The sequence below is a fragment of the Pipistrellus kuhlii genome, unplaced genomic scaffold (assembly GCF_014108245.1).
Source record: "Pipistrellus kuhlii isolate mPipKuh1 unplaced genomic scaffold, mPipKuh1.p scaffold_m20_p_9, whole genome shotgun sequence".
NCBI classification, from domain to species: domain Eukaryota; kingdom Metazoa; phylum Chordata; class Mammalia; order Chiroptera; family Vespertilionidae; genus Pipistrellus; species Pipistrellus kuhlii.
In genome coordinates, this window is record NW_023425595.1 from 54408205 (window position 1) to 54535521 (window position 127317).

Consider the following 127317-nt stretch of genomic DNA (forward strand, 5'->3'; position numbering starts at 1 on the left):
TTTTCCGAAAGATATTCAACTTCTCTTAGTGATATTCAAGAGCGTATATAATGGATTTTCATCCCATAAATATTTTCATGCTGTCTTCAAATTTTTGGCATCATTCTAAGGTACCATAGTGAATAGTAGTAGATGATGTCTAAAAGTAATAAAATGTACACTCTAGGTCAAAATAATATGTGAAGAGGCCATGGGAAAAGAATGTTACTAATGAGTCACCCAACTTTTGAAAAACTATTTTAGACTGCTTATTAAAGCAGGGATATATTTATATGTAGATTTTCCAGTAATGATGACAATTTTGCTTATTTTTAATATATCTTCTCTTTAAGAAAAGTCAACCATAATATCAGCTAGAAAGTGATAGTAAAGTGAGAGAGGAGACTTGTATGCAGATGTGAGGAATTAGTAAAAGGAGACATGGGAATTAAACCAAACCACAACTTCTATTATAGAAAAGTAAAAGTTTATTTTTAAAAGTCAATGATTTCTGGCCTGGCCTGTGTAGCTCATGGTTGAGCATCGTCCAATGAACCAGGAAGTCATGCCTCGATTCCTAGTAGCAAGCATGTAGGAGGCAGAGGATCAACAATTCTCTCTCATCGTTTATGTTTCTATTTTTCTTTCTCCCTTTCCCTCTCTGAAATCAATTTTTTAAAAAAACTATTTTTTTAAAATCAGTGACTGCCATTCTTGTCCTGAACATCAGGATGTTTCATATTGGAATGATGTAGAAACTTCTGGCTTCCCTCCATTAAGTGATTCTGTCAGTGTGCACCATTCATCAATCCCATGGGCACAGCTGCTGCCATTCGTGAGTTATCTACTGCAGTGTTTCCCAACCTTCTCTCATGATGAGAATCACCTGGTGGAGTTGTTAAAACACAGATTCCTGAATCCCAACTAAGAAGTGCTAAACTAGAATTTTTGAGAACATATAGGTAAAATTGCATACCTAACTTAGTGCTCTGTATATAAAATCTGTCTTAGAGCACTAGTTAAGTATACAATTTTACCTATATGTTCCCAAAAATTCTAGTTTAGCACTTCTTAGGTGGGATTCAGGAATCTGTGTTTTAACAACTCCACCAGGTGATTCTCATCATGAGAGAAGGTTGGGAAACACTGATCTACTGATACCAGTGCCTTCAAAAGCTGTTCTTGATGATAGATAATTTGGCAGGTGTGAAGTGAAATCTCATTGTAGTTTTAATATGCATTTCTCTGATGATTATGAATATTGGGGGAAAGAAACCCTCCTATTCTGTTGGTGGGAATGCAAATTGGTACAGCCACTGTGGAAAACAGTATGGAGGTTCAACAAATTAAAAATGGAACTGCTTTATGACCCAGAGATTTCACTTCTGGGCATATATTCAAAGAAGCCAAAAACACTATTTGAAAAGATATGTTCACCCCTATATTTATTGCAACATTATTTACAATAACCAAGATATGGAAGCAATCCATGTGTCCATCAATAGATGGTGGATTAAAAAAATAATAATATATATATATTTTTTTTCACCATTTTTTATTGTGATTTTTATTGCCAAATTAAGATTTCATTTTTATTTATGGTTGACTAATATTTTATTACATGTACATATATAAATAAAAGTGAAATCTTAATTTGGCAATAACATGGGTAGAACTAGAGGATATTAGGCTAAGTAAAATATGTCAGACAGAGAAATATGATTTCACTTATATATGGAATTCAAAGAACAAAATAAATGAATAAATGAAGTAGAAACAAACTCATAGACGCAGAAAATAAATTGATGGTTGCCAGAGAGGAGAGGGATTGGGAGAATGGGTAAAAAAGGTGAAGGGATTAGGAAGTACAAATTAGTAATTACAAAATAATCATTTAAACATAGGGAATGTAGTCAATCCTACCTAATAAAAGAGTAATATGCAAATTAACCATCACTCTGCTACACTCACAAGCCACATCCACCAGCCACGCCCACCAGCCAATCAGAGAGTGTATGCAAATAAACCCAACCAAGATGGCTATGCCACAGAGAGCAGGAGGGAGGCTTGGGTTTCCCAGGCAACGGGAACATCCTCTGGACCTAGGCTGCTCCTAGCCTGTGGGCCCATAGGCCTTGAGCAGCAGGGGTCCCAGAATGCCCCCTGGCCACTCAGAGCCTATGAGTGCAGGCACCAAGTGGCTGGGGGCAGGGCAGTAAGTTTCCCAAGTCACTATGGCAATAATGTTCCCGCACCACCTGCAGCCACTTGGGAATGCTTCAGGACCAAGCAGTGGTTTGGGTCCACGCCCCCAGCCTGGGGTCTCAGACCAGCAGTGGTGCCCACACCCATGGCGATCGGGCTGCGCCCCCAGCCTGGGGTCCCACCAGCCAGGCAGATATGGAGGAATCTTAAAAGTTTCTTTTTTTAGCCGAAACCGGTTTGGCTCAGTAGGGGTGTCGAACTCAATCAGAGAAGGGGCCAAAATCTAAAATCCAGCCTAAATCTCGAGCCGAATGGTTTACTGAACAGTCATAAACTGTCATTGTGATGGAAACGCAGCGGAGTGCAGTGATGACAGCGCGGTGCGGGCCACATTGCAAGGCCTGGCGGGACGGATTTGGCCCGCGGGCCTTGTGTTTGACACATGTGGCTCAGTGGTAGAGCATCCGTCTGCGGACTGAAAGGTCCCAGGTTCGATTCCGGTCAAGGGCATGTACATTGGTTGCGGACACATCCCCGGTAGGGGGTGTGCAAGAGGCAGCTGGTCGATGTTTCTCTCTCATTGACGTTTCTAGCTCTCTATCCCTCTCTCCTCCTCTCTGTAAAACATCAATAAAATATATTTTTTAAAAGGTTTCTTTATTTATATATATATATATTTTTTATTTATATATATATATATATATATATATATATTTTTTATATATATATATTTATTTATATATATATATAAATAAATATATATATATATTTATTTTTATATATATATTTATATATATATATATTTATTTATATATATATTTTTTTTTTATTGATGTTTTACAGAGAGGAAGGGAAAGGAATATAGAGCTAGAAACATCTATGAGAGAGAAACATTGATCAACTGCCTTTTGCACAGTCCCCACTGGGTATGTGCCCCCAACTAAAGTACATGGCCTTGACTGGAATCAAACCTGGGACCCTTGAGTCTGCAGGCCATTGCTCCATCCACTGATCCAAACCAGTTAGGGTTGTCCAATATGTTAAAGAAAAAATCCCATCTAATAAAGAGGGAATATGGGGGGGGGGTGGGAATATGGAGGTGACCAGGCTGTCAGAGGAGGGCAGTTGGGGATGATCAGGCTGGCAGGAGAGCAGTTGGGAGCCAGCAGTCCAGGATTGTGAAAGGGATGTCCAACTCCCTGTTTAGACCTGGCAATCAAACATCCCCTGCAGGGTTCCAGATTGGAGAGGGTGCAGTTTGGGCTGAGGGATACACACCCCAGTGCACGAATTTCATGCACTGGGCCTTTAATATTATAACTGTGCATGGTGCCAGATGGATACTTGATTTATTGAGGGGATCACTTTGTAAGTTATATTATTGTCTAACCACTATGATATACACCTGAAGCTAAAATAAAATATTGAATGTCAAAAAAAAAGATAACTATTCTTGAGGAGTTTTATCCATGATGACAGCAATTTTGATCTCTCCTTTCCTAACCTGAATTCTTATGTCTAAATAATGGCTGGCATAGAGCAGGCATCCAATAAATAGTTTTTAAATAAATGAAATAATGGGCTAGATCTTAGCAACCCATTATGATTATTTGGCAACAATGACTAATGAAAATTGCCTTCAGCCAGCACACTCAAGTTTTAGGTATTTCTTGCCTCTGAATCAGCTCTTAGATTTCCAGTAGTTGTATAGCTCAAGGGCAATTTCTGAGCACTACTTCTGTTGAGCAATTCAAGAAATAGTTTCTATTGAGCCCTGGAGATAAAATTCTACACAGCTCTTTTAAGCAGGCGTCATAAAGAATGGATCCAAAGCTCTGTAGAATTTAATCTGAGCACAAATCCAATGGACAAGGGTCACAAAGTCACACAGGTAGCTGGTCAGTTTTTGCTTCCTGTGTGACAACTTCCAGCACAATTTTCTTGACTCTAAGGAAATCCTTTCAACAATTGACGTTATCAATAATTCAGTTAATCAGAGACCATATGTGCATATGTGCATAATCTATGGACATGGACAATAGTGCAGTGAAGGCCTGGGAACAGGGGGGGGGGGGGGGTGGCAGCAGGTGGAGGAAATCAATGGGGGCTAAAAGAGGGACATCTATACTACTTCAACAATAAAGATAAGTTTAAAAATATATATACTGAGTACCTACTATGAGGCAGGCACTCTTCCATATATTTAACAAATGGCTCACAAATTTCTCCTAAGAACTTCAAACTCAGTTACATGTGGAATGAGCAAAAGGTCCAATTCCCTGGCACATATGGTTTTGCTCTCACATATGTAGGTAGCACTTTGTAGTTCAAACAACACTTTACATACATTTCCTAACTTCAAGTTTCTCATCACTTTGTAAGGTAGACATAAAATATTTCCATTTTATAGACAAAAATATCCAGGGTTAGAGAGAAAGAGCATGTGGCCTAAGGCTACACCAACTCCTACACTCTTTGAGAGCCAGAAAGTTTTAAAGATTGTTCTTTTACACAAGTCAGGGACTCTTTCTACTGGATCTTCCTGACTACTTTCAGAAAGCTGTTATTATTCAAGGCAACTGTTTATTGATTTATTTATGTATCATATTTTGTAAGCACATCATCTTTTCAAGATACTAGAAATACAGTGTATAAAACACATTTTCTCAAGGCTGCTTTGCATTCCCCTGGGAGAAATAAAACACATACAGATATCTATAAACTAAAACAGGAAGTAAATTGTGCCATAAAATAGATCAAAGAATAAAAATATGTGAGTGATCACTTCCAGCTTGGGAAGAGCAAGTTAGGTTTTCTGAAAACCTAGGAATATATGACTAAAATATTTAAAAATTCAATTTAAAGTCTTTTGCAGAACATCAAATTATTTTGGTAAATCACAAGCTAGGGAAAAGGTGAAAGATAACCAAGATTCATTTAAAGTTCATGACATTATTCTTGCATCACAAAAGTTGAACGTGAAATCCATATGCAGGAATTGTGGATGTTGTTAATAGAGGAACTCCACCCACCCACCCCAACACACTCCCATTGAGAAATATTTAGTCTAAGTTGATAGAAAATTATAATTGATTAAAGACCCATCAGAGATAAATCTTAGTGCTGACAGAATCATATTCCTTCTGGTTAAACTGTGTTAGTGGATTTGATATTTTGTTCATTCTAGTTATACATAACACACAAAAACAAGTGGCACAATCATGTACAATCCAAATTTGAATGGACAATAAGCCTATCTTTAGTGCAATTATGGTAATTAGGGTTGGCTTGCACCACAGGTGGAAACTCATCAGCCAATGCTGCCCTCTTACAGCTAATGTGGTCACAAACAAGGTACTGGCATCAACTAGTCTGCTTGCTTGTTATGTCCATTTTTCTCCCCATTTTAAAGTATCATACTGGAACCAAGAAGAGACAAGGTTTTGTTTTCAAGAGGCAATAGTTATAGCTAATAGGTATGGTCTTGGTTGTTTTCTGTTTTTGCTTTAGTAATATGTCTCTAAGAACAATTAGTATTTATTTTTCTTTCAATGTGCCATTAAGATAATAGAGCAAATCATTTATTTGAAAAATCTTGAAAACGAGATTAAAAACCCCAAAACCATTGCCAGTAGAGAAATAGGGACAATCTTAGACTTGGAAACAGGATCCAGATTGAGTGAAGTTATATCAGCCCAGTTAATTAATATAAACTATATAAACTCATCTTGAGACAGTAACCAAAATTTAGATTAATGAGCTGCTAAGGGAAATAATAAATAAACAGTTTAGTTACTTTATTTGTAGGCTTTTTGCACTCTGGAAAACTTTGCAATTCATAATTTTGGATGTTTTTTATGTGTTCTTTATATTTGAAGCAGATATTTTCATCTTCCAGTTGTAGAGGGGTAGGTGTTGACCAATCAAATGATGAGTTGGTGCAAGAGCCAAGATGTGAATCTCCAACTTCTAATTCTCAGTCCCAGTGTCTTTATCCCACGTAAGGGCTCACAAATTCTAAAAATGATAGCAGACCTGGCCTCTTTACCAAGGTAAGCAGTAGAAAGAAAGGATGCCTTTCACAGAGCAAGTGAATTATTGTAGAAACTGTTGGAAGCAAATGTTCATGTTAGTTAGTTTTTGTTTTTGTTTTTTTAATGATCAATTCAAGTTCCTCAAAGAAAAACAATTTAAATTTTAAAAAATGGTTGGAACAGTTTGGGATCACTGTATGAGGAACAGAAAGTAAAACCTGGTTTAGGAACATTTTATGACCAAATTAAATAATAAAATAAGATTTATTTTCTTAATAGCTAATAGTAATGAGGGTTTATTATTTACACGGCACTGTACTAAGTACGTTAAGCACAACACATCATTGAACCTTCACAACCTATGAAGCAGGCACTATTATGGTCTCCAGCTTACAGGTGAGGAAATAAAGAAGCAGAGAAGTTGGAGAAATTTTTCTCAAAGTCATAAAACTGAGACAGGATGTGAATGCAGGAAATCAGAGTCCTGAGACTAAAGTCTTAACCACCATACCGCTTCTACTAGCTACTAGTTATTAAACCCAAACTAGGTTAAAATGCTAAGTCATTTTGTTACGCACAATTCTTATTATACCTAAGATTGCTGGAATAGGTATATTATACACTTTATACATGGGAAAACCAAATTTTAAAGATTAAGTGGCAAACAAACAAACAAAAAAAGTCTATGAGGGAACTTTTGTCAAAGTTAAAAGAGGAACAGGAGAAAATCATCTCACAGGTGCCAAAAAAATCATCTCACAGGAGCCTCTAATGAGAGGAAGAGAACATTGGTGTGAAAATAAACCACTAATCAAATAAAATAAGATATTTAAATAAAGCAAAATAAGGTATTCATTTAGCAGTTCATGGGTAACTTGGCAAGAGTCTTTTCCGTTAAGTCATTTCAGAGAGGGAGAGAAAGATTGCAGTGTGTTAGTGACTGAATGTGAGGTACTAAGGAAGTGTTAAGTATAGTGCAAAGGAAAGAGAAGAGGACAGTAGCTGGAGGGAAACACAAATTGGGATTATTTCTAACATAGAGACAGTTGAGCATGTTTCAATGAAGATGGCAGAGTTTCTATGCAGAGATGGATTTAAGATACAAGTAGAGGAGGAGGTAATCAAAGAAACTAAATCCCTGAAGTGGGGAAAGATGGAGTTCACAGGACCCGGGTGGGGATTTGCCTTCGATAGGAAGAGGCCAGCCATTTCAAAACATCTGCTATGTCAAGAGGGGGATTTAGGAAGTGCAATGAAATGCAACATGCTCAAATATTAGTTTATTTTGATAGGTGAAGAGTAAGGACAATGCGTGTAGAGAGTCATCTGAGCATGCAGGGTCATGGGAAGACTTTGAAGTTCAGAGGATGAGAAAATCTGAACAAAAAGCAGATCAAAGCTTAACTTTGAGAACATTGGGGCATATGTAATAGGATCTGTAATAGCTTTTCATCTGGGGAAGAACAACATGTAAACATTGCTCTGTCCCACAGAACACTCATGTATTTTGGGAAATAAATGTATTAATCCCCACTATGTTATTTTAGGACAAAATTATTGTGAGTCATTGGCTATGCAGAACTGCTCCCAACATGAAATTTTAATTTAATTTTTTTTTTCCAAATTAACTTTCCCTCAAACATGCCCTGCTGGCCTCTGTGCCTATGCTTACTACCAGTCCCACTTCACCTCCAAGGTGTCCAGAAAGTCCTGCTGATCTACTCAGAGGCGGCCCCAAATGGACCCACATGAACTTCGAACCAGGACTGATTTCTCTCCTCAGTCCTCTCTGGCTGTGCCCTCTCACTACCCAAAGGCTAGACTGCAAACCAGAAGCCTAGGTAATACCTGGAGAGACTCAGGCCTCCTAGACTTAACTAGTCAGAATCTGCATGGTATCAAGATCCCCAGGCCAACTGTGGACACATTAGAGTTTGAGAAGCAACTGTTAGACTTCCCTACACAATTGTTTTAACTTGAAGATTGCTTGTTTTTGTCTTTTTGCTTTCCGATTTAAACTGCTAAAAGAAAGCAGATAATTTCTCATTCATGTTTTCTACAGCACATTTACCTCAGAATATATTTCAAACTCCCTTCACTCAGTGTAGGCAATTTTTGAATTCACTTTCAGGTTCACCATCTACTATTAACAACCTTCTCAACACAAAGTACTTGGTCCTGTACACATTTAAATATCTACCCTCCTCCACTCCCCAATCCCGAAGAGTAAGCCACATGCTGTCATGCTAGTATGATTTTTGTCATACTATTCCTTTGATTTTTCCCAACTCCTTTTCTCTTGATGAATCATAAAAGTCAATTGTCACCTGAACTAGAAAGCCTTATTCAACTGTGTCAGATATAAGCACCATAATATATATTTCTTTATCTATTTCACCAAATAAAATATTAATTTCATAAGAGCAGAAACTGTATTTTATTCATCTTACATCCCTGGCACAATTTCTAATGCCTAGTCAAGATGTAGTTATAATTGAGAGATATAGGTGTGAATATGGAAATAGTTATTGATATAGTTTACTTACATATTGTTTATTTCATTTATTTACATATATTAGAGTTTACATATGTAATTCTAAATATTTAATGTATATGTAGTGCATATGTAGTTTGTGTTTTTAGAATATAAACTTAATTTATATGTCTAGTTTATATATATAACTCAGAAATATATTTTATTTATACATGTGTTTTTGTTTATGTGTGTCTTTACAGTATGTGGATTAGCAGTTTTCTCAGTAAAAATAAAAATATTAATAGAAGATCATGAGAATATATTAAAGATGGGCAGTTGGGGAAACATTTTATTCCCACAACCCCAAAAATGACTAATATAACTGCAAAAATCCCATGGGCTTACAGAATTTGATTTTGGCCAAAGCCTTAGATGCTAGTTACCCAAATATATAAACCATTAAAGTTGCCAAAACTAGGCTTGCAATCATTTTACTTTAAGTTCTGTATGATTTTGGGTTCTTAAAATCCAAACTCTTTCATGGTTTCACGATCAATAATAAGTCTTCATAGAATCTCCAAATTGTGCAAGAGCAAATGCATAGAATGAGTGGTATTTATCCTCAAGGAAAATGAAGGAGAGATGTCAAAAGAATTTATTGAGTCCTTATTGCATAACAGACATTATGCTAGACATTTTATATGCCTTTTCACTTTTATCCTCATGGCAACTCTAAAAGTAGCTGTTATTACCCCTCAAGGATATTTTTGAGTCTATATATTTATAAAGTATTATTTAATAGAATGGGGTTGCATCTCAAAATTCACTAAGAACAAAATGCTCATCTTAATACTCAGATTTCAGAAGAAATAACAATTCCCAACTTACTGTACAGAGCCAAAAAATTTTAATACATTCTACAAGGCAACTTGCAACACCACCAATAAACATTGACATAATACTGGCTTAAGAGCTAAATGTGGTAGAAAAACTTGGGAAGCTTTTTTCTTTTCAATATATATTCATTTTCTTTCCCTTTACTCCTGGTCAACTAAATCTCAATAGATAATTACCCAAATCTATCATAGAGTTTTTTGTTTGTTTGTTCGTTTGTTTTTTATATATATTTTATTGATTTTGTACAGAGAGGAAGGGAGAGAGATAGAGAGTTAGAAACATCGATGAGAGAGAGTCATCGATCAGCTGCCTCTTGCACACCCCCTACTGGGGATATGCCTGCAACCAAGGTACATGCCCTTGACCGGAATCGAACCCGGGACCCTTTAGTCCCCAAGCCGACGCTCTATCCATTGAGCCAAACCGGTTTCGGCTCTATCATAGAGTTTTATATAACTATTGTTATTTAGAGAGAATAATATAAAAGGACCAAGCTCTATTTGAGTTTTTCACCCTAAAAAAAATATAAAAGTAAGCAGTTCTTAGGCAAATAGAAACTCTTTAATCAAATAACTGGGAATTTCTAATTTAACACCATTGAGTCAGTTCTCGCATGTGGTTTTTCTATTCTCTTAAATGTCCTTAATGTACCCTTTTCATTATCTAGTTATTTCTGTGATATTTTATCAATGACTTTCCACAATGCAGATCATGCTTACAGTGAAATTCAGTGGTAACCACAAGTCAAGTACTGTTATGTAGATCAGCTGCTCTTCCCTGACCTAATTTTACTCAGGACCCTACAGCTAGTGGTTGACTCTAGTGCGAGTGATTTATATCACTTGTTTTCAGTCCTTTCCTGCTGGCAAAATTGACTCCAAGTTTGGGATTCATAATTTTAAAAAAGCAGTTTGTTTTCCTCCTTTTTCTGTAAAACAACTAAATATTATAAAGGACCCTTAGTTTTAAATTCACTTCTTTCTCTCTGCAGGTCCATGTTCGCTACATTCTTATTGAAAGCATGACTTTGCTCTCTGATCTGATGATAAAAATCAGCCCTAATAATAGAATCCATGCTTGGCTGTGATAAGGAGCAGCAGCCACATACATTTTATGTGTCACAGTTTTTACCTTCACAATCTAAGCTACATAGCAGTAACTTCACTTTTCCACGAGATTTTTAAAGATTTACAAACTTTTTAACCCAAGCTAAGATTCTCTTAAAAATAAAAAAATAAAAAATTGTTCCATTGTCTTAATTGGATAATGCTCATGATAGTGTATGTTTTTGCAAGTGAATTCACTTGAACAAATGATGATGTCAAAACTTTTACTCACAGCAAACAGAAATCTGATGGGGAGATTCAATCTAACCCCCTGGGAAAAATAAGGCCAACTAACAGGAAACATCCTTCCAGCTGTACTCAGCTAAATGGGGAATACCACATCAAAATGTTCTTAAGAAACAGGACTTTCCAGACTCAGTAATTTTAGAAGTAACATTTTTTCCATTATTTTCCAGGGAGAATAGGTTGATCCTGTATGTACTTTGAAGTTGTCTTTCCACCCCCCACCCCCACCCCCCAGAGAAAGAGAGAGGAAGAGAAAGAAACATCAATGATGATATTCCTCCTACACACCCCACACTGAGGATTGAGCCTGCAACCCAGGCATGTGTCCTGACTGGGAATGGAACCGTGACTTCCTCGTTCATAGTTTGATGCACAACCACTGAGCCATCCTGGCCGAGCATTGAAGTTGCCTTTTTAAGTTTGTTATACCACAGCTAATTCAAATACCTGGAGAGATGAGGAAAGAAGTCTTTCCTATTATTAGATTACCGTCTTCCAAAATATTTCTTGACTTAACAAAGGCTCCTGAAAACTTCAGAATATTGTCTTAGATGAGTGGTTCTCCATCTTTAGTATGCCTCAAAATCACCAGGAGGGCTGAGGATTTACATTCCTAACAAGTGCCCAAGTGATGCAGCTGCTGCTGATTCAGGGATCACACTTTGAGATTACAGAAGGCTTAATAGGCTACTACATTTACGATGTCACTCTCTAAAAGTGATAATTTTTTGTAATAAAAAGTTAACAGTTGAATGGAGAAGAGAAATAGTTCCTGCTACATCCTGAGATGGTAAGAAAAAAAAATATTTTAGATGATTTAGAAATTAGCGCTTTCAAAATACAAGGTGATGTCAGAATTCCTATACTTGGCCAGCTAATGGGACAGTGTGATGAAATCCATCATGCTGCCCCAAGTTACCTGGTGAGCATTCACTGTCCCTGGCCAATAGTCTGAACTAGGGCATGTGCTTCACAGTGGAAAAATCCTCAGAGGCTAATCAGCTAAATGTCATTGATGGCATTTACCTAGGAAAAAATAGGAATGACTGGGGGGAAAAATTGAAGAAAAGTGAAGGGGTAAAGGAGGCTTATGAGAGAATGAGGCTTTGAAAAGGCAAAGCTAAGTCTGTTATTATGACAATTTGCCTGGTCTGCTAAGGAATGTTTATTCCAAACTGTAAGAGTCGATACTGGCTTGATATTGAAAATGATCTTCCCAGTCTTTGTCCTATGACCATTGTCTTGTTTCTTCCTTTATTTCTACTTCCTAACAATAGAAACTTAAGACTGGCATTTGTAGTTAAACAAGGCCACCATCCAGTCCTCATAAAGGTGATATCTTTCATATGGTTTTATTTAAATGAATTCATGTTACAGCATTTCTGGAGGGTGATTTGACTGTATAAACCAAAAGCTTCCTATAAAGTATATTCTTTTTTAACCAGCAATGCATTTCTTAGATTTTATCCTGTGGGAAATCAACATGAATGTATCTTAAGACATTTACTGACATGAATATGTGGGAGCCTTTTTCATGTCCCATGTGGTTCAAGGTTCCTGTTCAGGGTTCAGGTTCTGGAAAAGGCCACACCCAGATGAAAAGAAACTAGAAAAGTATTAATTTGGGAATAATGGGGGCCAGGCGGGAGCCCACCTCTAGTGGGAGGACTATTTCCTGCTCTGGCCTAGTGATCCCTTATATTGAAACTATGGGAATCACCCATAGCCCTTGGGCAGGAGTCTCCAATAACAGAAATTTACATAAGACAAACAGAGGTGGAGACTGCTTCAGCTAACAATGTTTTAACTAAACAGTGAGTGAACTAGCTCGGACCTTTCAGAGCAATGAAGGTTGTTGACGATGATCAGTTTCCAGCATGAATATGCATTTAATCAGTGTTTATTTTTAAAATACTGAAAAAACAAAATGTCTAATAATGTAATCTTTTTAAGTCTATGGTACAATAATATAAGGCACTTAAATATTATAGAAAAAATTAATTGACGTAGAAAGATATTCAAGGTATTGTTTTACGTTTTATAAAAGCCCAAACAGAATGTTTTAAATTATTATTTTGAAAAAATGTGTATAAGGACATGTAAAAGGCCAGAAGTAAGCACCAGAATATAGACTATAATTTTACTATCTAGGAACTATAGTTATTTTTGACCAGGTTTTTTATAATAATTTGTATAAATTTTATAATAATATAAACAAAATTTAAATATTTTTTATATTTTAAAATAATTATAAAGATAATGTTTATCCCACTGAAGATAATGAAGACATTTGATAATTTAATAAGAGTTAATTTTATTTCTACATATAAATCCATTGATAAGGTCAAGTAATCTCAGGATGGTAAAATCTCAGTCCACAAACAATAAAAAAAATTATTATCTGTCTGTGAAGCTCTTTATCTTACCTTCAATTCTAAATGAGAGCTTTGCTGGGTAGAGTAATCTTAGTTGTAAGTCCTTGCTGTTCATCACTTTGAATATTTCTTGCCACTCCCTTCTGTCCTGCATACTTTCTGTTAAGAAATCAACTGATACTTGTATGGGTGCTCCCTTGTAAGGAACTAACTGCTTTTCTCTTGCTGCTTCTAAGATTCTCTCTTTGTCTTTAACCCTTGGCATTTTAATTATGCTATGTCTTGGTGTGCGCCTCTTTAGGTTTCTCTTGTTTGGGATTCTCTGTGCTTCCTGAACTAGTAAGTCTATTTCTTTCACCAAGTAGGGGAAGTTTTCTTCAAATAAGTTTTCAATATCTTGCTCACTCTCTCTTCTCCTTCTGGCACCTCCATGATGTGAATGTTGGTAAATTTTAACTTATCCTAGAGATTTCTTACACTATCTTCATTTTTTTTTTTAATTCTTTTTCTTTTTTGCTCTTCTGATTAGGTGTCTTTTTTTCTGCTTCATATTTCAAATCATTGATTTGAGTCTCAGAATACTCTATTGTTGAATCCCTGTAAATTATTTATGTATGCTTGGGATCCAAGATGGCTGTGCCCAGGTAAACACCTAGCCGCAGCCGCACACAACAATTTCAATAAAATACAACTAAAATATAAAATGGACATTACCCAGAACTACAGGAAAGTTGACTGACTGGAAATTCTACAACGAGAAGCAAGGAGAAAACCAGAAGGAAGCGCAGAGGAGCTGTAAAAGCCCAAGGCACGGAGACACGCGGCGCGCGCGGAGAGGACAGAGCCGGAGAGGAGGGAGGCCGAGTGCCTGGCTGGCGTTCCCTAGTGGGAAGGAGATAAAAGTCCAACTGTGTTGGGCCCCAGTTCTGAATGCTCTGAACCCCAGTTCTAGACCAGACCCCGGGGACCCAGGCTCATCCAGAGGAAGCTGGGCTGTAAGGCAGAACCCTGGGGAAGCGGCGAAAGGAGGTCCCGGCAGCGCACACGTTGCGCGCAGAGAAGGGACGATCTGCTGTGCCGAGGAATTGCCCTGGCCGGAAGGAGACTGGGGCTCCAGTCTGCTCTGCACGCCACCTCCAACTCCACTTCCAACTGAACTGAACCCCAATACCAGGCTCATTGGGGGAGAGCATAGACTGTTTGGTAGCAGGCGAAAATCGAAGGCACCTATCTCTCAGAGGCGCTTTGCAGCGAGCACTGAAGGACCCTGGGGATTACTGATACCGCATAGGGCGGGGCTGACGGAAGCCAAGGCTGTAGGCTCCACCCTGAAATCCCGTCCCATCTGTAACTGCGAAATGCGACAATGAAATAGATCACAAATGAAAGAAATGGAGGACAAAAAGCGACTGGATATAGAGTTCAAATCTATGCTTATAAGGTTTTTCAAGAATTTCCTAGAAAAGATGGATAAGACCTATGAGGAAATGAAAAGAGATCAACTAGAATTAATAAGGAGTCAACAAGAAATGATAAGGGATCAACAAGAAATAAAGAATACATTGTCTGAAATAAAAATATTATACAGAGACCTAAAAACAGAATGGAAGATCACTAGAATCAAGTCTAAGATTTGGAACATAAAGAACCAGAAGACACTCCTCCACAGAAGCTAGAAGGCAAGAGAATCCAGAAAATTGAAGATAATGTAAGAAACCTCTGGGACAACTTCAAGCGAACCAACATCAGAATTATGGGGGTCCCAGAAGATGAGAAAGAGCAAGATATCGAAAACATACTGAAAGAAATAGTGACAGAAAACTTCCCCCACCTGGTGAAAGAATTAGACTTACAAGTCCAGGGAGCGCACAGAACTCCAAACAAAAGGAATCCAAAGAGGACCATACCAAGACGCATTATAATTAAAATTCCAAGAGCAAAAGACAAAGAGAGAATATTAAAAGCAGCAAGAGCAAAGAAGGTAGTTACCTATAAAGGAGCACCTATACCATTGTCAGCTGACTTCTCAACAGAAACCATGCAGGCCAGATGGGAATGACAAGAAATATTCAAGGTGATGAATAGTAAGAACCTACAGCCAAAGATAATCTATCCAGCAAAGCTATCACTCAGAATCGAAGGTCAGATAAAGAGCTTCACTAATAAAAAAAAAAAAAAAGCTAAAGGAGTTCATCACCACCAAACCAGAATTATATGAATTGCTGAAGGGGGTTCTTTCAGAAGAGAAAGTAAATAAAGATAAAAATTATGAACAACAAATACGTAACTATCAACAAGTGAATCTAAAAACCAAGGAAATTTAAAAAATCTGATAAACAATATTAACTGGTGAATATAATAGAATCAGAGGTATGGAAGGGGAGTGAACTGACGATTCTTGGGGAAAAGGGGAGAGGAGGATATGGGAAGAGACTGAGCATAAACTGTGCACCTATGGATGAGGACAATGGGGAGTGGGGAAAGGGCAGAGGGTGGGGTGGGAACCTGGTAGAGGAGAGCAATGATGGGGGGCGGGACATTTGTAATAATATGAACAATAAAAACTTATTTTAAAAAATTATTTATGTATGCTTGATTTCTGACTTAATTACATAAAATGTTGGAGAGTATTTTTAAAGAAGATAAAAAAATATGAACAATAAAATGGCAATAAATACATATCTATAAAAATCAGAATAAATGAATAAGAAATCTAATGAACAAAAAAAATAAACTTGTGAATAAAATAGAATGTGAGGCATGGAAACATGAAACAGAATGATGAATTTCAGAGGGAAAGTGGGTTCTGGGGGTTGTTGGGGTGGGAGTGGGGGGAGAGATTAACCAAAGATCTTACCTATGGACACAGACCAGTAGGGTGGTGAATGAGGCCTGGCATGGAGTGGGGGAGGAAATAAGGGGGGGAGGAGGGAATGGAGGATATCTATAATACTCTCAACACTAAAGACTTTTTTTTAATTATCTGAATTGATCAGTGGAAATATTCAACAAAATAATTTAACTATTTTTTTCCATTAAAATAACTTATGGTGAATAGGAACTGACCAATTTGTAAAGAGAGTCACATTATTTTATTAAGAGAAATTCTCTGGCTATTAAGGGTTCTACTAGCTATAATACTTGCTTACTAAAAATAAGTGAACAAAATATGTGTGAGATTTTGTTTGTTTTTATTTGGTGTCTAGTAGACAATGCTTCTGTTCATCAAAAAGCCAATGTTCCAATACCCACTCGTTAAAGAATATAAATTTAATGTCCTTTAATTATCGTGTCCTAAAATGTTATCCATCAAAGTATGGCTCATACAATTGTTTGTAGCATGGAAATTACAACCTTCTCAGGAACATGGAGATATTTCTGAATAGTAGCCTTTTCTTTTCTTCTTGCTAAAAGATCAGTGATTAGCCTACTACACTAACCAGTTCATATGCCAATTTCTGATAGTGCTCAAAATAATAATGGTAGATTTTTCTTGATTTAAAGACTGCCTCAGAACTGGATCCCACCAGAGAGTTCTAGTTCCAATTTTTTTACTCACTACGGTTATGTGGTTATGGTTTTAATTAGTCAAACAATCCTAGATTCTCAGATACCTCAGCTTATTTGGAAAAAAAAAAGATTCATAAAGAAGTTTGAAAAAGATGATCTCTGAAGCATAAGATTATTTCTGGTTCCACCATTTTTATTCTAGGCATTTCTTCTTGCTCATTAAGTATCCTTCACTTTGCACAAACTCCAAAGACATGAAATAATTATACAAATAAGTCCCATTATTCTAGCTGACCCTTTTTAAAAATATAAACTGGAAGCAATTATGAAGCTATTTATAAAGACTCACTATTAGAAATGGAATTTTCTGTTTGCTCTGAAGTAAGCAATGAAAGACTACTTCCTTTTGAGAAATCAAAAACTAAATGAACTGTTACAGAAATGCCCAATCACATAAATAAGAACTCTTCATCTATTTCAAAAATTAAGTTCATTAATGGCTTGTTTAAATATTTATTATAGCCCGGCTGGTGTGGCTCACTGGTTGACCATGTACTTATGAACTGGTAGGGACATGTGCCCAGATTGCAGGCTTGATCCCCAGTGAGGATAGTGTGGGAGACAGATGCTCGGTGACTCTCTGCTGTCACTGATGTTTCTAGCTTTCTCTATATTTAAATATTTGATTATAGATTGTATTTAAATTTTATGTTTGTGTGTAACTGAATTTAATCTTCACTTTTGAGCACTCAAGTTAACTTATATCTTTGACTTGATTTTAAAAGGGGGAAAGGAATACTACTTCTGAATGTTTCTGGGTTACTTTTTTAGCTAATATCTTGAATGGTTGATATCAGTACCAATCAAATATTTGTGAAGCTCTTTTAAATTTCACAATTCATTCACATAATTTACTATTATGAGGGAAAAACACAGATAATGTTACACAGACAAAATATAACTATTCCCATTTTTGAAGTAGAGGTATAGATAAAGAAATTAATATTATATGTTTAGTACCTATTAGCCAGTCACTGTGAATGAAATATATAAATATTCTCTAGATGAGGAAACAGAAGCTCAAGAATTTTTAGAAGTTGTTCAAGACTGAATAATAAATAATAATAGGTTTAGGGTAATAATTGGTTAAATATATAAAATGTCTACAATTTATGACTATACATTTATTTAGGTGTTTTTAAATTTCAAGGTAAAAGGTATTATAACTCTTTATTTTAGACAATGGAAATTTCCACTTAATATTCTGAAAATAAACATCTTCATAAGGTAATTCATGTATATCTTTGTACTTTGCAAACTAAGGAGTCTTGAATAATTTATTTTAGTACTCATTTAGCCAACATGAAAAACTGCAGTAGGCAAAACATCACATATATGCACACATATTATTTAAATAAGGTTCTTTAAAAGTCAATTTTGCTAAGCAAATTAATTTTTCTTTCTTACTTTTCATATTCTTTATTTACACATTCATACATCCCTACCTCCTAGCTACAGGCTATGATCAAACCAAGGGCTGAGATAATTAAGACACTCCCTGCTCCCTAGGGGCTAATGCACAGGTGGAGGAGACTCAGAGAAAATTAACATAATTTGGAAAAATATTATAGAATACTAACAAAGAGCTTAGAGACTACAGTAAGAATAGACTATGAATAATTGTTTCTATTTTTATTTTCTTTTGCCAGCCCTTTTTCATTTTCAAATTTTACATTTGAAGTAATGTTTAAAATTCAGGACAAAGCACCAAAATCTCCATTGTGTATTTCAGATAAACAATGCAGTGATTTTTAGTGTTTTTCCATAGGTGGACTTTATGTAAGGTTATAAAAATGTTCAATATGAAACCATAAAAAAATTGAATTAATATTAAAAATGACAGCCCAGCCTGCATGGCTCAGTGGTTGAGCGTTGACCTATGAACCAGGAAGTCACAGTTTAATTCCTGGTCAGGGCACATGCCTGGGTTGCAGGCTCGGTCCCCAGTGTGGGTCATACAGAAGGCAATCAATCAATGATTCTTTCTCATCATTGATGTTTCTATTTCTCTCTCTCTGTTTCTTTCTAAAGTTGATAGAAATATATATATATTTTTTTTAAGTGTCAGCTTAGTATCATGGTGAAGAACACAGACACTGAAGCCAAGCTACCCAAGTTCACATCCAGCTCTACTATATATGTTATATGAGCTTAGAACAAGACTCAATCTACCTTTATGGGGAAACTCATATACTCACGCAATTTAACAAATCAGTACTTTCCACAATGTTTCATGGGTTAATTTTGTGCTCTTACCTAAATGATGGATTTTGGATCTGACCAAATTCTGGAGTAGATAATTAATATTGTTGAATGTTATTGAAAACTCCATATGTAAATTAATATTTAAGATTTTGAAAATATCCCTATATAATAGCATGAAGTCTCCAGTTCTGAGCACTTGAATTCCAACCTGTATGCTAGCTCCAAGAGCCTTTTAGTTTATTGACAAGAAATCAAAGCTCAGAAGTGGTGATAAGATCAAAAACAAACAACTAATTATTTGCAGGACCAATTCATCCTGACTTATATTCTTTTTCTTATATCATGCTGGTAAAAAAAAAAAAAAAAAAAAAAGGTTAAAGTGGCTCAAGGACAGCCCTAGCCAGGTTAGCTCAGTGGTCTGAAGTGTCCCAATTACGGCCTCGATCCCCAGTAAGGGGCTTGCAGGAGACAGCATATCAATGATTCTTTCACATCTTTGATGTTTCTATCTCTTTCACTCTCTCCATTCCTCTCTGAAACCAATAAATACATATTTTTAAAAATATATAAATAAATAAAATAAAATAGTTCAGGAACAGGCTTTCCTTTGTTTTAATTAATTGCTTCTTAAAAGTCTCTCTCCAGGACTGGTTTGGCTCAATGGATAGAGCGTCGGCTTGGGGACTGAAAAGTCCCGGGTTCGATTCCGGTCAAGGGCATATACCTTGGCTGTGGGCATATCCCCAGTAGGGGGTGTGCAAGAGGCAGCTGATCGATGACTCTCTCTCATCGATGTTTCTGACTCTCTATCTCTCTGTACAAAATCAATAAAATATATTTAAAAAATTAAAATAAAATAAAAAATAAAAGTCTCTCAAGTACTATTTTCCAAAATTAAAAATATATCACATATTCTTAGAAGTCAAAGAGGGAGACCTGTGAATGAAGTTGAGCTATCTGAAAGGTGACTAAAATAAATAAATATACATATACACATAAACACACACAGTAAAAATATGAACATATGTGTATCTCCTGGAGAATAGAGTCCAAAATTTAAAAAAAACAAAAACAAAAAATATAAGAGCCATTGATATACATGATCTATTGAGCCACTTCCATTCTAAAATTCTAGCACTCTATCATTAAATCTGCTAATTATAAATAGCTAAATTTCTGTGGTCAAATATTTCATAATTAACATGAATTGGAATGTAATACATACTATTTTAAACTTCAAAAGAAGAATGAAATTAATCACTATTTTTAAGACAATGTTAAAATAAATATTTTCTCATCTTTTCTGGCTTTGGGTCGCTGCATTTTGGAACTCAAAGAATGAATGGACTTCATATGACAACAGAGGGCAGTGCAGCTCAAAATGCAGATGTGCTTGCATCCAGGAAGGCCACAGCATCCCATCATCACTATAAAAAACTGCTTTCCAATCATGGATAGTCTATAACTGACCCAGTTGGTACTAGGTCATTCCCATTTTTAAAAACAAAACAATTCAAACCCAAATAGAATAAATTCGGTTTAGGAACAAGACACAAATCATGAGAGATCAAGAGATATCTCCATCTTCTTTGGCAAATTGCTTAACCTGTCCATGTCTCACTTTCCTCTGTTACAAAAATAAGGAAGTAAGAAATCAAATCTCCTTTACTTTTCCCATCTGCCAAAACCTTAGACTAGAGATGGATTGAAGACAGTCCCAGATATAAGCAGGATCAGAGAAAAAGAAATAAAAGGTATCTAAATTGGAAAGGAAAAAGTAAAACTGTCTTTCTTTGCAGATGACATGTTAAAGACTTCATTAAAAAACTATCAGAATTATTAAGCAAATTCAATAAATTTTCAGGATACAACATCAATACACAAAAAATCTGTTGTGTTGTTATACAATAATAACAAGCCATCAGAAAGAGAAATTAAGAAAAAAATCCCATTAATAATTGTATCAAAAAATAAAATATTTCAAAATAAATTTAATCAAGGAGGTAAAAAGCCTATACTCTGAAAACTATAAGACATTGATGAAAGAAATTGAAGAAAACACAAATAAATGAAAAGATATTTTGTGCTCATGGATTGGAACAATTAATATTGTTAAAATGTTTATACTACCCACGCTCTCGCTGGAACCAATCACACCTGTGTGTTTAGATTTGTCATTGTTGATCATGAATTTGGTTGACACTTCTATTATAGCGAAATGGCAAATAGCAATATTAAAATATTTTTTCTAATTAATTTCCTTTCAGTGTGCATGAATTTATGCACTGGGCCACTAGTAATTTATAAATATGACATAATTTCAGTAAAATAATTTCTAATTCTAGTTCTACGTTAACACTTCTAAGTATTTATTTAACCAATAGTTGCATGCTAACTATTTTATTCACTCATTAATTCAACAAATAATTTATTGAATATTTACTATGCCAGAATATATATAACTAAAGATTTATAAATGCACTCAAACTACATTGAGGCTGCATTTCAAGTTTCCACAGCATATTCTGTAATTCCTGGATATTTTTAACACTTGACACATCTGTCTATACTACCTAAATGTATCATAGAATGGAGACACATTTAACTAGTAGAAATGTATATCATAATTATAATAGCTCCTTTGTGAAATTGTTATTCGAAATCTTATTGTTGACAATATTCTGTGAATGATTTCTATAAGTATTCAAAAGTACATTTCAGATTTAGGATAATATAAATATTATGTAATAAAATACTTAATGCAAAGAGGCAAACAACAGGAAACAGAATTTTTCAAACTTGCACAAGTTGTGTTCATTATTATAATAACTAGAGGCCCAGTGCATGAAATTCGTGCTTGGGCAGGGGTCCCTCAGCCCAGCCTGCACCCTCTTGCAATCTGGGACTCTTCAGGGGATATTCCTGCAGGATCAAGCCTAAACCAGCAGTCGGACATCCCTCTCATAATCCAGGACCGCTGGCTCCTAACTGCTCACCTGCCTGCCTGCCTGATCACCCCTAACCACTTGCCTGCCTGCCTCATCACCTCTAATTGCCTCTGCCTGCCTGCCTGATTCCGCTAACTTCTCACCTGCATGCCTGAACACTCCTAACCACTCTACCTGCCTGCCCGATTGCCCCTAACCCCTCTGCCTGCCTGCCTGATTACCCCTAACTGCTCTCCTGCTTGCCTGATCACCCCTAACTGCCTTTGCCTCACCGCTGCAGCTTCATCGGGAAGGACATCTGGAATAATGTCTGGAAGGTTGTTCAGCTATCTGGTCTAATTAGCTTATTTCACTTTTATTATTATAGATGAGCAGCTGAAAGCCCCAGCCTCTGTTGGGTCCTCTATGAAGCATAGGCCCAGGAGCAGGCAGAAGAGCAAGAGACGTACTAGAAGCAGTGTCTATTAAAATAAAGGGGGAATGGAGCTGGAGTAAGCAAGGGAAGTTGCCACACTGATGGTGTTATGAAAAGAGGAAGAAGGAAAGAACATTAAGTAGGAAAAGTCTCAGACTGAGGTGTAGCTTTGTAAGAGTCTCACTTTACCCATTAGGAGCCCTTGAGCAAAGACCGCTGGTAGAAGAGACTCATCATCTTGGGCAGCAATGGTCAAGCCCTGGCCACCTCTTTAGTCAACAGATTCTGTGTCTGAGAAATGAAGCAGGGCCAGTTGCTGAGTAAGATATGTAACAGGAGAGGGGGAGTGACTGACCTCAGTGTCCTGCCCATGTATTCTTGCCTTCTTCTGCTTGTAATATGTAGGGCAAAAAGAGATACCATGTTCTTTAACCATCTCCACAATTCCTTCAAGATTAAGTCACTTTGATGATTGCCTTTCCAACCTATCTGACCTTGGACTCCTGGCTCCTGGAAGTTAAACACCACCAGCTTCTATTGCTGTGTGGCCCCATCACCACCACTGCAATTAACAAGCCAGCCCACTTTTCCTACTGCCAACCTTAGCCTGCAAAGAGCCATCACAACATTTGCAGAGGATGCTGGTTTTCTGTTCACAGTGCATTCTTCATGGCACAACGCATCCTTTGGGCCCTCCTGTGAAATGATAGAATTCCCCATTGGGTTTTCTGGCTTCACAAAATACATCCATTACAGTATACCCCCTTTCCTGCATCTTTTAAAACTTTCCTACAGATTGTCAATTACTATCAATAGATTTGATATTATGCACTCTATTACAAAACTGGGTAAGCAGGTGCATATATTTGCTCTTCAAAGCTACTTAGAGTATGTTACCGACAATGAAAATACAGAAGACTTTTTTATTTATGCATTTAAGTATTTTCTAAGATCTTTTTTCATAATAATTTAAAAAAATAAAAGTGATGACAAATAAGTACATTGGAAAGAATGTACAAGCAGCATGAAGCATTTCTTCCTATAGTTAGTTTTGTTATGGCTGTATAAAACTTCAGATACCAGACAGAAGTACTATCCTGAAACAGTTTAATGGCCATGGTACAATAGATGTAAAAAAAAAAAAAAAAAAAAAAAAAAAAAAAAAAACACCAGAAAAATAGAAGACCATTTGTAGCCCTGTTGTATAGGAGCTAAAAATATAAAAGCCCACATAATTAAAGTAGTATTTCTTAAATTAGAGCCAGGCTATAATTCTCAGAAAATTCAATCTCTTTTCATTCTTATCAGGAATTATAGAATGCCTTCTCCCACTTGAATAGGACTAAATTGATTTGGATTGTGCAAGTAGAAAGTAGGTAGACCTTTATCAATTTTATGCAGTATGAATAAATTCCCTGCTATTGATTGATCTTTCCAACTGCAGCCCTAATTTCATGATTTGAAATGTACTGGTAGGCACAAGTATTGACTACATGTGTTTTTTCAAAACATTGCATTTAATGGAGGTGTCATGAGAGATGACCTCTGCACCCGCCTACTACAGCAAGTATCAGCAGAAGCTCTTTTTTCCAGCCACTTGCCTTTATTTTGTATGTCCGAGCTACCAGAAAATTGCACTAAGAAAACTAGGAAAAGAACAAAAGGACCTGGCCTAGAATCATAGATAATCACTAAATTATCCGTGTTTCTCCTCTAGCAGTTTATAACCAAGATCTCAAGCAGCCAAACTGTATAAATGGCACTTATTGTCACAGCTGACACCAAAGGGCAAATAATTATATGATGCTACACAATATTATTTCTTCCTGTCTCATCCTAGTTTTTAGAAGCTTAAATTAATAATCCCATGGAGTTAATTCTCCCCAAAATAAGTGTCTCCATACCTGCCTTCTTTGTTCCGTCCCCATTATTAATATTATTGCAGTGTAAGATTTTGGAGTTAGTCTTGTGTTTGAGTTCTAGTTCTCATGACAAGTTACTTCACCATTTGAGCCTAGGTTTCATCATCTATAAAATGACAATGTCTACTAACAAAAAAACTAAGTACATTATTTCCCTGTTGAAACATTTAATCACAATGCTTTCCAGATCAACTCTCAAATCCTATCTCATTATAAAAATGCCTGTACGACTCCACCCTCATTTCTTTCCACTCCTCTCATTCATTGAGCCAAAGGCAACATTTGAATATCCTCCCCTGGCCAGGGTTAGTAGAGGTGGTGGCAAGCAAGACTCCCATCACCCACATTCATGAAGCATATGTAACAAGCTAAAGTCACTATCAAGCGTTAACTCTTTCCTGGACAGAATGCTTATTCACCCCATTTCTTCACCCTACTTATGGAAGCATAAACATTCATACCTTGAAGTTAGGTGCTACAATAGAGACAAGGATGAAGAGAGGGATCGAATTGTTTAGGGAGCTTTCGGAGGAAAGGAAGACAATGTTAAATTGGTGAACTCTACTTCTGGTTTTAGTTTTAACACTAACAAGGGAGAAAACGTGCTACGGGAGCCACTGGAAGTATATACAGCGAGAGAAGAGCTCAAATTCTTTAGAGGTGATCATCAGCAAAACTTCCAAGATAAATTGGCACTCTGTGGGGCCTTAAAGATGGGTAGAATTTCTACAACTAGAAGCGTAGGACACTCCAACCAGTGAGACGAGTATCAAGCCAGGCCAGTCACCTTCCTGGCCAAGTTTAAAGTGACTATCAGAGAAACAAATTATTTGCTCAAATGATAATCATCAGGATTACTCAGCTATAGTAATTCTAGTTGTCTTAAAATAACCATTCTCAAATGTTGATGTGAGTCAGTATTACCTGGAGAACTTATAATGTATACTATGTCCCAGGCACATTAAAGTGTACTAACTATGTTTACCAACTTTCCCAGGTAATTCTAACACACACAAAATATTTGAGAACCACCGTCTTAAAAGAGCTAAGCCTATTGTCTTCAAAGTGTGGTCCTTAACCACTAGCGTCGTCACTGGTTATAAATGCAGGAAATCAGAACCCTCACCAGATTTATTGAATGAAAATCTGTGTACTAATAAGATCCCCGTGTGATTTATATGCGCATTTGATTTAAAGAAAAACTGATCTAAACCAGTGACTCTTCATCCTACTTTCACAGTGAAATCATACTAGGAACTTTAAATATCACTTATATCTGGATCTCAACCTCAGATTCTTATTTAATTGTATGATTTAATCTTGATGTGGGAGTTTGAAAAGCGTCCTCAGTGATTATAATAGACAGTAAAGTTTTCAAATCACTGTGCTAAACAAATTCCAGGTGTTCGTGATATACCAAGGTAATATGGACTCCTTTATCACTTCTAACTAGACTCAAATTTTTTAAAATATAACTGAAGAAAGTGAGTTAAATTGTAGAAAATGTCAATAAAGAAATATTTTCCCTAACTTACCTCATTTTACATACATGTGCACATCTTATTTATAATATATATTGTAGAGGGAAGCAATAGAGCTTAGCAATGCATCATATATGCAAGCTCTTCACATTATAGAAGTGTCCAGATTCCCAAAAGTTCCTGTTCTTAATTGGTTGGGAAACACACTTGATTTTAGAAGGATTCTCCTTGGCCAGTAAGGTCCTGATGTTAAAAACACGGTATTTGGGCCTCATAAATCAATGCCTGCATACAGACCATGTCTGAATTATCTTCAATTCAGAGGTAGCATGTATAATTTAGTTTGGTTTTGTAATCTAATGATGTATTTTGATGACACTATATATTTTTAAAATCTTTAAATTCATTATTTTTATAGCTTTTAAATAGGCATTAAAAGAAAAGACATAAAAGTCTTGTTTCAGGGAAATTATCTGGGTGAAATTGAGTTGAATCAATCAGTTTATTATGCTATTTCCATCTTCTGTAATTACTTCCTACTATTAGTAATATTTAAGATTATGTTGCCACCTGCTGGTGGATAAGATAATGATGTGGTGCTTATTTTGTTTTAAACTTTATTTTTCATTATTGTTTTCAATGAATATACGTTTCATATTAAAATTTAAAAACTAATAAGAGAAAAACATTGAGCCATCATGTAAATCAGGAACATAGTAATGGCATATTATAAACTATTCTTTGGGAAAATAACAAACTGAGGATTTGTATGGAGTATTCATTTACTTGCAGCTTTTGTCCCATTGTCATCCTCAGTTCTAAGGCTACAGGATACTTAGCCAGGCCACTAAAGCTAAGGATGTCAGCAACCACAGGTAGAGATGTATTCTTTGGCAAGGTATTGAAGCAGAGACAGAAGACAAGTCAGGATTTGGGGGGATCATAAAAGTGCAAGCTCACATAAAAACAACTAGTGGCAGAACAGAAAGCAAAGCAGAGAAAAATACACACACACACACACACACACACACACACACACACACATATGTAGGATGTCCCCAAAATGTGTATATATGCACTTTGAATAATTATAAAGGCAGTGTTTATTAAAATATATTTCATTTTCAAAATTGAGCTATCAGCTGTTAAAGTGTGTGTAAATTTTGGAGATACCCTATATATGTGTGTATGTTCATATATTCCCTATATATATATATGATTTCTGTTTCTCTCTTCTTTTCATCCTGTTCATATAAAAATGTAAATGTGTGGACTTGTATAGAAAAAGGTAGACCATCCTAGCCCTCTGGATGTGTTCAGCTTCTGTTCCTAAGGAAATAATTAGGTGGAACCCATAGAATGGGGCTGACATGTGTCCCAGCTTTCACAAAGTGGAACCACTCTCTTAGAATTCTGACAGGCACATACAGCATTGCTACTGATACAGAGACCTTTACACAGATTGTATCACGTATTGAATGCTACGAGTATAATTTTATGAATCCTTTATTATCCTTAGAAATAAAGCATGGGCAGCTGTCATTCTTTATGCCCAGTTTTTAGGTATACGTTCAATGACAAAATTCACAAATATTGATGGATACAAATAGGAATACTTCATATTTATAAGTGTTCATGTAAGTTAATAAAGACAAAGCCTAAATAAACTTTGAGCTGAGAATGCTGTCTCATAAATTATGAATTAGGTTTTATCTTTATGTTCAGATTAACCATTGTTATCCCAAGGAGGAAACCTACGTGTGTGATCAAACTGCAATGACCAAGCCTTTATGCCCTGCCCTATTCAGTCAATGGGAGTGAATTTCATCCAACAAAGGATTGACCTTGAGTGAGAAATGACCCAAGAGGTGACTGGGCAACCCTGAAGAAGCTGGCGAAGCTTTCTGTGTGCAGCGCTCTGCACAACCAGCCTGTGAATCCTTACATGAAGAGGGAGGGGAGGGGGGCACAACTCTATGTCTACCACATGGTGGCAGTAGAGGGAGAACTGGACTGATATTATGAAAGGATATTTCTACGTGAAGTTGGCAAAATATGGGAAACCTATATGAGATTGGGTTGGAAAAAATGTAAAGCTACTAGACCAAACACACACTAATTTTTATCTCAGGTTTTATGTGGTGATATGGGTATAATTACTAGATTATGGATTCAACTATAAAAGCCGAAGCAGCTAGGCATTGCTTTCTTTTTTTTCTAAACAAATTGATAGAAATGTGAACTCCAAATTCTGGCCCCTCCTATGTTCTGGCTTATACAATATATGGTAAACAAGAATTTCTTTCAATTAAGGACTTCCCAAGAAAAAAGTTCTGAGTGGATCTATCACGTAGAAATTAGGTGGTTACTTCCTGTGCTCAATTGTATTCTATTAAAGGATGCAGACGTCACACTCCCTCCATCAGAACACAGGGGAGGAATGTGCCAACATTTTTAAAGCACTAGAGTCGTGATTCATTGTAGATCAGATATGCTGCTGGAAGATGGTTAAAATTAAATGGCCTCTAAATATCATGATTGAATAGGAGGTTCTTACCCAGGCCTCTTTCCCTGACCATAGCTTCAGAAACTGCCACTCTATAGCATTTCTGGCCTGGGGAGGATCAGAGCAACAGCTCACAAAAACCATAACTGACTACTGATCCACTCACCCAGGATAAACTATTTCCTTGGAACAAAAGGCAAATGTGACACAGGGTCACAAAAGAATTCTCCCTCCAGCCTGAAGAAGAGTGCTTGGACCGAACCACTGTCATGGACACCCAGGAAAAAGAATGAAGACGGGCCACAAGGAAGAGGAACCTGAGGAGACCTAAGAATAGCTGGGGATCAGAACCCTTTCCCCCATCTTCATAGTACTTCAATACAGTGAGGTAGAGGCTTCAGAGCTCACAAGTGTTTAGTGCTTTGTTCTCTGAAAAAAATCAAACTAAGGAAATGAGACATGTGCCAACCTTGGGGAGAAATAGGACTCTAATTGCAACGACACCATGCAGAAACAAAAACCAGATATGCCTCATTTTGCAGTTAGGAAGCCTTTTAAATTCTAATAGGATTTTAACATTTGGGAAAAGGTGATCATTACTTAAAGATAAAGCCCGTTGAGATCTCACGTCACTATACCCTTTAATATGAAGCATAGCATATGTCTATGCTGACAAGATCAGTTATCTAGAATTATAATAAAACTTGGCTCTTGATTTATTTTCCAAACCATGGCAATATTCAGTACTAGAGGCCTGGTGCACAAAATTAATGAATGGGGAGGGTCTCTAGGCCTGGTCGGCAATCAGGGCTGATCAGCGCCTTCTGGCTGCCCCTTCTCTGGCTGCTAACTGCCAGTTGGGCCCTTCTTTTACTCCTCACCACCCCCTGGTGAACAGCACAAGTCACAGCAAGTGATCAGTCTCCCAGTAGAACTCCCATTGGGGAAATTTGCATATTAGGATTTTATATATATACTAGAGGCCCAATGCACAAAATTCGCGCAAGTGTAGGCCTTCCTTCCCCAAGCTGCCACCACCAGCTCCCTTCTGGCACTGGGGATCCGGGCTTCCCTCTGGCCTTTGGAAAGCATCCAGGACCCAGGCTTCCCTTGCAGCTTCAGCTTCATCCAGAAGGTCATCTGGGAGGACGCCTGGTCTAATTAGCTTATTATGCTTTTATTATTATAGATAGATAAGAGCAAAGGCCACTTTTAGTAAGAAAATACTAGTGTGATTATAATTATTATGAATTAATTCTGTACTTATTTTATTCTAACTTATAATTGAACACTGATTGTAATTAGCAATATTAATTTGATTTTTAATTAAGCCTATGATACTACTACTGTCAATAGTAATATATACTGAGTTTCAATTAAAGACATCTATAATGTATTCTTCCATTTGGACATGTTTTTCCAAATCAGATATGTTCCTTTCTATAATACTCAAAAATTCTATGAAAACAATGAGAAGGCTGGGGTTTTTTAAAAATATATTTTTATTGATTTCAGAGAGTAAGGGAGAAGGGAGAGAGATAGAAACATCAATGATGAGAGAGAATCATTGATCGGTGCCTCCTGCACGCCCCCAACTGAGGATCAAGCCCGCAACCCAAGCATGTACCCTGGACCAGAATCGAACCCGGGACCCTTCAGTCAGCAGGACAATGCTATATCCACCAAGCCAAACCAGCTAGGGCTGGATTTTTTTTTTTTTAATTGTCATAATCAACTGTTGCAGAACTCTAGAAATTAATCAAAGGCTTACAACAATTTGGAATAATTCGCTCAAGAAAAGCTGCTGAATCTTTGTAAAACACAATGAGCCTGTGGCTCTATAATTTCATTTACTCCTGCCTTTCCTCCCCAGATCAATAGCTTTGAAAACAATAACCTTCAATCACAGTGAAAAGCCAACATTCTGGGACATTCGGGACAGAGTAGAATAAGCCCAGATATCCACCATGATCTTGCTGACGTCCTAAGATTTGGGGGTATCCAGCTCTACATTCAACCTAGAGTTTACAATCTGGTTTTATAGGCCATTTACTTCCTCCTCGCGGTTCTTCTTAAAGAGCAGCCCCTCTTGGAGAGCCTCCATCTTTGTCTCTGGCTGCAGCTGAGTGACATTGTTGTCACCAGTTACCTTTCAGAGCCCACTGATGTCACTGTCCACAAACTAAGGAATAGCCAGCTCTAACTCAGACTTGACTCTGAAGTCACCAGCAGTAAGACAGGCATCATCAATCTACAGAACAGTGTGGCCATTGTCCAGAGAACTTACAAAGATCTGAGCCCTCAGGTCCTTATTGATCTTGAAGTAATGTCCCCAGTCTCTCCAGATGTTTCTGGATTCTGCTCTCCAGTCTCCATTTATCAGGGTCCTCATTCCCTCCAGATAAGAAGCCAGGTGGTCATCTAGACATTGCATAGTCTCCTTCTTTCTTTGGATGTGCCTTGTGCCTACCAGATGCCCAGCCATCCCTCCAGCCAGGACCCCAGACCCTTAGCCACCCTGCACACTGTAGAGTGGGACACAGAGATCCAGAACACAAACCTCCAGCTCCTGCATAGACTTTGGCCAGTGGTTGATGGAGAAGCTAGAATAGGTGCCGAAGCTCATGTTGTTTTGGGAGAAATGCAACAGGCCAAGACTTAGTTTCAAGTGGCCAAAATTTTTATTTAAGAAGCCAACAGCAGATTTGAGGAGGCAGAAGAAAGAAATCAACAAACTTGATTATGGGGCATTTGAGATTACCCAGTCAATAAATAGAAAGAAAAAAAAGAATAAAAAAAAATGAATAGAGTCTCAGAGTCCTATGGGACTCTAACAACTCCCATAATGCATAATGGGAGTCCCAGAAGAAATGGAGAGGGAGATAGAAGCATTAAAAAATCTGAAGAAATAATGACCAAAAACTCCCCAAATTTTTTAAAATATATTTTTATTGATTTTGTACAGAGAGGAATGGAGAGAAATAGAGTTAGAAACACCAATGAGAGAGAGTCATCGATCAGCTGCCTCTTGCACACCTCCTACTGGGGATATGCTTGCAACCAAGGTACATGCCCTTGACCGGAATCGAACCCGGGACCTTTCAGTCCCCAAGCCGACACTCTATCCATTGAACCAAACCGGTTTCAGCAGAAAACTCCCCAAATTTGATGAAAAATATTAATCTACACATCTAAGAAGCTCAAAAACCCAAATAAGATATACTCAAAGACAGAATAAAAATATTCTAAAATTCATTGTATTATAGTAAGGGTTGAAGAACTCTGAACACACTAAGTACCATTGAGTTGTACTCCTTAAAAGGTGTGGATTGTGTAGTATGTGAATTATAAAGCTGGAAGAAACTTGAAGGCATTATGCTAAGTGCAAGAAGCCAATCACACACAAAAATAACATCAATATATACAAAAGCCTGAACGACCAGCCAACCGGCCAACTAGTGGTTAGCTATGACACATACTAACCACCAGGAGGGCAGATGCTCAACACAGGAGCTGCTGAGCTGCAGTAACTTGGCAGCTGTGGTTCTTAGGTGAAACACCTGGGACCAGAGAGGAGGGAGCCCAATTCCGGGGTGCAGCACCCAAGAACCACCCTCTCCCAATCCAGGACCCCTTGGGAGATGTTGAAGAGCCAATTTTGGCCTGATCCCTGCAGGCTTGGCTGAGGGACCCCATGGGTGCATAAATCCATGCACCAGGCCTCTAGTGCCTGAATTATATGAATTGGTTCATTAAAAGCAGTTCTATAGAGACAGAAAGTAGTGATTGCAGGAGCTAGAGGGAAAGGATCTTTTGGTGGTAATGAAAATTTCCTGCAATTACGTAGTGATAATGATTATTCAATCTTGTGAATATACTAAAAATTACTGAGCTGTATACTTTTAAACGGTGACTTTCATGGTTTATAAGTTATATTTCAATTAGTTTTAAAAAGCAACCTCCCTTCCCAGCTCTCCTCCATCCCCCCCTCCCAAATTTTCAATGGTGAAAAGAGATAAAACTATTGTTAAGCTTGTATATGATTTAAGAGCATTCTTGTGCTGGAAATTTAGTAAATTAAAATGTTTAAAACAATGCCTATTTAAAACAGTACTCACTGGAAGATAGTTGTTACTTTAAAAAAATGTTTTCTTTCTTTGTTTCATAACTAACCAAAATTTCAGGGAGGAGAACATGCAATCTATAATTTAAAAGATATGACCAAGTGTCAGAGGGAGATGGTATAGGATAGTTATCTTACAGTTGGAGCAGGACAACTCTATGCTTATTTCTGAGAATGCCTGAGATTTGGGCACTGGGTCTTAGCCAAGATAAGGGCAGTGAGCTCATGATTTATGCTATGCAGTTTCAAGTTCATGCTCGCCTGGTGTCAGCCAGGACCAGATTGTTTATTGATGACTTACACCCAGTGTAACCAGTTGGACAGCCTGACAGCTATGTGACCGAGAGAGGTGTGCAGTAAAAGACCCCAGTGGAAACTTTTAAGTACCTCTCCCAAGAAAAAGATCGATCATTACACAATTCTTGGCAATTCAATCCGGATACAAAGTACATTCTTCTACAAATAAGAAAGACACTGGGGAACTACTTTGCACAGTTTCTTGGGCTCCAGATGCTTGCTTGCACTCTTTCCCCTGCTGTGTCCTTTTCCTTTATTGATCAGGCTTCTTGAGGACTTATAAGTCTTTTTAATCATCCAACCTAATGCACTCTTTGTCTTAGTAACATTTTCCATACTGCAAACCTTTTTTTGTTTTTTATAAAAAGTAAAGGAGGCGCAGCCTCAGAATTCTATCCCAGCAAGGCTCTCAAAACTCTATGATCAAATACAAGCAGAGAGTAGCCCTATCTCTGGCACAGTGCCAATGTATCCAGCAGTTGTTCATGAAAAAGATGCCAAAGAGAATGCTGTCTACCCTAAATCTGGAAACTCAAAGCTGGTTGACCAAATCAAACCACCAAAGTTGGGCCATTTCAAAGACAAGGGTTAGAGTTAAGGAAGAAAAACTTACAGTTACCAAGAATTTTCTCTGTGAGTCCAAAAAGTAAGGGTCAGGCATCCAACTCTTGAATCTAAGAATCTACACTTATGTACCAGCTCATCCCACATCATCTATCATCTAGACCACAGATCTAAGTCAGAGATTTGCACAACCTTCTATAGCACTTCAGCAAATTTATCACAAGCATCCTCTAATCATTTTGGGGTAGAAAAAGGCTTTGTTTGGGTTGAAATTCATCAGAAAAATTTGGGAGCCTGAACATCTATCTAGATCAGAAGGACAAGATCTTCCAACTCATAGTCAGGTCCGATAGAGCCACCAGAGTCTTCTTCATATATAATCCTATCTCTCTGGCACAAGCATTCCAGTTTCTCCTAATTCCACTTCTAGTAAGTTCCAGGGGCACATGGATCCACAGCCTCACTGCTTTGGAGGTCTTCAATGCTTTTGTCTGTGTTCCTGAGCTCACACTCTCAAGGAGGTCCCCAGAGAAAGGCACAACTCCCTGAATCTAATTACTAAACCCACACCTTCTGATTGCTATTCAATCACTGTCATTCATTCTATCCTGATCACCTGGATGTCATCCTTTCCACCCAAAGTAGACATCCTGGCTTTCCCCTACTCTAGAAGATTTTAACAATATCCTGGTTCTCGGTATACTGACTTGTATTTGTCACTCACTCTATGGCCATAGTCTAGGCCTCGCCACCTGGAACCATATGGCTTTAAAATCCTAAAATCCATGCATTCAGAAAGCACCCTGTCCCCCCCCTCCCCCTGCAACCCATTCTTCCCACTTGTGTAAGTGATAGGGCAGACTACCATGATCTGCTGGAGCCCTAGCACAAGGATTCCTTCCAGGAAATACTCAGAGCCAGTGCAAATTCCATCTGAGCCAAGAATTTGCTTTTCCTGTTTAAAATACCTCTGGACAGCCTGGATGGCATGGCTCAGGAGTTGAGTGTCAACTTATGAACCAGGTGATTCCTGGGCAGGGCACATGCTTGGGTTTTGGGCTCGACCCCCAGTGGGAGGCGTGCAGGAGGCAGCCGATCAATGATTCTCTCGCATCATTGATATTTCTATCTCTCCCTCTCCCTTCTGCTTTGAAATCAATAAAGAAATAAAGACATCTATACATACCTTTGGATGTTTCTCTGAAAGTTGATAACACAAGGGCAGAAATAGATTCTCTCACCTTTTGGTTTTGATTGCTAATTTTGGGGTAGAAGGAGTGTAGTTAATTCCCCCTCAGGACCACCTATTTCCTAGGGGAGGGAGAGAAAGCTGAAGAACAATTCTTCAAAGACTCTCTTCTAGGAAAAGGCTCTGGTCTTAGTCCTAGTCCCCAGGAGGATGACTCAACCTACCTCAGCAAATGAAAGTTAAACACATACAGACACATACTCACACATAATAAACATAGGTGACTTTATTCTTCCTCACACCTTGGTTTAGGGCAGACATAAATCCTTTTTCTTCCCAAACTTCTTTTGTTTTAAGCTCAGTGTTGGCTCTGTCAGGCTAGTGCATGTCCACCTGAGCACCTAAGAGGAACAATGTCACCTAAACCATGAGGTGTCATTGTCTACTCTTGCAGATGTCTGCCCCCAGTGCCCAGAAGTCTTGTCAACACCCAGGGGATACAGACACCTAGGTGACTGGATTGAAAATATTTAAACACAATAGTTGGCATATACAGCAATTGCATTGCAAAGTAATGCTATATAATAAAGAGCTAATATGCAAATGGTTGTCACACCCTCACATTGCAAAACAGTAAGGGCTCAGACACTCAACACTGGGGAGAGAGCAATGGGGACCAACCAGGCACAAATGAGCTCCCAAGAGAGAAATGGGGACTAGCCAGGCACAAATGAGCTAGTGAGAGAGGAATGGGAACCGGCCAAGCTGCGGCCTGTGAGAGGGACAGCTACCAGCCCCACAGTCCTGGGCACCATTGACTACACCTGTGCCTGCAGCCCGGGAGAGGGACAAGCCACCCACCCACCCTGCAGTCCCAAGCACCTGTGGCTTCATCCCAGGCTAAGCCACCAGCCCACAGACCCTGTGACTGTGGCTGGCCAGAGGGAGGGGAACCCAGGTCTCGAGTGAGGTTTGAGGCAGAGGTGGTTAGGGGTGATCAGGGCAGCAGGGAAACAGTTAGGGGTGATTAGGCCAGTAGAGAAGCAGTTAGGGGCAATCAGGCAGGCAGGCAGAGGTGGTTAGTGGTGATCAGGTGGGCAGAGGGGTTAGGGGCAATCAGGCAGGCAGGCAAGCAGTTAGGAGCTAGCGGCCCCATATTGGGAAGGCAGTCAGACCCCTGAGGGGTCCCGGATTGGGGAGGGTGCAGGCCAGGCTGAGGAACGCCCCCCTTCCCAATCTCCATGCACAAGTTTCATGCACTGGACCTCTAGCATATATATATATATATTTTTTTTTTCATTTACATGCATATTCATTTAGAATTAAAATTTTAATTCAAACACTGTTTTTCAGTTGGTAGAAGATTGAATAAAGCACTTAATTTTCAGGTTATCAGCTGCTTTGATATTTTTTATATATGATACTAAGTCTGTTCATTTCCTATATATATTTGGCAGGTTTTAAGAATCATATTTTGAGATTATTTATAGAGTTTTACCCTTAAGTTTACCTTTAAACTTACATTTAAATGTGAAATTACAGTATTGTTAAAGATGTAAATTAAATGTTTTTAAGTGCATTTCTTAAAAATGTGTATAACTTACAGGAAATAAAAGTTTTCATTACGGTATATCATTTGTTTCAATTTCAGAAGACTAGTATTGCTAAAATAAAAAATGCTCCAAGCATTAGTGGAAAATGAAATACCTCAAGTCTTATTCCCAGCTGTTTAATGCATTAAATTGCTAAGTGCCATGTAACAAGTATTTGACTTCTTAAAGTCTGCTTTTATAGAAAAAAAAAAAAAGCATAAATATATTAGAGGTATAATACTAGGGACCATGAAATTAAAATAGCCTTTTACATGCTTTAACATTACAGATTTTTCTCATTTCTAGTTCTCAAAGTTTTTCTAGTTATGCTTGTTTACTTTAACTGAAAGCACAGGTCCTGTGATACTTTTACATCATCCCTCAGTAAGCAGCCACTAAGAGGCTGGTGGTAATCTTGCTTTGGGCCAATTTCCAAAGACAATAAAGTATTGTTTTTGTTTTCTCCTACTTACCTTTTTATCTCCTGATAGGTCCACATAAGGCTTTCCAAACTCTTTCTTAATAACATCACTGAAAACTTATTTCAAACTAGCAGAATTGTCTTAGCTGATGCCATTTTGGTCTCAGCCCTTCTGCTAGCAGATGTAATAATAAATGTATCATTCTTTACCACTCCTACTCACCCCCCCAAAAAAAAATAATTGACTTGGCTTTATAGGAACACTAGAGGCCCAGTGCACAAAATTCATATACAGGCAGGGTCCCTAGGCTGGCTGGCAATCAGGGCCAATCGGGGCCTCTCTTCCCCAGCTGCAGGCTGCCCAGATGAGAGCTCGGTCTGGATGACATTTTTTTATTTAAATATTGTTGTTATACAGTATTATATTTGTTATATTAGCTTCAAGTGTACAATAGTGATTTGACATTTTTAAACCTTGATTTCAGTGTCATAATACCTTGAGCAGAGAGCCCACTCACACCTTGACAAGCATCTCACATACAGAACTGAGAGCTAACAAATGAATGTCTCTTAAAGTCACTAAGTCACTAAATTTGTGGTCTTTTGTTACACCATAGTTTTAAAAACTCATATATCTACAATACACTTTCATAATCAACTCATCATACTTCTGGAAGCACTTCAAATTTCTACAAAATAAACACACACACACACACACACACAAAAAAAAATCGTATTGACCTTGTATGATGTCCTTATTTTAAATTTATGGACTACTTTGGAGACGGATCTGCATTGCCTAGGGGCTCATTGTCTCCCTTCTTTCGTAGCTTATCACAGAGCAGGCTCAGTGGATCTGTGCTGGCTCAGTGGAAAGAGCAGGTACCAGCCACGGAGCTTCAGTGAACTCTGCCTTTCAGGCAATATCACTTTCTCAACCCTGAGGCTTATCCTGTTACAAAATTGGCCTCCCAGAGCACACTGCGCATTAAGATAAGCAGGCTCTCCTATCTATCAGCCTATACATTTCTCAGTAAAACCTATGTCATATCTGCCAGTGAGGCAATCTGTGTCAGTGACCTCTTGATACAACCTAAATCCTCCTCACACATTGTTCCTGCAACTCCAAACTGTTCTTGGTTCTCACACCCCATTTCTCTACTTCATACATCTTGACATAAAGTCTTCTAATCCAAGATCATGCTTGTGTTGCTATTTAAAGTTGTTTATGTTTCTTAGTAATGCTTTAGAGTTCTTTTTGCAATAGATTATGACTTGCTTTTGGACTACTTCTAAGAACTATTAAAAAAAAACTATAGCTCTCAAAGCTATTATGTTGACTTTTTTCTATTTATAACTAATCTATGATGGTTTAGAGAGAAACTTTCAGATCTGTATCTCTCTCTTTTGATTTTTAACTGGACACAGTTTCATGTTTACTGGTCATTACGTGAATGAAAGAATAAAGAAGTTGTGTTCTTAAATGGGACCATTTACCTAGGAAAGTCCTTTGATCCTGAAAGAATGGATCTATAATGTGTCATTCAGACCACATCTGACTGAGACCTTAAATGCCTCCAACGTGTGTGTGCATGCTGTTGAAGTAGTAGATAGCAAAAAGAGACCATGTTTCCATCACTTTTTGTCCATTGTTCTTCACTTAAAGTTCACACCATTCCTACTGGCTTAAAAAGAGAAAGATGTAAATGCGTTTAGAATGCAACTGATCAGGATATACATAATAAATTTATTACAAATAAAAATAAAATCATTAATCACAATAAATGGGAAAACAAGAAGGACTTTATTTTTACAGAAAATTCTTATTACCTATTAGGGTATAAAATGGTGTGGAATCACCTGGATATATTAAGGTGTCTTGTTTTTTTTAACCATGTGAAGTTTATATATTAATCAGCACAAAGTTTTTTCTTAGAATTGTCTTCAATAGAAATTATCTGTAGATTACATAGGTACCATTTAGAATAAATATAGAAATAAGTATAACGTTCTCTTCAATTTTTCCAACAAACTATGGTGGCTTAATGCCTTTTAAAAAGAGGGGAGCACCCCTATGCTCATAGCAGCACAATTTACAATAGATAAGACTTGGAAACAGCCTAAGTGCCAATCAGCTGATGAGTGGATAAAAAACAACAACTGTGGTACATTTACACTATGGAATACAACATGGCAATAAAAAAGAAAGAATCCTTACCATTAGCAACAGCATGAGTGGACCTAGAGTATTATGCTGAGCAAAATAAGACAGTCAGAGAAAGATGAGTATCACATGCTCTCACTCATATATGGAATTTAATGAACCAAATAAACTGATGATCAAAAATAGACCCAGAGACAAAGGAGCATGAACAGACTGTTGAACCTCAGAGGGAAGTCAGGGGAAGGTGGGTGGAAGAGATCAATCAAGGAACTTGTATGCATAAATGCATAATTCAAGAATACAGACAATAGGGTAGTGAGGCCCTGGGGGTGTGGGGAACAGCCTGGAAGAGATTAATGGGGGATAAAGGAGGATCTATGTAACTTTCAACAATAAAGATTTTTAAAAAGGGAGGAGGGGATCCTTTAAAAGGACAACAGACTCCAGAAGACATCATAATTTACTTAAAATAAATGTTATCATTTATTATTAATAGTTAGTAATGAAAAGCACACATAGAGCCATGCTTTCTTTCATTAAAACTCTACAAAATTAAAGTTTTCTAATTACACTCTCAACCCTTAGATGTCATCTATAGTTAAATTTTGGCTAAAATGTTTGAAAAACTCAGTAAGAAGAGTGTTTATGAAACATGAATTACAATTTAAAATAAAATTACTTAAAATATGGATTGTTAAGTTCTTCTAATTTTCATTGAAACAGATTTAATCTTGACAGGCGAGTGGTTTTTGGTCCATGTGCCCCATTGAATTCCAAAATTGCAAGCAGTTTTCCAGGGAAGCGATGAATGGGGGGTTAAGTAAAAAGTCAAATTTTACCTTAAAACATGTCAATAAAAAGCCAGTTGAAATATTATAGCAAGTAACAAAATTATGTGTCCTGGTAAATATAAGAGGTCTAAACCTCCAAATCGACACCTTTTAATGAGACATTCCCTGATAATGCTCAGTTGAAATAATTTTTTTCCCGTCTTTGAGACTAATGCTTTGTGAACAAATATTTCTTTGTTATAATGCAGGTTGTGAATTACCGTATTTTTTGGACCATAAGACGCACTTTTTTCCCCCCAGAAGTGGGGGGAAAAAGTCCCTGCGTCTTATGGTCCAAATATAGCCTACACATATACTTTAAAAAAAAAGTTTTTTTACTTGCCCGGCTCTGTGTGGTTCTGTGTGCTTGCCCAGCTCTAAAATGATTCTAAATGCTGCTGTTTACTTTACAGGGTTGATTACATGTGTTTATGACTGTGATGTTGGGTTTTAATGCACATAAAATATTTTAGGACACTATTTGTTTCAGAATCTTTTTTTCTTCATTTCCCTTCTCTAAAAACTGGTGCGTCTTATGGTCCGGAGCGTCTTATGGTCCGAAAAATACGGTACCTACAATGGGAACATAATGTAATAACATTAGAGTATCCCCAGATTTAGGGTCAATATTTCCAAGACAATTGTAGATCTACTGAAGGAAGTAAGGGCCCAGTCAAAATACACTTCAGAGAGTTTGGGGGACAATGCGACAGCATTCAAACTCTTCAAACTATAGCTAAGATACTAAGTCCCTCTCCAGGGCTTACAGATGTATTTTAGCTACACACCCAATTGAAATTGAAAATTATCCTGAAGAAGTAAGGGAAGAAGGGGTGTACAGGAAGTAATAAAGAAATGCAGGAAGTAAAATGGGTCCTCAAGGGTCTGTGACTACTCTCAAATCTATGATTGTCCATTTTAAATGTCCCTGTCATCACTTCTCTCTGCCATCACCACAAATTTAAGGTGTAAGATAGTTAGCTTAATCATAAGTTGTTTAAAATATAAATGAAGTACAAAGCAGTCTGTTTGTGTGAAAAAAAATCAGCCTGAAGACCATTTTATCAAAACTCATATAATTTCCCCATAGAAACAAGCATAATATATGCTAAGGAAGATGAAAATTCAAAGGCTGAATTCAGGAAGAAACACTCACTGGAAATTTATAGGTTGATGCTGAGAAAATACCAGTATGTTAACTACACTTCATAACATGGCAGATATTTGGCCTTATACATAACATTTTATTACATTTCATGTCTCTTCTAAAATCACTTGTATTCAGTGCTAAGTCCTTGGATGACATTATTATGGGATGCTAAAGATTTAAATTATAACAACAGTAACTTAAACTAGCATAAAAATGATGGAAATCACCTGCAAACATTCCAACAATGTAAAAATCTATAGTTTTCAGAAATACTGATTTTTATATTTACCATCAAAAGTTATGCTGTTGTGTGGCAACAATGTAAACAGATTTTACAATCAACCTGAGGTTTACATTTTTCAGATTTTGAATATAGTGATTTTAATTGATATTTTTATAAAACACTACTCCCAGTTCACATAACTCGAATTTGTACAGTCACATACCTAAATTCTCCATTTAATTTGCTTGTGTAGACCCAGCATACATCTGAAGAATTTCAAGGTTTATGACAACCATGCCCATACATTTTTCATTCTACAGATAGTTGTTGAGCACCTGCCAGAACTCTTCTGGGTACATAGAAGATACTTAATAAATACCCAATTTAGAATTTTTACTCAAATCACTACCCCCCATCCCCCATCCCCGCACAACTTTTGTGCACCAGGCCTCTAGCATTTTTATATTCACAGTATTTACTATTTTCTTACTAACAATTTGACCACAAGACAGTCTATAGGTGTAATGCCGAAAAGAAGAAAAAAAGATAAAGGAAAAATAAATATAATTTGATCTAAAAGGTCACCAAATCCATCCAGATAATCACACCACAACCTTTGGAAATCAATTATTCCATTAATCCTTTTCTGTATCACAGTCCATCCACCTCCTCTGTAATCCATGTCACACATTACCTAAAATAGACCAAGAAAAGACAAAAATAACATACTATGACTTTCATTCTTTTATATAAAACTCATGCTTCAACCTTAAGCCAAGAGGAAGAAAAGATGCTCTCACTGAAAGTTTCAATACAATTGTATAATATTAATATATTCAATAAATAGATGCAGAGACTATACTTCCATTAACTATAAGTTTGTTTTATGATAAACTAAATTCTTTGTAGAAATTTAAATGTCATTTCTATGGGTTCCTGTATCCATCATTTTTTTTAAACATATAAGGGTTTGTAGCATTTTAAGGTTATTCTCTTATCCCTTGATATTATGGGCCCTTACTTCCTTCAGTAGATCTACAATTGTCTTGGAAATATTGACCCTAAATCTGGGGATACTCTAATGTTATTACATTAGAGATATTACATTAGAGTATCCCCAGATTTAGGGTCAATATTTCCAAGACAATTGTAGATCTAACGATATTACATATCGTTACTTTTACTTTCATCTTTTAAGTTGTGGCAGAGTGGTGTATTTCTTTACAAATTAACTTTTCCTTTGAATGAAAATGTTGATATTATTTAAAAACTACAGTGTACCTGTCTTTGATTGTTTTTTTCTCCTAAAACCTGGGAGGACTATGTGTAGACTGCAATTTTCAGGCACAGAGGTATGATCTGGGTCCCATCTCTGCAGGCACTCATAGGTATATCTGCAGGGACAGGTGTAAAATGCCCCTAAGAGGACAATTGTAGGGAGCCCACAGAAGTGACATAGGGGGAATCAGAGCAATCCTCTCCAGTAGAAACTTCCTGCTGCAGAGAAAGGCAGATGGAGGGAGCTAGGGAACAAATGCTTTCCCACAAAAGAGGTAATTATGTGTCCTACTCTTAAAAAATTAGAAGCCTCCTTTTTCCACATCTGTTCTGGCCCATTTTTTTAATTAAATAATTTAAAAATTATTTCCTGCCTAATTCCTAATTTTTTGGCATCTTGTGAATAGGTGTCAAAGAATAATTTGACCTAAAAGGTCACCAAATCCATCCAGATAATCACACCACAACCTTTGGAAAGCAATTCAAAGAAAAGAAATTACTAGTATCTACGTAGTTAGAAAAAATTATTTTATTGGTGTAATAAATACTATCAACAAACTGTAATAAACTTTCTTATGCATAAAGAAGTATAAGAAAAATTATATAATATATATATAAATATACAGAATTTCTAGTAAAAATTACTTCTAGAAATTCAATATAGAACTACTGAGAATAGGCAGCAATAATTTAATTCATTCAATTTATGAATGGATCAGTTTTTCAATGTTTCACTTTAATGTTTTTTAATTAATAACTTATACAATCACACAAAGCCTCTTATCATACAAAAAAATTGTAAGTATATATAGGAAGGTAAATCAAAAGTATTTTTTAGTGAACTCTAAGGCAAAGCACTCCATTATTTTTTAATATTTATAAGCTAATTAAAGCAAGTAAGTATTTATATTGCACAATTCTGCCTACTGTAAGGCTAATATAAGATCCTACACCAGCCCGCCAGTGTGGCTCAATGGTTGAGTGTCAACTTATGAATCAGGTGATCACAGTTCAATTCCTGGTCAAAGCACATGCCCAGGTTGCAGGCTCAATCCCATTGTGAGCATGCAGGGGGCAGCCAACCAATGATACTCTCTCATCATTGATGTCTCTCTCTCTCTCTCTCTCTCTCTCTCTCTCTCTCTTTCTCTCTCTCTCCCTTCCTCTCTAAAATCAACAAAAATATGTATTATAATATGTTTTATTGATTTTTTACAGAGAGGAAGGGAGGGATAGAGAGTTAGAAACATCAGTGAGAGAGAAACATCAATCAGCTGCCTCCTGCACACCCCCTACTGGGGATGTGCCTTTAACCAAGGTACATGCCCTTGACTGGAATCGAATCTGGGACCCTTGAGTCCATAGGCTCAAGCTCTATCCACTGAGTCAAACCGGTTACGGCAATAAAAAAAAATTTTTTTTTAAAGGTTCTAAATCAAAAGAATTTACTTTGAAAAGTATAACCATGAAAACTCAGAAAAGTGAAAGACTCTGTAGTCCCTTTACACATTTGTGGTTTGGGCAAAGAACTTTAAATTTGAAACTAGAACTTATACTAACTTATTTAAAATTTTTCAAGAGATATGTTAAGTATTAAAGCAATTAAATTTTAACATTAATTAATTTGGTTAGATATTTATCCTATTTCTTTTAATAAGGGAAAACTTTACCTCAAATGGATAGCTAGATCCTTCTGGGTAGATTATATATAAACCACTTGGTGTTTTGGTGACAGAGCCAACAGTATCTTTAATAGCAGTACAATCTAAACCTAGAAAAGTAAAATTAGTTATTTAGGATATTTTCAAGTGTACATTTAAGATAATAACTTTACTGTAGAGAATTAACAGTGTTCTTTGAGATTATTACAAATTCCATTAATGATATGGTGATTTTAACTCATGGAAATGAAACATGATCTCAGTTTTTGAAATAAGGAAAAAATACATGGAAAAACTGGTTATCTGTAATAGTGCACATGAAGTGTTTTTCTTCTCGTGTAGTTTTAGTTTTAATATCACATGATTTCTCACATTCTTCTTTATAAACAGTATCGTTACTTTTACTTTCATCTTTTATATGAGACATATTTTCTACAGTGTTAACTACTGGAGAATCCTTTACAATAAAAACAACAGAAATAAGAAAAAATATATGAAGCATGTTATATGGTCTAATTACACAATAAATAAAAAGACTAAAGGGAAAAGATGAACTGTTAAGAACATAAAAATGATTATTAGGAAAAAAAACATGTTAATAAATTGGTTAGTTCAAATTTCCATAAATAAACCTTATAGGTAGATTTGGGGTATGAATAATAAGTATATGTTAATTCAATACTTTTGTTTTCCTCTTTTCTTCTCAAATTCCTAAAGGACTGACAGTCAACCGTTGCTATCCACGGGATTGATATCCAAATCGACAGATGCTCAAGTCCCTATGTAAAATGGCATAGCATTTGCATATAATCTATACATATCTTCCAGTATACTTTAAATTATATCTAGATTACTTGTAATACCTAATATAATGTAAATGCTGTGTAAATAGTTGTTATGCTGTATTGTTTAGGGAGTAATAACAGATGAAACCATCGTAGGCCTAACTGCATGGTAAACATTGCAGCAATGTAACTTTTTCCCCAAATATTTTCAATCTACAGTTAGTTGAATCTTGGATGTAGAAGCCGTGGATACAGAAAGCCAACTGCACTTAGGGTCTACAGTCTATAACGATAGCTGTGTGGCTTTAATGTTTGCCCATTTGGGACAGGGTGATACAGTGCTGAGTCATCCCCCTTGTAGGAATCTGCAATTTTAAGTTCCTTGAACATAGACTAAGAGGGTTCCCTACAACATTTCTATGCCAAATGGACTTTCTGCCACCAGTAATTAGGAATCGTGTCGAGGGGCAGAGTTTGAGAAATGTATAAGGGAATTGTAACGTTTGTATGAGGTAAACATTTAAAGATTTAAAAATAAAATACTCAGGTTTGAAAGGTAGCAATAACAACAGAAAAAAAAAAAAAAAAAAAGCATGGAATTTTGCTTTGCAAAATCAACAACAGATGTTATTTTAAAAAGCAAACTGCAGCCGAAACCGGTTTGGTTCAATGGATAGAGCCTCGGCTTGGGGACTGAAAGGTCCCGGGTTCGATTCTGGTCTAGGGCATGTACCTTGGTTGCGGGCATATCCCCAGTAGAGGGTGTGCAAGAGGCAGCTGATTGATGACTCTCTCTCATCGATGTTTCTAACTCTCTATCTCTCTCTAACTCTCTATCTCTCTCCCTTCCTCTCTGTACAAAATCAATAAAATATATTTAAAAAAAAAAAAAAGCAAACTGCAGCAGTCATTCAAACAATGTCTATTCTGTTAGTACTCTGGTTTCTTCAATGTTAAAATATTAATTGATAGAAGTTATATCGATTTAAATAACATATTTTTTAATAACAAGCTTTAACTTCGTTAGACCTGGATATTGAGAGAATGATAAACACATTTTGTTACATAGATTTATTTTTAACTTCCTGCTCTTTCTCTTCTACTCCTATAATAACTGACAACTGTTGTTGAAAAACCTACATTAAAGGTTATTTTTTCAGACTTAAATAAGATGCTTAAATAGTTAGTATTTTTAGAGAATTAGATTATTAATATTTCTGTAGCTTCCCTAGAATTTATTCTTCCTTAACCTTGGAACTTTGGAATTTATCATCTATACAGTGATAAAAACATTTCATAATGTTTTAAAATATATTAACCAATATTTAAATATGTAACATTCAAATCCCATCTCTTCATAGTATTGTCTACACTATATTAAGTTATTATTCTGACATTATTTTGAATGACATTTTCTAACATCACAAGTAACCACTCACAGACTATATTGGAAATGTGAAAGTTTATAGAATAGGGTTTTTATAAGTGAAGTGAATTTTTTTTTATTTTTTTTTTTTACTTACCATATTGTTCATTATCAAAATTAACCAGAAAGTTGCTGGCTAGTTTTTAACCTAGGCCTGCAATTTGAATAAAATATTCTCACAAGAAATAGGTTAAGAGTCAATCCTCAGTTTATGGTTTCCTACATTTACAAATAACATTTAAGCAAAGTTTCAACATTTCTAAATAAACACTCTAATTTTGCCATAAATTATATTGGGTGGTATAATTAATCTTTTCAAACATCTAATATAAGTCTATAAAACAGTGTCATCATGCTTTCCTAGCTAAAATAATATTGCTGAAATTCTTATCATAGATTGATACAAACTATACAAACTTGTATAGTTTCTCCACAAATAAAAATACATATATTAAAGAACAAGAGTGAGACTTGGGAAAGATACATTTTTCTTGGAGAAATAAAAAAACTTCTTCAAATATCAGTCAGCTCTCTGTGGAAAGAACTACAGTGCATAGAGTCTTCAGTCAAAACTTTCTGGAAACTGTACAACAAAAACAGAAGCCATTACTTACTGGTTTCCATGCCCTCATTCAAAACAACTCTCTTCACATGAAAAACAAGGTAGCTTCTAGAGATGCTATTTGAAGTTATAAACTACCCTCCCCCCTTTTTTCTTATTACTACAGGTATTCATCATAAATCCATGCCTTTTTAATATGAGCAATAAATAGCTAGATCATGAACTTATAAAGTCACCTAGTTTTTCTGAGTCAGATTTTTTTTTGCATTAGAAAAAAAAATGCCTTTGATAAGATATACCTCAGTAATTATGAGCCAGTTTGAATAAAAATAATAAGTGGAAATAAGTGATGGTGTGGAAACAGTTTTACACTGGAACTATTTCTACAAAATGCTAAATAGAAATTTAATCAATGAGGATATTCAGAGTAGATAGATAATTCAGAGTTAAAATATCTCCTAACTGAATTTAGCTATCAATAATTGTTGTATTAACCTCATAAATGCCAAATTTCTAGGACTCTAATTGATGTGTATGTTTTACATCTAGATTGTTAAAACTTAAAAATTTTTTAACATAAGGGAACTATTATTATTGAAAATTACCACTCTGAAAGTTGATAGATCAATGTCTGTGACAAGTCTTCATTTTCCCATACAATGTCTCCTTTTCTTCATTATGTAAACATAAAAAAGTCTTCTCTATCTTAAAATTAAGAAGCAAAGCAAAACTTTCCTGAGTCTTACTTCCTATTCAGGGCATTATTTTCTCCATTTCCTTTCCTAGTCTGAGAATCACAGGGCAGAGACAATCATTTTTATAGTTCTAGCATAGTGATCCTATATAATAATCCTATATAATAAAAGGGTAACATGCAAATAGACCAAATGGCAGAACAACCAAACAACCAATCAAAGCTTAATATGCTAATAATATGCTAAGGATGCTCAACTGCTTGCTATGACGTGCACTGACCATGAGGGGCAGATGTTCCCACCAGTAGGTTAGCTTGCTGCTGGGTTCCAGCCAATGGCCACTGAGTGAGATGGGCTGGACATGCCCTAGAGCCCTCCCTCAGTCCCTCCCTGGCCCAATCATGCACCAGTGGGGTCCCTCAACCTGTCCTGCACCCTCTCCCAATCCAGGACCCCTCGGGAGATGTAGGAGAGCCAGTTTCAGGCCGATCCCACAGGGCACTCCTTTTGAGAGGGCACCAGGCATAGGGCTCATGGCTGGTGAGAGCTGCTGGGGCAGCATGAGCCACTCCCTATCAGGACTGATTTGGTGGGAGCCCTCGGCAGGCACAGCAGGGCCGGATGAGAGGGAGCAGCAGGTAGGAGCTGCAGGCAGCGTTGCACTGTGGGTTTTGGCCTGATCCCTGCAGGCCACCCAGAGGGACCCCACCCATGCATGAATTTGTGCACTGGGCCTCTAGTTGGTATATAACAGGTACTCAAATATAAATTAAGAAAAAAGATCCTAATGTAATTCTTTATTCTCTAACTTTATTTCCTTAACACCTATTATTTAAACAACTCATCTCTTAACCTAGTGAAAAGTTCTCAGAGTTTCTCCAGTGAGGCAGTATGGGGTGGTTAGGAGTGCTGGCTCTGGGACCAGACTGCCCGGGTTTGAATCTTGAGTCCCCCACTCCCTTGCTCTGGAAACTTGGGCAAAATTACTTAATATCATTGTAGCTTAATTATTTCCCTTGTAGAATGGGGACAGTTGTGTGGATTCAATTATTTAATATATGTAAGCACTTAGCACAGAACATGGAGAACACAAGCACTCATTATCATTATCATTGGTGGTGTCATTATCATTATTTAACTGGAACTATATTACAATTCTAACATTGCTGACAATATCGATGACTTTTGAAAACCACATTAGGAGTAGCTGAGTGTATATCTTAAACCTCAAATGTCCAGTTTAAGTCTTATGAAATTGAAATGAAGATGGTAAAACTTAAGCAATTTTTTTAATCAGCAGACATTAAAATTCTTTTTTCTTTCACAGCTTGCCCAAAGACAATTCTTACTGAAACAAAAAAATACTTCATCAAAAGTTGGAAAAAATAGCATCATCCAAGCTGAAAGTGAAAGCTCAAATATTGCTTATCACAGCTGTCTTGCCATATAAGTCACAAGGTTATAGCGCTATTCAAATTAGATAAGTTATGGCCCGTGCTTTGTAGCCATAAAGTGGTTGTTATTAATTTATGTTATAAATACAACATATGTTTATGAAACCATGTTAATAAAGTTGTGTGTCTAATAAGCATCTCACATGTTACATGTTTGAAGCCTAACTCCTATTCCTTCTTCCATCCTCAGCCCATCCCTCTATCTTAGTATACCGCAATATCCTTTATTCAGCTGCTCCAGTTTCAAATCTGAGTCACATTTAACTCTTTTTTCCCCTACTCACCACAGCCACTCATCAACACTTCTTATTGGCTCAAGGTTAAAATTGTGAACACTTTTTGCCACTCCCATAACTGCCATTGCAGTCCAAGTCGCCATAAATCTCTCACTTGACCAACTACAACATTCAAACCAGCCTCATTGTGTCTAGTTTTATCAGTTATAGTCTAAATTTCCCCACAGCCACTAGTATGATCATTTTTTAAGGTTAAATTCTATCACATTACCCACTTACTCAGAATTCTCCAATGGCATTCCCTTCATTGGGAGTTGGATTTTATATTTATGTCCTACATAATGAATCTGAAGTACATCCCCATGCACTTCTTCAATCTCATATACTAACACACTTCCCCTACCTCACTCTGTTCTATCGAAATACAGTGTGCTTGTTGCTGTTCTCTGGACATATCAAATAACACTGCCCTCAAAGCCTTTTTCCCTTACAGCATCCTTTGCCTATAATATTCTTCATTCAGATATTTAAATGGCAACTACCTTTCTTCATTCAGACCTCTGCCCTAATTTCCCTTTCTCAGAGGACTTCCCTGAACACTGTTCCTAAAATAGAACTGACATCGGTCTTTATTCCCCTTCACTGTGCCATTTTTCCTCGTAGCACTTGTTACTACATGATATATTCTGGAGGGAAAGAAAATAAAAAGACAAGCTTCATGAGCATAGAGACTTGGAAATATTGTTCACCACCAGTACCTGAAAAGCTTGGCACATGCTCAATATATGTTTCCTTAATTAAAAAATAAATAAATTATTTTAGCACTAGACAGTTTAGCTCAGCGGATAGAGCATTGACCTATGGACCAAAGGGTCCTGGGTTCGATTCTGATAAAGGGCACATACCTTAGTTGCAGGCTCCTTCCCTGCCCCGGGCCCTGGTTGGGGTGCATGCAGGAAGCAATCACGTGGATGTTTCTCTTTGTCTTTCCCTCTCTCTTCCACTTTCCCTAAAAATCAATGGGAAAATATACTCAGGTGAGGATTGACACAAAAATAATTATTTTATGGTTTTGGAGGGTGAAAGAATCAAGCATTATCTTTAATATGAGTATCTCCTCTGACAAAATATATAGATTCTAATATATTCTCTTTTTTTGCTTCAATCATATTTGCCTTTCCTGTCAAAAGATCAAGTTTATAACTAAATAAAATTATCTTTCTATTAACCAAATATCTAATCATAAAGCCCTTTTAAAAGAATTTATAATTATATAACTAAATAAAATGTGGAAAACTTGCTTAATATTTTGAAGAAAGAAATAACTTAGGGCCAAAAAATTAGTTCCTGTGATTTATTTTTTAAAAGCTGGCAATATTATGTTTACAATTTACTTATTTTTTTTTGTTATTGTAATACAACATATAAATGAAGAATGTTTATATTAGCAAGTATTTGTGGGCAACCACGTCATGCTAATATACCATACAAAAAAAAGCAGTAAGGTGTTTAGGAGTTATGAGATACTAAACTTAATAATTAGCAAATGCTAGATTTTCAGGAAGCTAAAAATGCCTAAGTACTCCAAACAGCAACAACAATCTTCTCCCTTTTATTTTTATTGTGCACTGCCCTACTTTATTCTCTCTCTCTTCTTCTCTCTTTCTCTCTCTCTCCCGCCCCATCTCTCTCATTGCTCTAATTGGCACTAGAGAAACAGACTTGTGATAATAACGATGAGAATAGAATCAAGGTCAATGTGGCTAGACCAGTTAAAAGCTTGCCATGATGGTTAATCATCCAAATGTACACATTTAGTCTTTCTCTGCCAGAATTATCCTATATAATAAAAGCCTAATATGCAAATTGTCCCCTCCATCAGGAGTTCAACCAAAACATGGGGAGGCACTGGCCAGCAGCTGCGAAGGACCCTACCCATGCATGAATTTCGTGCACCAGGCCTCTAGTATATCATCTTGGCATTGTCCTTAAAAGGGCTTATGTGTTTCGTGTTTCAAGTTAAAATTGGATTTGGCCCTGGCCAGTGTGGCTCATTTGGTGTAGTGTGGTCTCATGCTCCAAAAGGTCACCAGTTCTATTCCCAGTCAGGCAACAAATTAATTCTCACATTGATTTCACTCTTCTTCTTTCCTCTCTCTAAAATCAATAAATATATACATATATTTTTAAACTGGATTTTTTGTGGCACTTTAAAATCTGTTACCAGAGCACCTTTCAAGTCGGTGCGCCCAACTTTGCAAAAACTTTGTTTTAAATAGGTTCAACTGCAAAAGTTTATTACTTAAACTCTAAAAATGAGCTAATTGATTCACAAAGGCAGAAATATTTGAATGATGGATGAGTGATCTTTATTTGGTTTGTACATTATTCTGCTTCCAACCTGGGGAATTTTCCACCTAAATAAAACCCTGGCTGAAATACAGTCTGAATTTATGTGTACTTTTATAATGGGCTCCAACAGAAAAGTTCAGCCTTTTTTCAAATTTTCATTTGTAGAGCCATTACACTGATGGCTCGAACACCCATTTAATTTTCCATACCTCCTGGAACAATTTCAGTATCTCTTTTGGCATATCTTCCCTGGAGATTATTGAGCTAAATCTGATCTTCTTTCGAGGCCACAGATGCTATGATGGTCTATTTCCAGAATCTGGCAGCAAGGCAGGCGCCTTTGAAATGTAAGCCCTTTAGGTAGGGAAAGAGCCAGGAAAAACGACTGCAGGTCCCTGCAGAAGTAGCCTGGAGTGGGTGAGAGAATGCAGAGAAAGGAAATTTCCACTTCAGAAGCTTTTTTAAAAAAGAGGGTGTTGGGGATAATAATGCCCCAGAAAAAAAGAACTCAAAACCCCACAACAGCATTCAGGTAAGTTAAACAACAATTATCTCTGGGGGAAATCATTTCCTATCTCCAGGGCAGCTGTAGCTGGGGATTTTGCATCTCACGGTCTCTCATGACTCAATACTCCCCACTAAAACATCCTCATAAATAAATAAATAAATAGATAGATAGATAGATAGATAGATAGATAGATAGATAGATAGATAAATGACAGGACTGAGTCAGGGTCTGATGCAGAATTGAATTCTCCACTTCAGCAAAGACGCGGGTCCCAGGAGACCAGGGCTCCCACGGGTCGCCAGAGAGGCAATTGGAGCAGGGAGGGGGCCGCCGAAGCCTCCTATTGGCTGCCTCGGGCGTAGGCCCCGCCCCCTGTCCCGCCCCGCCCTGGTTTCTGTCGCGAAGGACGCCGCGCGCGTCAGTTGGTTGTCAAGATGGCGACGACCGCGGGGTCGCTGTCACCGCCGCTCCGGTTGTCCAGAAAGTTGGCCGCCGCCGCCGCCGCCAGCGCCGCTGAGCGCGAACCAGAGCCGCCACGGGCCACCCTTCCTCGCCCGTGACTCGGGACCGGAGTGGCCGAGTGTCGGGAGGGGCCGAGGAGACGGAGGAGGAGAGGCCGGAGCGGCCATGAGGGCGGCGCCAGGGGCGAGCCCGGAGGCGGCGCGGAGGTGAAGGATGCTGACCGGGAGGCCGGGAGCCCGGAGCGCGGTCCCGAGACTGGGCGCCGCCGATCCCTCCTCCGACGCCCGCGACGGAGGTCCCCTCGACCCTCGGTTGGGCGACGGGCGTGGCCGGCCTGGCGCTTACCTGTATCCTTCCTTCGCGGCCGCCGGGGGCTGGGGGCGGGGGGTGCAGCGTGTTGGAAACGGGCCCCTCTTTTCCCGTTAGATTCCCGTTACCGGGGACGCTAGGTGATAGCAACTAGCCGTCATCCCAGCATCCCAGCGAGGACATTTGCTTTAGCTCCGTCGTTGCTCCCCCTTAGCCCTGAAATTATACCGTTTTTTGTCCTGTGACCGCTTCCCCCACCTCCCGCCCCATCAGTCCACTTGGGTGTAAAATGGTTGTGAATTTTGGGGATTGTTTGTGGGTTTTTTTAAACTATTTATTTTATTATTTTTTTATTGGTTATGGTATCACATAATTGTCCTTATCCCCCCATTCTCATCCCAAACCCCTCCCCACATATACCCCCACCCACCCCCTGTTGTCCATGGCCACTGGCTAGGCCCATATGCACGCACACAAGTCCTTTGGCTGATCTCTCTCCCTTACCCCCACCCTCCCCTACTTTCCCTCTGAGGTTTGAGAGTCTGATCGCGGGGATTGTTTTCTTGCCTTCTAGAATTGCGCCCGATGTCCTTTACTGCATGATATTATTCTCCTCCTGATCCATCGTGCTCCTTGGAGAGAAGAATTCCACAAATAAGTGAAATGTTTTTGCTATGTTGCATGTTTTAACAGCCCCCCCTAACAAATGTCGCTAATTCTTTTTCCAGAGCTGCACCGCGGGGTGGATTTTGTTTTGTGTTTTGTTTTCCATCTCCTGCCCCTTCCGTTGTCAGAGCGACAGCAGCGGGGAGAGTGGAGAAGCCAGGGACCGGGTGCTGCCCGCTGGGTTACCTCTGACCATGCAACGTCCACCATCCGCCTTCGAGGTGGCTGCTGGTTGCATTGTAGGAAATGGAAAGAGTTTTGTTTTCAAAATATGTTAAGTCGTGTTTATTCCTTTGGAGAACATTATGGTGATTAGCATTTAAGCGTTGCGCTCTCAAAGGACTCGGTTGGCAGGGATGGCATTGCCTCATCATCTTTCTTTTCCTCAGAATGTGGTGGAGTGTCTCCTCTCTCCAGGTTAACCCCGTATTCCCCACGTTGTCTCCCGCTGCTTCTGGGATGTTGCAAACTTAGCAGCAAGTTGACACGTTTACCTTAGTGCCTGCCCTTTGCAGACTCTGTTCTAGGTCCTGGGGATAAAAAAAATCTAGTGTGGAAGACATAGGTACAGAGCTTCATATTTATTAAAACGCCTCTCCTCTGATGATGCTTTCCTGGAGCTTCTACCCTTCTGTCCTTTCTTTGGCTAAGTTCTGAAAACGGTAGCCTGCAGGAGCACCTTCTAGTGCCTCTTATCTCTTCACTCTTCACCCTATTCATTTTGGCTTTTGCTTTGCTACTCTCCAAAATCTGTCCTCTCAAAGATGTATTCCCAGATAAGCAGTATTGTTTTCGGTAGGGATTTGATTCTGAACACTAAACTCCTATTACACTGACCCTAATTTATCTCTAAATCTAGGGAAGCATTGTAAATGACTCATTGACAGAGTGTATAGTTCAATCATTTTCATTAATGAAATGGCCATAGACTGAATTCTTTTAATTTTTGTAGCCTGAATGTTGATAATTCAGCAGTACCTCAAATGAACAAAACCAAAAAGACTTAATTCCAGAATTGTAATGATGGCTTTCTTAAAGACATCATATTACTAAAAATATACTTAAATGCTAAATGTATTTATAACATATGGTTAAAATTTTAAAAGATGTAAATTATCATTTTAATGGATGCCCAAGGGGCTTTGACAAAACCCAATAATGTTTGCTAATATGAATATATACACACATATATATAAACATGTACCTACATATATATTTTGCTAGTATATATAAAACACATAGTGTATATATATATTTAAATTTAAATAAATGAATTCTTTTTTAATATAATAAAGACTGGCACTAAATCAAGAATATCATGTTACTAATTAAACAAACACTTAAGCATCTTTTATAAATATTAATTTGGACTTCATTGGTGTCTGTAATGCTCACATTTATTTGAATGAATGACTAAAGGAGAAAAATGAAAGACCTGTCATCTTAAAAAAATTAATTTGGTAAAATTTCTACATGTGATTTTTAAATATTAAGTCAGTACTTAGAGACATCCAGCTTCCTATTTGTCAGTACTCTTGGCTCTAAATGCATTATCCTAATTATAATTAGCTGAAGTGAATTGTCTCATGTCCCCTTCACACTGTGCTTCTTTTTCTCATAAGTATCTCCACTCTCTTTCCCTTCCATTTTTATCCTAGACCCACTTTGTCTCTCTTTCTTCTCTATCCAATTTATACTCTATTCTTGATTCTCTCACTAACATCCTTGATTCTTTGCACCCTGAAAAGATGAGTTAGCCAAGCATATGCTAAGAGATAATGGCATGATATGTCATGGCGTGTTCTGTTCATAAGTATCCTTGTGTGGCTGGACATAGGATTCATGCAGTGAACTATTGAGGAATATTGTTGAAATTATAGAAAGCTTCATATTCCAAGAAATTTGGAATTTGTCATAAATATGATAGGAACTTTTGGAGAGCAACAAAGAATGAAAAAAACTAATTAGATTTGCAATTAGCTAGCTTAATGGAGTTTCAAAGGGAGGGTGACAAGGATAGAAACATGGATGAGAATCATCAATTGACTGCCTCCTGAACAACCCCTAATGGGGACTGAACCCAAAACCCAGGTATGTGCTCTGACCAGAAATCGCACCAGGACCTCCTGATTCATAGGTCAGCGCTCAACCACTGAGCCACCCAGGCAGGCAGGATGACAGGTTTAGAAGTAAAGAGATGAGTTAGAAGATTATTGAGTGAGTTCAGGCAAGAGATTTAGAATGCATGAGCCAAGGCAATGGAAGGGGTTACAAAGAAGAAAAAGTTTTCATCAGGAAAGCTCTAATAAATTTGGCAGTAATACAGGTTGTATGATACATAGTTGTTTTTATGGTAACATATTTAAAATAACAGTAAATGAGCTCCAATTGGAGAAAGACTAAATTGGGAGAGTGAGAGATGAGGCTGAGGTGGAGTAGATTAGACTATGTTTTTAAATTATTATGTGTTACTTAATCCTACAACCCATATTATTCTTGGTTGGTTTGTTTTTTAAATATAAAAATTATTTTCCTTTGAACAGGTATTTAACAGTGATTCTTATGGAAATAGTTTACCTATATATTACAGCTTATAGGAAAAACAAAAGTTTAACCAACCATCTAATATTTTCTAAACTTGAAGCGCATAGTTTGAAAAAAAAAGTGCAAAAGCAGCAGCATTCTTTATAATTTAACAGGCAAACTGTACATAATACACTGTTTATAAGTATATATAAAAATATTTATACATGTATATACGGAGAGAGTCCTTCGATTAAATTTAACAATGTATATAATTGTCAGAACCTTAGAAACATTACATTTGTGATTTTCTTTAAGTTCTTATGATGAGATCTCAAACTTATTCAACAGAGAACAGAATTAGCTTGCTTCACCCGAGCCAAAGCAACTTCGCCCCCTGAGCCCCTTCCCGTTGCTCTGTGTGCCTCAAGAGGAGCGAGCACTCTCCTCCACTACCTTGTGTGACTCTCAGTAGTTAGCTGTCTTGTTGAAGTCTGACTCCTTCTAATAAAATACTGTATTAGAAAAGAACAAGGTAAGTCTCTAGGTGTTTCTGTGCTTGCAAAGAACAAGATGTCCTTCCCTTTTGTTTCATTTTTATAAATCCTTCAAGAGACACTTTAAGTAAGTGAGTGTGTGTATGTTTGTGTTGAGGTAGTGCAAATTTTATAATGAAGAAAAAATAAGTTTTTGTCAGTGGTATAATGATCGTTAAATAGCAATATCATTGAAAATTAATATACTCCCATTAGCAAAGTTTTAAACACCCAAAAGTTCAAATAAACATGATTGTTTTGATATAATAAAGTTTTTATAATATTAATACAGAAAGGATCCTGAAACCTACTGAAAGGTGTATTCATATCATATCTATTAGTAAAATATAACCTTCATTTTCCTCTATATGTGCCTAAGGTGGTAATTTGTTCATCATCACTCAAACAGCTGAGTAATAAATGAAATGATATGCAGTCTCCTTATCTGAGCTCATGATGTCTAAAAGTGATCCCGCACCCCTCTCCCTCAGGAAAAGCGAGATCTATCTTCAATTCTCATAACAAGTCAGAATTTTTTTTACATAAAAAATTTGCCCGTCATATACTGATACTAATGTGTACACATACTAAGAGCTCCACAAAAAATCATGATGTCATTAGTATGAGGCTGTCATTGTATTTATCATATAGCATTGACGCTCACCCATTAAAAACATAAACCATCTCCTTAACTTTATTTATCATTAGAGATATGAAAGTCCATCTAGAGAAAAATTTAGAAGAAGAGCGCAAAATATTAATGCAGCAACAAAAAATATTTCGAAATCGAGCACGTAAATATTTTGTGGAGTCAAACCAGAGAAAAAAGTAAGTAATTGGTAGTATTTTATTCAGAGTATAGAAATTCAAAATCTTTATAAAATAATAATTCCTCTACTTTGTAGCATTTTATGAGCCTAAGTCATGATGATGCTTTATCTGTAAAACTGATCTAGATTTAGGTGGCTTTATATATTTCATAATTGTTTTTCTGCCTAAAGCCCAAACCTTCTAAATTACTGACTCTGACCATAATCATCTTTTCTTGTCATAGAACTTCTGATTACACTTCTAAAATGACTATAAAATGTACTCTATTTTTATATAATTTCATGATAAATTAAAAGATTACCAATTAATATTTAGTCTCTAATAGAATATAATTTTATTTTTATTTTAATTTATTATTTACTTCTATATACTGTTTCTGTAAGAGCTATTCTCATTCATCCACTCAGAAATATGATAATGGTGGAAATGTGATAAAAGAATTTTATAAATGTCATAAAAGAGTTTTCTAGTATATATAAGCTGGAAAGTAAAGTAAAATCATCCAATCACTGCTTAAACATTTTTCAAAATTTGTTTGAATTACTGGATTATCTTAACATACAGTAAGTAAGCCATTTTTTATTATTGTTTTTGCTACCTTCTTTATATTCCTACAATAGGCAAATGGCAGAAAAGCACTGGAGTTTATTAACTACATCATTAAGTATATGTTGGAAGTCCCATTTAGGGAATACAAAATTGTTTGCCTATAATTTGTTTTTCTGGAATATGTTTCTTTGTCTATTAACTCTTTCATTATTTGGTGTACTTAAAATCCTACCTAATAAAAGAGTAATATGCAAATTAACCATCACTCCGCTACACCCACCAGCCACGTCCACCAGCCATGCCCACCAGCCAATCAGAGAAAGTATGCAAATAAACCCAACCAAGATGGCTACAGCCACAGAGAGCAGGAGGGAGACTTGGGTTTCCCAGGCAACAGAAGAAGCCAAGCTTTCCGCCTGCCCTAGCCGCCTAAGCCTCCACTCAAGGCAACAAAGTTTCAATTATAGAAGGTAAACAAATCCAAACAGAAATGGTGGCAGCCATGGAGCAAGCAGGAGGCTTGGCTCCGCTCCAGGCTACAAAGTTTCAATTGTAGAAGGTAAATAAATTCCAGATACCAGGGCCTCTACTTGGGTCACCAGGGGGCGTGGCTGGCCTGCAAACCACCACAGGCCCCTCTCTCAGGCCATCCCACACCCCAAGGGAACTCCCACCCTGATCCGGGACACCCTTCAGGGAAAACCAGCTGGCCCCTATCCATGCACCAGGCCTCTATCCTATCTAATAAAAGAGTAGTATGCAGATTGACCATCACTTCAACACACAATATGGCTGCTCCCATGTAGTCAAAGATCCTGCCCCTATCTTTGACCACATGGCCACAAAATGGACACAAAATGGCCACCACAAGATGGCCAGCAGGGGAGGGATGTTGGGAGGCACCAGACCTGCAAGGGAGGGCAGTTGTAGCCAATCAACCTTGCAGGGGAGAGCAGTTAGGGGTGACCAAGCCAGCAGAGGAGGTAAGTTGAGGGCAAACAGGCTGGCAGGGGAGCAGTTAGACTTTAATCAGGCTGGCATGGGAGTGGTTAGGGGGTGATCAGGCTGGCAGGCAGAAGAGATTAGGGACAATCAGGAAGGCAGGCAGGCAAGCAATTAGGAGCCAGCTGTCCTGAATTGTGAGAGGGATGTCCGAGATTGGAGAGGGTGCAGGCTGAGCTGAGGGACACCCTCCTCCCCTGTGCATGAATTTCATGCACCGGGCTCTAATATATAAATATGTGTGGTGTGTGTGTGTGTGTGTGTGTGTGTCTGTGTGTGTGGTAAATCTTTAAATATAATAGACTGATTCCTCCCTCTTTATATCTCTTTTTCAAAATAGGTTTAGGTAGTCTAATTTGTTTGCCTTTACACATAAAATTTAGAATAATCTTGTCAGTACTTACAAAAAGTATTGCCTGGATGTTTCTAGAAATTCCATTATTACCTGTACATTTATGTGGTGTAGGGAGGACTGAAATCTTTTCTGTTTTCTGCTAATAAATCTGAGTTTTTCATTTAAGTTATATTTTTTAAGTTCTAAAATTTCCATTTGGACAGTCTTTATATATTCTATTTATTTTTGAAACTTATTTTTTTTCACTTGCAAACATGTCCATAATTGTTCATTGAGGCATTTTTATCATGCTTCAAAGATTTTTATCAAGCATTTAAAATCTTTGTCAGATAATTCTAACATCTCTATCACCTTGATTTTGGCATCTTTGGATTATCTTTTTCATTCAGTTTTAGATCTTCCTGGTTCTTTGAATGACAAGTGATTTTCTTTTGAGATCTGGACTTTTGTGTTGTGTTATAGACTCTGGGGCTTGTTTAGACCTTCAGCTTTGGCTGGCTGTCTTAGGAGACACCACCTCATTGCTATGTTGGTTGGGGTAAGGGCTGAGTTCTATCTCTTCACATGGTCTCCATTGACACCCTGGTGGGAATAGCCTCGTTTTAAAATGTTATATTTTGTTCTTAAAAATATTTTTTCTCCTATTGCATTTTTTAATTTGAAAGAGTGATATGTTATCATATTTTTACATTTTTAAATGTCTAATTATTTTTTAAAAAATAATTGAGTTTTAAACTTAAATATGATCATATGTCCAGAAAGTTGTAACTACCTAAATCTGAAATTTGGTTTCACCCACAAAGAAAGAAATGCATTGCAAAAGGCCAGCTCTCCAGTTCTACCTGTGTCTCCTGTGACCTTGAGTGCTCTGAATACTGCTTGAGTCCTATTGTTAGAGAAAGTTAGGGCCATGATGGTTATTTCTGTGGTAACAGTTGTGACTTCTCCTCTTTCATTTTTTATTTTATTTATTTGGGTCCTTTCTCTTTTTTTTCTTCATGAGTCTGGTTAAAATTTTATCAATTTAGTTTGTCTTTTCAAAGAACCAGGTCTAAATTTTACTAATCTTTTGTATTATTCTTCTAGATTCTATTGTGTTTATTTTCATTGTGATCTTTGTATTTCCTTTTATTCGCTTTGGGCTTTGTTTGCTTATCTGTTTTTAGTTTCTTTACATGTAAGATTAAATTATTTATTTGAGGGTTTTTTTTGTTTGTTTGTTTCTTGAGGTAGGCCTGTATTGCTATTAATTTTCCTCTTAGGACTGCTTTTACTGTGTCCCATAGATTTGGGGTTATTATATTTTAATTTTAATTTGTCTCAAGGTACCTTTTTTGTTTTGTTTTGTTAATCCCAAGGATATTTTCCCATTGATTTTTAGAGAGAATGAAAGGAAGGAGGAGAGAGAAACATCATTGATTTGAGAGGGACACATTGATTGCTTGCCTCCCCATGTGCCCCAACCAGGGCCAGGGATCGAACCTGCAAACAAGGTATGTGCTCTTGACCAGGATCAAACCCAGGACCCTTCAGACTGCGATCTGACACTCTATCTATTGAGACAAACTGGCTAAAGGGGCTCTAAGTATGTTTTGATTTGTTTCTTAATATTACTCTTAACCCATTTATTGCTTAGCAGTATGTTTTTTAACCTCCATTTGTTTGAGTGCTTTTTTTGTTTTATTCTTGTAATTGATTTCTAGTTTCATACCATTGTAGTTGAAAAAGATGTTTGATATTACAGTCTTCTTAAATTTATTGAGACTTGTTTTGTGTCCTAATATGGTTTATCCTGGAAAATTTTCCAGGTGAACTTGAAAATCATGTATATTCTGGGGCTTTGAGTGAAATACTAAAAAATATCAATTAAATTCATCTAGTATAATGTGTCATTTAAGGCTGCTATTCCCTTGTTGATTTTCTGTTTGAAAGATCTATCCATGATGTCAATGGTATTTTAAAGTCCCATAATATAATTGTATTACTGTCAATCTCTTCCTTTATGTCTATCAGTATTTCCTTTGTATATTTAGATGCTCCTATATTGGGTGCATAAATGTTTACAACAGTTATATCCTTTTCTTGGGATGATCTCTTTATCATTGGATATTATCTTTGTCTTTTGTTATAACCTTAGTTTTAAAGTCTATTTTGTGTGATATAAATAGTGCTACCAGCTTTTTTGTTTCCAATTGCATAAAATATCTTTTTCGATTCCTTTATTTTTAGGCTATATGTATCTTTATCTGAATTGGGTCTATTGTAGACAGCATCTATATGGATATTGTTTTCTTATTCATGCTGCTACCCTATGACTTTTGATGAAGACAATTATTGATAATGATAAAGGACATAAAAACCATAATAATAAACTGGTAATAACTGTGTATATATCATTAATATATTGATATATACACAGTTATTACCAGTTTATTATTTATATTTATGTTCCTTTTTTCATCTTCCTCTTTAAAAAGTCCCTTTAATGTTTTTTTATAATAATAATTTGTGAGTGATAAACTTCTTAGCTTTTTACTGTCTGGGAAGTTAAATTTAAATGAGAGTCTTGCTGGATAGAGTAGTCTTGGTTATAGGGCTTTGTGTTTCATCACTTTGAATATTTCATGCCAATCCGTTCTGGCCTGCAAATGTTCTGTTAAAAAAGTCAACTGACAGTCCTATAAGTGGTCCCTTGTAGTTAACTGTCTTTCTCTTAGTGCTTTTAAGATTCTCTTTTTGTCTTTAACCTTTCCCATTTTAATATGATGTGTCAGTGTTGGTCTTTTTGGGTCCATCTTATTTTGGACTCTGCTTCCTGAACTTGTATGTTTTCTTCTTTCACTAGGTTAAAGAAGTTTTTTCAGTACTTCTTTTAATAGGTTCTCAATCCCTTCTGGTTCCCCTATGATGATGTTCTTACACTTGATGTTTTCCAAGAAGTCCTTTAAAATAGAGGTTGCCAACCGGTGGTCCGCAGACCACTGGTGGTCTATGAGGTCCAAAGTTTGCAACCACTGCTTTAAATATCCTCATTTTTTAATTCTGTTTTCTTTTGGCTTTCTTTTATTAGGTGTTTTCTGCTGCCTTATATTCCAAATTTCCAATTCAGTCCTTTGCTTTATCTAATCTGATATTGGTTCATTTTAGTGTAGTTTTCATTTCAGTTATTGTATTCTACATTTCTGGTTGATTCTCTTTTGTTTTTATGTCCTTTTTATACCATTGAAGTTCTCACTAAGTTCACTGAGAATTATTTTAACCATTGTTTTGAACTCTATATCTGGTAGGTTACTTGCCTCCATTTCATTTCATTCTTTTTCTGGAGATTTCTCCTGTTCTTTCGTCTGTAGTGTTTCCTTTTCTTCCCATTTTGGCTGTCTCTCTGTGTTTGTTTCTATATATTAGGTGGGTCTTTTATGTCTCCCATTCTTGGTATCATGGCCTTATATAATAGGTGTTCTATGGGGCCAAGTGGTACATGTCCCTAATCACCTGAGCCAGGTGTTCCAAGAGTGTCCCTTTTGTGGATGATGTCTGCCCTCCTTTTAAGTTGTTGTTTGTTTGTCTTATATTTGTATTTATTGCTTTCAGTTTTATATTCCACATATGAGTAAAAGTCATATGGTTCTTGACTTCTATATCTCATTTATTTCACTTAGCATGATATTTTCAAGGTGCTGCAAATGGCAGTATTTTATCATTTTTATGGTTTAGTAATATTCCATTGTATATATGTACCACATCCTATGTATACCATCATCTATCAAAGGAAATTTCAGTTGTTCCCATGTCTTAGTCACCATGAATAATGCAGCAATGAACATAGTGGATCTTCTATCTTCACATATAGATACCAAATTTTTCTAACATTATTAGCTGAGAAAACTCTTTTCCTCATTGAATGGTTCTGGCGCCCTTCTTGTAAATCATCTGACCTTGTCAGGGTTTATTTCTTGGCCCTATACTTAACATAACAACCAATTTTAAATTTTTGGTCTGTACAGTATTTTCTTGACTGCTCATAATTTACAAGACTGCATCTTTCACCAATGAATTAGTTATTGCATTACAGAAAATAAGGTAGCCTTTGAGAAAAGAAATTTTCTACAGCAGAACTTGGGAAGTAGGATATTAGAAAGAGCCTCATTATAAAGCCTTCTCTTTGACCTGGATAAAGTTCTGAGATTACTTTGTAACCACTTACAAAGCTAATTTTTGCCAATTGCTTTTTAAAAATGTTAAATGTGTTGTTTCTAAATCAGCAAAATTTTTAAATATATACGGTGCCCTAAAAATGTAAACATACTTTAACAGCTCGTAGCTCAGTTTTTAAAATAAAATGTATTTTAATAAATACTGCTTTTCTAATTATTCAAAGTATGTGTATACATTTTTTTGAGACACACTATATTACTAGTATAATGCATTGTTTTGAAACTATTTTCTGTGTTGAAATTTTTAAAACTTATTATCTAATTCTTCTTTATGTTTAAATTTAGATATTTTGAAGAGAAACAAAAAGAACAAGAAGAAAGAGAACACGAAATTAGAGAACAAATACTTCAACAAAGAAAACAGAAGTTTGAAGAAGTTACTGAAAAATTCCAGCGGGCCCATATCCCTCTTTCACAGCGGAGGAGACCAGGTATCTTATTTCTAGAACAATATGAGAACAAAAATGAAAAATACAATATAATATAATATAATATAATATAATATAATATAATAATTGCATTTGACTTGAATAGACAAAATAATAAAGAAACAAAGTAGAAATTAAATTAAAATTAAAAAGACCAGTATCCCTTTTTAAGTAATAGGACTTTAAACAAATGAAAAATTGCAATTTAATTTAGGTTTAATTTGGAGAATATTGTAGTAATACATGTTTAGTGAACACATAAAGATGCTTCCTATCCCTTTTCTTTCTGAAGCTTTGACAGTTTGCTATTAATTCTGTGTTACTATTTAAGGTATAAAAAATGTAGATGGATACCAAAGAATCAGCCACCATCACATTTAAATTCTTAATTGTTTGCAGGTCTTAGATTGTTGGGTTATATCACTGTGTAGACTTTCTTTTTATTGATATTTTGATAGTCTCTCAAATATGAATTTGAGTAACATGTGAATAAGTGCCAGAATAAATGTGACACCAATTTACTGAAACTAAATGTTAAATTTTCCTTTTATAAAGCTATTTTATAGATAAAATTAAAAATAATATAACATTTAAGCCAGTATAAAGTATCAATAGAATCAAACTTGTGAAAATTCAAAATTTACTAATACAGCCAACAAAATATCAATATGTTGTATGTAGCCCTGGGCTAAGTGCAACTATAGAGAAATCTAATTGTACTCTACCATTAAAGATCTCACAGCTTGTTTTGGAGCTGAGAGTAATATAAACATTGTCAATAAGTATAGTGATAATTGCTATCGTAGCAGGATGTATTGTGAGAACATAGAGCAAACACTAAACTTATGCAGGAATATCAAGGACATCATCCCTGGAAAAAATAACTTAATTTTAACCTTACAAAATAAGCATTATGCCAGTCAAGAGAAACCAAGCCAAAAATTAAAAAACAAAACAAAAACAAAAAACCTTCCCAGACAGAAGGAATCATTTTTACAAATAAATTATGTGTTGCAGTATATCTGAAGCATAGTATGGGGGGGGGGGGGGGGGGAAGAGAGAAGAGAAGTGGTTTTGAGGCTAGAAAAATTTCAGTTGGAACCAATTCTCAAAAAGTCTTGTATGCCATGATAGGAATTTCATCTTTCTTTTTTTTTTTTTTTAATATATTTTATTGATTTTTCACAGAGAAGAAGAGAGGGATAGAGAGTTAGAATCGTCGATGAGAGAGAATCATCGACCAGCTGCCTCCTGCACACCCCCCGTCGGGGATGTGCCCGCAACTAAGGTACATGCCCTTGACCGGAATCGAACCCGGGACCCCTCAGTCCACAGGCTGACGCTCTATTCACTGAGCCAAACCGGTGCCGGCAGGAATTTCATCTTTCTCCAAAATGAAATCAATGTTTTTTAATTGAAACACAAACCATTATTGTGCCAGTAAGAGATATTTCGGTCATTAAGGGCAGCTAGTAATAATGCTAAAAATAATAATAGCTTAAAGGTGAAAGGGATTTATTTTTCTCTTGTATTTTATGAAAGCCTGAGGTTGTTTTGATGTTTATGCAGTGTCACCAGACTCTTCTGTCTCACAGCTCAACCATCCTTATTATGAGGTTTATATTTCTTTATCCTCATGGTTTTATGGTAGCTGCTGGAGCTCCAGCCATCATGTCAATGCTATAGGCAAGGAAGAAGGAAGAAATATAAAGGCCAAAAGGCTATACCTCTGAGCTACCTTTAAATATTTTATAAATATATATATATATTGATAAATGAAGCCATAGAAAACATAAGCTAAATAACAGAGTATAAACCAAAGACTGAGCATAGGGCCTAAAATAAAGCCTTTATACACACTATTTATATACCTACATTTACTATAGGTAGAGCAAGAAAAACTAAAAGTGGATTTTGAGAAGTAGTTATCAAGAAAGCAGATGCGAATCAAAATAAAATAATGTATAGGAAAACAAAAGGGGAGGTAGTTTTAAGAGAGAAGATATAATAATTTTGTCAAGTGCCTCAGAGAAGTAATTACCTCTCATGAATACTGTTTGCTTGAAAAAGGGTGCTATCAGAGGGTCTAGGTTCAAAGAGTCAAAAGAGATTTTGCAAAAACAAATGATGTACTTTCATTAAACCTGTATTTATCACTGACTTCCAGGATATATTAAGTGTAAAATTAAGACCCAGGTCAGTATACATAATATTTTGCCTTCTATGTGAGAAAAGGGGGAAATTTCAATACATTTACTTGTATTAGCATAAAGAGATAATGAAAGAATATATGAATGAGCAATGAGAGCAAGCTGTCAAATATGTATCATATATTCTTTATTTCTGAATATGAATATATTACCTATACAAAATATTAAATTAATAATTTCAGAAAATTCAGTGCTATCAATGAAGAACAAGAACAAAACTATGTAAGACAACTATTTGTCTATGGGTTTAGTTTATCATGTATGCATGATAGCTGACTCCCATGCTACAAAAGAAGGACAACAGATTGATGTTAGAGGGAGAATATGAGAGTAAAAGAAAGGCACAATTGGGTTAAATGAAATAATAATGCCCTAATACACAGTAAGCATTCAAAAAATGTAATCTTATATTATCCTCAGCAAATGAGAGGTAGTTACTGGGAGGTCATAAGATAACAACAAAAGTAGTAATGGTGCCAAAACCGGAAGAGCGTAGGTCTGTGGACTGAAGGGTCCCGGGTTCGATTCTGGTCAGGGGCATGTACTTTGGTTGCGGGCACATCCCCAGTGGGGGGTGTGCAAGAGGCAGCTGGTTGATGTTTCTCTCTCATCGACATTTCTGGCTCTCAATCTCTCTCCCTTCCTCTCTGTAAAAAATCAATAAAAATATGTTTTAAAAAAAAAAGTAGTAATGGTGGTTGTAAATTGACCTAAGTTTTTAAGTTGTCTTTGATAGACAAGTGGTGCAAGTTAATAAAAGCAAAACTCAAACTATCAACTAGCATAACTAAACAGTCATTAGCAAAGTATATATAAAACAATTTACACAACTTTTTCAGTAAATTCAAGAAAGTCCCAGTTCTCCATCTTTTGAGGTTCTCTGCACCTTAAATGAAAGGTCCATACACAGCCACATTCCAGAGACAGAATTCTGTGCCTTCTGGTATTGGAGATCAGAAATGTTCCTATATCAATGGCTGGACACTAACTAGACTGGTTACAGATCAAACATGAAGTGCCATTCGTAATGTAAAAAGTATAGACCTCCCTAGATTCTTATTCTTTGTTCATGCAAGGGTTGGGACTGATTAAAATGTTTAGGCAAATCCACTTGTTTTGAATGCCTTCAACAAAGAAAGTCCATATTAAATACTTATCAGACTACTCAAAAGGCTATTATTTTTCACTAATAAAACCTATTTTGGCCATTGATTATGCTAATTAGAAAAATCTAAGCTTGATAGTATCTGCCTCAAGAAGACTGGTTCTTTATGATTAGAATATCCAGCAAACCATTCCATAATTGTCTTTTGGTCACTAGTATATTATGCTATTATTCCTTAATTGGGGAAATGGACTATCTCTAGAGTTCAAGTTTGAACTAATCCATACATATTAATATACTGGTTTTGCTTAAGCATTTTAAGGTAAATAACAAACATTGTAATAAGGGAAGTTTTATGGCATGGATTTTTCAAAGGAGAAAGCAGGAAAGACAGTTTGGAAATGCCAGGCCTTGAATTATAGGTAGTATGTAATCAGAGAAAAATCATGTCCTCACTTAAGAGGGTTTCAGGAGAAACAATATACTTAAAAGATAGCTGTGTTTCGCCAAGCCAGTGTAGATCAGTGGTTGAGCATCAACCTATGAACCAGGAAGTCACAGTTCAGTTCCCAGTCAGGGCTCATCCCCAGATTGCTGGCTCAGATTGTAGACTCAAACCCCAGTAGGGGACTTGCAGGAGGCAGCTGATCAATGATTCTCATCATTGATGTTTCTATTTCTCCCTCTCCCTTCCTCTCTAAAAAAAAAATTAAAATATATATGTATTTTTAAAAAGACAGTTGTGTTTCAATTCAAACAAGAAGGTAAGTTAGAGGTGCAAAGTAATATGTAGTTGAAGTCTATATAATGTATAACTTTGAATAAGTCAATTACCTTCTGTATGCTTCAGTTTCCTCAGTGGCAAATGGAGATTCAAATAGCATCTACCTTGTGCTCGCTTTGGCAGCACATATACAAATAGCATCTACCTCATAGGGCATTGTGAGCATTAAATTAAATAATACTTAGAAAATGCTTAAAAAATCATGCCTACAATATATAATGCCTAACTCAATATATGTTAGTTGGTTTTTCCAATAGCTTCCCCTTTTCTTCATAAGAATATTTTTGCTCAGTGGTTAGACTATTGGCCCATGGGCCAAAGGTTTGTGCATTCTATTCCCAGTCAAGGGCATGTACCTGGGAGGCAGCCAATCAATGCATCTCTCTCACATTGATGTTTCTTTTCCTCTCTCTCTTTCTCTCTCTCTTTCTCTCTTTCTCTCTCTCTTCCTAACTCCGCTCTCACTCTCCACTCTCTCTCCCTCTCTTCCATTTGAAAATCAATGGAAAAAAATATCCTCGGGTGAGGAATTTTAAAATATACATATTTATTTATTTATAAGTTTTGTCAGAAATTTATTTAACTCTGAGATGAAATGTAATGAGTTTTGCATGCAAGAACAAAGAATCTGGACACTTTTCACAGTTTCTTTTTTTCCAGGTAAATATTCTTAAAATTGGTTATGATAATTTAGAGGTAGCAATTTCTCTTTGTGGATTAGATATCTAAATTAAAATATTTAGACTATTCTTAAATACTATTTTCTTCTTATCAAAGTTTTAAATATAATATTTTATCATTGACCAATTAAATTACATAAAGAGATTGTTGAAGATGAAGTGATTCTGTACGATTTGATCTTTATTATCTCCTTAGTTTTTCAAAAACCAGTGCCTCCATTAGAAGAGGCTCTCAAACAAATTCAAGAATCCAACTTAAAATCACAAGTATCCTCTTCTTACAGACCAACTATAAACTTGAGGTAAGTAATTTACTATTGTGTGAATTATTAATGTATAATAATTAAATAAGTTTCTAGTTGCTGAGTTTATAGGCCTTTTCATCAGTTAATCCTCACTCCTTAATTACTATTTTATTTTCACAGATTAAATTAAGGTTAAGTGGAATATAAATATTTTGCTTCAAGAATAAGGCAAAATTTTAGTTTGTTGTCTTGGAATTACAGTGCTGCTTAGGTTGAACAATTATCTTTGGAAACTATCATCAAAACCATTTTTAAGTATTGATATTGGTTATTTATCTTTGCCAAGATGAGAAAATTGTGTTGAATTATAGTGATATAATTTTAAGTAAAAGGAGTAACTCTATGGTTAGAAATGGGTTTTCCTCACTGAAAATCTTTCATTGATGTCTTGAAAAAGCTACAGTGTCTCCTGCTTGCTCTCCAGGTTAGCTTAAATGTGTCATCTAGAAACAATAAGATGGCCAACCAATAGAGTACTCTCTGACATCCCATATTTCCCATTTATTTATTAGAAATGTTTGTTGAAGCATAACACTAGGTCAAGAATTGTAAAGGGAAAAGTATAACAATGTAAAATGCAATCCTACATAATAATAGAGGGATATGCAAATTGTCCATTACTCTGTAACATAACGACCATTTAGCAGGCTGTGTGGGCAGCAGGCTCAGGTGGGCAGGCCACGGCAGCCAGGGGACATGAGCCTGCAGCGCCTCCTCTAGAGTTGGGGAGCTAATGACGGGCAGGCGCTGGACCTCCTCCAACAGCCCTCTCCAGCAGACATGGGGCTGCTGAGACCCAGGCTGGGTCTCTGGCCACAGATGTAAAGGTTCGCGGAGACCAACTCTATCAGGTCGCCCAGAGGCCATATGGCCAGGCCGCAGGGTGCCCAAACCCAGTGCCTGTTCAAGATGTGAAACACAGAGGAGGTGCAGGATGAAATCCAGAGAATGGGATGTGAGGTTCAAGACTCACTCCCTTTGGGCTTTGTCCTTCTTGGCCCACCTGAGGGGCAGTTCCTGGGCGGGCAGAGCAAGGAGTGCAGAGTGCAGCCCATGGGGTGCACTGGAGAGGGCTTGTGGTATGATTAATTAATGAATAGTGAAACCACTTATCAAAATGAGTATTAGGGAAGAAGCTGTTTAATGGAGGAAATAACTGGGAGGAGAGTATGTTGTTGAGTTTAAGATACTTATGAGATATCTGGGGTCAGTTACTCACGGTAAGAAGTCTAGGCCATAAATATAGATATGATAGTTGCCAATGAATAGATGAAACTAAAGCTGTGAGTCAGTACTCACTCACCTGTGGTAATCTTGGGTTCAGGTAAACAGTTAAACATGACTACAAAAAACCATGTTTGGCTTCAAATGGAGGACAGAAGACACCTAATATCAATAATCAACATTCTTAAATAGGAGGAATCTTCATGGCAGGCCACAAAGCAGTCCAAGAGCTAGTCTTTTCTATGCCCTTCTCCTCACAAGGACAGTTCAGCTACAAGGAAAAGAGGTCACAATGTGTGGGCACTCTGGGTTAGAAATCTCATGTTCTAAACAAGACCATTATTTCTTGTGATGATTCCACATGAATAGCTTCCAGGTCCATGCAAGAGACATGTCCAGCCAGTTATAAGAATTACCACACTCAGGGAAACCCAAAGCTATAGCTTCCTACCGAATACTTATGGTTTATTGACAGTTCTCTCAATTCAGATGCAATTTACCAATGAAGAGTCATTTTTAACATAATTAATGTGCCTTCTAATACAGTTCAAATCCTACTAATAATCCAGGGGGACAGATTTAGAAAGTTAGCCCCAAGTCACATTGGTCCAAAAAGAACAGATTTTGCTAACTCTTCACTCACATGCAGATATAATAAGATAACACAGGCAGTATAAATAAGATTACACAGAGAGTATAATCAAAGAAGACAGTCACATATCTTTCAAAAATTCTAGCATGTAAAAGACAAACAAAAAAAGAGTAGTCAAGAAAGACCCTGAGGAAAAACAACCAGAAAAGTGGGAAAATAATCAGGAAAGCATGATAATATGGAAACCAAGGGAATTAAAGTCAGGAAAAATAGCAGTCAAGTATCTATTTTTACAATTATTAGGTCAATTAGTTAATTATTAGCAAAATCAATACTTTGAAGTGGTAGAGGTAGAAGCTAGATAGCAAGCAGTATGTTAAGGGAAAAGTAAAAGTTGAGGCAGTGAAGGCAGTACTTGTAGAGTACTATGGAAAAGCTTGTCTGAAAAGGGAAGATGTCTGACAATCAGAGTAGGGGTTTAGGGTCCAGAGGGAATTTAGAGTGATAAAGATTTCCAAACCATTTAGTGTAGAAGTAATGTGCATTTTTGTACAGTTTTTACTCTCGAGTTTCTTTTTCTATGTATCAATTGTTATCCTTTGTGTTATCAGATATTTTTAATAAAAAAGCTCTTTGTACTATGAATGAAAGGAGAGAATTTTTTGTTTAACAGTGTATAGTTTCTTAAAGTCTTAGAACAGGTAAACTATCACAACTTTGATTTCCCTATAACAAACAAGCATAGTTATCATTACACTAAATCTCTGCTAGGACCATTGAATAACATACATCATCATTGTTTTATGAGAAATTGTCTTCATTCTAAATTAGAATACATAATGTTTATATTATTCTTGTAATCCTATATAATAAAGAGCTAATATGCTAATTAGACCGAACAGCAGAATGGCCATCCAGATGACCTTCAGACAAAGCTGAGCCCCTTGAATGAATTTTGTGCATCAGGCCTCTAGTCTATATAATAAAAGCCTAAGCAACGCTTATGACAGAAAGACCAGAATGACCAGTCGCTATGATGTGTACTGACCACCAGGGATAGACACCCAATGCAGGAGCTGTCCCCTGGTGGTCAGTGTGCTCCCACAGGGGGAGTGCTGCTCAGCCAGAAGCCAGGCTCACGGCTGGCAAGTGCAGCAACAGTGGCGGGAGCCTCTCCCGCCTCCTTGGCAGCACTAAGGAGCAACAAGCTGAGCATTAAGGAGCAGTGAGCAGGCAGGCAGAAAAGAGCAAAGAAACAAGGTGTCCTGGACTGCGAGAGGGCACAGGCCAACCTGAAGAACACTCCTCCCTCTCCCATTTCGTGCACCAAGCCTCTAGTATACTATATTGAAATACACTGTTATGACTATGGCTTTTTGATACCTATATCTATATATACACACAAGCAAGTTATGTATTTGGAAAATAACATGTAAAAAATTTATAGAGAGAACCCTGGTTTTCTTATTAAAAAGTTGAACTTTTCTTCACAGATAACTAACATATTAAATAATGTGTGTGAAAATGCTTTGTAAACTATAAAATGATATACAAATATAAGATATTAAAGTATTAATGGTCAGATGTAAGGTTAATAGAAATATTTATATGTAATATTTATCACAAATATAAGTAAGATGCAAGTATTGAAGAGCTATTGTTACCGTAAAAAGACATTTTTTGGAATATAATCCTAAAATGCATTAATGAATAAAGCAGTCATGTGCCAGTTAATGACTGGGATACATTCTGAGAAATGTGTAATTAAACAATTTCATCATTGTACAAAATCATAGAGGGTCCATACACAAACCTAGGTAGTATAGCCTACTACACATCTAGGCTGTGAAGCATGTTACTGTACAAAACAGCAAATTAGATGAAACACGAGGAAATTATGCAGTCAAGAGACAGTGAATGCCAGATGTGTGAGCTTGCTGACAGTGTAACACAGCACGCCATTTTACAACAAACTTGTTTTTTATAAACAAGTACGCTCTAAAATAACAATAGAAATATATAGGTAGCATAGTTGCTTATTATCATTATCAAGGATGATGCACTGTACATGATTGTATGTGCTGTAGGTTTGTTTATTCCAGCATCACCAGAAACATGTAAGGAATGTGTTGGGCTAAGATGATATAATGGCTACGACATCACTAGACAGTAGAAATTTTTTATTTCCCTAATAATCTTACAGGACTACAGTCATATATATGGTCTATCATTGACCAGAAATGTCATTATGCAGCAAATCACTGTACTGCCAAGAAATAAGGAATTTTCAAAGAAATGGAGATATATTAGTACCCATAAACAATTGTTCTAATATGGAAAATATTAATAGTAGATATAAAAAATTTAAGATTTTGGTAATGTGGTATTCTAAAGGAGAAAAAAAATTATATGAAAAAATGAAAGGTATTGAAAGCTTAAGCCTCAAGAAAAAGAATTTGTTCATATGACAATTGAAGCTGCCTCAGGAAATACTGAAATACAAAAATGTTAATATGGGACTAACATTTAACATATAACTAATCAACCTCCCAGCACATTTAAAATCCTTATCACAAAGATAATATACTTGACTTTTCTGATAGATGTACGATAAAGAAGCTATATTTTACTCTCATATTAAATTTTTATACTTTAAAAGATGTTGTTAGATATCTATCTCCAATATCCATGTATTTGTGGTTAGACCACATATTCTAAACCACATGCTATCCTGAGAAATCTGGCCAGAGCTGAGCAGCAGTCTACTTGACCTCTATTTGCCCTTTGTACTAATGCTTTAAATCAGATCATCTAGCCCAGTGGTCGGCAAACTGCGGCTCGTGAGCCACATGCAGCTCTTTGGCCCCTTGAGTTTTTAGCAAAGGACAGCTTAGGAGTTCCCTAATTAAGTTAATAACAATGTACCTACCTATATTGTTTAAGTTTAAAAAATGTTTTGCTCTCAAAAGAAATTTCAGTTGTTGTACTATTGATATTTGGCTCTGTTGACTAATGAGTTTGCTGACCACTGATCTAGCCTATATTTATTATCCATACGACTATCAGACTTCTGAGAGGTGAAAATATTCTGCCAGGACCGGTTTAGCTCAATGGATAGAGCGTCGGCTTGGGGACTAAAGGGACCCGGGTTCGATTCCGGTCAAGGGCATGTACCTTGGTTGCGGGCATATCCCCAGTAGGGGGTGTGCAAGAGGCAACTGATCGATGACTCTCTCTCATCGATGTTTCTAACTCTCTATCTCTCTCCCTTCCTCTCTGTACAAAATCAATAAAATATATTAAAAAAATATTCTAAGAGCAAGGAATGAGAAAAAGGGAATCTGAATAAGCTATGTACATTTCTCAGCCCATGTGAGAGCACATGATTGAACAAAGAAAATTATACATGGATCCTAAGGACAGAAAAAATATTAATCCTATGTGCAACCCATACACTAAAAATAAAAATAAACTAAAAAATCATCTTAATAAGACTGTCTCTCTACCTGCCTGTCCAAATACTTTTCCACCTGTGCAGATCCATTCCTGCCTGTCCAGCTGTCTCCACATCTGATTCCTACTTACCTGATCACCTGCCTTCCTCACGGGCCCCATTGCTATCCCACCAATCCCAAATTCTTCCAAGCTATCCTACTGTTTCTCCCACTCGCCAGCCCTTTACCCTGCCTATCCATCCATCTGTTCCCTCTACTCTTTCGAAGACCTTTTTACCAGGCCCATTATTGTCCTACCCAATTAAATATCTTCCTCGACCTCCAGCCCCAGTAACTCCCAGCTTTTCTAACAGTTTTCCTTTCCTACCAGCCCCAATTCCTTGTGGCCCACCTGACCATTTACCACAGCCACCCCGAAGTTCCCCAACCATTTCTGATTCTGACTCACATAGCAAGTTATTTTACAAAACTTTCAGGCGTAAACATTTCCTTCCAGCACAACTTTCTACCTCAGCCACTCGAATGCCTCCCCTTGTTCGCCGTTCCCTTCCAGCTCAACTGGTTGTTTCCCCAATCCCTTTGGAAACTTTCCCAGCTTTGAAGCCTTCCAGTTTATCCAGTCATCCCCCTCATCAATTTGTCCCCACCCTTTCTCATGTTGCTCCATTGCCAGAACATTCTGCTAGCTTAGATTCTTTCCAGTCAGTCCAGCAATCTGTTCCACAAACCACATTGTCAAATCTGCCCCAGGCTATTGCAGACCATCCACCTGCCTCTCTTCTCTGCTGTCCACCTCCCTATCATTCTCCATCCCCTTCTTTGTCTTCATCTCCTTCTAATTCCTCATCCTCTTCTTCACCCTCTGTACAGTTTTCTTCCTCTTCATCCTTGCCTGCTTCTCCTTCATCTTCCTCTCCTATCTCTCCATCCCTCCCTCCCTCACCTATCCCTCTTTCTTCCTCATCTTTGCATTTAACTCCCTCTCGATGTTTTCTTCCAACTTACTTAGATTTTCCCTCTCCAATTCCTCCTGATTCTTCTTCCTTTATAATTTCTTCTTCCTTTCCCCCCATGCTTCACTCTCCCTTTCTTTCTACCTCCCCATCTCCTTTTATTCCTATTCATCCCTTCAATACTCCTCACTGGGGGAAGAATGTAGAGAAGAGAAGAAAAGCAAGTGGAGTAGAGAAGAAAATAAAGAAGAAAGAGTTGAGAGACGACAACTTTAAAGGTAAATAAATTGAGTTTATTTAATACTTTGCAGATTTAGCAATGTTTTGTTTGGGAAGGGTGATTGAAGGGGAAAGAATATGTTAGAGTAGAAAGGACTAAAAGGAAGAGGGAGAAACATAATTTCAATGTTCAGAAATTTGTGTTAAATAACTTCTTCCTCTCCCTGATTCCCCTTTGGTCACAAAAGATAGTTAGGAATCTAGTACTCATTGACCCAGACTATTTCAGTTTGTCCAAATAAAAATATATTTGGGTATTGGAGATAGGTATATGTACATACATCACCTAAAAAATTTTTCTCTTCATTGACTTGAATAATTGAATTCAAATGAATTCAGAGTAAATGCCTTTGGGATTCACACTAATAGTCCTAGTGCAGCAGAAGTCAGCTTTTTTATATACCTCATCCTGATCCCACCTCCACCCAAAATCTTCCTTTGTTCTTTGTTTTGCACATTGTACTTATGCTAAAATGTTAACATGCTGTTAAGTTTCTAGAAGATGCAAAATTCTAGTAGAAGATGATATCATCCCCTGATGATTTTGGGGTGCCATTTTGGCACACTAAAAGTAGAGTCTACATTAAAGGTACCTTTCTGTGGCATAAAAACCATGCTTATATATGTGATTCAACCAAAACCAAGTGTGTGCACTCTTTTCCATGGAATAAGGTGCAAGCACTCAAGCGTAGTAAGTTAGAATGGAAATTCTTGCCTTCCTTGACAGGCAATTTTTATATTTTTTACCTACATGAATCTTCAACCAACTCAACAGTTAGAGTGATAGAACTATCTACTAGCCATGAAACCGACTTAGAACTAAGGGTAATGCAAATTATTATCCAGATAGGAATGCACTTAAAGAACTGAGGACTGACTCTTCACATCTATAGAAATTTCTTCTGTATCTGTCCTAAACATTAGAGGCATAGGATTTAATAATCAAAGTCATAAATAATTGGACATTCCTACATGAATGTGGAGTGCTTTATTAGAGCTATAATGCTACAACCGTTTTTATTCTATTGTTTACTGCATTAAATTCCCATGTTAATATATCTATATATTTATCCAATATCCTTATATGTAATTATCTGGACACACACACACATACATACATACATTACATGAATGTGTAGTTTACATGTATGTAAAAAGTTAACTTATTAAAATGTACTAAGCATTTTTATGTATGGTTCACAGAGCTATAGATAATGCCTTGACTTCATCACTATCAAAAAATGATCAGAAACATCTCTTATCCAAAATCAATTGTGATAAAGAAGTGAAGGAAAATAGCAGGATACACTTGCCTACTAAAAAGGATGCATTCCAGCTTAAACTAATGGAAACTCAGAAACTCCTAGAAGATCAACATCTAAGGAGTTTGCAAGTATGAAACTATATAATATTAATATTTTATGATCTAGTAACAATTCAATGTTCATTGCAGTTTTCTTCATTAAAGAAATTTATGCCATTTGTCAATGATAGCCATGAAAAAGAATGTGGATGAATCAACACAAATTTATCACATATCCTAGGAAAATAATTTCTTGTTTTTTTTTCTTATATTTTATTCATTTTTCCCTCCTCTATTTTTCTTTTTTCATCTTATATTTAGAAAAAATATGCTATATGAATGATATTTACTGACTAATAAGACAGCTATTTGAATTCCTTCTTTTTATAACAGCATAGTATTCCATTGTGTAGAAAGTAGAATGTAATATGTGTCACTATTAGAGACTGGATGATAAAATGCAACCTTAAAATTATACTGCATGTGGACATTAAGTTCTTAATGTAAATGCATTACAACTAGCAAAATAGTGCTTATATTCTATCTCTTAGGGCACTTACTTTGTTATTTTCCCACCAGTGAGTGGGATTTCAGCTGATTTTCCTGAAATATTCATGTGCTTTATTTTTCAATCCTTAGAGCTGATACCAAGATTAAATTCATAAACGTGGCCTGATTAATTTAATAACTAAGCAATAGTGGCAAGATTTAAGAAGCAAAGAGGGAGACTTCTAGCTATGATAAAATATATTCCTGGTATAAACCACTATAATTTGAATAAAATGTATAAGTCCTATGATTACATAGACTTTTTACCTAGACATACTCTCTGGATAAGCCTCAAAAAAATCCACAAGTTACTCAACTGCCTGTCAAAAAAAATCTTAACACTCTCTTAAAGAAGACTGAAATCTTGATACACAGCATAATGCTCACAATATCCAACATTTAATCACAACTTACTAGACATGTGAAAAAGCAGGAAAATATAACATAACTAGGAAAAACTTAGTCAATATAATTAAATGCAAAAATGACAGAAATAATGGAATCAACAGGAAGGAATTTAAAACCATTTTTATTAATATTTTCAAGGAATTAAAGTAAAAATGAACATAATGAAAAAGGATATTTTAAATGAACTAAATAAACCTACATCTGAAAAGCATATCTGAAATGAAAATTTTACTGGATGGGCAAAAAGATTAATGGACTTGAAGACATGGCAATAAAATTATTCAATTGAATCACTGAGAGAAAAAGACTAGAAATAAATGAAAAAAACATTATTGACCTGTGAGACAATATCAAGCATACAATTTAATTAAAATCCCAAAAAGAAGAAAGGGAATATTTAAAGAAACAATGATTAAAACATTTCAAATTAGGTCAAACTATAAGTCCACAGATCTAGAAAGCTCAACAAACTCCATGAAAGATAGCCAGCCAGAGGAACTCAGTGGTTGATGTCACCTGTGAACCAGGAGGTCATGTTTTGATTCCCAGTCAGAGCACATGCCTAGGTTGCAGGTTCGATCCCCAGTGTGGGGCATACAGGAGGCAGGTTAACAATAATTTTCTCTCATCATTGATGTTTCTGTCCTTCTTTCTGAAATAAATAGCATTTTTTTTAAAAGAAAAGAAGGATAAGCACAGATACATACACATATACATACACCCATGAAGGATATCAAAATCAAATCAAGCCAGAAGAGGAAAACATTTGTTACATGGATGCAAACAAAACTAAGATGCAACACTAGCTTCAAGACAAATGACAGTGAAAGAGGGGGGAAAATGATCAATCTAGAATCCTGTATCCAACTGAAATATCCTTCTGAATAAAGGCAAAATAGGCATTTTCAAATAAACAACTGAACACTGCACTACCCCAACATCTGCACTATAAGAAATGCTATAGGAAATTTTTCAGACAAAAGGAAAATCATATGAGTTGAAAACTCGGATCTATAGTGGCAGAAGATTAGTGGTAGTTATGGTGGTTAGGGATTAACTACAAAGAAACATGAGAGAACTTTTGGCAAATGGAAAGGTTCTATATATATTGTTTGGTATGGTGCTTATGGGTGAATAATTTGTCAAAACTCATTAAACTACACATTTAAAATAGGTGCATTTTATTGTAGATAAGTATTCTTAGTAAAATTGATTTAAAAACTAAAACACTCAAAAAACTTAAACACAAAGCATGTTAATTCTAGTACAGTTTATATCAGTAACTTACAAGAAAACTTGAAGCTGATCATAATGTTTCATTGTTGAGTGGTGAGAAAAATTCTAGGGATAGGGAATGTATAGTCTAAGGAAATCAGAAGTTAATGAACTTCTTTGAGGTGCTTAGGGAGATGAGGCCATTACAGACCTATTCAAACAGACCTTCTAATACAGATTTCTACATCTCATTAGAAAGTCCCCAGGCCTGGTTTCCTTATTATCCTATATAATAAAAGCTTAATATGCTAAATGTCTGGTCGTCTGGTCAGCCATTCAAGCAATAAAAGTGTAATATGCTATTGATATATAAAGGCTGCTCAACCACTTACTATGATGTGCGCTGACCACCAGGGGGCAGATGCTTCAACCGGTAGGTTAGCTTGCTGCTGGGGTCCAGCTGATCAGGACTGAGCATGATGGACCAGACATGCCCTGGAGCCCTCCTGTGGCTCCTCCCAGGCTGGCTAACCTCCTGCATACCTCCCCACCCCCAATCATGCATCGGTGCGGTCCCTTGATCTGGCCTGTTGGTGGTCAGTGTACATCATAGTGAATGGTCAAACTCCCAGTCGAACAGCCACAGAGGGGACAATTTGCATATTAGGCTTTTATTATATAGAATATAGCCCTTCCAACAGGAAATTCATATTGGGGTTATAGAGCTTTTAGGAGCTTCATTCAAGTCTAGTGAATGTTTCAGGAAAAAATACCATTTTTAAATAACTTTTTCACATGCTGTTATGAAACCTCCAAGAAACTTCATATTCTAAATGGAATAGCAATAGCAAAATTATTTTCCAAGCTATAACTCTGCCTAGAATAATTCAATAGTTACCTTAGGCATAGAAATTAAGGCTATAAGTCTATTATCAAAGTCTTTTTTAGCTCCTTTTTTCACTCTGAAGACTGCTTCAGACATATAGATTATGGATATGCCTACACTGTTTATGATTATTTTATTGTATTTTATATGCCAAGAAGAATTGGGCACAGTAATAATGATGTGTTGAATCATAAATGTTAGCATTTACAAAATGTCTAAGCTATAAAACTTTGTTCTTTTTTCTTTCAGAAATTTTGTGATGAAGTTAATCAGATAACAAATTCGGAAACCCTCTCAAGTATAGATAGTCTTGAAGCTGGAGAACATGAACAAATCTATTCAACGCTTACTAATAAGGAGCCTCCCACAACAGTTCAGGAAAATTCTGTTTTCCTCAAATCAGCAAATCTACGGTCAGCTAATCTAGATTGCTTTGATAAAGATAAACTGTCATTCTCTAAAACTCAACATATAAATAATTGGCTAAAAAATTTAGATAATCCAAATACTCAAACTGACATACCTTTCTCAGATATTTTAAGTAAACCTAATGTTCTACCTTCAGGGGAATGTTTTAATAGTAAAGAACAAAATCCATCTGCTCTATGTAGAGCTATGGAAGAAACCACAAATGCTAATAATATATTAGATTTTATATGTAATTCACCCATATTTATACCCAATGAAAAAATCAAAAAGACCTCTGAAACCAGCACTGTAAGGGCAGCTAACTCCTGTTCTAGGGCATTCAAAAGAGAGAGACCAGCAGTTACTGAGAGCCCAACATTTAAATGCAGCAAAGCCTGGGGCACTCCAGATCCTCTAACTCAAGAAATGGCTACAATTTCAGACCAAGTGAAATATTCTGAATTAACTCAAGAAAATAGAGCTACTTCAATTCCTACTTCATTTGTACCTGTGGCATCTTTAGTTTTGCCATCTAATACACAATCAACTGAACCTTTACCAAAGAACATTATACATATGAACAAAACTGACCCAGTACAGTGTTCTGATAATTTAGGAGAATTGAAAGATGATAAAAAGATAAAATGTTTTAATTCTAAAAAGGAAGAGTTGCCTTTATTTTCAGACAATTTTCTAGCTGCCTGCATACCTCACAACTCTGATAAAAAACAGAAAATAACTGAAACATCAACATTATTATCTAATGTAATCTCTAATTATGACTTAGTTGGTCAGCAAAAGAAAAGAAAATACAATATTGATGGAAAAAGTAGTGTGAGGTTTCTTAAAAGTATTTTAAAAAAAGAATCTAAATATGAACATGATTCTTTTAAGGCATTAGTTATAAATCAAGGCTTTAAGTTAAGAAATCAAAAAGCAGAAGCTATCAGAGATAGTATTGAATTAACAAAAGAAAAAGGGGGAAATGCAGAAATTCCAAAGACTATTAAAAAACTGAGATGGGTTGATGAAACTGAATATAATCATTCACTGAAGAATGGACTAGAAATATCTCAACAGTGGTCTCAGTCATTCCACACTCAAACTAATAGTGGTGTTTCCAACAACATAATCAGTGTTCCTGCTTGTGCTGTAAATTCTGCTAATAGAAAAAACCCCAAGGATGATTCTATCTCTGAAAATCTGGCTGCTTCAGGAGAATCTAGAACAAACCATGTGTCTTTGAACTGTTTTATACCTTCAGCTTTTAATATTGCTAAGCAAGCCTGGCCAGCCTCAGAAAAAGAGGAAAGTAAATCTCCTATACATAATAGTGATTCTAAAACTCAGAAAGCTAATGTACAAAGAGGTAGAGAAAAGGTAATTAGAACAAAATCTGCTCAAGTCCAATCAGGATTTCTATATACAAACAGAAAAGGCACTGTTATTCGAGCACAATCTGCAAACAAAGCTAACACATTTTTACAACCTCAGGGTAAATTAGTACCTCATCCTCCTAAAACTCCACCAAATATTAGGAGTGATAAAAATACACAAGTATTTCGGTGTCAATCAGAAATGCCTGAAAATTCTCAAAACATTATTACAAATAACTATTTTACTTCGAAACATGTGCTTCCAGCAGAACACAAGATGAATCAATGGAATAAAGTATGTGGTCTTCCACTCTCACATGTTTGTTCCAACTCAATCCCTGTGATGCCATCTCTACCATATTGTTCTGAGTGCCAAACTTTAGCAAAAACAAATCATTCAAATGGCACTCAAATCATTGCCCAGCAGGATGGAACATTATATTGCACACAAAGATGTCCTGTTTATGAAGAAAGTCAGCACTCAGTGGCTTTTAGACCTACTAAAGAAGAATCTGTTCCCTCGTGGAAAAGATGGCATAATAGTCTGGGTCAAAATGAAAAGGCTGCTGGTAAGAATAAATTCATATATTTTTATAGATAAAATGTATAACTTCTTGAAATTCATGTGACATCTTTCTTATTGTACAGTAATGTAGACCATATATATATATATTAATATTAATAACCTTATAGAAACAACTTATCTTCTTTAATATTGCATCCTTAGCTATCTAATAGCTGAAGTTAAGAGAATTACCCAACCATTGCTCAACTAAAATTAGAAACTTTTGCTAGCCTCCATTTTTTTCATTACTTTTGTTAATTTAAAAGAGGGAGGACAGAGAATAGGACCTAATTGTTATACTATTTCATTCTATCATGACCCCAATATTATAGTCAAAATGTCTGTAAAATAATCTCAGTAAAAATAATGTTTAAATTATTCCAGATAGATAAATAAATGATGTTATAATACCTTTCTTTATTTTTGTTTTAAATGTTTGTGAAATTGAGTTGTTATAATATGGGTGTGCTAAACTCTTCCATCTCCTTTCCAAAGGAGTGGCAGCTCTATTGTTATCTGTTATATATGTTGGTTTTCATATGAAGAGAAAAAATAATAGCATTCCTTTAAACATTTTTGAAAGGTATTTCTCTACAGAATGTCATTGCCCTTTGTAGCTGGTTGATGCTTCATGAAGCTACTTTCCTCTGAAGAATGGACTAGGTGACCATAAATTTTCCTACCACTGGGAATCAGTTCCCTATTGAGAAGTACCAAGTAGATAGGACTTGGAGGGGGGAGGGAGAGCAGTCAGCAAAGCAATGCTTTCCTTTTCCCAAAGGTATGACTAAGTATTAAGAAGACATAAAAAAGGGAGTTACTTTAAAATTGACTAATTAAAGTCTTCTTCAGTTAGACCATGAGATTTTAAGAACAAGGACCTTTTTTTGTAATTTATCAGGTCCTAACTGTGCCTGGTACTTAATTTAGACACCTAGACTTTCTTGAATTGAACGGACACAAGCCATATTGACAGATGGAAAGCTAAATGCAAAGACTGTAATCTAAAAATCTTACAAAACCTACATTTATTGTAAAAAAATTATATCTCTCGCTAGAGTGGAATAAAAAAAAAAATAGTCCTCTACTCTCACATGTTTGTTCTGACTTACTCTCTATCATGCCATCTCTTTTTATCCAGCCATTTTACAATGTAACTTTAGTTTTCACATTGCTTCCAAAAAATGAAAGCATCATACAAATTTGACACTCTAAAGTAATAATGATAAATAAATTATGAGTTCCTATTCTGTGCCACTAACAGTGCCAGATGCTTTATAGTTATTGTCTCATTTAAACCTCACAATAATCCTGAAAAATAAGTATTTTTTTATAACGCCACTTGCAAAGGAGGAAATAGAATTGCCCAAGGTCAAGAGCAAGTAAATAACAAAATTGGTATTTTAATTTAAATATTTATGATTCTAAGTTCCATGCTTTTTCTACTAAAATTATCTACACTAATAAAAGAGAAACATGCAAATTAACCATCACTTAATGTGATGTTACACCCACAGCCAATCAGGAGTGAGTATGCAAATTAGCCCAACCAAGATGGTGGCAGCCATGGAGCTATAGTGAGCAGGAGGCTTGGGTTGCCCTCAGCAATGGAGGAAGCCATGCTTCCTGCCCGCCCTGGCCGGACCTGGTCTCTGCTCAAGAAGGGGCTGGGAGCATGGGTTTCCAGGGGAACCCAGGCTACCAGCTGGCCATGGCCTCCACTCAAGGCTACAAAGTTTCAATTATAGAAGATAAATAAATCCCAGATACCTGCTTCCAGCCAGCCCTGGCCTCTGCTCAAGGAAGCGCTGAAAAAAGAAGAAAGAAAAGTAAAAAAGGAGGGGCTGGAAGCCTGGATCACCGAGGGGCGTGGCCAGCCTGAAAGCAGCCTTTAACTCCTCACCCAGGCTGGCCACACTCCCGTGGGGTGAGGGTCCCTGGTGGGAGGCTTGGCCAGCCTGCAAACAGCCATCAGCCCCTCACCCAGGTTGGCCAGGCACCCCATTGGGGACCCCCACTGAAAGGGGTTTGGCCAGCCTGAAAATAGCCCTCATTCTCTCACCCCATCAGTGAGGGTCAGTTGGAGGTGATCAGGACAGTGGGGGGAGGGGCAGTTTGGAGTGAGCAGGGGGCAGTTGGGGGTGAGCAGGCCAATGGGGAGGAAAGATGGGAGCAAGCAGGCCAGCAGGGGGTGGCAGTTGGGGGTGAGCACACTGACATAGGGAGTATTATAATTGGGGGTGATCAGGTTGGCAGGAGGTCAATTGGGGGCAAGCAGGCCAGCAGGTAGAATAGTTAGGGGCAATCAGGCAGGCAGGCAGACAAGTGAGCGGTTTAGGAGCCAGCAGTCCCAGATTGCAAAAGGGAAGTCCGACTGCCGATTTAGGTCCTATCCCTGTAAACCAGCAGTAGGACATCCTTCAAGGGGTCCCAGATTGGAGATGGTGCAGGCTCAGCTAAAAGACATCCCTACCCCACCCCATGCACGAATTTCATGCACCAGGCTTCTAGTATAATATATATAGTTATTAAGCAAATATAATTTATCAGAATCTAAGCTGATCAGGAAAAATATTAAGAAACATAGTTGCCCAGTAGCTCAAGCATAAAAAGATAGCATATTAAAATTATGTCCTCATTCTCTGGTAAAAAAAAAATAATAATAATAATAATTATTATTATTATTATTATTATTATATACCAATAGTCAACTGAAATAGTTCCTATGGAAATTTATATAAGGACATTAAAAAACTGTAATGAGTTTTAACACTTTCAGCCATGTTTTCAAAGAGAAATAGTCAAACTGTTGTATATGTCTATACTTTTTTTTAATACTTAAATTTTTAAAATGTATTTTTATTGGTTTTTTACAGAAAGGAAGGGAATGAGAGAGGGATAGAGTTAGAAACATCTATAAGAGAGAAACATTGATTCAGCTGCCTCCTGCACACTCCCTACTGGGAATGTGCCCACAGCCAAGGTACATGCCCTTGACCAGAATCAAACCTGGGACCCTTCAGTCTGCAGTCTGATGCTCTATCCACTGAGTCAAACCAGTTAGGGCATGTCTATACTTCTAATACAGTGATTATACTTAGAAAATATAATACTAACAATACTAAATATTTTCTATATTTAGTCACTCAAACTTATTTTTCAAAACTATTTAAATATTAAACATTGTAAATGAACCCTTTGCTAATACTGAATTATAGTTATATATAATTATAATTCATTAATTAAATCAGCAATTCAATTTACATCCTCCTTTCAGACTACAGTATGGTATCTGCACAAGGATAGCTAGACCATGGAATGGAATACACTCTAGAAACAGACCCACATATTTGAGACCCACATGTTTGAGTTTTGGCAAAAGGGGTACAGCATAGCAGGGAGAAAAGACTTGTCTTTTCATTAAATAGTGCTGACTCCATTTCAATGATCGCCTGGCATTAGTAAAATGACCCTTAATTCATGCCATACATAAAAATTAATTCCAGGTAAACTGTAGATATAAATATGGAAAAGAAAAAGAAATGTTTCTAGAAGATAATTTAGACTTTAGAATGTACTGAAATTTCTTACCCAGACATACAACCATTAAGAAGATTGATAAATTGTACTTTAAAATTAGAAACTTTTTCATCCAAAAACACCATTAAGATATTGAAAAGGCAAACCACAGAGTGACAGAATATATTTATAATGTATAATACTAATGAAGAGCTCATATCTCAAATATATAAAGAATCCCTACTATTTAATAAGGAAAAAACAACCCAGTTATGTCAGTCAGAGTTTAACTAGATAAGCAGAACCAATAAGATATATTAAGATTCATTTCAAGGGATTAGTTTATGCGAAAATGAGGGCTGTCTAGGCAAGTCTGAAATTCCTAGAGCAGGCCATGTGGGAAGGGACAGGCCAGAAATCATGGGGTGAACTAAAATTGCTACTCATAGGCAGAATTTTTTATTCTCTCAAGGAAGGAAACTTCAGTCCAGTTTTTAAGGCCTTTGAACTGACTGAAGTAGGTATACACAAATTATCTACAGTAATCTCCCTTACTTGAAACAAACTGGTTATGAGTTTAATAGCATAAAACTACAAAATTAGTTCACAGCAACACCCACATTAGTATTTGATTAAATAACTGGGGACTCTGGATTAAGTGACACATCAAAAAAACTATCACACCAATTTCTTTTTATTTTTTATGCCAATTTCTTTTTAAAGCCAAAATATTTGAATAAGCTTTTCATAAAAGAGGATAGCCAAATGGTCAATAAACATGAAAATATCTCAGCCTCAGTCCTTAGGAAAATTGGCATTAAAACAATTAGATACAGGTAGTAAAACTGTCATATCTATAAATTTGGCCAGATATGCCAGTGCAAACTATATTATTTTTGCAAAAATACCAAGTTTTCTAGCTAGTATAGTAATTGGTGGATAGTATTTGTGTGTATGTGAATGGAACAATACATAAGCAGTTTAAGTACATACTGTATCTATTCCTGGGATCAGTAATATACAATCCATAAAACTGAACATGTATACAAAGCAGTAAAGCACAAAAATAAATAATTATGTTACAAATCAAGTACCGTATTTTTCGGACCATAAGACGCACCAGTTTTTAGAGAAGGGAAATGAAGAAAAAAAGATTCTGAAACAAATAGTGTCCTAAAATATTTTATGTGCATTAAAACCCAACATCACAGTCATAAACACATGTAATCAACCCTGTAAAGTAAACAGCAGCATTTAGAACCATTTTAGAGCCGGGCAAGCACACAGAGACCACACAGAGCCGGGCAAGTAAAAAAACTTTTTTTTTAAAGTATATGTGTAGGCTATATTTGGACCATAAGACGCAGGGACTTTTCCCCCCCACTTCTGGGGGGAAAAAAGTGCGTCTTATGGTCCGAAAAATACGGTAAGTACAAAAATGTTGGTAGATCTTGCCTCTAGAAGATTTAGGACTAAACAAAGATAGTTCAGTCTGTTCAATGCTTCTGTGTTTCTGGATCTATTTTTGATCATCAATTTATGTTGTTCATTATATTTTACAAATGAGTGAGATCATGTGGTATATCTTTCTCTGACTGGTTTATTTCACTTAGCAAAAACTCTCCAAGCTCATCCATTCTGTTGTAAATAGTAAGAGTTCCCTATTTTTACAGCAGCATAATATTCCTTTGTGTAGCTGTACTGGTTTTTGATCCTTTCATCTGCTGATGGGCACATAGCCTGTAACCAAATCTTAGCTATTGTAAATTGTGCTGCTGTGAACATAGGTCTACTTATATCCTTTCTGATTGGAGTTCCTGATTTCTTGGGATATCCTAATATATAAAAGGCCAGGAGCCATCATAACCAAAACAACCAGACTGACAACCGAACAGCAGGCTGCATGAGGCAACAAGGCCAGCAGGGGGGTTAGTGAGGAACAATCAAACAGCAAAATGCATGGGGTGACCACACTGGCAGGTGGTTAGTGAGAGACTACCAAATGACTGAAAAGTAGGCTGCGCAGGGTGACCAGGCCAGCAGAGGAAGCAGTTGGGGGAGACCAGGCCAGCAGGGGGCCAGTAAGGGGTGACCAGGCTGGTGGGGGGAGAGTAGTTAGAAGCTACCAAGCCAGAAAGCAGGGAGGGAGTTAGGGGCAACCAGGCCAGCAGGGGGGCAGTAAGGAGCAACGAAACCTGTGGGGGCGGGGGGGGGGGGAAGGGGGGAGGAGCAGTTGGGGGCGACCAGGCCAGCAGAGGGGGGCAGAGAAAGGCGATCAAGCTGGCAGGCAGAGGCAGTTAGGGGTCATCAGGCTGGTGAGGGGAGGGCAGTTAGGAGCGATTAGGCAGGCAGGCAGTCAAATATCCCCCAAGAGGTCCCAGTTTGGAGAGGGTGCAGGCCAGGCTGAGGAACCCACCCCCTCTGTGCACAAATATTAGGATATCCCAAGAAATACACTAGTTGGTGTATTAAAAAAGCCATAGAATTCTGGATATTAATTTTGTATCCTGCTACATGGCCAAATTGACTTATTAAATCTAATAGTTTTTTTTATGGAGTCTTAAAAGTCTTCTATGTACAATATGTCATCTGTGAATAGTGGCAGTTTTACTTCTTTTCCAATTTGGATGCCTTTTATTTTTTATTTTTGTCTGATTGCTATGGCTAGCACTTCCAGTACTATGTTGGACAGGAGTGGTGAAAGTCAGCATCCCTGACTTGTTCCTGATCTTACGGAAAATGGTTTTAGGTTTTGCCCATTGAGTATGATGTTGGCTGTAAGTTTGTCATATAAAGCTTTTATTATGAAGATATGATCTCTTTATTCCCATTTTGCTGAGAGTTTTTAATCAAAAAAGGGTATTGGATTTTATCAATTTCTTTTTCCATCAATTGACATGGTTATGTGACTTTTGTCTCTCAATTTGTTTAAGTGTTGTATCATGTTTATTGGTTTGCGGATATTGAACCAGCCTTGCATCCCTGAAATAAATCCCACTTAGTCGCTGTGTACAATCTTTCTAATGTATTGCTGGATCCAATTCACTAGAACTTTGTTGAGGATTTTAGCATCTGTGTTCATGAGGGATATTGGCCTGTAGTTCTCTTTCTTTGTAGTGTCTTTCTCTTGTTTTAAGATTAGGGTAATGCTGGCTTTGTAGAAAGAGCTTAGAAATGTGCCTTCCTCTTGAATTTTTTGGTATAGTCTGAGGAGGATAGGTTTTAGTCCTTCTTTGAATGTTTGATAAAACTCACCTGAGAAACTATCTGGATCAGGGCTTTTGTTTGCTAGAAGGTTTTTGATTACTGCTTTAGTTTCATCAGTAGTTACTGTCCTATTCAGGTTTTTTATTCTTCCTAATTGAATTTTGGAAGATTTATTTTTTTGGACTATGTTATTTTGTCTAGGTTGTCTGGAGTAAAGTTTTCGTAGTATTTTTTTTATAATCCTGTGAACATCTGTGTGGTCGGTTATTACTTCACCTCTTTCATGTCTTATAGATAAAATACTTTTTTCTATCATATATTATTAATAATCCTCTGAATACTTAGTTTCAAATATCTTTTTTCTTTTAATCTTTATCAAATGCCTTATCAATATAGATGACTCCGCTTCATATGCCATCATTAGCTAATACCTCCAGGTACAATATGTATTTAGGGTGAAGTTTATTTTTTTTTAATTTTTAATTGTGATCCTAACTTTGTTACAAACATAATTATACTGTCATTATCATTATGTGGCAAAGAGTTCATAGTGAGAATAAGAGATGTGTCAGTTATGCCTTTCTTATTCACCAATACTTGCATAATTTGTATTATTTTTTATCTCTGATTTTGCAATTTATATTTTTAAATACATTTTTATTGATTTCAGAGAGGAAGGGAGAGGAAGAAAAAGATAGAAACATCAATGATGAGAGAGAATCATGGATCAGCTGCCTCCTGCATGCCCCCCCACTGGGGATTGAGCCCGCAACCCAGACACGTACTCTTGCTTGGAATTGAAACTGGGACACTTTAGTTCATAGGCCAACACTCTATCCACTGAGCCAAACCAGCTAGGGCAAATGTATATTTTAATATTATACAAAAAGTATAGAAAAATAATATACTCGTGTACCCACCACTCACTTTAAATAATAAAACATTACACTTGTAATGGAAACTCTACAAAAGTCTTGTTAGCCTCTTTCTCATTTTGTGAGGACTCATTCAGATAATATGAGATATCCATAATCTACTTAACCAAAGCACATATAAAATTTAGTACATTGAAGAATGCAAAAGTGCACATATAAATAACACTGCCAACTTCTCACACTTAGAATCTCTTGCTCCAAGATAACTTTGTATCTGTGTGCAATATGTGACCATTTACCTTGCACACTGACAAGGGTGATAGTGCTAACCATATACAAATTTCCCATCCACGTTTGGCCAACTTAAATTATACAGGATTTTCCACTGCATAGGTGATCAGTGCCACTAAAAGCCCCCCCCCCCCCTGTATCAAGGGTCAACTGTATTACCATAATATAAAGTTTAATATTACTTCTAGGTAATCATTATAGTAGAATTCTAATATGTTCTTCATGCACAACAGTGGTTGATTTTGGTGATGCACCACACTATGGAAGTCACTGCTCTAAACTGTAACCACCTCAAAAGCAGAGATTATTTTTTAGTTTTTTAATTTTTTTAAAGAGAGAGAGGAAAAAAACATCAGTTTATTGTTTTACTTGTTTTTGCATTCATTGGTTGATTCTTTTTTATATAATCTTTTTAATTTATTGAGTTGAGAGATAGAGAAAGGCAGAAGAGGGAAGTGGGAAGAGGAGAGGGAAAGGAAGGGAGAGGGAGAAGGAGAGGGAGTGATTTGTTGATGCATTCATTGGTTGCATCCTGTATGTGTCCTGACTGTGATGAATCCACAACCTTGGCATATTGGGATGATGCTGTAAGTAACTGAACTACTCAGTCAGAACCCAGCAGAGATTTTAATTCATCATTGTAACTGTGCCCTGTTAGAGAATAGTAGGTAAAGCAATAAAAGTTTGAAACAGACTTTTCTGTGATGTTTGAAGGTAATTTGGAAGTTTGTGGTGGATATACTACTTACTCGTATAAATTTGATATTGTGCTGGCATTTATTTAAGATTCTACTATTATGAGAAGAAAACGAATTGTTGAAAATAAACAAAGAAATCTTTTAGAGCAGAGAAAACAAAACCTTGGATCTGTAGGACAGAAGTGCAGTGAGCAAATGAATGTAAGTACATTATTAGTAAAAATCTCTATTGAATGGTGGAAAATTGCTTGGAAAACAGACTGTTCTGTTCAAGGATTCTGCTCTTGCTATAAACTGTGCCCCACAACAGAAATATAAGTATACCCAAAGTCATTGTCAAGCAACCCTGGAATCTCTATGCTGGGAGCTTGCTGTACTATAATTATTTGTTACTAGAGGCCCGATGCATGAAATTCGTAAAAGAGTAGGCCTTTCTTCTTCCGGCTGTTGGCATCAGCTTCCCTCTGGCACCCAGAACCCGGGCTTCCCTCGCGGTCCCAGTTGTCTGGAAGGATGTCTGGTCTAATTAGCATGTTACACTTTTATTATTATAGATGTGGTCAGCTCTGGGGGAAAAACTGAGGTTATTCACAGTAAAGTTATTTAAATATACATTACGAAATTAGATGCATGGGTAGAGGAAGCAAGTGCTAGTATGCTAATCATAAAGACTAATATAGTTTCCTGTGTTTAAATATCCTGTTTGGTCTGAGTTTCCTGGAAGACATGGTAAAAAAAAAAAAAATAGGATGTTATACTGGTCTCATCAGATATTGATAATGAATTTGTTTGAGTTATACTATTTAAAAGACATTTACCATTGAGGATCTTCTATAGTGAACTTTGAAGTTCATAATGGACATAACCCTATTAATAATAACAAATGATTAGGAAGTTTCATATGGCTGTTTGAAATAGACATCTCCAATAAAAGTCAAAAGCACAATACTATTAATTTTAAAATCAGTGAAGATAATTCTATCAGAGCTAAATAAATGTGACCTAGATATTACATTTTCTAAGGGTCTATCTTGATCCAAAGATTGAATATAAAATATTAAAAATTCTAGATATGTGAGTGAATAGCATTTTATTTGGAGTTTCTACTATAAATATAACTTTAATGTTTTTTTAATAAAACTGGAATAGTGCCTTATGAGGAATTTATATTTCAAGTTATAGGTTGATGATCCTATTATTTTATATTGTAAAAACTATTGATTTTTATGTGAACAAATTTATTAATATGGAGAACAATTGAGCATGATATATCTTATCAGCAAAAAATCATTTATTTAAGTAAATTAAGTTGTCCTTTACCAATATATTCTTATTGCTTAACATAAAACATAGTACTTATTATAAACCTAACTTCATGTTTATAAATATTAAATCCTTTTTTAACTTCCATGTTATTCACATCAAACATCTCAAAATCTATAAACTTAAAAAAATTTATTTTTTCTTTATTTTTATTAATATAGCTTAAATTTAAATGTAGTTATAAAAAATTCCACAAACTAAATTTTAAATGGCTGTTATTTGTGCCCTCTCTAAATTTATCTTTATTTTTCTGGTTTTATGCTGTTCTTCTGTCATCCTCCTTTATATTTTATATTAGTCTTTAGAATTCTATTTTTGTCCTTCTTTCCAGAAGCCTTACTTCCACTTTCATTCACACACCCACTTTACACATGTTCTGAAGTTAGCTTTAGAATACAGGTCCGTATTCCTGAGGCAAAATCAAATTTGAAATTTAATTTTTCAATTTCATTGTTTTGCTTTGATTTGGGGTTTTGTGGGAGTGTGGAGGGTGTTGTATTTTGGTTTTAGTTGAACTGTGGGGTTCAGTTACTATAGCACTGGCCCCTGTCACCTTGTGTTAGAAAATGTATTTTGTCATCCCTCATTTTTCCCAGCCCACCACTTCTGTGTGGAGAATCTAAAAGATCAGTGAAAGACAGAAAAAGCACAATTACCACTTTGTGCCACGGTCTCAGTCCAGGGTGTCTCAAGTCTATAATGAGGATGAGGCTAGGCTATGAGAACGACTGAGGGAGGGCTGTTGAGGAAACCTGCATCAGCTACTCTTCAGAACAAAATGATCAAAGGTGAGGTATGGTTATAGCCAGGCAGTTTTATCAGTGAAAAAGTCATTTCTTTAGATAGATAGATAGATAGATAGATAGATAGATAGATAGATAGATATTATTGATTTTTTTACAGAGAGGAAGAGAGAGGAATAGAGAGTTAGAAACATCAATGAAAGAGAGACATTGATCAGCCGCCTCCTGCACACCCCCTACTGGGGATGTGCCCGCAACCAAGGTACATGCCCTTGACCGAATGGAACCTGGGACCTTCCAGTCCGCAGGCCCGTTGCTTTATCCACTGATCCAAACCGGTTTCGGTGAAAAAGTCATTACTTAAAGTGAAACAGGAGTAAAGAAGCAAAGTAGAACATATCCAGGGAAGGAGCGTGGGTATTCCTGAGTGCTGAATGGATGTACTGATGGCCAGAGCTCTGAGATTTCCCATTTCCCGGTTCTATGCAGCTCTTTCTGCTTTAAGTTTTGTCACTATAATACTTAACCTATTCTTGTCTTAGGCATAATCCAAGGCTTTAGGCTGGCCATAGTGATTCACCTGTACTATGATAAATAAAGTAAATAAATAAACATTAAGGTAGTTTTTAACTTTTCTTTAACATTTTTGATTACCACCTAAATTACTTCTTTCTTCCAAATATCCAAGACAACACTGCAACCTGAAAAGTTTTCAAAATTAAAATTAAACATTTTTAAAAATATTTAGGTACTATAAAAAGGTCTTATCTCAGTAATTATCGATTAATATTTTAAGAAAATATATATAATTTACATGATTAGTGATAACTGAAAATATATATAGCAAATAGCACTTTTCCTGACTTTTTAAAGACAATGTATATATCATGAAATTTAAATACAGACTTATGTTGATTTAATATTCTATTTTTATAGAATTTTGGACAAAGGGTCCAACTAAGTTCAAGTAAGCCAAAAGAAGCTACACTGGATACTTCTAATATTGAAGAAGGTATGTTTTAGCTTAAACATTTTCCCCTGACCAGGGGATTTTTTTTTCTTATATGAATTTTCCCAAATACTAACATAATATGTGAGTGTTCAAGTACCACTTGGGACTTAATTCTCCTTCCCCTGCTCATTTAGATTGTTGCCAGTTTTTCTTTATTCTAAGTTGTAATGTACCAAACATTTCTATACTTGAGGCCTGGTGCATGGAAAATTCATGCACTCAGCAGGGAGGGGGAGCTGGGTGTGTCCCTCAGTCTGGCCTGTGCCCTCCTGCAGCCCTTAGCCTTCGGTCAGACATCCTTGGCAGTGCTGTGGAGGCAAGAGAGGCTCTTGCCACCACTGCACCCTTTCCAATCTGGGACCCCTCAAAGGACATTCATTGGAATCGGGCCTAAATGGGCAGTCGGACATCCCTCTCAATCCAGAACTGCTGGCTCCCAACTGTTCGCCTGCCTGCCTTCCTGATTGTCCTAACCGTTTCTGCCTGCCAACCTAATCACCCCCTAAGTACTCCCCTGCCAGCCTGATTGATGCCTAACTGCTCTCCTGCCAGCCTGATTGTCCCTAACTGCTCCCCTGCCAACCTGATTGCCGTCCCCTGCAAGCCTGGTCACCTCTAACTGCCCTCCCCTGAAGGCCTGCTCATTCCTAACTGCCCTCCCCTCAGGCCTGGTTCTCCCCAACTGTTCTCCCCTGCAGGCCTGGACCTTTCAGTCCGCAGACCGACGCTCTACCACTGAGCCAAACCGGTTTCAGCCAATAAAATATATTTTAAAAATAAATAAATAAACATGTTTTCAGTATTTTATAGGGATTTCTCCATTATTTTTTTTTTAGCTCAAAAAACCTTTTCAATATAGAAATTTAGAAGTGTTTCTTTTTCCTTTAGATTAAATTTAATTCTTTAATTTCTTTGGAATTTGTTTAAATGGATGATGTGAAATGAAACTCCACGTTGATTCTTTTTAAATAACAAGCTAATTTTTATCTTTTTTTTTATCTCATCTTTGATCAAGTATTAGGTTCTTATAACTAATTTGATCTGTTTCTAGGTTGTCCTGTTCAGCTGATTATCTCATTTTCTAATCTTCCTTTAAGTTTATTTTCTCTTACTCTTTTATTTATAACTCATCTTAATTGCTGTTGCAAAGACAGTCTACTTTATTTCCTCTTTGTACTACAAACGAATGACAAAACTACACAAAATAATTTTAACAGAATGTATTTTTTCTTTACTTCAGGTAACACTTTATAGGACATTGTTATGTCCTCAATGCCATCATTTGGATATCTTTTTTTTTTTAAGTTGTGGATGGGGAAATGCTAAATATAGAGGGTTCTGATAAGCAAAATGCAAAGTAACAGAAGATTCACTGGGTTTCTGTTAGTGAAATGAATAGATATAGACATGTCAGTTAAGTATGTATACATGCTGATCCTAAAGACAAATAGGAATCAAAGAGTAGTTAATGTTAAGTTTCTTTAGTTTCAGACAGTACTTCTGAGTTTTTGATGGCTGAAAACCTAGTGAAATCTTCAGTGACTGTGGATGACATTCTGTCTGTCATGAGTAACAAGCAGCTACAGAAAACAAATCTGGCTTTAAATAAGACCCAGCAATTGGACATCTGTGCACTATCAGCTGAAGAGCAGAAGGTCCTACAGTCCCTTAATCGCCTCAATGAAAGGTTATTCTGTAAGTGTGGGAGAACACCTTTTGTAAGAGGGTTACATTTTCTACTTACTATTTTAATTTAAAATTTAATTTAGCTTAAGTATTAAAAATACAAAGTGTATCCAGATTATCACCTCTTAAATCAAGTAAATAGCAATTAAAAAATATACTTGAATATGCCATACTATTACACCATACTCATATCCTGTTTATAAATAAGATATTTAAAACATAAGGATATGGAAAAGCTTAAAATAAAAAAGATGGAAAATAAATTTTAACAAGCAAATTCTAACCAAAGGAAACTGGTTTAAATGTATTATTATCAGACAAATTTGACTATAAAGCAGAAAGCATGGCTGTACAGATAAAAGAATAACTTTGTGATGGTCAAAAGTTGTAGTTCCAGAGAAATATATACATATTTTCACTTTGTATGTATTTAAGAACATAGCCTCAAAATATGTAAAATATTTTTAGCCATGGTGAGAGATTTTTTTTACATTGTTAGTAATTGATATAGACCAAAAAAATCAAATAGATATATAAGAATCAAACATGATTAACAAACTTGATCAAAATACATATAAAATATTTACAATAATGGACCATATATTATGCTACTGATTTCATAGGAAGTTGGATTTAGGCACAGCCCTCTCACATGGATCCTGTTTTTGGATCCTAGCTATGAAGAACTTATGGGGTCATTTTGGGACAAGCTGTTTGTCTTTCCATATTGGATACAAAATAGAAAATTAAATTGAATCCCTACCAAGATACCATACATAAAAAGAAGTTCCAAGATTAAATGTAAATGAAAATATATAAAGCTTATAAGAGGATAAGTATTTTCTAGCCTTGGGATAAGGACAGATTTTTAAACAGAGCAAAAGGAACATAATCCATAGAGGAGAAAATAAATTTGATTATATCAAAATCACAAACTTCTGTTCATATCAAATGTCATTAAAAGTATGTAAAGACAGTTCACAAATAAGAGAAACTATAATACATAGGATAAAGGACTCATTCAAAATATGTAAAGAATTATAATTCAATAAGAATAAAAGACAACTCAAAAAAATAGGAGAGCCTGGCCAACATGGCTCAGTGGTTGAGCATCGACGACCTCTGAACCAGGAGATCATAGTTCGAGTCCCAGTCAGAGCACATGCCTGGGTTGTGGGCTCAGTCCCCAGTGGGGGGTGTACATGTGGCAGCCAATCAATGAGTCTTTCTCATCATTAATGTTTCTATCCCTCTCCCTTCCCCTCTGAAATCCATAAAAATATTTTTTAAATAGGAGGGAAAAGACTTGAAGAGGAATTTCACAACAAAGGAAATGCAAATGACAATAAACATTGATAGATATTCACCTTCATTCGAGATAGGAAAATGCAAATTAAAAGAATGAGATATATCCTCATCAAAAAGAGCTAAATTTAAAAGCCTGGCAATGCTAAGTGTTGGTCAAGATGCAAACAACTGGAGCTCACCTATAATGCTGGGGCAACCTGTTTGGGAAATGTTTTGCCACCACTTAATAAACTGAACATAAACATATCCGACAACCAGCAATTTCACTTCCACATGCATATCCTAGATAAAGCCCTGCACATGTACATCAGGAAACTTGTTAAGTATATAGAGACAATCAAAGCCAAACTTTGAAAATTTTAAATGTTCTGGGAATACCAGCCAGCAAGGAAAATTAACATCTACAAATATCATCATAGATGAATCTAGGTAATATATAATGTTGAGGAAAGTCACAGGAGAATAAAGACAGTCCAATTTAATTTATATGAAGTTCAGAAATGGGCAAAACTAAACAGTATTCTTTGGGGGTTGTATACATATGTGTTAAAACTATGAAGGAAGTCGGAATACTAGGTTACCTCTGTGTGAACCAGGGAAAGGAGTGCAATCCACAGGGCACTATAGAAGGGATATTGTTCAACTTTATTAATCTAGGTGGTTATACAGACATTGGCTATATAATTCATTAAAATATGCATGTATTATATACTCTGTTAATTCTAAAATTAAATCTTAAAATATATTAATAAAATGGTACTACAACACAAAAGCAATATAGAACTAAAACTGTGAGTTTAAAATGCAAAATTATGCAGAAAAAGGTAAAAAACCCTCAAGTCAGTTTTTAAGTAGGGGTTTTTTTCTATTATATATTTCCATATATTTAAATGCTTCCTGCTAAAGGTTCTGCCTGAAATTTTCTTGCTTTTGCCAGACCCTTGCTATCATATAGACAGAAGCCTAAATATTGAAAAGGCAAGAGTCGAACTTTTTTGTGTCTCTATAACAAAATAAACATATCTTTCCTAAGATGTTCCAAGAATGAAATTTATTTCTTTGGTGTGTTTTTTTTATTTTTTTATATATATTTTTAATTGATATTTTACAGAGAGGAAGGGAGAGAGATAGAGAGCTAGAAACGTCAATGAGAGAGAAACATCGACCAGCTGCCTCTTGCACACCCCCTACCGGGGATGTGCCTGCAACCAAGGTACATGCCCTTGACCGGAATCAAACCCGGGACCTTTCAGTCCGCAGACCGACGCTCTACCACTGAGCCAAACTGATTTCGACTCTTTGGTGTGTTTTTTCAAAGAATACAAGGAAAAAATGAAGAAAACCTAGCATTTGAATAAAGATTGTTATAGAATAATCAAAATACTAAAATTACATTTTTATCACCATAAGTTTTATGTATTATTTTTAATCAAATTCTATTCCCTACTCTAATATAAGTCTAAAGACTACTTCTGGGAATAATAGAAAAAAGTCTCTTTTTACTCAATGTTGAATATTTTGTTACATCAGAATTTAGTATTTGATTTAGTCATTCTTCTCTCTCAATAAACATAGCAATTATATTTTGTATTATTATAATTATTTCAGATGTACAAGCAACCATTTGCAAAAATCCATCCATTAAAAATGCTTTACAAATAATGCCATTGCTGGTAAGTATTTTAAGAAGGTGTTTTGTTTTGTTTTCCTTTTTAGGAAACTTCATGATTGTATATATAAGAATCCTATATTGATATAATTTTTGAAATTAGTTTTTAGGGAGTTTTTCTCCTCAATCAACTTTCAATTATAAGACATTCTCTTAGAATCTAGCAAATATCCTCTCATTAAAAAAAAAAAAAACTGTAAGTATTTTAATATCCGGAGTGTTTCATCAGTCATGAGAACAGGAACAGGTATCAGTGTGCTAGTTTTCAAATAATTTTAGATATGTAGCCTAATTGGAAAATTGTTAAGAAATTTCATTGGCAATGATTCCATCATTGCCCATATCCTTTCCATGTCTTCAGAGTTCAAAACTAGACCCTACTGCTTTGAATTTTGTTTTTACCTTGGCATTGGATCCTGGTAAAGATTATATATACGAAAAACAGTGAGTCAAGAATTTTCAGTCTAAAGGAGAAAGACACACATGGACAGTATATCCAGGGAAATAATACAGGTAAACTAAGACTGTGCTGCATAGTCTTAGGGAGTCACAGGAAGAAGAAATCATGTCTGCCTAGAAGTGATAGGAGACATTCAGGTTTATAAAAGGCACATCCTCAATTTAGGTCTTCAACAAAGAAATGTTTTGTTAGAGAATTAATTGCATGTTTGTTCAATTGTTTTCCCATTATGTACTCCCAATTCTGAAATCTTGACAGGAAAAAAGAAGATTATGCAGTATACTTCATTTCTTACTTTTACATGAAGTTATACATTTATCTGCATTTCAGATTTCTGCATGCTCTGAGTAAAGTGGTGAATAATAGGAAGTATAAAAAGACTGTCCTTGCCTCCTGAAGATCTTTTAACCACTGGACACATGTTTCTTAGAAATAGTCTTTCTGATGTGGCATTTATGATGCTGTAATTTAAACACAACTCATTTGGCAGTGGTTACTTTGACTCCTGGTATATTATTTTTCATGGCTACTTTTTACATGCTAATTTGGATTTTTTGACCAAATTTTCATTTCTATCAATTCAGCAAACTAAGTAATTTTTGCAGTGATAGTTTTTCTGTGTCTGAATTTTAACTGACAATGTTCAGTATATTAGCACATTTATGGTTCTTACCTCACTTTGAGAGTAAGACCTGCAGTAACTGAGATCACTCTCCTATACACCTCAGCTCAACTTGAAAACAGTATACTAACCACAGATGACTAACTGATCATGAATTGTAAATACTCAATAGGAAGAGAAAGTTACCTAATCAGCAAATTACTCTACTGAATACATTGATGTTATTATATTGCTAGAGTAGCTGACAAATAACTGAAAAGTTAATGATGAGAATTAGGGACCCAGCTGAGGGACCCCACTGGTGTACCATCAGGGCTGGAGAAGGATCAGAGGAGGGCTCCGTGGAGCTCTGGCCCATCTCACCCAGTCCTGATTGGCCAGACCCCAGCAGCAAGCTAAGCATCTGCCCTCTGGTAATCAGTGTGTGTCATAGCAACTGGTCGAAAGGTTGAACAAATGTTTGGACACTTTTATTAGGCTTTTATTATATAGGATGTCTAGCTTTACAATTGACAATGTATTGTGTATCGAATAGTTAATTCAGAAACTGAAGTTCTCAGCTTAGCAAGAATTCTTACCACAGAAAAGTACTGGATTCCTACCATAGAAAAGTACTGTGTTGCCTGGTTGGTGTGGCCCAGTGGTTGTGCATAAACCCATGAACCAGATCACAGTTCAATTCCCAGTCAGGGCAAATGCCCAGGTTGTGGGCTCAATCCTCAATAGGGGGTATGCAAAAGGCAGCTAGTCGATGATCCTCTCTCATCATTGATATTTCTGTCTCTCTTCCCTCTTCCTTCCTTTCCCTGAAACCAATTTAAAAAAAAAACACACACATATTTTAAAAAGAAAAGTACTGTGCCAATTGTTGTCACACATATTCTATTTGTTTAATCTTCTAAATTAGGTACATCAAATAATGTCCTCAAATCCTAGAGCTGGTCAGTGGCAGAGCTCGGATTTACACTTTCCCCTCACTGCCTCCACAACCCCACAAACTATGTTCTACTTTTTATAATTATCTTTATGGTTGAAACTATTATAGATGCCCCCTCCTTTTTTTTTTACATTGACCCCCTCCATCTTGCACCCTCCCAGGCCTTCACTACACTATTATCTGTGTCCATGGGCAGTGTGTGTGTGTGTGTGTGTGTGTGTGTGTGTGTGTGTATAGCCTAAGCAACTGTTATGACCAGATGACCGGCTGGTAGTTATGACATGCACTGACCACCAGGGGGAAAATGCTTAACACAGGAACTATCCCCTGGTGGTCAGTGCACTCTCACAGCCAACCTCCCATAGCCAGCCAACCTCCCTTGGTCCCTCCCCCTGGCTGGCCAGCCCCAATTGGCCCCAACTGAGACTGGGTGAGACGCCCCTGATCAGCCCCAGTTGTCAGCCAAATAGAGGGACTCCACCTGTGCACAAATTTGTGTACTGGGCTTCTAGTATGCATATAAGTTTCCCGTTAATCTCTCCACACCCACCCCTGGATTCCCTCCAAAATTCATCAGTCTGTTTCATGCTTCTATGTCTCTGAATCTATTTTGTTCATCAGTTTATTTCTTGTTTCAATTAATGACACCATCATCCACCATATTTCCCAGATAAAAATTAGAAGTCTCATCCAAGCTTCTCATTCTCTCATTAAATCTTCCAGTAACACTAAGTGCTTCTCAAATCCATTCACTCCTCTCCATTCTTTACTGATAGTGTCTTAGTTTAAGAATTCATCATGTCTCTTCTGGGCCATTTCAACCGCCTCTAGGTTTGCTCTCTCCAGTACATCTTACACCCTATTACTACCAGAATAACTCTTTTTAAAACATGAACATATCACTCTCCTGCTTAACACCTAACCTCAGTGGTTACCAATTACCAAAAAGACAAAACTCAGGAGAACTGCAGTCAAGAACCTTTCCATTTTCACCTCCATTTGCTTCTCAGCTCAGAACTGGCACACTGCTGAGTACAGGCTGATCCCAGAACTCTGCACCTTCCGGGGCCCGTGCTGCTCCCACTGCCTCACAGGGATTGCTCTCTTAAGAGCCTTTCTCTTACTCTTTGAGAATTGGCCTTAGTGTCATCCCTTCTAGAACAGCTTGTTCAGCCCAAGCTTTGCCCTGTCCAAAATTAATATGTCCTGTCCTTTTGGCAACCATAGCAGTATGATTTTTTTTTAAAGTTATATTGGTCTCTTCATTGACTAGATAGTGCCTAAAAATCTTGCCATGTGCCGGGCTCTCTGCTAGGACTGAGACTAGGAAGAGGAAAACATTTCCTGTTCTCAAGTTACTTATATTCTAACAGAGATAATATGCAAACAGTGTAGTGTAGTAGAGTTACTGCGGGGCATCCTCAGGGCACCTGCCATGACTTTTCAATGTAAAAACTATGAATTTTATAAAGCAGAATTTTCATTTGGAATATTTTACTTACTTTTTAAAATAAATTTAATGCATTCTGGACAATTACCTTTCAAGCAACTTCTTTAGCCCAATGCATGTTGTTAAACTACTCCTAAGGTACTATATGAGTTACAAGTACTTGCTGTAGAAAATAAAATTATTAAATTTTAAACATTTACACATCAGATTATGATTTTAAAAACCTCTTAAACAACTTTTACCAATAGCAAAGAGTGAATTTTATGAATTATTGTAATTAGTCAGATGTCTTACATAAGGTGGTATTCTATGTTCAGATTAATGCATATGTAGCATTTGAGAGTTTTCATTATGCATTTAACCTTATTAAAATCTGTAATCTTTAAGGAGATCCACTGCAAAGTCCATAATACAACAGTAAAAGAATATTCTGAAATTATGTTACAGAACATGCAGCCAAGGACCAGTCTGTCCCCCAACCTTGGATCCAGATTGCACAGAAAATACTGATGAAATGTACCAGTAACTATTAAATGAAATGAAATCACTATTTTTTAAAACCTGTAAATATATCATTTATTTATGTATTTTGTTATGATTAAAACACTATAACCATAAAATAAAGGTAAAGTATAACATGGGTAATAGAAATAAATTAACTAGTTTACATTTTTGTTACAAATTACACTTTATTATGTATTTTTATTGATAATATATTTTTAATGAGTGGAAATATTGTTTTTCATGAGTATGCTACTGGAAATAAATTCATTATATTTAAAAAGAAAATAAAGGCTAATTGGTTATTCAAATTATTAGCTACAGTTAAGAAGCTTTGTTTTTCTGAAATTTCCAATAAATCCTATTAAATTTGTGTACAGTGGTATATGAAGTTTATAATTAATATCTGTCATTAATAGTAAAACTATTTGTTTAGGACTTTGAAGGATCTCCATACTTTGGAGTTGTTACCAAGGAGTCTTGTTTTCAATTCTGCATGTCAGAAATTAATTATCATTTTAATTTTTGTTGGTGTCTAAAGAACTGACTTCACTAGCAAAGCTCACAGGGTAAATGGTAAATATAAAACAACTGCAGTCCCCACTGGATTACTTGAATTGCCTAATCAATATGTTCTTTTCCCAGGAGACATGTCTTTTGGGGAAACCAGTTATATTAGAAGGTTGGTTTTTTGTTTGTTTTGGTGTTTGGTTTTGGTTTGGGGTTTTTGCCACAATTTTTTTTTTTTAATCTTTATTGTTGAAAGTATTATATATGTCCCCTTTTTCCCATATTTACTTCTTCTAGCCTGCCTCTGCCCCACCCCTCACCTCACCCCAGGCCTTCACCACCCTATTGTCAGTGTCCATGGGTTATGCAAATATGCATACAAGTTCTTCCCACCCATCCCTGCCTTCCTCCGAGATTTGACAGTCTGTTCCATGTTTTTATGTCTCTGGATCTAGAAGGTTGTTTTTTAAAGTATAGAAACAAAGACAAAAGTTATATAATTTCTAAAAAATATGTATAGAATTATGACAGTCTCATACATCCTTTTATTTCCCCTCAACTGTTTCTACTTCATACTTTCATCTAGACTTTTCCAAGCTGAATTTCTTAACTTTGGCATTTCTAACATGTGAGCAAAATGGCCCAAGTGAAAATGTTTCATCAATCTCCTCTTAAAGGTTTTCAGAGCTTCCCGTTCAGCGACTGGAGGAAATGTGCACTCCTTATTATAATATCTAAGGTTCTTCACATTCTGAGTCCACATTGCTTACTTGGTACCACCTCTCCCACCTTTCCCACCACATAACTTACTCCAGTTACCAACGTCTTTACAGTTCCCAAATGCCATCTACTATTTCCTGCCTCTGCCTGCACATATACTATACCCTTAGCTTGGAATGCCTTCCCACTCATTCTTCCTATACGTGCCTGATAAACTGTTATTTATTACTTTTTCAATTTTTTCCAATAATCCTCTCTACACCCTCCTCTCTTTAATTACCTCCTTTATATGCTGAATCTTAGTTCTGTGTGTGTGTGTGTGTATGTGTGTGTGTGTGTGTGTGTGTGTGTGTAAGTCTGTTCTTCTAAATGAAGGGCTCCTAGAAGGTAAAGATTGTCATTCATTTCTGTGCCCTTTGGAATTAAAATAGGGTAGATAGTGGCAGATTAAAATAATGAATAAAGGAAAAAAATCATTTATTCAATTATCTAGTCCCTATTATGTGCTAGATACTGCTCTATGTGCTAGGAAGACAATGAAAGATAAAAGTAAGTATTTGCCATCATGGTGCTTAAAATCTGGGTATACAGATTTTAAAACAAGAATATACCATTAAAAAAGAATATACCATCAAATAGTTATAAAGTATACTGAATGAGCCTAACCAGCATGGCTCAGTGGTTGAGTGTTGACTTATGAACTGGGAGGTCATGGTTGGATTCCCTGTGAGGGCATATGCCCAGATTGTAGGCTCAATCCCGATGTGGGATATGCAGGAGGAAGCCAATCAATGATTCTCATTGTTGATGTTTCTGTCTCTCTCTCCCTTTCCCTTCCTCTCTGAAATCATTAAAAAGTATATTTAAATAAATAAAGTATACTGAATGAAAATCAGAGAATGGTAAGGGGACAGAGAGTCATGACTGTACTATTTTACATAGAGAGATAGAGTGTCAGAGAATGTCTCTGAAAAGGTGACAATCTGATCAAATATCTTAGTGAAGTAGGAAAACTAACCTTGATGACAGTGGAAGAATAGCATTCTACACAGAGTGAACAAGTCCAAAGGACCTTATACAGGAGCATGCTTAATATGTTTAAGAAATAGAAAGGCTGTCTGCTTGGTGTGGCTCAGTAGGTTGGGAATCATCCCATGCACCAAAAGGTTGCCAGTGCAATTCCCCGTCAGGCCCCATGTCCAGGTTGTGGTCTCCGTCCCCGGTAGAATACATGAAGGAGGCAGCCAATCGATGTTTTGCTCTCACATTGATGTTTCTCTCTCTCCTTTTCCCTTCTTTTCTTTCTAAAAATCTATTTAAAATTTTAAAATTCTTTTTTTTTTTTTTAATAAATAGAGAGTAGAAAAGAGATAATAGGATATCACTGGCAATTTTATGGTAATAAACTACAAAGTTAGACAAAATAGAAGTGGTAATCAGAATAATGGTCCCCCAAGAAGTCCATGTGTTTTTCCTCAGGATTTGTGAATATATTACTTTACATGGCAAAAGGAAATTTGCAGATATGACTAAATTAAGGATCTTGAGATAGGGATATTATCCCACATTATCAGTTTGTCCAATGTGTAATCATAAGAATCCTTGTAAGTGAAAGAGGAAGGCAAAAGAATCAGTATCAGAGTCAGAGCAAGATTTGAATATGCTAAATTGCTGGCTTTGAAGATAGTGATGGAAGAAGACATGACTTGGGGTGGTGAACACACAATGCAATATACAGACAGTGTATTATAGAAGTGTATACCTTAAGCCTCTATAATCTTATTATCCAATATCACCTCAATAAGTTCAATTTTTTTTTAAAGTTCAATAGAGCCCAGCCAGTGTAGCTCCATGATTGGTCATCAACCCATGAACCAAGAGATCACCAGTTCCATTCCCATTCAGGGCACATGCCCAGGTTGTGGGCTCAGTCCCCAGTAGGGGCATGCAGGAAGCAGCTAACTGATGTTTCAATCTCTCCCTCTCCAAAATCAATAAATAAAAACATATTTAAAAAAAAATTTTTTAAAGTTCAATGGGAAACTAGACAAGAAAGTACTGTCATACAAAGGAGTGAGTTTTGTGGGACTGGAATCAGGTGTCATTTCTTTTTGGTCCTAGAATAAAGAAAATTTGCACCTAAAAATGAATGAATTAGTGAATGACTGAGTGAGTTCCTGGCTTTAAATATGGAGGAGGGGCCAGAGACAAGGAATGCAGGTGGCCTCGAAGTGGGAAAGGGCAGGAAACATGTTTTCTCCTAGAGTCTACAGAAGTAACTAAGCCCTGTAAACACTTTAGTATCTTTTGTCCAAGATATCACTTGTAATGAGTTTTTTAATTATATTGGACTCAGAGTCCAACAGGTCCCAGTGTGTCTTCACTCTTCCAGCCACCAACCCTGCTGACCAGCAGTAGCCCCCGCCCACCCTCATGTGCTGGCTGCACCCCCTCAAAGACAGCTTCTGCTAAGCCAGTGGTCGGCAAACTCATTAGTCAACAGAGCCAAATATCAACAGTACAACGATTGAAATTTCTTTTGAGAGCCAAATTTTCTAAACTTAAACTTCTTCTAACACCACTTCTTCAAAAAATAGACTCTCGTAGGTCCTGGTATTTTGTGGAAGAGCCACCTCAAGGGGCCAAAGAGCCACATGTGGCTCCAGAGCCGCAGTTTGCCGACCACGGTGCTAAGCAGTTTTCCCCGCCTGAGGCAGTTTCCGTAGATTTCTTCAAGCTCCCTCTTTATGTTTCCACCTTGGGCATGCATGGATGATAAGATGTTCCTGCAAGCTTCAACTTGCCTGCTGACACCAGTTCTTCAAGCAGCCCGAACCCTGTTTCTCTGACTCTCACTGGCATTCCTCACTAATGCAGGCTAGATTTTCATCCCCTTCACCCTGTAGTCTGGCCTTTCAATTCTCCCCTTCCGACCATTTTCCTAGCTCCTCACATACTTAGTAAAATGTTATTCCTGTAATCAACCCTTTAGTCCCATAATTCTTATGATGACTTTTTGTTTTCTTGACTGATGCAGTCTGTTGGGAGAGACAAATAAGCAGGCACTTTTAAATCGGTGTAAAAAGTGCTAACTAACCTCACAAGCTATACATACACATGAAAGATGAATGACATTCCAAAATCTGAAAAAGAGCTTTAGAGTTCGCCAAATGAGTATTGCTTCAGAAAATGAAAAGGAGAAAAGAACGTCCCAGTGTAGATGAGACACAGGGCCGGGGAAGAGTAAGAGGAGAAACTGGAAGGGGAAGCAGGGGCTAAAGTACTATATAGATTTCCCTCTGAAGCAACCTAACAGCATGATTGTGGGTATCATTTATAAATTTATCTAGTGACATTCCAGTGGGTGAACAGGTTGGAGGGGTGTGCCATAACGTTTGTGAGGCATCCCAAGCACCTCAAATTAAAACTAACCTTTATTTTTAAAATTAGTTGTATTTATATTCTATTATAGATGTACTCAGCAGCTTCCTGAGTACATGATCTGGCGATCACCTTCACAATTAATAATCTCTAATACTTTTCATTAGTTCACCAAAGAATGTTTTTACAAACAAAGGATGGTTAGAAATACTTAAAATTAGAGCTGGTCAGAAAATTAGAGCTGGTCAGGCATTGTCCAATACACAGAAAGGTTGCTGGTACAATTCCCAGTCAGGGCATATGCCTAGAATGCTTACAATAGTATGGACATTTTAATAATGTTAATTCTACCAATCCATGAACCCAGTATTCCTCCACTGGTTTATATCTTCCTCTACCATTTTTTTTCAATATCCTGTAGTTTTCTGAGTACAGGTCTTTTACCTCCTTAGTTAAGTTTATTTATAGGTATCTTCATGTTTTTATTCCAATTATAAAGGGGTATTGTTTTTCAGTTTCTCTTTCTGTGGGTTTATTATTGGTATATAAAAATGCCATAGTTTTCTGGGTGTTAATTTTGAAATTCTGCTATGTTGCTGAATTCATTTATTAAATCTAGTAGGGTTTTTTTTGTTGTTGTGTGGTGTTTTTTTTTTATGGAATCTTTAGAGTTTCTATGTACAATATCGTATCATCTATGAATAATGACAGTTTTACTTCTTCTTTCCCAATTTGGATGCCTTTTATTTCTTTTTCTTGTCTGATCGCTATGGCTAGCATTTCCAGTACTATGTTGAACAGGAGTGGTGAAAGTGGACATCCCGTCTTGTTCTAGTTCTTAGGAAACATGGTTTTAATAATGTTGGCTGTAGGTTTGTTATATAAGGCTTTTATTATGTTGAGATATGATCCCTCTATTCCCACTTTGCTGAGAGTTTTTATCAAAAAAGGATGTTGGATTTTGTCAAATGCTTTTTCTGCATCAATTGATTTATCACGTAATTTTTGTCTTTCAGTTTGTTAATGTGATGTATCACATTTATTGATTTGCAGATGTTGTACCAGCCTTGTATCACCAGGATAAATCCTACTTGGTCATGGTGTATGATCTTTTTAATGTGTTGCTGGATGTGATTTGCTAATATTTTGTTGAGGACTTTAGCTTCTATATTTATCAGGGATATTGGCCTGTAATTCTTTTTCTTTGTAATGTCTTTCTCTGGTTTGGGGATTAGAAAGAACTTGGAAGTGTTCTTTCCTCTTGCAATTTTTAGAATAGTCTGAGGAGGGTATGTGTTAGTACTTCTTTGAATGTTTAGTGAAACTCCCTTGAGTAGCCAGGACCAGGGCTTTTGTTTGCTGGATATTTTTGTGTTACTGCTTCAATTTCATCAGTAGTTATCAGCCTATTCAGATTATCTGATTCTTCCTGATTGGGTTTTGGAAGATTTTATTTTCCTAGGAATGTGTCCATTTTTTCTAGGTTGTTCAGTTTGTTGGAATAAAGATGTTTGTAGTATTTTATTTATTTATTTATTTTTACAATCCTTTGTATTTCTGAAGGGTCAGTTGTTAATTCACCTTTTTCATTTCTGATTTTGCTTATTTGGGTCCTCTCTTTTTGTTTCTTAGAGAGCCTGACTAGAGATTCATCAATCTTGTTTATCCTTTCAAAGAACCAGTTCATGTTTCTATTAATCTTTTGTACTGTGCTTTTATTGCTCTTGTTTGTTTGGTTTGGTTTGGTATGGGGGTTTTTTGGTCTCTTATGGCATTTATTTCTGCTCTGACCTTATTATTTCCTTACTCTGGGCTTTCTTGTCACTCTCCAGTTCTTTAAGTTGTAGGTTTAGTTAACTTATTACCAGTTTTTCTTGTTTTTTGAAGTAGGTCTATAGTACTAAAAACTTCCCTCTCAGGATTGCTTTCACTGTGTCCCATACATTTTTGGATTGTTGTGTTTTCATTGTCATTTGTTTCAAGGGTGTTTTTTATTTCTTCTTTGATCTCTTTGATCACCCATTCATTGTTTAATAGCATTCTATTTAGCCTCCATATGTTTGATTGTTTTTTATTGTTTTCATTGCAGTTGATTTCTAATATTATGCATTGTGATCTGAGAAGATTCTTAATGTGATTTCAGTCTTCTTCAATTTGTAGAGATTTAGCCTATGTCCTAAAATGTGGTCTATCTTTGAAAATGTCCCTTGTGCACTTGAAAAGAAAGTACAGTCCATAGCTTTGAAGAGAAATGTTCTGATGATGTTAATTAGTTCCATCTGACCTAGTGAGTTGTTTAGAATTACTGTTTCTTTGTTGATTTTTTTAAAATATATTTTATTGATTTTTTACAGAGACGAAGGGAGAGAGATAGATCTCTCAATGAGAGAGAAACATCGACCAGCTGCCTCTTGCATACTCCCCATCGGAGATGTGCCCCCAACCAAGGTACATGCCCTTGACCGGAATCGAACCCGGGACTTTTCCGTTCACAGACCGATACTCTACCACTGAGCCAAACCGGTTTCGGCTCTTTGTTGATTTTTTGTCTAGAAGATTTATACAGTGATTTCAATGGCTATGAAAGTTCCCCTACTATAATTGTGTTACTGTCTATCTCTCTCTTGATATCTTCCAGAAGTGTTTTTATGTATTTGGGTGCTCCTGTAATGGGTGCATATATGTTTACCAGAGTTATATCCTCTAGTTGTATCCATCCCTTGAGTATTATGAAGTGGCCTTCCTTATCTCTTGTTATAGCCTTCACTTGAGATCTATTTTGTCAGATGTAAGTATTGCTACCCTAGCTTTTTTTTTTTTAATATATTTTATTGACTTTTTACAGAGAGGAAGAGAGAGGGATAGAGAATTAGAAACATCGATGAGTGAGAATCATCCATCATCTGCCTCTTGCACACCCCCTACTGGGGATGTGTCCTACAACCAAGGTACATGCCCTTGACTGGAATCCTTCAGTCCCTAGCCAATGCTCTATCCACTGAGCCAAACCGGTTTCAGCCCTAACTTTTTTTGTTTGTTTGTTTGTTTGTTTTATTTCTGTTTGCCTGAAAAATTTTTTCCATCCCTTCACTATCTGTGTGAGTCCTTTGTTCTAAAGTGAATCTCTTGTAGACAATATATATTGTTTTCTTATCCATTCAGCTACCCTAAGTCTTTTGATTGGAACACCTAATCTATTTACATGTCAGGTTATTATTGATAGGTACATGTTTGTTGCCATTTTTATTCTTTATGTCTGTGTTTTTCCTGTTCTTTCTATTTCTTCTTATTATTCCACTCCCTTTAGGATTTCTTACATTGCTGGTTTGGTGGCAATAAACTCCCTTAGCCTGTTTTTTCCTACAAAGCTCCTGATTTCACCTTCAATTTTGAATGATTGTTTTGCTGGAGAGAGTATTCTTGGATTCAGTCCCTTACTTTTCATTACTTTGCATACTTCATTCCAATACCTTCTGGCCTGATGTGTTTCTGTTCAGAAATCATTTAATAGTCTAATGGGAGATCCCTTGTAGGTAACTTTCTGTCTCTCTCTCTTACAGCCCTTAAGATTCTTTCTTTATCATTAACGTTTGCCATTGTAATTATAATACAATGTGTCTTGGTATGTGTCTTTTTAGATTCATCTTGTTTGGGACTCTCTGTGCTTATATGACTTTTTTCTTCTCCAAGTCAGGGAAGTTTTCTGTCATTACTTCTTCAAATAGATTTTCTATTCCTTGCCCCTCTTCTTGTCCTTCTGGCATTCCTATGATGAGGATGTTGCTTCCTTTTATGTTGTCCCAAAGCTCCCTTAAACTCTCCTCCTGCTTTTTAATTATTTTCTAATTGCTATTCAGATTAGGTGTTTTTTCTTTTTTTCTTTTTTTTTTAAATATTTTATTTTATTTTATTTTATTTGTTTTGTTTTTTTTATTTTTTTGTTGTAAATCATACAATTTTATTCTTTTTTTAAAATATATTTTATTGATTTTTTTTTTGCTCCCCTCCTTCCCTCCCACACATCCCCTCCCTCCCCAGAGTTTTGTGTCCATTGGTTGTACTTATATGCATGTATAAAAGTCCTTCGGTTGATCTATTATCTCTCCCAGATCTTCCTCCCCTCCCCGCTGTAATTTGACAGTCTACTTGTTGATATACTGTCTCTATATCTATCTTTTGGTTCATCAGTTTATAATGTTCTTTATCATCCACAAATCAGTGAGGTCATGTGGTGTTTCTCTTTCATTGATTGGCTTATTTCACTCAGCATGATGTTCTCCAATTCCATCCAGGTTGCTGCAAATGATGAGAATTCCTTCTTTTTTATGGCAGCATAGTATTCCATTGTGTAGATGTACCATAGTTTTTGGATCCAATCATCTGCTGACGGGCACCTAGGCTGTTTCCAAATTCTGGCTATTGTAGATTGTGCTGCTATGAACATAGGGGTGCATATATCCTTTCTGATTGGTGTTTCTATTGTAGTTTCTTGGGATATATTCCTAGAAGTGGGATTAGTGGGTCAAATGGGAGTTCCATTTTCAGTTTTTTGAGGAAACTCCACACTGTTCTCCACAGTGGTTGCACCAGTCTGCATTCCCACCAGCAGTGCACGAGGGTTCCTTTTTCTCCGCAACCTCGCCAACACTTGTCGTTTGTTGACTTGTTGATGTTGGCCATTCTGACAGGTGTGAGATGGTACTGCATTGTTGTTTTGATTTGCATCTCTCGGACAATTAGTGACTTTGAGCATGTTTTCATGTGCCTTTTGGCCTTCCTTCTGTCTTCTTTTGAAAATGTTCTATTTAGGTCCATTGCCAGATTAGGTGTTTTTTCTACGCTGTCTTCTAACTCACCAATTTGGTCCTCAGCTTTTTCTAGTCTACTGTTGAAACCTTCCATTGTGTTCCTTATTGCAGCTGTGGCATTATTCATTTCCTCCTGATTCTTACACATGTTGGTGAATTTCTCATCCAGATGTTTGAGCATTCTTATAACCATTACTCTGAATTCTTTCTCTGACAAATTGCCTCTATTTCACTTAGTTCCTTTTCTGGTGATTCCTCTTTTTTTTTGGGGGGGGGGGGTGTTCCATTTTTGGTGTCCCTTTGTATTTGCTTCTATGTAATGAGAGTTTCTGTCTATTTCTGGCCCTGGACAATCTGTTTGATGTCTGAGAAATTGAAGCCCCTAGCAGTCCAATGATCCAAGATTCCTTAGCCCAGAGGCTGACTCTTCCTTGAGCCTCATGCCTTTATTGTCTATGCTCTGAGTTGTACTCCCTTACCTCATAATCTGGTCCCTCACTTGTCCGCTGCAGATGCTTAGGGTCAGTGGAGGCACTTTCACAGTTCCTCTGTTGTGTGACTCCCTGTGAAGTCCCAGAGCACTCTGGCATGCAATTCACTGTGCAGCCCAGGCACCTGCAGCAGGATGGTTCCCCAGTGCATTGCAGTTGCAGCACAGTCCTGAGGCCTGGGTGAAACAGGGTTCCCTGGATTGCACTCACATCATGGGGTCCTGGAGTGCAGGGTCCTGGAGCATAGGATCCCAGAGTGTGGGGACCAGGAGCCTGGGCAGGAAGGCGCAGGAAGTCTCTCTGGTGGGAAGTCACAGCAGACATCTGAGAGCCCACAGCGAGATAGTGTGCACTCACTGCAGGGGCACAGCAGTGGCAAGTAGCTCACCACGTGGATCTGGGGTGGTGTCTGAGGCCCATCTGGGTGTTGGTGTGGCTGCACTCCTGGCATATACTGCTCCCCCTTCAAGATGGCATGGGCTCCACACCAAAGTCACACTCAGCCTGGCAGTGCCTATGTAAGTAGAAGGGTCTACCCAACCAGACAAGCCTGATCTGCCAGTCCCGGAGACACCTATGAGATCTAACTGTCCCTTTCTTACCCACATACACACACACCACACATCTCACTCCTTTACTCACACTCTCTTCCTCACTGCCCTTCCGCCAGCCACCATGTTGGGATCCTCAAAAATAACTCTTAAAATATATAGCTATAATTTAGTTTTTATAACTCTATAACCCTTTTATATAAAAAAATTCCAATTTTTTTCCCCAAAAAAATGTTTATTTCCCTTTTTTCTTTACATTTATTATAGAAACCTGGCTCTCATTACTCACAATGCATGCACTGATTTATTTAACCCCAGTATACAATGAAAAGTACTTTCAGAATTACTAACTTGTACACCTATGACAAACAAGTTCACCAACTAAAGTACAGTGCATATGCCATTTTTGTCTTCAGCTTTATCTATTCACTCAACTGAGTATTTCCTAAAGTTACTTAGGTCAGCTCCTTTCTTCCCCAACCTCTTCAGTGTGGTTATGTCATCAATTTTAATGCAGTTAGATATAGTCATCATAATCTGCATTCCATGTTGAGTCCAACGTCTCGACTGATTTTTTTTTTTATTTACACACAGAGTTATGCATCCTTTACCACTCACTGAACCATAAAGAATGGCTACATTGAGCCAAAATTTATCTTGTGTAGCCCTGACCAACTTTTGATTCATTTTTTGTTCTTATGAACTACCTTTTTAAGAAAGGTAGAATTCTAGAATAAAACCTGTTAGCCAAATGGCAAACAAAACCATCTTGGGCCAAGTAATTAATGCTCATGTAAGAAAGGGATGAAAGAACAAGGGTTATTTAGTCTCAGTCATACATTTCCAAAGTGTGTGTCATCCCCAAGGTGCCATGGGGAAAATATAATGGAAACCTCAATTATTGTCCAAAATGTCCTTTCTCTTTCTTATTTGCCAAAGCCTAACTCTCTCTCACCATCACCAAATCAAAACAGTTTGTCTTTGGTTTTCTTTGGAGGTTGTTAGCTGCTTTACAGTGGTATGTATGGAAGGAGAGAAAGGGAAGATCAATGAAAGAGATTAGGTAGAGAATGGTCTCATTACATCATCTGTTCATAGCACTTCTCTACCACAGCTAGAGAAACAAAAGTAATGCATCCTCTCCTTCCAGTAGCTCAGTTTTATGGAGAAAAGAGACATAAATAATCAATTGTAATAGTGATATACTTGGCCCCAAAAGAGTGGAGTGAGAACGCAGTACCTGCATTTATCTCTGCCATTTTGTCTTCAGCTTTATTGGTTCACTCAACAGACTATCTTGGGAAAGTCAGGGCATTGGGGCTTGGTGTGCAAGTTGGGGTTCACCAGGCAGAGAGAAGCATAAACAATATTTTCCCAGGAAGAGAGGACAATGTGTGCAAGGCAACTACAAGTAGTTCAACGTGACTTCGGCTCATGTTTCAAGTTGAGTAGTGTCAGGATATGAGATCTGAAAGGCAAGATGTAAGGCAAAAACATGGATAACGGCTTTCTGTTATGTTTTTTTTTTTTTCTTACTGAATTGTATAACGTTTTAATTCATCAAATTATCGCTAACTCAGTGTATGCCACATAGTAGGTCCTCAAATAACATTAAATTAATTGTCCAACGTGTTTCTAAGTATCATATCTAACCTAATCAGTTGCAAAACTAGTTTAATATGTATTAATCTAATGTCTCTTTTTTTAAAATCGAATTAGTATACTGCCCTCTAGTGGCCTTTTCTATCTCAGTCAATGCAATCGTTTCCACCCTTTAAATACTGATTGTTTCTGAATCTTGGCCATTGTAAATAATGCTGCAATGAGCATGGTATGCAAACATCTTTTTGTGATTCTAATTTTGTTTCCTTCTGATAAATACACAGAAGTGGAGTTTCTGGATCATATGACAGTTCTATTTTTTAATGGATTTTTTTATTTTAAAGAAAGAAAGATAAATTGATATTAGAGAGAAACATCGATCAGTTGCTTCCCACATGTGCCCCGACTGGGTATCAAACTGAAGCCTGGGTATGTGATTTCTGACCAGGAATAGAATTCACCACCTTTTGACGTACAGGACAACGCTCCAGCCAATTGAGCCACACCAGCCAGGACTGATAGTTCTGTTTTTAAGGAATTTGAAAGTTGCTTGGATGTTAACTAAACTTCTTATGGTAATCATTTCACAATATATTCAAATTATGTTGTATACCTAAAAATATACATCAACAACATATCAATTTTTTAATGCAGTTTACAATCAATAAGATAGCTTTACTCACTAATAGCTTGCCACCCTACTTGAAAACCGGTGGTCTCTGACAACACTTGTTTTATTTTAAAATATTGTTTTGTATTTATATATGAGTATATGTTTATGTATATAATACATAGACTATGTATTGTTCATTATATAATTTATTCTGGAAGTAGATATGACCTAACTTTTTCCTCAAACAGTGAGTTGGTTAAGTTTAATAAAACAGTGATGTAAATAAAATTTCTCATACACTAATACAAATAATTAAAAAGAGTAAATATATCCTTTTCTCATTTTTACACATTTCACATGTATAATCTCAAACAAGTCTCTACTATAAAACTCTGCTTTTATTCTTCAGCATTAAAGACTGAATATCTTCGAGAGTAACAAAGCAAATAATGTACTAAAACTTATTTTTATAATAGGGACATTTAATAAAGCACTCTACGAGACAATAAGAAATGTGTTACATTGGGTACATTTATATGATAACCATTAAAATCATTTTTTTACAGAATTCTTAATGAAATAGAAAAACAGTAATAATTCATTGCTAAGTGGAAGAAGAGGACTATGGGGCTTCACTTTTAGTGTCTTAACTCTGAGAGGAAACAGACAGAAAACAGGAAATTAATGCAGGAGTTTTATTGCCTATTAAGTTTTTATACTTTTCATACTACTTCATGTATTTTTTTTTTATCAGATAAGTCCAAAAAACTAAGAGCACTGTTTGATAAAAGTAGACGCATGAAAGGAGAAAGAATGCTCCTCAAAGTCAGGCATTGAGATTTCCTGTGACAGGTTTCCATAATGGAGGTTGAGTTTGCTTGTCACAAAAGCATTTCCCAGGACATTCTTTAAATAAAACATTCCTAAAAGGGGCTTCTGCACCTTCAGAATTAGAAGATGAGTAACTAAGCATAAACTTGCTTTACTTCCTCCTATTTGCAAATATCAGTGAAAACTCCCCAAGAACTTCCTTTGGAATGGTTACCTCAGCCTGACTTTTGTTCCAGGGGTTGGTGCTTGGAAAACAAAGTATAATAAAATGCAATTAGAGGCCCTGGCCGGGTGGCTAAGTTGATGAGAGCATTGTCCTGATACGTCAAGGTTGCTGGTTTGATCTCTGGTCCAGAGCACATATAAGAAGCAACCAATGAATTCATAAATAGGTAGAACCTTAAGTCATTGTTTCTTTCTCTCTCTCTTCCTCTTCAGTCAATAAATTAAAAAATAAAGCACTGTTAGAATATTGCACAATAAAACGATAAACTAGATAAGCAAAAATACAATATTAAAGGATTGCCTTATGATTGTTAATGCTTATGTTTCCTAAAATTTGGATTATAACCCAAAAATGTTTGAGACACCTAAATATTTTTTTCAAAACATTTTTTAAATATCTCCATTTTTTAAATTTATTTTTATTGATTTCAGAGAGGAAGAGAGAGGGAGAGAGAGAAACATCAATGAGAGAGAATCATTGATCAGTTGCCTCCTGCACACTCCCCACTGAGGATTGAGCCCACAACCTGGGCATGTGCCCTTGATCAGAATTGAACCCAGGACCCTTTATTCCACAGGCTAACGCTCAATCCACTGAGATTTAGCTAGGGCTAAATCTCTCCATTTTTAATATTTTATCCTCATAGTTTATTTCTTATGTAGTAATTGTCATAATGCCTTTCTTCTATAGAGTTTTTATAATGCCTAGATATTAGACGTTTAAGTAGTAAGCATTCAAAGAATTTTAAAGTAAGAAAGAACTTTACGCATCATCTACTTATTCTACTCCACACTCCTCATATTAGTGATGAAATCTAAGTACTTTTTAAATGGCTTTGGTTAGAGGCATTAACAACTGTAATTCTAATGTCCATGGAAATAAAACTAGTAATTTGCTTTTTTGCTTTCTACAGTCGAGCAAAGAATGGCAAGAAAAAAAAATTATCTACAGAAAAATGAGAGCTTTACAAGTTACTGCATTTTTAAAAATCTATTCAAAGTTCTGTGACTTATTTATTTGTGTGTTTATTATTGAGTGCCTCTTAATCATCTCCAATAGAAAACAAACCCAAGCCCCTGTCAATAAATGTATAGCCTACGCGTTCTTGAAGGCTGATAAACAAGCAATTACAGCAGAGAGTGATAAATGTTACACGTAGCAAAGTTCTTAATGCAATCACACATCTAAACCAGATCTGGGCTGTGAAGGCACGCTTCTGGAGAATGTCACTACTAAACAGGGCCCTGAAAGGTGGGTGTGACAGCAAAGATGGATAAGGAAGGAAGGGTAATTTCAGGCATCAGAAACAGCATTTGTCAAACTCCACCTGCTTTACGTTTGCTTCATAAATCATCAAATCAGAATACTGAGAGTGCTTCCAAACAAGGAGAACACACACTTTTACCCCTGCCCCTTCTTGAACCCAACTTAAGCAGCTGAACAATAAAGAGGAGAGATACAAAGGAAAAAATACCAGGAGAGAAGACAGCACCAAATCTCGAAGTTTAGAAAGAGGGCGGTCGAGTGGGAAGTGACTTGGATGACCAAAGAAAGCTAAAACTTTGCTGACAGTGGGGGAAGCCTAAAAGCAAGCAGGTCTGTCCTGCCAAGCCACTGGAAAGCCCAGGTTTGAAGGAAACTGGGGTAAAGGTGACACTGAAACAGGATTCGTTGAAAGTTTGTTTAAGAAGCAGGCGCAGACACCAGATCCGATTTCCCACATAATACAGCTGGGCAACTCCCTTTCTTTTACCAAAACAGGAGCGTTTAACAAAACGAAGAATAAAAGAGAACATCTTTAATGTCTTTAACCCGGTAAAGGGCGTTTGGTGGTGGTTGTGATACATTGCCAAGACTCCCCCTTCAGGACTGAAGAGGCTGCAGGCTGAGGGAAGGTGGGCAGCTGACAGTTCTCAACTGAGTCACTCTCCAGGCATTGCCCTCAGGCCAAAATCTCTCCCTGGGTCCTTCTCCAATGCCTGGTTCCAATGGGGTCCACCGGCCAGGCCCATTTGCCTCAAGCTAGCACAATTCTGAAAATTCAGCATGACTGTACCTCAGCAGGAAAGTAATTCTTTTCAAGAAAAGATACTCTTTACATCAATGGCAGAAATTTTAAGTATCAATGATAAACATTAAAAAACATGTTAATAAACACCAACTTTATAATCATTCAAAGCGTGTATACATTTTTGGAGATATCATGTGTCTAGCCGAGATGTGTGGTAGGCTATACCATCTAGCTTTGTGTGAGCGCACTCTATGATGGTCACACAATCATGAAATTGAAATCCCCTAGTGATAGATTTCTCAGAAGCATATCTCTGTCATTAAGTGACTCATGACTGTAGTGAATGTACTAGAAATAGACCATTCTCACCCAAGGGGCTACTCTTCTGGGAAGCAGTCTTTTCTCACAGGTGCCTCATTGGCTTAACTAAGCAAGACATTTTCTCCGAGCTGCTTCCTCCTTCACTTTCTCCTTTCTCAGGTGTCAGACCCACATTATAATATCAAGGTTTTCCTAGAGCAGTGGTCAGCAAACGGGGGCTCGAGAGCCTCGATCAGATGGAGGATGTTTTTAGCAAAGGCCAGTTTAGGAGTACCCTAATTAACTTAATAACAATGTGCCTACCTATATAGTTTAAGTTGAAAACATTTGGCTCTCAAAAGAAATTTCAATCGTTGTCCTGTTGATACTTGGCTCTGCTGACTAATGAGTTTGCCATCCACGGAGCTAGAGAATCCCTGCTCCTTCGCAGGTGTTTCCCACCAGTAAATGTCACACAACTCTAATTCCATCGAAGTATCTGCTTCTCAGAAAGTGAACTGACATCATTGGTGCTGGGAATGCCCCAAGAAAGCAGCCTGTAGGGCAGAGATTGGATCACTCCCCAGCTGGCAAGGAGAACCCCAACTGAGTGGATTGTTGGCCACCGATTATCTCTGGCACAACTGAGTGGCTCAACTGCTGAATATTTCACAGGTAATGACCTGGGGAAGCATTCCAGTGGAGAAGGCTGACCAATGCAATAATTCAGGCTTTTAAAAGACACAGGAGTGACAGTGCCTGCAAGGACAGCGACTGGTTATTACTAAGCGAGATGAAGCCCTTCGGAGGGATAATGACAAACTGAGGGCAGTTAACAAGCAACTGGAGGCTAAGAGTGAGAGCCAGTCTATGCTTGTGGTGGGGTAGCCTACAAAGCAGTATCCCCACAGTGGAAGAGAACATAGCTGAGGAGCCATCCTGGGACTTGAGAGTTAGAATGTGGAGCAGCCGAGGCAATTCAATGCCCTGTTCGATGAAAATAAGAGCACTGAAACATGGCATGGAAACCTCTGCACGATTTGGGTCCAAGAGATCCCAAGCTCTGTGCCCACCCTCCTACCATCAGCCGGAGCCTGCAGAGGGCCACCACTGAAGTTCTCAACCTGCCTCTCCCATCATACAGATCCTTCTTCCAGATCCTCCTGGCCCAGCACTTCCCTGGCTGTATTGCATTTCACCATCGTTATGTTCCTGTCCACCAGGAGAGAAAGTGGGGGTAACTATCTTGTGGTAGAGAAGCCTCAGTAGGGCCCTCAAGTATGGGGTAAGTGAGGGGTGGTCTCACTAAGAACTTCTGTTGGTTCTCCTCTCTAGACCACGGCTGAAGGTATGAGACGGTCACAGAGCAGGTCTCATTAACAGTGATGGACATGACCAGCCCCCACGTTAAGAGAGACCTGGTAGCAGCACTGAACTGCCGGAAGCCAGGGAGCCACAGTTACCACCACTTCCAGCAAGGTTAAAGAGGCAGCCAGAAGAACTTGATTGGGATGACTAATAGAATTGGAGGTTTCTAAGAGCAACACAGCCAGTCTCCTTTGGAGGGTACTACGTGACATCTGTAATCCGAAAACGGCAAGAAAGGAGGAGCAGGAAGCCAATGACTGTGGTCCCAATAAAAAGTCACAATGCCAAGTTTTAGATCTGGAACCCATTATATGAAGAGATGACCAGGTCCCAGTAAGAAGGACCCTGCAATACCTTCAACAAATGTATATTATAAAGATTTTTTTTTTTAGTTCTTACCTAAAGGAAACTATGGCCATTTCAGTGAATATACGCTGAGGAAACAGGAATAACCAAATATTTAAGGGATATTGGACACAGGCTCTTAATGCACAGTGATCTGAGGATGTGATCTACCAAAACAAGGGAATAACTGAGACAACAATGATATAAAATCTAAGAAACCAGGTCTCTGTGGTGGCCATGCATTGGTCCCAGGGAATGATGTTACTAAGACAGGTTTATTCCTTGGAGAACCAGAATTCCTCTGGTGGGCCACTTGAAGACTTGCTTACCGTAATTTTCATCAGACTACACAGTAGCCTAATACACTTCCATTCAACCATCCTACCCTGGGGGTCAGACTTGCCTTGTGGTCTCATGGATCCCTCAGCTTCTCCTAGATCCCGCTCCATTTTTGCTCGCAGGCAATATGTGAATGGATTAGGCGTAGGGGTGTCGAACTCAATCAGAGAAGGGGCCAAAATCTAAAATCCAGCCTAAATCGCGGGCCGAATGGTTTACTGAACAGTCATAAACTGTCATTGTGATGGAAACGCAGCGGAGTGCAGTGATGACAGCGCGGTGCGGGCCACATTGCAAGGCCTGGCGGGACGGATTTGGCCCGCGGGCCTTGTGTTTGACACATGTGGATTAGGGAATAACACCTTTCTTCGTTTAGCCTCATCTTGGTATCTGGTTCTTAGAGGACCCAGCACCAACATGGGAAAAAAAGCATATAAGTACCACCAATGGACACAAAACTCTGGGGAGGGAGGACATATATGGGAGGGTGGGGAGGGGCAATGTTAAAATATGTACACAGATAATAATTTAATAAAAAAAGTAAAAGAAAAAAATAAAAATAAAATAAAAATAATTTTTAAAAAGCCCAGTATGATGGTAAAGGAACATTCTAAGCACTAAGTCTAGAAAGCAACCAGCCCAGACATGTACAGAATGGATAGCTACAGGAAGATAAAAATGATAGGACACCTAGCATGTTTGAATGTCATTACTTACTCTGCACCATGGCAGAGTAAAAATTAGCAATAAATCATATTAAAACTAAACTGAAAAATCATAATTTTTAATATTAACACAAAAATTTGAGCAAAGAAAATATATTCATAGAATACTAGGTGACAACAGTAAAAAAATATGCTTACATGGACTATGTAAATAATTATTAAATATTAGCACAACAAAAAATATAATAATATAGTGATAATATACTACAGGGTTAATACATCATATGTTAAACTGAAATATCAAGAATCTCAGCATACGCATGTTGTTTAGAAATATGGAGGTAAATACTAAAAGAAAAAGCTAAAAGGAATTAAAAGTTGTTAATCTGGGGAGAAGAAATGAAGATGGACCCTGCTAACTGTTTCATGATAACATGTAAATTTTTAAGTTCTGACTAACTGTGGTAAAGTTGAAATTTAAAATAATTATTTAAAAATCAATGAGGTTGCAACAATTTGACAATCATCTGGAAAATATATAAAAAGTTCTTAGAAACCAATAAAAGGCAAACACCATATTGCAAACATAGGTAATTCGTTTAAAAAAAAAAACACAAAACCTAAAAATATGAATAAGAATATAAAAATATTTCATTTCAGAATTAAGTGAAAGTAAAAGAAAAAATATGAGACCATTAGATAGATATAGGACCAACAGAATTGAATATATCCATGCAAAAACTTGTACACAATCAGCATTATTTATAATAACTAAAAAGAGTTTATGGAACCAAATGTTTGTCAGCTAATGAATGGAAAATAAATCATGGTATACCACATAATGAAATATTACCCAGCAATAAAAAAAAAGAATGAAGTTCTGATACATGCTGCAAAATAGGTGACTCTTGAAAACATTATGCTAAATGAAATAAGCCAGTCAAAAGGCCATATGTTACATGATTCCATTAATATAAAATGTCCAGAATAGGCAAATCCACAGAAGCAGAAAATAGCTTAGCGGTTGCCCGAAGCTGGTAAAAGGAGAAACACAGAGTGACTACTTATGGGTATGGCGTTTTTTTAATGGGGTTATAAAAACAGTCTAAAATTAGATAGTGGTGATGACTACACAACGCTATTAATGTTTTAAAAAATCACTGAATTGTATACTTTATAAGGGTAAATAGTATGGTATGTGAATTATATCTTAATAAAGCTGTGGTAAAAAAAAAAAATAAAACCACAAAAAATTAAAAATACCAAAAAAAGCAATGAGAGGAAAAAATAAAGAAAAAAAATGTTAAAAGCAATGAGAAATGTAGAGTAGAAGAAAATAGTAAGGTTAAAAGAGGAAGAAAAAAGAGAAAAAGCAAAAAACAAATCAATTCAAGCAAATGTATTTTATGGTTAAATAAATGAGTGATAAATTATAGATCTTCACTCAAGGGGTAACATATTGAAGTTTATGTCTTAGATTTGCACACAATAAGTATAAGGGTCATATTCCCTTTTTTTAATGCCATGAATTTCTGGATGTTGATTTGTTTTTGGTGTGTATTTTTAATATATTTTTAATGATTTCAGAATAGAAGGGAGAGGGAAGAAGAGGGTGAGAGAGATAGAAACATCAATGATGAGAGAGAATCATTGACTGGCTGCCTCCTGTATGCCCTACTGGGAATCGAGCCTACAACCCAGGCATATGCCCATGACCAGAATCGAACCCAGGACCCTTCAGTCCACAGGCCGATGCTCTATCCACTAAGTCAAACCAGCAGTCACATTCCTTTTAATTTGTCATTGCTGTATACAAAATATATTATATACATACCAATTACCACTAAAAAAAAAAAATGTTCAAATAGCTCAATAGCTTTTTTTTTTTTTTTTTTTTTTTTTATGGGCTAGGGATTAGAATAAAAACTTATCACAGAATCTATTTCATCAAGAAAGAAAGTAAGGTTGCTTTCTCCTTGGCTTGAGAAAAAAATAATAATAGTGGGATTTTTTTTTTTAAAATGAATGATTAAAGCCACAGGCTTAAGCAAGCAGATACCACATTTCTAAGATAATCTAGCTGATCTACCCCAATGAAAAAATACTTCATTGTATTTATTTAGGTTTCTTTCCAAATGTGTGTATTACCTGGAGAGAGTAAGGTTTTCAAGTGGCTTTTTGCCAAATGGATTGGGAAGGCAGAAATATCATCAAAGACTCAGAGATGCTATCAGAGCATTACAAGAAAAGAATGGGAAGGTGTGCTGGGCGAGGAAGCCAAGAGGACCGTAAACCCAAATGAATCAAGAGCCAAAACCATCATTTTAAACGGAAGAGAATGAAATCAGCCTCTTCCATAAAACCGACTCCTCAATTTCCAGTTTATTTTCATGACGAGCTAGAAAGTATCTTAATTTAATTGGCAAGGTTAGCTTTCTAGTAATTTAAGTCATATTTATTAGCCAGATATAAACAAAGGGTAATCTCCTTGAAGCATAGAGTGATCTTCCGACAAGGAGCTTTCATTGACACATTTTCTCAGTCAAATCAATTCTTAAATAGTGCATGTAACCGCATCTTTTGGCTTGGGTACCTAAATAAACATCAAATAAACACAAATACTTATTTTTTAATTTAAGAAAATTTTTAAAAATTCTTTTAAAGCACAGGGTACTGAAACATTGCGTTTCAGGTGTTCAGAAGTCAAGACTTTGTAAGCCTCTAAGCCTAGCTAATGCTAGTACATTTATCTCTTGAGACTATTTTTATTGTTAATAAAGCAGAAATGTGCTAGCAATATTAAAATTTGTATATTATGTCCAAACTTTGGTTAATATAATTTTTAATGTTTCTATTCTTACTGTTTTACAAAAAAAGAATGACCTTTTTTATATTCTACAACTTCCAGAATACATTTAATTTCAAAGCAAAATTCAAACTTCCTATTAATGACATATTTTGATATGCCTTTTTTTTAAAGATGAAAGCAATCAAATAAAAAGAACTTAAGCGACAGTTGTTTCAAGACATATAACCTGACAACAGATTCAAGTGCCCCGTACACAAAAAGGCAAGAAAGATCCACCTGCATTTCAGTCAGCTTTTATTGAGAACCAACTTTCTATTAAGCCATCATAAATTAAGATACTCAGGATCATTTTTTCAGAAGTAAACAGTGGTGTGCAGTCCTGGGCAGATTTGAACAAGTTACAGTAATGATAACCTATTGACATTTATAATTGATGCCAATTAATATTAACAGCGATACTTCAATGACAATTTACTGAACACATACCAAGTGTTTATAGGCACAGTACATGATAACCTCATTTGTGATGCTCTCAGAGCCTTACAATGTAGGTGGGACAGTCTTCCCTCTTTTAACAGATGGAAACTGTGAAACAGAGAGAAATTAAGAAACTTGCCCAGAGCCACACGGAAAGTTTGACAAGCTAGAATTCTAATTCAGGCGATCTGACCCCAGGACCTATGCTATACTACCTCTTGAAATTCAGAATGAATTTTCCTTTGGAACCACATTGTAACTGTAAATTAGTTTCACAAGCTAGTCTGTAAAAGCCAAAAAAGCATGTCTAAACAACAGACCATACACACTTAACCGAACTTTAATGACTAGTGAACCAGTTCAGAGACACAAAGAAATTGGTAGCAAAAGAAGAGTATTTTATCTTTATATTTAGTAATGGTCATTACTTGAAAAAAAAAAAAATTTAAAACATTTTAAAGCCAAAGAATCCCCTTTGCAAGTAAAATGTTACCCAGTACTTTGATTTCTAAAACAGATGAGAATAGGGCTGTTTTTACTGAATTGGGAAAGCAAAGGCCATATTCTCCTTCCACCATTCTGCAAAATACAGCCTAAAATACCAAAAATTCAGGGTATCAAGGGAAACAGACTGAAGAAGACTGAAGTAGACAGAGATTGCCAAAGACCCTTTGGCTCTTAAAGCACCTCCTGGTGTTCTAGTAGACAAGGTAGATAAATGTGAGTGGTAAGATAGTACAGTCACTTGCAACAGTAAAGCTGCCCATCTAATGGAAGGTCTTCAGTGTCAGACGACTTTGTGTCTGGTCCCATCAACATTTTTCATCAATAACTTGGATGAAGTCCTAAAAGGTATGCCTTTGAAACAAGTTTGCAACTAGATAAGTAAGGATATACTTTGCTTTGAACTTTAATGGGGACTGTACAAGTCACAGCCTGAGCACCAGCTCTGTTTTGAATGACCCCAATTTCGGGGATCACTGTCATTCCCAGCCAGAGTCAGAAAATAACCTTTGGTTAGTGGCCATTGCTCAGGATTCAAGGCCCATGTGGGTTGGGCAGCTGATGGAGAGGGGGGTTGTAGGAGAGTTTATAAGACAATGTTATTGGCAGCAACCAAGTGTAAACAAAACGCAGTGTTGGTTTCCAGGCAGGAAAAACTAAAGAGCTAGAGGGCACCATATGAGGAAACCTATCAATCCTCATAATCTAATCCCATGGCCCTTAACAGAAAGTGTCCACCAACAAAGACGACCTCTCCCAGTCCAAATTGGGTTTGAGGAACAGCTGGACCAGAATTGCAGTATATTCTAATCTTTTTTTTCTTATGTATCATGTGCTTTTACAAATAATGGGTTCATCATCACATATCTTTTGCTTAGCTGCTCTTTTTTACCTAACAATATCCAGAAGCTCTTTCTATATCATTAAACAGTGCTTTCGCAAATGTTTTATTCATTCAACAAATATTTACTGAGCACACACTCTGTGTCAAGTGTTGCCTTAGGCCCTAAGGATATGACAGATTAAGCTCCCAGTCTCACAGAGATCTCAGTCTGGTGGGAAAGAAAATAAGTATATAATAAAGAGAAAAGGAAAATGCCAGGGCTGACAGGTGCTACGTAAAGGACTGAAACAAGGGATGTGATTGTATCTGAGACTACTTTCAATTGATTGTCAGAGAAGGCGTCACTGAGGAGGTCTTATTGAGATCCTATGACAAGAGCCATCCATGGAAAGATTAGGGTGAGAGAATTCCAGGAAAATAGAAAGCTAGGGCAAGGGCCTAAGGCAGAAACAAACTCGGTCCATGTAAAAAAGAGTGAGAAGATGCAGTGGGGAAGGGAGATGAGGTTGCAGAGATTAGTAAGGCCTGGGTCCCCCACTAGAGAAGGGAAGTGTGTGGAGTTCTGTCCCACATGTGAAGGGAAGCCACTGGAGATTATTGCCTATAAAAGCATATGAGTGTGTATCAGTTTTACAAAGGTATAATTTATATACAATAAAATTTCCCCAATTTTAAGTCTATAATCTCATTAATTGCAATAGTGTATATGGTTGTGTAATCAATGCCATGATCTATGATGTAAAACATTTTAAGCACTTTAAAAAGTTTCCTTCTGCCCTGGCCAGGAGACTCCGTTGGTTGGAGCATTGTTCTGTGCACCAAAGGGTCTTGGGTTCGATTCCCAGACAGGGCACATACTTACGTTGTGGGTTTGATTCCTGGTTGGGGCACATATGGGAGGTAACCGATTAATGTTTCTCTCTATCTCTTTCTTTCTCTCTCTCTCTCTCTCTCTCTCTCTCTCTCTCTCTCTCTCTCTCTCTTTCTCTCTCTCTCTTTCTCTCTTAAAAAAACAACAGCATATCCTTAGGTGAGGCTTAAAAACTAAATAAGTAATGAAAGTTTCTTCCTGCCTCATGGTATTCAATCTCCTCTCCCCTAACAACTACGGAGCTGCCACAAGAATTTTAACTTCTCTAGAACGTCTTTTCAGTGGAATCATCCAGTCAAGACAGCTACATAATTTGCAGAGGAAAACAAAAAAATGTAGAGCTCCTTCTTAAAAAGTGATTAAGAATTTCACAGCAGCAAAACACAGAGCACAAACCAACCACAAGTCCCTGTGTGACTGCACAGATTGCACAACCATGAAGCCAGACTTACATTCAATATGCAGTTTCTGTGTCTGGCTTCTTTCACCTAGCATGGAGATTTGTTCATGTTGCATGTTTCTGTAGTTTGTCCTCTTATTACTGAGTAGTATTCTTTTGGATACTATTTACTTATCTACTGATGGATAAACATTTGTGTTGTTTTCAGTTTGGAGTTATTATGAATAAATTGCTGTGAACATTCAAATACAACTCTTTGTGTGATGTCTCTTTTACATATACATATATTTTTTAGTATTGATT

At 36.7% G+C, this 127317-nt stretch overlaps 2 protein-coding genes across 7 annotated transcripts; one reads left to right on the forward strand and one right to left on the reverse strand.

Annotated features, from left to right (window-relative positions):
- Positions 1-39226: 39226 nt before the first annotated feature.
- Positions 39227-46804, reverse strand: ANGPTL5 (angiopoietin like 5). Its single transcript, XM_045578151.1, has 5 exons — positions 46486-46804; positions 44173-44314; positions 43867-43967; positions 41409-41612; positions 39227-39522 (listed from the first exon to the last, which is right to left on the reverse strand). The coding sequence occupies exons 1-5, from the start codon at positions 46552-46554 to the stop codon at positions 39427-39429; spliced, it is 612 nt and encodes a 203-aa protein (XP_045434107.1). The 5' UTR covers positions 46555-46804; the 3' UTR covers positions 39227-39426.
- A 5489-nt stretch (positions 46805-52293) lies between these two features.
- Positions 52294-102529, forward strand: CEP126 (centrosomal protein 126). Of its 6 annotated transcripts, none has more exons than XM_036427563.2 (11): positions 52294-52684; positions 57080-57199; positions 63608-63753; positions 68726-68831; positions 76541-76730; positions 79948-82051; positions 90726-90838; positions 93640-93715; positions 95201-95410; positions 98318-98382; positions 102295-102529. In XM_036427563.2, exons 1-11 carry the CDS (start codon positions 52551-52553, stop codon positions 102355-102357), a joined length of 3327 nt encoding a protein of 1108 aa, XP_036283456.1. In that variant the 5' UTR covers positions 52294-52550; the 3' UTR covers positions 102358-102529. The 6 variants fall into 6 exon arrangements, with proteins under 6 accessions (XP_036283456.1, XP_036283457.1, XP_036283458.1 ...); XM_036427564.2 differs by having other exon boundaries at positions 68741-68831; XM_036427565.2 differs by having other exon boundaries at positions 52294-52543.
- The last annotated feature ends 24788 nt before the right edge of the window (positions 102530-127317 follow it).

What these genes read in the sequence shown, in the direction of transcription:
- ANGPTL5 (XM_045578151.1), bottom strand. Translation starts at nt 46,554, where the DNA reads ATGTATCTTTCCCAAGTCTCACTCTTGTTCTTTAATATATGTATTTTT. An exon ending in TTTGTGGAGAAACTATACAA is followed by an intron (nt 44,315 to 46,485) that starts GTTTGTATAGTT and finishes TTTATTGTAAAG; the next exon opens with GATTCTCCAGTAGTTAACAC. An exon ending in GTCTTGTGGTCAAATTGTTA is followed by an intron (nt 39,523 to 41,408) that starts GTAAGAAAATAG and finishes TAACCCCCCATT; the next exon opens with CATCGCTTCCCTGGAAAACT.
- CEP126 (XM_036427563.2), top strand. Translation starts at nt 52,551, where the DNA reads ATGCTGACCGGGAGGCCGGGAGCCCGGAGCGCGGTCCCGAGACTGGGC. An exon ending in GAGTCAAACCAGAGAAAAAA is followed by an intron (nt 57,200 to 63,607) that starts GTAAGTAATTGG and finishes GTTTAAATTTAG; the next exon opens with ATATTTTGAAGAGAAACAAA. An exon ending in CCTCAATGAAAGGTTATTCT is followed by an intron (nt 95,411 to 98,317) that starts GTAAGTGTGGGA and finishes TAATTATTTCAG; the next exon opens with ATGTACAAGCAACCATTTGC.